The 144,179-nt window shown below is 37.0% G+C and overlaps 3 protein-coding genes across 5 annotated transcripts in view; 2 read left to right on the top strand and 1 right to left on the bottom strand.

Moving 5' to 3' along the window:
* RSPH4A (radial spoke head component 4A) overlaps positions 1–20,734 on the top strand; it is a 21,285-nt gene extending 551 nt beyond the window's left edge. The window contains exons 1-6 of the mRNA XM_036767622.1: positions 1–123; positions 3,400–3,631; positions 14,288–15,010; positions 16,814–16,973; positions 19,002–19,119; positions 20,056–20,734. The exon at positions 1–123 is cut by the window's left edge and continues 551 nt beyond it. Coding sequence (XP_036623517.1) covers positions 1–123; positions 3,400–3,631; positions 14,288–15,010; positions 16,814–16,973; positions 19,002–19,119; positions 20,056–20,299 — 1,600 coding nt within the window. The 3' untranslated portion in view covers positions 20,300–20,734. The remainder of the gene's footprint in view (positions 124–3,399; positions 3,632–14,287; positions 15,011–16,813; positions 16,974–19,001; positions 19,120–20,055) is intronic.
* Positions 20,735–29,056: 8,322 nt separating this feature from the next.
* ZUP1 (zinc finger containing ubiquitin peptidase 1) lies at positions 29,057–64,548 on the bottom strand. 3 transcript variants are annotated; one of them, XM_036769214.1, is made up of 10 exons: positions 64,227–64,533; positions 59,117–59,687; positions 55,446–55,553; positions 47,001–47,116; positions 42,941–43,109; positions 42,158–42,346; positions 38,545–38,710; positions 36,699–36,850; positions 36,119–36,339; positions 29,057–29,321 (listed from the first exon to the last, which is right to left on the bottom strand). In XM_036769214.1, exons 2-10 carry the CDS (start codon positions 59,670–59,672, stop codon positions 29,274–29,276), a joined length of 1,725 nt encoding a protein of 574 aa, XP_036625109.1. In that variant the 5' UTR covers positions 59,673–59,687; positions 64,227–64,533; the 3' UTR covers positions 29,057–29,273. The 3 variants fall into 3 exon arrangements, with proteins under 3 accessions (XP_036625109.1, XP_036625110.1, XP_036625111.1); XM_036769215.1 differs by having other exon boundaries at positions 64,348–64,495; XM_036769216.1 differs by lacking the exon at positions 59,117–59,687 and having other exon boundaries at positions 64,227–64,548.
* Positions 64,549–72,441: 7,893 nt separating this feature from the next.
* On the top strand, positions 72,442–124,077 carry KPNA5 (karyopherin subunit alpha 5). The gene is made up of 14 exons (XM_036767535.1): positions 72,442–72,625; positions 75,303–75,436; positions 85,803–85,904; positions 86,030–86,129; positions 87,955–88,049; positions 89,396–89,527; positions 105,211–105,299; positions 108,925–109,024; positions 110,260–110,423; positions 113,116–113,194; positions 114,882–115,007; positions 117,012–117,139; positions 120,307–120,485; positions 121,983–124,077. The coding sequence occupies exons 1-14, from the start codon at positions 72,622–72,624 to the stop codon at positions 122,168–122,170; spliced, it is 1,620 nt and encodes a 539-aa protein (XP_036623430.1). The 5' UTR covers positions 72,442–72,621; the 3' UTR covers positions 122,171–124,077.
* The last annotated feature ends 20,102 nt before the right edge of the window (positions 124,078–144,179 follow it).

Below are 144,179 nucleotides of genomic sequence, written 5' to 3'. Positions count from 1 at the left end.
GCCAGAACGTGGGTGGAAACAAAAGGGTGAGCCTGAACCTGCTGCACCCAGTAAGCTAGAGATTGCTGCCCAGAATGCGAAGGCATATCTGCTGAAGAAAAGTAGCAAATCGGGACTAAATCTGTGAGTCCTAGATAAATGGAAACGATATTGACTGAGGAGAAAGGACTATAACTAAGCAGTTGGGTGTGTATGTATGGGTGTGTGTCTCCAGAAGAGTCATGTTAGTAAAGAAAATGGCAAAAGACTGTGGAAGCCCCGGATGTGCTAAATGGTGATCTGGCTAGTAGTTTGATGAAGCCCAGGCACATAGTAATAACATTTCTTTCCATAAATTAATGGTTCTCAATTATGCCTGTCAATCTACAAACATTTTGCTGAATGACTGGTTGGTTTTATGTGTAGTGAGTTGAATCTGTCTACTTAAATATCAGAGATGGTAGTAGTAAAATAGCTCATTTTGTTTATTTTTAAAGAATATTCTGTATTTTCACAAAAGCAAAAATGAGGGAAAATAGTTAAACTATTACTTCTATTTAATTATTTAAAGCTATAATTTGTTTAACCTAGAGAGTTGCTGTTCTTATTAATAGTTTCTCTTTTCCATAGACTTTGATAAAAAGTAAAAAAAAAAACAAAACAGTTCTCCTAATTAAAAAAAATCTGTCTATTCCAAGAAACAAGAAAAAGCCAGAATTGGAGACCGGCCAATGATGTAGAAGTGGCATCATTCACATTAAAAGTGAATTTAAGCATAACCTCAAAATAAGAATCTTGATAAACATGAATAAAAATGATGCCAGTATTTATATGCAAAAATTATCCCAAAAAATGTGAGTACTACTTATACAATGTTGAGGATGTGCATCCAACATAGATAAATCTATGAAAGGTGAAAATTAATGAAATATAAACTCTTTGAGGTTAAAGTCTGTTTCATTTCTATCTTTGAATCCCAGTGCCTAGTACAGTGTTTAAGCATATAGTGGCTATTTATGAAAACTTACCTTGCTTATTGGTGTCCCCTTGTATATGAGAATAACATACTCTTTATTCTTGATACCTATTCAAAATATTCAAACTCTTGATTTTAAGAAGTTCATTAATATAAATATCCCAAAGCATAAAATAATAGCAACCAGCATAAATAGGAAAGTAGTTCATTAATAAGCAATATAGTCCTTACTATACTTTGTGTAGAAATATATTAAGGAAATAGATTTGTGCAGAATAAAAAATCTCTGCCTTAGAAAATTTGACATTTCATTTGAGAAAAATTCACGTGTATATGTGCATATATATGTGTGTGAAACATACATTTGATCTCTCTCTACATATTCAGTCAGTCAGTAAGCATTTATTAAGCACCTGTTATGTGCCAGGCATTTTCTAAGCACTGAAGATTCAAAGAAAGACAAAAGTCAGTCGTTGCCATTGAGGAAATCTAATGGGGGAGACAACATGTGAACAACTATGTAAAAGCAAGCTATATACAGGATAAATGGGAAATAATTAACAGAGAAAAGGCACTAGAATTGAGGGATACTGAAAGGCTTCCTGTAGAGGGTGGGATTTTAGCTGGGACTTAAAAGAAGCCAAGGAAGCCAGGAGGCAGAGATGAGGGAAGGCATTCCAGACATGGGGTACAGTAAGTGAAATTGCCTGGAACTGAGAGATGGAGTGTCTTGTTTGAGGGACAGCGAGCAATGGATAGGAGTGTAAAGTGAAAAAAAGACTGAAAAGGGGAGGGAAGGGGCTGGGTTATTAAGGGCTTTGAATGCTAAAGAGAAGATATAAAATATGTAAACATTCATAAATGTAAAGTATATTTTAAAAATATATAACTTTAAGAAGGAGCAGTCAAGAAGAACTCAAGGGAACAGGAAAGCTCTCATGTAGGAACTGCCACCTGAGCTGAGCCTAAAAAGAAGTTAGGGATTCTGAGAGGCTAAGATTCTGAGAGGCAAGAGCATGCCAGCAATGGGAGGACCCACTGTACAAAAGCATTCAGGAAAGAAATGGAATATTACATACAGGGAGCTGATAGGGGCAGTTTGGCTATAGAATACGTGAAAGGGAATAATAGGTAGTAACAATGGAAAGGTGGGTGGGAGCCAGACTGTGGAAGAGTTTAAATACCAAACAGAAGAGTTCATATTTTATTCTAAAACAATGCAGTCACTTTTGAGGACAGGAAATTAACATGGTCAGAGGTGTGCATTAAAAATGTCACTTTGGCTGCTGTGTGGAGGATAGATCAGAGAAAGGAGACATTAGAAGTAGGGAAACCAAATAAGAGACTATTGCCAAGCAATGGTTGATAAGAACCTGAACTATGGTACTGGCTGTGATTGGAAAGGGGAAAAATGGCAAAGATATTGTGAAGGTAGAAAAGCCCAGACCAGGCAAGTGAACGTGGAAGATGAGAGGTAAAAATATCAAAGAAGACTCAGGTTGTGAACTTGAAAAGAAATGGGAAAGTGGAGTAAGTGTGGGTTTTGGTGGAAAGATGAATTCAACTTGGGACAGTTTGAGATGCTTATGGAATAATCAGGTGAAGATGTCCAGCAGGCACTTGATAATGTGGGACTGGAGCTCAAGAGAGAAACCACTTTGGTGGTTGAGGAGAAGATGGATTGGATGGGGGGAGTTGAGGCAGGCAGGCAACAGCAGGCTATTGCAATAATCCAGGTGTGAGGTGATGAGAGGCTGTACTTGAGTGGTGGCAGTGTCAGAGGAGAGAAAAGGGCATATTCAAGAGATATTGCAAAGGTGAAATCAGTAGGCTTTGGGCAACAGATTGGATATGTGGGGGTGAAGAGTCAAAATTGACCCCTAAGTTATGAGTCTGAGGTACTGGAAGGATGGTGTTGCTGTCTACAATAATACATAAGGTAGGAGGGCTGGAAAGGATTTAGAGGGAAAGATGAGTTCATGTTTCAACATGTTGAGTTTAAGATGTCTGTTGGACATCCAGCTTGAAATGAATGGCAATTGGAGATAAGAGTTTGGAGGTCAGCGGTGAGATTAGGGCATAATGTACTATAACACATATAACATAATATATGTAATAAATAGATTTGAGAATCATCAGTATAAAATGGTAATTAAATCCATGGGAGCTGATGAGAAAACCAAATGAAATAGTACAGAGGAAGAAGTGAAGAGGGCCCAGAACAGAACCCTGTGGCACCTATGTTAAGGGGCCTTCTCCCTCAGAAAGTGCTAGAGACTTTCTGAGGAGACAGAAGATGTCTTCAGTGTATAAGCAATTAATGTCTCAGTAAGTCTGAAAGTTTTCAAGCTCCTTGAGTGCCTGAATCTTCGCACTTTCATCAGTTTTATTTGTTGTATTTAGGAAGTCTAATGCCCTTTTCGGGAATTTTCTCTCTTTGGTAGATACGATCATCTTTGTAAGGTACTGACTAGGATTTTAGATCAACGTCCTGAAAATGTTGTTGACATCATTGAAAATATCAGTCAAGATGTGAAGAAGGCTCATTTTAATAAGAAATTGGACACACTCCAAGATGAACATGAGATACCTTTGGCATATGAACTAGCAGAGAAGCAAAAGGCACTTTTTCTCCAAGGGAATTTGGAAGGTGATCAAGAACAGGAAGATGAAATAGTAAGTCACCATGGCCAATTTTTTATTTCTTCTTATTTCATAGTTCTCTATAAATTCTTTTTACCTTTGTTTTTGTCAAGTATTCTTCAAGTAGCATTTTCCAACTTACCTCACCTATGACAATCATTCCTTTGCTTTGGATTTCCCATCAAATTTGTAAAGTTGTACTTCACCATTTAAAATTTTCTGGAGTCTCCTTATATTCTTGTCTTATCTACTTAAATCTATTTTTAAAGTCTTTTGTGGCAGAGGAGAGAAGTAGCATGGTATGTTAAGTAAAGAGCTGGCCTTGAAGCCAGGAAACCCACTGACTAATCCTGGGCAAGTAATTTAACCTCTCAGGGCTCTATAAGACTACAAGTTGGAAAGGAGGTACCAAACTGTTGGTGAAGAAGACAGAGATTGTGGGACTGAGTGATGTAAAATAAAAATAATTAATTAAGTAATTAACTAAAAAAGAAAAGGAGAGAGATTTCTTATCTGGGAGGTCCCTATATCAATGAAATCGGAAGTCTAGTTCCTCTCCCTGTGGCAGGGACAATATTTTGGGCATTTTATATAAAAATACATCAAACATATTACCTACTACATAGAGGTTGTTGTTTTTCAGCCATTTCAGTCTAGTCCAACTCTTCATGACCCCATTTGGGGTTTTCTTGGTAAATATACCAGAGTGGTTTGCCATTTCCTTCTCTTAGCTCATTTTACAGGTGAGAAAACTAAGGCAAACAGTATTAAGTGACTTGCCCAAGTGTCTGAGGCTGGATCTGAACTCAGATCCTCCTGACTCCATGCCCAGTGACACTCTATCCACTGTGCTACCTAGATGTCCTCTACAGAGAGGTAGAATAATATAATGGAAGAAACCCAAATGTGATGGATTTGAACCTAGGTTCTACCACTTGCTAACTGTATAATCTTGTACAAGTCAGTCTCTAAACATTTATTAAGCACCTACTATGATGCCAGGCACTGTGCTAAACTCTAGGGATACAAAAAAAAAGGCAGTGCACCTTAATTTTTTATTTGGAAAATAGACTTACTATTTATGCTACCTACTTATAGGGTTATTGAAGAAATCAAATAATGAAAATACTTCATCAACTGTAAAAGTGTTATGTAAATGTTATTTTAGTTAATGCTTAATAAATGTTTATTGTATGAACAAATGTAGAACAAATGAAAGTCTGTTTTTAAATGACTGCCTTTACTTGGGCTTCACTTTGAATCCTTACCCAGACTGGCCTTTTTTATATTACTCTTATTTTTTTCACATGAGTTGTTAAGAGATGAAAATGTGAGATGATTCAGGAAGGGCTGAAAAGACAGTGGAAATGATATCATTCTTGCACATGCTATAAGAATTTGCGAATGATTTCCCCCATCAGAGTAAGCTAGTAAGGATGGTATACTGCATTATTGAATACATGTTTTGGTGACTCAGAAATTTCTGATGTGCACATTTCCAAATAGAATCCATAATTCTGTTTCCTCGCTGCCTGTGTAGCATACGTTTATTATTCTGTTTCCCAGATGCTTCTGTAGTAATCTTCAATGGCACTATTCTTAGATGCCATCTCGAGCCTATCTCTTTGTTTATAAATTTGCTAGTTTAAGCAGATGCTATCCTAGAAATATAAAAATGTCATTTATGTTCCTGTCCCTGTGACTAACTTGAATCGTTATTTAGATTAGCGATTTTTAACCAGGGGGTAAGAGGTCTACAGAATGCAAGGTGCTTATGGATAGATTTCAAGGGATCCACGAATTTGAATGGGGAAAAATAAACATTCATTTTCTCTGACTTTTCATAAAAATTTAGAATTTCCTTCAGTTATTTAAAAACATGATTCTGAGAAGAGGTTGATTCATAGACTTCACCAGACTGACAAAGGAGTCCATGACACAAAAAAAGGTTAAAAACTCCTGAGTCAGATAATTCATAATTCTTCATACCCTTCTTTAATAACAATCCACCATAATAGGCTTACTTAATTTCTGATTAAACACTTTAATATTCTCATATGAAATGTACACTCAGATTTTTTTTTGAAGAACCACATTTAAGTATCCATAATTCTCTTTGATTCTGCTATAAAATATCTTAAAGGATCGATGCCAAAGACTTGCTTTATAAGTGAGGCAGCATATATGAGAATGTTCTTTTGGAGGGTTACTAAATAAACATCTTCGGAGGGTTCAAGATAAACTAATCTTATATATAATTCTCAGTAGTGAGGTTCCAATTAGCATATTTGTGTATAATGTATATTTTAGTGGGAGAAAAGAAGACGGATTTGTGATTCCATTGGTACTAGGAACCCCTGTTTAACAACCCTGTACCTTGTCTGTGATTTATAGTTTGAAAAAACTGGGTGAGACACTGAGAAGTTAAGCAATTTGCCCAGAATCACATAGGTAATATTTATCAGAGAGAGGACTTGAATCCAGGTCTTCCTGGTCTTCTATCCATTATGCTATCCTGCTTCTTATATAACAATAATACTTAATGTTTACGTTACATTAGAAATTACAAAGTACTTTCACTTATTGTATCTTATTTAATCTTCATTACAATTCACTGCAATAGATAGGCAATGTTATTATCCTCATTATACAGGTGAAGAAATTGAGATGAAGGTTGTTACTGAGTTAAGTTCATATGACTAGTGTATAGTAACGCTAGAAATTGAATCAGCCCATTACTGAGTCTTTGGAGAAGACTCTAGAGCTACAGCCTCCAATGTTCCTTCCATTAAACCATGCTATGGGGATGTTTATTTATAGGCAACCTTCAAATCTAAATACTACTATTACTTCCTTTGTCTCCTCTCCATACAATTACTTCAGGCTTTAGCCCAGAAATCATTCAACAACAACATGTAATCGACCAGCAAGCGTTTATCAACATCTTACTATGGGCCAGGCACAGAGCTAAGTGCTGGTCACCTGCTTCATGCCAGGTGTAAATAAAGGCTGTGTGTGCGTGTGTGTGTGCATGTGTGCGAGCGTGTGTGTGCACGCATGTGTATGACACAATGTACAGGCAATGTTAAGGAGCACCAGAAGTCTTTATTAAATCTGAGGCCATATTGGACAATAGCAAACTAAACCATACTGTTTGGTTCACTGTTAGGTGAGCATTATTAAGGAAAAAAAAATTGACTTACTGATAGCTAAATATTAAGTGGTTATTATGTACTGAACTCTCGACTATGTGCTTTGAAGAGTACAAAATAAATATAAGATAGAGTCTTGGTGACAAATAGTTTATAATATAATTAAATTGAGATTAGAAATATACATATAAAATGATAAGAGAAAAAGTATTAAATTTCTAAATTATAGAATACAGACATTTAGCAGAGGCTAATGGCACAATTATTAATTGTGAGGTACATAGTACATGCAAAAAAAGTTAGAAGAGATAAGTATGGATTGGAATCATTACACTTCATGAAGAAAGGAGCACAATATCAGCTTGACCATAAAAGAAGAGAATAATGAGTACAGATAAGGAAAAGCAGAGTACATTCCCGGTTGGATAAAAAGCATGAGCAAGACACAGGGGCCAAAATAAAAAGTGTGTGTGTGTGTAGGAGGCACATGCACTGGAGTGGCAAGGGAGAGTGTAACAAGATAGGCTTAGTTGGAATAGAAAGAGTACAAAGCCTGATTAGGTAAAGTGATGTCCAATTTCGGAGGACCTTGGATGCTAGATTTGATCTAATGATGAATTTCATTCCTTTATACAATAATGACTTATGGAATGCCTTCTAGTACTTTGAAGGATACAAAAAAGGAATAACCATTAATGTAAAGTTGTAGATTTGGTAGTAGTTGAATGACTGAACCCAAAGAGTAGTCATAGAATTATAGATTCTCAGAGGCCTAGTCGGACCAACACTTTAATGGGAATTGTCACTACAACAATTCCCAAAAGTGACAGTCTCTGCTTGAAGACCTCCAGTGAGGAGGAACCCATTGCCTCCCAAGCAGCCCATCCTACTTTTAGATAGGAAACTTTTTGAAACACCAAGCATAAATCTTCCACTCCTCAACTTCCACATTTAGCTCCCAGTTGTGCTCTCTGAAGCCAAGCAAAACAAGTCTAATACCTCTTCCATATGACAGCCCTTGCAATACCAGAACACGACTAGCCTACCCCCATTCATATGGACTATTTGTGCCCAACCTGTGGTAGGCAGAGCCTTCCGAGCTCATCTTGGTCTGACCGGCCACAGTTGGACACACTGTAACTTGATTCTAAGATAGTGATGTCATTCTGGTTCTCTTCAAGAATGAAGAACAAAGAGTCAATCACTCTACTTAGCAATCAAAGTAGGCTACTTGTTCTGTAGATGCCCCATTCAATCCCCATCTCTGTTCCTTTTCACAAACTGTTTCAAGTGCCTAAAATGCACTCCCTCTTCTCCTCTGTTCCTTAAGATCCCTAGCTTTGTCAAAGGCTGTATCAGGAGGGCAGAGTCTATAATTTCAAAGAGGATTATATATATATATGTCTGAAAAGTTCGGAACCGCCGGATATAAGAAACTCTCAAAGTAGGAGGCAGAAGAATCAAAGCATATATTTAGGCTCCACAGTAACCAACCCACGAACCAGCATCCCCATTTTGATATATTGATCAAAAGCTTCCAGGCCCAATAAGTATGCCTCACAAGAGTAAGCAGGAGGCCACAGAGAAGCATGATGGTGTAAAGCAAAATCATATACATGCTTCCCCTCTATGGTAAAAAGATTACCCACTGGCCTCAAGTCCTTGTTCAGCTTCCTCCCGTAGGTCAGCTCTGCTACTGGCAGCTCCTGCTTCAGCTTCGGCTGTGGCTGTAGCTATAGCAGCCTCTGGCTCTAACGGAAGCTGTTTTTAACCATCGGGCTTCTGCGGGGGTGTAAGGTACGCCGGGGAAAGCACAGGTTCTTTCAATCTGCTTAAGCAAGGTGAAGGGGTTGACCGGGAAAGCACAGGTTCTTTTGATCAGCTTAAGCAAGGGAAGCAAGGTGAAGGGGCCGACAAGCTTACTCCATTCCAACATACAAACAGCATTCAGTTGGTTCAGGGGAAAAAGCCAAACTATTCAAGGGCACTTGTTGACTAAGTGCTAAGGAGCCCATTTTTGGTTACCAACACAAAGGCTCAGAACAAATGCTACCTGCTATATGAGGTGTGAAAAATTACATCTTTATGAAGTATAAAAAATATGCCTATAGGAGTCCTTTCCTGATTCTCCCAGTTGTTAGAGCTCTTGATTCCCTCCCCACATGTACTCCATATGAATTTTTATTTACTTGCATTTATTTTGTATTACCATTACTAGTTTGTGTACATGCTGCTCTCCCTGCCCCCAAATAGAAAGTAAACTTGTGGCTAAGAGTTGTTTTTCTTTTTGTCTTTGTGTTCCCAGTGAATAGCGCATAATAGACACTTAATTTGTTGTTGTTCAGTCATTTCCAACTCTTCATCACTCCATTTGGGGTTTTCCTGGCAAAGATATTGGAGCGGTTTGCCCTTTCCCTCTCCAGAGCATTTTACAGATGAGGAAACTGAGGCAAACAGGGTTAAGTGACTCATCCAGGGTCACACAGCTAGTAAGTGTCTAAGGCCAGATCTGAACTCAAGAAGATGAGTCTTCCTGACTCTGGCCTAGCACTCTATCTACTGTGCCACCTAGTTGCCCCTTGACAGTTAATAAATGCTTCTTATATGAAATATATTATATTCCCAGTTCTCATCATCCTAGTCACCCTCCTCTGGATGCTCATCAGCTTACCAATACCCTTCCTAAAATGTGGTACCTAGAACTTAGTACAATATTCTAGATGTAATCAGATCAAGATAGAGTACAGTGGAAACATCACATCCCTCATTCTGAACCCTAGGAGTGTCATAACATAAGCTATGATCATGTTAGCACTTTTGGCTACCATATTGGACTACTCTTATTTTGACAGCTGGCACATTTTGAGTTTGCAGCCCATGAACAAAAACTCAGGCTTTTTTCACATGAACTGTTGTGTCCACATAACTCACCTGCTATACTAGTACATATTTTATGGACCCACAGGTAGGATATTATCCTTATTAAATTTCATTTTCTTAGATTCATCCCATGATTCTCAAAGCCACAGGTTCCCCACCCCTGGGCTAGCCTATTGAGATCTTTTTGCCTCCTGATTTTCATCCACTATTTTGGGTATTCATCCCAGCTACATGTAGCCTATAAATCTGATGCCATTACCCAAGGCTATGAAAAAAAACAAAGAGCAGCAAATGGCCAAGGACGTTCTGCTAGTGATCTCCCTCCAAGTTAGCATCAAGCCTTTAATGACTACTCTTTGCATGAGTCCAGTCATTCAACTAGTTCTGCTTTCATAATTAGTTGTCTGATCACTTAGTCCACATCTTTTCTACTAGCTAACATGGGAAACTTTCTTTTCTCTTTTTTGTTTCCTGCCTTCTCTTTCTTCCTTCTTTCTCCTTTTTTTCTTTTTCTCTTTCTCCTTTCTTTCCTTCCTTCCTCCCTCCCTCCCCCCTCTCTTTTTACTATGTCTCTCTATTTTCACCTAGGCTAGAAATGTAGGAGCCATAATTGGGGACCTGATCCAAATGCTGATTGGTATGGAAGCTTTAACTTTTGTCATTTTTCCAACCTGAGCGAGTTTGCCCCTTCTAAACAACCTAGTGGCTGACACTCCCAGGGACTCACCATATTAGTGTCAGACTTATTGCAGATAACTGATCAGCTTTAGCCCTACTGCAGCTCAGAACCCCCAACTTAAAGTGGTTCACCAGCCTCAGCCTCCCCTAGAAGCAAGGATTATGGCACAAGGGTATGGCACCATGGCCAGCCACAAGAAACTTTTTCAAATGTTTTCTTGAAATCTAGATGTGTTGTGTCTATGATATTCTTCTCAGTCTTGTCAAAGAAGGAAATGAAGTTAGTCTGGTATGATTTATTTATTAATAGGTCAATAAGTACAAAATGTTCACTGATTGAGGAAGTTCCTCACCAAGACTTCTCGATAGCCATGAAATCACAGGTCCAATCCAAATAAAATGTAAGATGATAAATCTGGGTCTGTCATCTGAAGACTGGTCTATAAGTATAGAAAGGATTATCAACTTGATCACAAGTTGATGAATTTTTCTGCCATGGCCGCTCACAGAGACTGTTACTTGTGTATAGAAGGGTTGTGATCTGTGTCCCTGCAAGGGAATACCTATAAGAAATGAAATCAGAGATCCTTGAAATATTAAAGTAAGTATAAGATGATAGGATAAAAGCTTCATATATAAGTAATTAAAGAGGATATAAAATAGGAAAGTGATAAAGGTATTATCATAAAGGTGGATTCATCCCTATAGGATGATATTGAGCTGGGTCTTAAAAAAATTAAGAAGATAAACTGGCTGAGAGGTTGGTGGAACAGCTTTGTAGATATGAGTAATAACATGAACAAAGGTATTGTGATTGGAATTAGTAAAGCATTCAAGAGAATGCAGGTGAAGAAAGGAATACAAATAGATTCTCTTGCATTCAGTGGTGTACAGGAGTTAGCTTTATTGGGCTGTGAGAGATGGTAAATTTTCAGTGTGAGTATATTACCTTAGAAATTGACAACTAATTTTAAATAAAATAAAATATTAGCAAAAAGATTGAAGCAACTTATCATGAGAATAATATACTTTGATCAGGTAAGATTTATTCCAGGAATGCAAGGCTGGTTTAATATTAGGAAAACTATCAGCATAATTGATCATATCAACAACAAAACTAGCAGAAACCATACGACTATCTCAATAGATGCAGAAAAAGCTTTTGACAAAATACAGCATCCATTCCTATTAAAAACACTAGAAAGCATAGGAATAAATGGAGTCTTCCTTAAAATTATAAGTAGTATCTCCCTAAAACCATCAGCAAGCATTATATGTAATGGGGATAAGCTAGATCCATTCCCAATAAGATCAGGGGTAAAACAAGGATGTCCATTATCACCCCTATTATTCAATTTGGTACTAGAAATATTAGCTTTTGCAATAAGAAAAGAAAAAGAAATTGAAGGAATTAGAATAGGCAAAGAAGAAACTAAGTTATCACTCTTTGCAGATGATATGATGATTTACTTGAGAATCCTAGAGAATCAAGTAAAAAAAACTACTAGAAATAATAAAAAACTTTAGCAAAGTTGCAAGATATAAAATAAATCCACATAAATCCTCAGCATTCCTAAATATTACTAACAAAGCCCAATAGCAAGAGATAGAAAGAGAAATTCCACTTACAGTTACCATAGACACTATAAAATATTTGGGAGTCTACCTGCCAAGACAAACCCAAGGCCTATATGAACATAACTATGAAACACTTTTCACACAAATAAAGTCAGATCTAAATAAATGGAAAAACATCAGTTGCTCGTGGTTAAGCTGAGCTAATATAATAAAAATGACAATTTTACCTAAATGAATTTACTTATTCAGTGCCATACCAATCAAATTACCAAAAAATTATTTTACAGAGCTGGATAAAATAATAACAAAATTCAGCTGGAAGAACAAAAGGTCCAGAATATCAAGGGAATTAATGAAAAGAAATGCTAGGGAAGGTGGCCTAGTCATACCAGATATTAAACTGTAGTATAAAGCAGCAGTCACCAAAACTACTTGATACTGGCTAAGAAACAGAGTGGTGGATCAGTGGAATAGGTTAGGTACACAAGATGCAGTAGTCAACAACTATAGCAATCTACTCTTCGATAAACCCAAAGAATCCAGCTTCTGGGCTAAGAATTCACTATTTCACAAAAACTGCTGGGAAAATTGGAAAATGGTATGGCAGAAATGGGGCATAGACCCAGTTTCTTACACCATATACCAAAATAAAGTCAAAATGGGTTCATGATTTAGAAATAAAGGTTGACACTATAAGCAATTTGGGAGAGCAAGGAATAGTTTACCTGTCAGATTTATGGGAAAAGGAAGAATTCATGACCCAACAAGAGATAGAGAGCATTACAAAATGCAAATGGATAATTTTGATTATGTTAAATTGAAAAGTTTTGTATAAAAAAACCAATGCAACCAAGATTTGGAGGGAAGCAGAAAACTGGGAGAAAATCTTTACATCTAATGTCTCTGATAAAGGCTTCATATCTAAAATACACAGGGAACTAAGCCAAATTTATAGGAATACAAGTCATTCCCCAATTGAAAAATGGTCAGAGGATATGAACAGGCAGTTTTCAGAGGAAGAAATTAAAAATATCTATAGGCATATGAAAAAATGCTCTAAATCCCTATTGATTAGAGAAAAACAAATCAAAACAACTCTTAGGTACCACATCTCTCCTGTCAGATTGGCTAACATGACAAAACATGTGTTTTGGAGAGGATGTGGGAAAATTGGAACACTGTTACATTGTTGGTGGAGTTGTGAACAGATCCAGTCATTCTGGAGAGCAATTTGGAACTATGCCCAAAGGGTTATAAAAATGTGTATACCGTTTGACCCAGCAATACCACTTCTAGTGCTGTATCCCAAAGAGATCACACAAGTTGGAAAGGGACCCATAAGTACAAAAATGTTTATAGCAGCTCTTTTTTTGTGGTAGCAAAGAACTGGAAACCAAGGGGATGCCCATCAATTGGGGAATGGCTAAACGAGTTGTGGTATATGAATGTAATGGAATACTATTGTGCTATAAGAAATGGGGAACATACGGACTTCATAATAACCTGGAAAGACCTATACGATATGATGCTGAGTGAGGGGAGCAGAACCAGGAGAACGTTGTACACAGCCACAGACATATTGTTTCTGTGATGACTAACTTTGATAGATTTGGCTCTTCTCAGCAATACAAGGTTCAAAGACAGCTTCAAAGGATTCATGATGGAAAGAGCTATCTACCTCCAGAGAAGTACAGGGTCTGAATGTAGATTGAGGCAAACCATTTGCTCTCTCTTTTTTTCTCTTCTTTTTTGATTTCATTTCTCCTGTCTCATGATTCATTCCATTGGTCATAATTCTTCTTTACAAGTTGACTACTGTGTAAGTAAGTTTAATGCAAAGGTATATGTAGAATATACATCAGATTCCATGCCATCTCTGGGGGGGGGGGGAGGAAGAGGGAGGGGAAGAAAATTTGGAACTCAAAAACTTGTGGAACTGAGTGTTATAAATTAAAAATAAAAAATCTAAAAAATTAAAAAAAGAAATTGATAATTGCTACAAATCAAGGCTTGAGTTATAGTTTTTTTAATTGTCTAGACTTAAAAGAGTGTTAATAATACAGATTAAGTTGAAAAGTGCTCATGCATACATTTTTCCCCCAGAGAGCCTTGTTGTTAAACTTTTATCAGCATACTCCTGTATTGTTCTATAAACATTGCTTGGGTTCATCAGAAATGCAGCAAAAAGCTCAAGGAATGAAATTATTGCCATACTGGAAGACTGATGCCAGTAGGCTAATAATAATGATATAATAATGATAATAATTAATAGTAATAATAATAACTGGCATTCACATAACACCTTAAGGTTTGCAAAATGCTTTATATCCATTATCCCATTTAAGTCTTGCCACATCCCTGCTTGTATCTGACATTCTAACTAATGTATTTCTCTCTTAAGGCAGAAACTCCTCTTCCAAATATAATGGAATCAGCTTTCTATTTTGAACAAGCTGGAGTTGGTTTGAGTACAGATGAAACCTACCGCATTTTTCTTGCCCTCAAACAACTCACTGACACACAGCCAATACAGACATGCCGCTTCTGGGGAAAAATCTTGGGTCTGGAGATGAATTACATTGTGGCTGAAGTGGAATTCCGTGAAGGGGAAGATGAAGAGGAGATAGAAGAGGAAGATATCATCGAAGAGAGTGAGGCTGATGAAGATGAGGAAGATGAATTACCTAAGTCTTCTTACAAGGGCCCACAAGTGATACCAAAAGAAGAAAACAGAACAGGTGCCAACAAATATACCTACTTTGTGTGCAATGAGCCAGGAAAGCCTTGGGTAAGGTTACCATCAGTGACACCGGCACAAATTGTTATTGCAAGGAAAATCAAGAAATTTTTCACTGGACGATTAGATGCTCCTGTCATGAGTTATCCCCCCTTTCCAGGAAATGAGAGTAATTACTTGCGGGCACAAATTGCTCGAATTTCAGCAGGAACTCACATTAGCCCTCTAGGTTTCTATCATTTTGGAGAAGAAGGTGAAGAGGAGGAAGAAGTGGAAGGTGGACAGGATAATTTTCAGAAGAATCCCGATTTTGAAGGCATCCAAGTCACTGAGCTTGTAGAATCCCTGTCCAACTGGGTTCATCATGTGCAACATATTCTACCTCAGGTATGCTCCCTGCAGTTCTTAATCTATTCATCAATCATTATTTATTTAATTTCTACTGGGTGGGAGACAAGCATAAGACAATAGTCTGTCCTTCCTTAAGGAGTTTATAGTTCAGCAAAAGAGAGAGGCACAAAAATATCGACTAAAAATACAAGTCAAAATGCCAAATAAGTATTATTGATTAGAGACTTTCAAATTGGGTAGGAAGGAGGGAAATAAGCATTTATTAATAACCACTATGTTCTAGGCACTGTACTAAGTGCTTTATAAATATCATCTCATTTGATTTTCCCTCCTTGAGAGATACTATTATTATCTCCATTTTATAGGTGAGGAAACTAAGGCAGACAGAAGTTACTTAAGGCAGACAGAAGTTACTTGCCCAGGGTCATACAGCTAGCAGGTCTGAGACCAGATTTGAATTCAGTTCTTCTAGACCCCAGGGATAGGATAGGAATCCAATGTGCCACCTAGCTGCCCCAAGTGTAGCGCTTCTGTTCTGTGTTCTGTGAACTACTTCAAATGAAGTAGGATTTAGATGAGTTTGTGAAATTCCTTATTTTTTTCATATTTTAAATTTATGTAAGCGTATCATTTTTAGGATCTCGTTCCTTTTCTTTAAATCACACTTCTATTTCACCATAGTGGTACACTTATTAGCAAGTGTATTCAAAAACTGTCAGAGAATATATGATTATTGCCATTTGTATATTGAAAACATACTACATTATTTTAGTGTAACCCACACAAGGAAAAACATGAAAAAGATAGTGAATTACATAAAAGAAAAGTGAAAAATTACGGCCTTCACTATAGCTATCCCCATCCCATCCCGTCCCGTCCCGTTCCATTTATTCTCTTCTCCTTCTCTCCTCTTCTCCTTTTCTTTTGTTCTTCTCTTCCCCACCCCACCCCCACTTCCTCTCTCTTCTCTCTTTTTCATTTTGTCACAGTAGGGAATTCCACATGGAGAAATTATATCTAATAAAGATTGGCGCCTGTTCTGCAACACATTTTTTTGGAGAGTTCACTGGAGTGCTAAAATTTTAAGTAACTTATCTAGAGTCACATAGCCAATAGGTACCAAAAGCAGAATGTACCTTTGACACATTACAGATATTCTTGTCTTAATAGGTACTCATTTATTCTTCTTATGTTATTTCTGATGACCTCTTCATACGGATCTCTGATGATAGAATGGTTAAAAATATAGTCATATTTTGTAAATATGTAATATATGTATATATGTACACATATACACGTATAGAGCATTAATAACTTAAAACTGCACTAAAATTTTTGGGATAACATACACATAGAAAGACATACATACACACACACACTCCTTGATTTCAGGAGTTTTGAAATTCACTGTAAAACAGTAATAGAAACAATAGATACAATCTCCTTTTGTTTGAGTTATCTGTATAATTGAATAAAATTCCTCTTCGAAATGATTTTTACTAGAATTATCATAATTTAATTAGGTCTGTTTTAACATAAGCTAGTTTGTAGTGCTGCGGAAATAGTATTAGGCTTTCCATTGAAGAACCTGACTATGAGCTCTAGCTTTAGCTCTTACTAGTTATGTGATGACCAGCAAGTCACAATTCTTTGAGCCTCCAGTTTCCTTATCTGAAAAATGGGAATGATAATTCTTGCGCTATTTGCCTCACAGAGTTGTTATTAGGAAACTACTTTATAAACTCTAAAATTTATCATAATAGTTGTGAATTATTATTATCATGGAGCTGCTTTCATAAATTGAAGATTCTTATTAGCTTTTTAACTTTTGTTCCCAAGGGCCGGTGTAACTGGTTTAACCCCACACAAAAAGATGAAGTAGGGGAAGAGGAAGAGGAGGAAGTTGAAGACGAAGAAGAAGAAGAAAAAAGGGAGGAGCCAGATAACATTGAACAAGAAGTGGGGCCACCTCTTTTGACTCCGATCTCTGAAGATTTAGGTATTTTATATACACATGGATTCATAATTAGAAAAAACCTATAAAATATCTAGAATATACATATATGATATGTGCATGTGTATACACACACAAAGGAATATTAATATGCCTTTGAAAAGTGATGTTCTGACCTCTTTTCTGTCATAACTGAGGTAAAGTGGAAAGAGCACCAGATCTGGAGTTAGGTAATCCAGATGTGAAACCCTTCTCTGCTACTTATTAACAATGAAATTAACAATTAACAAGTTTTTTCACCTGAAAAATGACTAACAATTCCACTGCCTACCTCACAGGGTAGGGTTGCATGGCTTAAACAAAATATGGATGTAAAGTTTTTTAAAGTAACCATAAGGCACTATATAAAGTTTTAGTTATTTCTTCCGAGGTACCTGGGCTGCAATGGGAGATTGGAATGCAGCAAACCTTTGTTGATTGATGACTGGTTAGAATCATGAAAAAGTTGTATTAGATATGCTTCTCAAAATTGTCTCACATCAAGGAGAATTGGCCCGCGTGGCACCTTTGGTATGCATGGCATAGAGTGTCAACTCATTAAAGTACAGAATACATGTATGTTTTTATAGATAGTACTACCTTAGTTCAGACCCTCATAATCTCTCCCCTATGCTATTGCAACAGCCTCTTAATTGGTTTTCCTGCCTCAAGCTTCTCTTCTCTCTAGCCCATCATCTACATTGTTGGCAATTTTTCTACTCAGTAAATTCCCTGTCATCTCTAAGATCAATTATAAACTCCTCTGTTTGGCATCTAAAACACTTCAGAGGGGGCAGCTAGGTGGCGCAGTGAGTAGAGCACTGGCCCTGGAGTCAGGAGGACCTGAGTTCAAATCCGGCCTCAGTCACTTGACACATTTACTAGCTGTGTGACCTTGGGCAAGTCACTTAACCCCAATTGCCCAGTCAAAATAAATAAATAAATAAAACCCTTCAGAACCAGGCTCCAACCTACTTTGCAAGGCTTGTTATATGCTCCTCCACATTTGCTGTGGTCCAGCCAAACTGGCCTTCTTGCTGCTCCACAAACACATTATCCCATTTTCCCTCTCTATGCCTATGTAAAGTCCTTCATGCCTATAATGGCACTCCTTCACCTCTTCCTTTACAATTCAAACTTTTTTAAATATCAGTTCAAATGACACCTCCTACATGAAGCCTTTCCTAACCCCTCCTTGGCTGTTACTGTCACCCTCCTCCCTCTCCCCACCCTAAAATAATATATACGTGTCTATGTGTGTATGTATGTATGTATATTTATATTTATATGTGTATACATACACACATATATACATGTATGTATGTGTGTATGTATGTGTTATCTTCCTTGATAGAAGCTAAGTACAGGACCTGTCTAATTATTGTCTTTATATCCTCGGCATCTTGGTACAATATGTGGCACATAGTAGGCCCTTAATAAATGCTTGCTGGTTGATTCATAATACTGACTTTTAGATTTCTACCATCTTTCTCATCATTTTAATATCTATTCTTCCTTTGTTTTTGTTTCCTTACTACTTAATGTAGATTTGGAATTAGTAGCCTTTGCTTTCTTTTACAGGACTTGCCCTTTTATTTGATAGCTTCTGTATCAAGTAACTGCTCTCCTGCTTCTGTCTCATCTTCTTGCCTCATGTATTTCAGCAGATTTATAGAAAATGAGATGTTATATCTATCCATAATGCATATCCTACATGTGCCTAAGAGTTAAAAAACATTATTTGGGGAGGGCTAGGAGTATGATTTCTTAGATATAAAGAATTAATTATATGGAAATTCCCTCCAACAATGGCATTAGCAAATTGTCTGTAACTTGTGGTTTCCAAATTGATGGGTACCAGCAGAACCAAGAACATAAGTAATTTGCCTATAATTCACATAGCCAATATGTGTCACAGATAGAACTTTAGCCCAAGATTTCCTGACTCTAAAGTTTGATTTTCTTCTCTCTCCACTACCCAGTTTTGGCTCTCAAAAGTAAAAATTATCTGTCTTATCTGTCTTTGGTTTCTAGAAATTCAGAACACACCTCCTTGGACAGCCCAGTTATCTTCAAATTTGATTCCTCAATATGCTATTGCATTCCTTCGATCTAACCTTTGGCTTGGAGCATATGTCTTTTCTGATGGCAAGTAAGTACTGACAGCTATGCAGTCATTATAGGATGTGCCTTAGTAATTTACAAAGATTTCACACAATAACCGGACCCATAAGAAAAACAAAGCAGATAATTTAGGAAATTATCAGAATACTTCAATCATCTTTCTCTATCACAGCCATCATGTGAATACATTGAGACCAAAGATTCTCTGCCTTGTCAAATTCTCCTGTTAATTACTTCTGTTATTCACTTTATTTTTCTAGTGAAGGAAAAGTCTAAATAGTATTTAAATCAATTTACATTTAGGGGTATTTGCTTTTTACATGGACATAGGATGAGAGATCTATAATGGATAAGGGAAGGCTCTTCTAATTTATTTAAATTGCAGTTAAGATATAAATGAAGGGAATTGTGATCAAAAGGAGAGTAAATGTCCTTTTCACCACTTAGAACATATATATACCTTTACTATTCTTTCCTAATGATTTTACCAACACACAGCCAAGACTTTGAGACTGATGGAAACTTCCAGTTCAGCTAAGAGAATATTTAGCTAAATGAGCTCTTTATACAACATTTAAAAGACACAAAAATGTAAATGACAAATTGTATTTTGTGAACCAAGGAATTCCCAGGAAAATTATGACAGATGTTAAAGATATTGAAAAAAATCTTTAATATCTAACCTAATTTTCCTGGGATTTCCTTGGTTCAAAAAAGTCCTTTCTTCATGTTCCACAGGCAATTATTAATAATATTGATAGCCATCAGCTTTAGTACTTAGAGTGAGGAATTTTCTTCTGATAGGATAGATACTGAGGGATATTTCACCTCTGCTACTTCTAACTGAAATTTTGTTTAGGGATAGAGAAAAGAAAACCTCTCCAGTGTTTGTTCATTGCTATAATGCATTCAGGTTTTACTTTTCTTTCTAAAAACTTAATGGTAATCATCCTTTTGTTTACAGAAAATTTGAGAATCTTTACATAGGTTGGGGTCATAAATACAGTCCAGACAATTATACACCTCCACTTCTACCACTTGTTCAACCAGAGTACCCCAGGGGGCTAGAAATCATGGAGACGGATGACCCCACTGTGGATGAGGAGCAGGCTTTCCAGGTTGCCCAAGAGAAAACTTTATTTGAATCTGAAAAAACTGAAGAGACTGAAGAAGAAGAAGATGATGATGATGAAGATGAAGATGACTAGTAAGAATGGAAAAAACAAACTTGGTACCACATAAATAGGTGCTTTGGGAATGCATATGTGATAATAGCAAATAATTATGTTCAGGGATGTGATTCCTTGATGATATGAAATTTGAGGTTTCATATATGAAGCTCTCATATGGTTACAGAAAGGTATTTAAATGGGAGGATTCAAGTAGAGACGCTGACACTTTATATCACTATAAAATATGACTGCAAATTAGTAAGGGCAACATGGAATAGAAAATTAGGAAAATATTACTTGACCACTACCTGACTGTGTGATCTTGGCCAAGTTGTTTAGCCTCTCTGTGCTTTTCCCACCCCCCAAACTCTGCCATCTGTAAGTTCTCACATTCTCAAAATTTTATGATCCTAAGTTCAATTATGTTTAAGAAAATGGTCAATTTAGAGGTGTTGACTTAGAACATATTTTGTTTTGAGAAAAATGATTTAAAAACCCTAAGTTTTGATTTTTCTCTCAAGACATACATAATACTATTATTAACTGTGTGAAAGACATGGCCCTCAACATTCCTTTACTATGTGAGAAACAGAGAATGAAAGAATATATATGGAAAACTTGTTAAATTCCTCAGGGAGAAAACATTATATAGATCACAGTTTCCCAACCAAGAGTCCACAGACTATAGATTTCAGGAACCTTAAAACTTGGATAAGAAAAAAATGTCATCACTATTTATTAACTTTTAGCTTTTAAAATGTAATATTTCCTTCAATGATTTAAAGTCATTATTCTGAGAAAGGGTCCCTAGGCACCAGACTGCCAAAAGAGTCTATGATACAAGAATAGTTATTAAGTCCTGATGTAGATCCGGAGCACGAATAGTATTGCTATGTAATTAAAAATCAAAACAAAATCTCATTCCATAAAAAAGCAGAACAAGCCAGGAAGAGCCAAGTTCAAGTTCTGCCAATGACACATACTGGTTTTGTGACCTCTGGGCAAGTCACCTAAAAATCTCAGCATTCTAGACAACTTTAAGATTGTAAGTTGCATGGGTGTGTTGACCTGCTTTGGGAGAGGGGATTTTCTCATCCAGAATCCCCCATTCCAATGTAACCATAGTTCTAGTCTCTATCTATATTGAACTTTGTTGCCCTTAGAATCATCGACTTAAAAGTGGGAGATAAATTTCCCTGGGAGCATATTCCAGGCCTTGATCTCCCAGTGTTTATGGGTCTGATCTACCTGCCTTCTACCCTGCTGGTCTAATAATCATTTATATCTCTTAGCAGTGTTGTTGTTCAGCCGTGTCCAGCAGCTCTTAGTGACCTCACTTGGGTTTTTCTTGGCTGAGATACTGCAGTGGTTTGCTATTTCTTCCAGCTTAGTGGTTACTCCTATATGACTACTGACAATCATATAGGTGTGCTAATCCATTTTACAAACTCTGGAAGAGATTCCAAACATCTAAAGACAAACATACTAACAAATTGCCACCAAAGGAGCCTCTATGATTTAGAGAACTGTTATGACAAGTTCTGCTTGGGACAACTGCTGTGACAAGCAGCTAATTTGGCCCCAGCCATGTGGCATGTTTCACTTTTATCTATTAGAAGAGCATATAGCTGTTCTGATGAAATTAAGTTTAGAAATACTGAATTATGGTCTCAGCTTTTTGAAAGTATCAAGTATTTACTGGTCAGTGGCTTTACTGCTCAATAAACACATTTTTCAGTCAATCGGGTAGCATTAATTAAGCACTTAGAATGTGCCAGGTGCTGTACTAAATGGGGAGATAGAAAGAAAGGCAAAAACAGTCCCTGCCCTCATGGAGTTTATATAGGAGAGTTAATGGGGGAAACAACATGTTAATAAATGGGTACATACAAAGTAGATGGAACGTACTCTTAAAAAGGAAGGCAATTAACATAGATTTTTACCAATCTACCAGAACTGAGAAAAAGCCTTTCATTTATATGGTGCTTTACAGTTAATAAAACATTTCTACAAACATTATTCAAATGCATTCTCATAGCAAGAAAAAGCAGATATTATTCCCTTTTTACACATGAGAAAATACATTTAGAGAAATTAAGTGACTTGCCCCACTATATCTTGAGTAAATGGTGTGATATAGGAAGGAGATAGTGGAGGTGGGGCTCAAACCAAGGTCTTGATTCCACGTCTATTGCCCCTTCTCTACTTTGAGCTTTGGCTTATGATTCTTTAACCTACTGTAAATGTTCCAGCAAACATTTAAACTCTATTACCTGATAATTGTTTTGATTACAAAATATGTTCAGGTAAAGTGGAACCATGCCATGATTAAAACAGTCAAGTTTGGATAAACTTTTGTAACTGTAAAAACAAGAACCAAGAAAATTTGATGAATCATAAACCAAATCCAGATTTTAAAAACTGAACTAAATTTTGTTTTGAAAAATGCCTGAATGAAGCAGCTCCAATGGAAACTACCTGAATTTTCTAAAACTTTTGAACTAGGGTATCAGAATGATGTTCAAACTATATCCATATTTCATTCTGTTTAAATTGTTGATATGAAAACTAGTATATGTCAGTCTTCCAAGTATTCCTCATCCCTTGAAAAACAATTTAATATCAAATCAACAAAACTGAATTAATATGAAAAACCAAGAAAAATATTTTTATAAATTTTCATTGTTGATGTTGAAGGAAAATGCAAATCATACTAATCAGCTGTATTGTTCTTAAGGAAATACATTTTCAATGATGGTAATTTACATCTTATCTCAAAATAAAATTATTCTGTATTCTCTAAGCACTTCTGTACCATTCCCATTTTGTAGGAGTCATCTGTATTTCTGATATATTCCTTGTGTTTAATTATTTGAGCATGTTTTTGATGTTCCCAATGAGACTACGAAAGGAAGAAACCTAGAAAGTTTTCCTCTCTTTTGTGTATCTCCATTGCCACCTACTATAATGTTCTAAACTAGGTTATCTCAAATCTTTCCACCAATCACTAGATCTCTTTACACTTAACTACCTGATTCTTTGATATGTGCTTAGTCACAGCTCTTTGGTCACTGATGTGAGTCACAAGATTTTGCCTTTAATCTGTTATGATTACTGGTTATCGCTATTTTACAATGGCTTCTTTTTTTTTTTAACATTCTAGAGTTAATGGGGCAACTGTTTTTTCTAGGAGAAACTCCAAGAACTGTCTGCTTTCTTATCTGTATCACACTTTCTGATAGTTATTATTACTAGAAATAAGCAGTCCTCTCAGTCTGATTGTTGGGATATAGAAATGAGTTTTAGAGGCAGAAGGAATATGGGAGATTAACAATTACACAATTAATTATTTTGCTCAAGGAGGTTAGGCTACATTCAAAGTCCCATTAGATAGAAGCAGAGACGATGCAGGAATCCAAGTCTCAACTCCAAGATCAAGGCGCTTTTCACCACACTACGTCTCCAAATCTATGTATCAATATATTAAAGCTATTAAATTTTAACAGCTTAGGAAATTGATGGGTTTTATATTACTTTAATTATCCTATGTTATGGAATGAAATCCATATTTCTAAAACTGATTTGAAGTCTGTTTCACATTTCAATTAACTGGACCAGCCATATGATTTATTTGAAGAAAGATTTTTGTTGGATGGGCAGAAGAAAAGGTAAATTCAGTATATATACTGAGTAACAATTATTTTTATTTCAAATAAAATTTTTATCACTAGACATGCTGGATAGAATGGACAGAGTTGGGACAGCTAGGTTGGCATAGTGAGTAAAGCACTGGCCCTGGAGTCAGGAGGACCTGAGTTAAAATCCAGCCTCAGACACTTGACACATGTACTAGCTGTGTGACCTTGGGCAAGTCACTTAACCCCAACTGCCCTGCCAAAAACAAATAAAAAATGGACAGAGTCCATTAGTTTAAAAAATTTGTTACACTTTATAATAGAATACCATATCACATACAGATTGAGGACTACTGGAAAAGTATTTTTAGAGAAGCTTACCTTAAGATGGTAGTGATAAAAATGTAAATCTGAACCTGAGGATGAACCATATAGCAAAAGTTAGTAAAATCTAAAAAATTTAAACCATTTCCTTGTTCTTTCTCAAAGAACTCTTAAAGTCTTTATTTCTGCACTTTCAATACAAAGAAAATGCCGTCTTGAAATGGAGGGTAGGGTGGTGGTAAGGAATAAATTACCTAGATTTTAACTGTTGGCTGAGATATAATCTAGAGGTAACCAAAGATTTTTGTTCTATAATTGCCTTTCTGAGGCTAAATTTAATTAAGTGCCTTCTAATTACCTGACTTTTAAATTATTAGATTTTTATTGATTTTGTTTTTATGTTGCCTAGATTTCCTTCAATATCTCTCCACCTCTCCCTTCCAGAAAGCCATCGCTTATAACAATTTTTTAGAGGGAGAAAAAAAAATCAGCAAAATTGATGTATGTATGTGTATGTATGTGTATATATATATGTGTGTATGTATATATATATATATATTATATATATAATATATATATATGTAAAAGAGAGAGAGCAGACACAGGGTGAGTTGAAGATGAAGGGAAGATATCTAAAAGAAATAAAATGAAATTAAGGGATGAGAGAGCAACATACTGAGAGAGGGAGGTAGGGAGAGATAGAATGGGGTGGATTATCTCGCATAAAGGCAGCAAGAGGAAGCAGTTCTGTGGGAGGAGGGGAGAGGGCAGGTGAGGGGGGAACGAGTGAACCTTGCTCTCATCAGATTTGGCCTGAGGAGGGAATACCATACATACTCAGTTGGGTATCGTACCCCACAGGAAAGAAGAGGGAGGAAGATAAAAAAAAATAAAAGGGGGGGGATGATGGAGGGGAGGGCAGATGGGGGTGGAGGTAATCAAAACAAACACTTTGGAAAGGGGACAGGGTCAAGGGAGAAAATTCAATAAAGCGGGATGGGTTGGGAAGGAGCAAAATGTAGTTAGCCTTTCACAACATGAGTATTGTGGAAGGGTTATACATAATGATACATGTGTGGCCTAGGTTGAATTGCTCGACTTTTAGGGAGGGTGGGTGGGAAGGGAAGAGGGGAGAGAATTTGGAACTCAAAGTTTTAAAATCAGATGTTCAAAAACAAAAAAAGTTTTTGCATGCAACTAAAAAATAAGATACACAGGCAATGGGGCGTAGAAATTTATCTTGCCCTACAAGAAAGGAAGGGAAAAGGGGATGAGAGGGGAGGGGGGTGATAGAGGGGAGGGCTGACTGGGGAACAGGGCAACCAGAATATAAGCCATCTTGGAGTGGGGGGGAGGGTAGAAATGGGGAGAAAATTTGTAATTCAAACTGTTGTGAAAATCAATGCTGAAAACCAAATATGTTAAATAAATAAATTTAAATTTAAAAAAAAAACACATCAAAAAATGATATTATAAGCAACATAATTCCACACTCATGTACCGTGACCTCTGCAAAGGAGCAAAGAGCAGTGTCTTTTCATATCTCTTCTTTGGGGTCCAATTTTGCTTTTTCTAACTTTGTAACAGTTGGTTTTATTTTGTGGTTAGTTTTTTACATTTAAATGTTTGTAATTGTTGCCATTAGATTGTAAGCAACTTGGGGCCTGGGATTTTTACTTCTTTTTTGTAACCTTGGAGCTTAGCACAGTGCCTAATACAAAGCAAGTGCTTAAGAAATGTTTCCATCAATTTCTATCTTTACATGTTTTGATGTATTCATTTCATTATTTTTATAGACTGTAATATTTCATCATATTCATACAGCAGAATTTGTTTAGCCATGACTCTATCAACGGGCACCTTCTGTTTTCATTCTGGCACATGTGAAGCTTTACTCTTGTCAGTAACCTCTCATGGGCATATGCCCAGCAGTAGAACTTCTCAGTTGAAGGGTATGGACATTATAGTTACTTTGCATAATTCCAGTTTTTCAGAATGATTGTACCAATTCGTATTTCTTTCAACCCAGAATTTATAGTGCCTGTCTTTCTATTACCCCAACAGCTTTGACTGCAGCCAACAAAAGGTCCCAGCCCAAGTCTCACTTGGTCATTGTTTGGGTTTTAATGCTCAGAGTGAGTGCTTTTTTGAACTAGATAAAAGAAGCCATTTTTTTGCCTCATTTCTTACCTATCCTTAATCACTGAATTGTTGCCTCAGACAAACTGAGACCTGGAAAAGACTTTAGCGTGCTTGGCCTTTGCCAAGGTTGAACACTGCATCCAAGGCCATCCCCACATCATCCTGTTTTATATCTTGCCACTGGAAACAGATGGCTCTGAAGGAGGCAGCAAGGTTGGTGACTTTGCACAGCCCTGCCTCATTTAAATCTAATTCACCAGCAAGTCAAGATATCATCTTCCTGATGTCATTGGTCCTCTTCAAGAAGGAAGAATACCACCACCACTACTGGTCTGTATCCCGAAAAGATCAAATAAAGGAAAAGGACCTTTACAGCAGCTCTTTTTGTGGTGGCAAAGAATTGGAAATCAAGGGGATGCCTATCAAATGGGGAATGGCTAAACAAGCTGTAGTATATGAGAGTAATAGAATACTATTATGCTACAAGAAATGATAAGACGACTAATTTCAGAAAAATCTGGAAAGGCCTTCATGATCTGATACAAAATGAAGTGGGCAGAACCAGGAAAACATTGTACACAGTAACAGTAATATTGTATGATGATCAACTGTGAATGACCTATACTCAGCAACAAAGGACTAATGATGAAAAATTCTATTCATATCCAGAGAAAGAATTTGATGGAGTCTGAATGCAGATCAAGGCATACTATTTTTTCACTACTGATTAGAGAAATGTAAAACAAAACAACTCTTAGGTACCACATCTCTCCTGTCAGATTGGCTAAAATGACAAAACAGGAAAATGATAAATGCTGGAGAGGATGTGGGAAAATTGGAACACTGTTACATTGCTGGTGGAGTTGTGAACAGATCCAGCCATTCTGGAGAGGAATTTGGAACTGTGCCCAAAGGACTATAAAAATGTGCATACCCTTTGACCTAGCAATACCACTTCTGGGGTTGTATCCCAAAGAGATCACACAAGTGGGAAAAGGACCCATAGGTACAAAAATATTTATAGCAGCTCTTTTTGTAGTAGCAAGGAATTAGAAATCAAGGGGATGCCCATCAATTGGGGAACAGCTGAACAAGTTGTGGTATATGAAGGTAATGGAATAGTATTGTGCTATAAGAAATGGGGAAGATATGGACTTCATAATAACCTGGAAAAACCTACATGATATAATGCTGAGTGAGCAGAGCAGAACCAGAACACTATACACAACCACAGATATATGGATTCTGTGATGACTAACCCTAATAGACTTTGCTCTTCTCAGCAATACAAGGTGCAAAGACAACTCCAAAGGACTAATGATGGAGAGAGCTATCTACATCCAGAGAAAGAACTATGGAGTCTGAATGCAGATTGAAGCACACTGTTTACTCTCCTTTTTTTTCCCTTTGTTTTTTTTTTTGGTTTTGTTTCTTCTTATGATTCATTCCATTGGCCATAATTCTTCTTTACAACTTGACTATTATGTAAATAAGTTCAATGCAAAGTTATATGTAGAACATATATTCGATTCCGTGCCGTCTTGGGGAAGGAGGGGGGAAGAAAATCTGGAACTCAAAAATTATGTGGGACTGAGTGTTGTAAACTAGAAATAAAAAAAAATCTTAATTATTAAAAAAAAACATACTATTTTTTCATGTTTTTTTTTCTTTTGGGCTATTTCTTCTTTCAAAATATGACTGATATTATTTTACATGATTGCACATATAGAACCAATTTCAATTTGTTTACCATCTTAGGGAGGAGGGAGGGGAGGTAGAAAATTTGGAACTCAAAATTTTAAAAATTTGAATGTTAAAAATTGTCCTTACATGTAATTGGAAAAAGTAAAATATTATTTTTCAAAATTGTGTTCATTTTGAGCAAAAGCTTTTCAATTTCATGTTACCAAAATTATTGTGTTTAACTTTTATAATTGCCTTTATCCTTTAAGAATCCATTCCTTATCCACAAACATGAAAGATATGTGATCTATTTCTCTTCTAATTTTTTTAAAGTATCATTAATATTCAAGTCATGTATTCGTTTTTAACTTAATGTGGAAGAGTAGAAGATGTTGGTCTAAGTCTAATCTCCGCCAGACTGCTTTCCAGTTTTTCAAGTAGTGCTTATCAAGTTCTTTTCTAGGCAATTTATGATTTGGGTTTACTGAACACTGAGTTGCCATCTGATTTCTCCTTTTCTAGTGCGATGTTGATCTACTGTCTATTTATTTTACCACCACCAAAAGGTTTTGAGATTGCTGCTTTATAATAGCTAGGTGGTACAGTGGATAGAGTGCCAGGCCTGGAGTTAGGAAGACTCATCTTCCTGAATTGAGATCTGGCCTCAGACACTTCCTGGGCAAGTTACTTAATCCTGTTTGCCTCAGTTTCCTCATTTGTAAAATGAGCTGGGGAAGGAAATGGCAAACCATTTCAGTTTCTTGCCAAGAAAACCCCAAATGGGTTCATGAAGAGTTCGACTCAAGTGAAATGACTGAGCCACAACAAAACAGTGGATAGTAGAGCAATGGGCTGGGAGTCAGAAGATATAAGTGCAAAGACGTCTTCAGATATGTGTTACACTTAAAAATAACTAATTTCCAATCTGTGGGTACAGTCAAGCCATTCTTTTTCCTACAACAATAAACATGGGAATTTTTTTGAATATGAAGCAAGAAAACAAAACCTCTTTCAATGCAACACAGTTTATTAAGTCAATTATTAATTAAATAACAAAGGAATTAGCGATGTCTAAAAAATGTCACATTTTAGAAACTCTGTAAAATTATTCTCAACAGCTGAATGCTTAAACATTATAGATTGCTATAAACATATAGATTAGCAAGCTGCATGTATGAGTTACTTCTGAATTTAGGAAATGACACAGGTCATCTAGGAATTGTTCTTCAAGGAATCCTCTCAGCTGTGAAGACTTGAGAAGCTTTCATCCGAGCCTTGAGAGAGAATTAAACATATTAATTAAAAAGTAATAAAAATTATTAGAACATGTGTATTATAATTTACAATATTGCAATTTAAAATAAAATTTGAGGCTTCCTAGTTCATAAAGCTGTACTCCTAAAATAAATAGCAAATCTTAAATTCTGGAAAGTAGCAGCAAACTCTCCCATGGTTATCTCTCACTCCAGCAAAGTAAGAGATCAGAACAAGAGTGTCCAAACATTTTTGATCTTGCATTCTTACCAGCACCAAATATGAGCAGATTCCAATAGGTATATTTACTTAGAAACCTTGTATGTGTTCTCCTCTATTGATAATTATGGACATGATAGAACTTATTGCAAAAATAGAAATAAAAATGATGAGATAAAAGAAGAAATAATATTTGATCCTAGAGTCAACAGGGAACCACTGGAATTTTCTGAGTAGGGGAATGACAGTCAGATTTGTACATTAGGAAGATCACTTTGGCAACTCTGCAGAGGATAGAATGGAGTTGGAAAAACATGAGGCTTTGAGCCCAAAAAAGGAAGACATTGCAATAGTACAGGTAAAGATGATACTGGGGTTGGAGAAGCTAGGTGACTCAAAGGATGGTGGTGCAGTAGACAGTAAAAACAAGGAGGTTTAAAACACAGGTGAAATAGGGTTGGGGGTGGAACAGAGATTATTTAATGGTATCTGGGTATCTGTGATCCAGATCACAATCTATCCCTACCTCCTTAATCTACGTGCTTCACTTTATCTACCCAAAATGAAAGGGGGGAAGGCAGTCAGTGGTCACTACCCTGCAAGTGCAACTGTTTCTTCAAAGGGTGCCTGACACAGCAGAAGTGTTATGAGACTAAGAAACAAGGATACAATTTTCCCAATGTCACTTGATGAAGCTGCTATGAGTATTCATAAGTTTAGGTTCTAAATGCCCCAAAGGGCCCACACCAGGAAGACGCGGAGTTTGCAGAAGTGGGTAGGAGAGTATTGGAGGATAACAGTTGGCTGTGTTGTAAGTCCTAAAACTGGCTCTTACAGCAAGGGTGTCTTCTCTAACTGATCACATACCCTTAGGGGTGATGCACTCATCCCTACTTTGGAGATGACTGGACTAGAGAATGCAGGAAAGATTAGACTGGGGGAAAGAGCTGGACAAAATGGAGTGGAAAAAATGGCAAAACTGTCACATCTTGTCGAAGAAATACTGAGTTGTTTTTTTTTAAGAGAAACAAGATGCTCTGCTTTTCTACTTTAAAATGAGTATCACTGAGAAATTACAAAAAGGCAAGGTTCAGAGAGACCTGGGAAAACTTCCATTTCAGTAATCATTTATTAAAATCTTCAAAAATGTCAATTTTTTAATATTGATGTTATAGTGTAAATTGTTCTTCTGGTTCTGCTTACTTCATTTTATACAGGTCATCTAAGTCTTTCTGCATGTTTTTAAATTTATCTATTTCCTCATTTCTTACACATTCCATCACACTCATATACCACAACTTACTCAGCCTTTCATCAATTTAGGGGCATCCATTTAGTTTCCAGATATTTTCCCGCCACAAAAAGAGCTAATATAAATATAAAGACCTTTTCCCATTTCTTTAATCTTATGAGGGTATAGGGCTAGCAGTGTATAGCTGGACCAAAAAAGCATGCAATATTTAGTCATTTTTTGCACATACAGTCAACCTTCAATATTCACATGTTTAACTTTTGTGACTTCAAGCATTCCTATGGTTTTATTAGTAATCTCACTTTAACTTTTGCAGTGGGAACCATGCATATTTCTGGTTATGTGCAATAGAGGGGAAAAAAAAAAGAGGTGTGATGAGCTCAAGTTTTTGGAGCAGCTGGCATCCTAACTAGGCATGCTTTACTGGTCTTGTGCACCCTACTTTACAAAGGGCTCCTGGTGCATTTATTGCATATTTTCATTGCCGAGTTCTGTGAAGCAATTATGCCCCCAAAGCATAGTGTAGGTCCTTTGGGCTCTAAACCCAAGTGTACAAAGTCAGTGGTGTGACTTCGTGAGAAAGTAAAGGTGTTAGATAAACTTTGTGTTGGCATGTCTACAGCCACTGTCAGCTATAGGTTTGGGATTAACAAGTGACAATTCATTGTATCTGCAGAAGGGAGGAAAGTAACCAGTATAATGCCCTCATACTGCCATATGACACAATGGAAGGCAAGAGTCCAGTTAAAAAATGTTTTAGTTTTAAGAATTTTATTTGCTGTACAGTCTTTGTGGTACCATATAGGTTTTCTGTGTTGTGAAAAGTGAATAATGTCTGAAATAAGGTTGTTTTTTTTTTAAATTGAGATGTTAGTAAAAAAGGTCACAGAATTCTAGGGAATTACTAGTGAGAAAAAACATTTTGCATGCTACCCATCTTATTTTTTTGTACTGCATTTTATGCATGATTTCATGGTTACTGTGTTAGGAAAAGTGCATATTATCAGAATTAAATGTTCTGTTAAAAAAACCGCATGCAGAAAAGTGTATTTTCAGCAACCTGTAGTGAAAGACCACAATTTTTGGTGGTTTCAGGAACCTAACTCCCTATTTTCTATAGGTTCAACATATCAACATTTGCTTTTTTGACTTTTAGGCCATTTTCTAGGAATGTTACCCCTGTGAAATTTGAGGATTGACTGTCATCTTAAATCATTTTCTACAACAATTGTATCCATTCACAGGTCCACCATAAGTACATCATTCTGCCTACTTTCCCAGAGCCCCTCTAACATTTATCATTTTCCTTTTTTGTTAACTTTGCCGATGTGATATGTGGGAGGCAGAATCTCATAATTATTATAATTTGCATTTCTCTAATTTGTAGTGATTTATGACTATGTGTATTTGTCATGAGTTTTTTTTTCTTTTAAATGGGGGAGAGAAGAAAATGTCAATTGAAAAATAACATGGAAAAGAATAATACTAATGCTGTTTAATAAACAACAAATAATAAAAACTACTGAGTTGTAGTCTACATTGTAGCTAGTTATGGGAGAGAGGAATCAACGCAGTTTTGAAGAAAGACACAGAACAAGCCAGAGATATGAATATAAAAAAAAAAGCAAAGTAACACTGAGGCACACTAATAAGCCACACAAATAAAGACAGAGACTTTGATTGAGAATATTTCTATCTTGTAGCCTTTCAGGTCTTTGCCACTAAAGATTTTAAAAGTAGTTTTTTTTTTTTTTGCTTCTGGAAATAACTTTGGTCATAAATTGGTCATAAGACTTTTTGATACTCACTTTGGGGAATAAATCAAATTAAGTTGAGGATTGGGTCTGATGGTACCTAACTGATGGCACAGAAAGTAGAAGTACTAACACAAGATCTAGCAGCTTCTACATTAAGGGACTGAAGGGCTTGGAATATGATATTCCGGAGGTCAAAGGAGCTAGGATTAAAACCAAGAATCACCAACCCAGCAAAACTGAGTATCATGCTCCAAAGCAAAATATGGACTTTCAATAAAATAGAGGACTTTCAAGCTTTCTCAGTGAAAAGACCAGAGCTGAATAGAAAATCTGACTTTCAAACACAAGAATCAAGAGAAGCATGAAAAGGTAAACAAGAAAGAGAAATCATCAGGGACTTACTAAAGTGGAACTGTTTTGTTTACATTCCTACATGGAAAGATGATGTGTGTAATTCATGAGACCTTTCTCAGTATTAGGGTATTTGAAGGTAATATACATATATATAGACAGAGGGCACAAGGTGAGTTTAATATGAAGGGATGATATCTAAAAAAATAAAATCAAATTAAGGGATGAGAGAGAAATATACTGAGAGAGGGAGAAAGGGACAGACAGAATGAGGTAAATTATCTCACATAAAAGTGGTAGGAAGGGAAGAGGGGGCAGGTGAGGGGGAATGAGTAAATCTTGCTCTCATCGGATTTAACTTGAGGGGGGATTAACATAAACACTCAATTGGGTATCTTACCCCACAGGAAAGTAGGGGGAAGTGGATAAAAAAGGGGGGATGATAGAAGGGAGGAGGTAATCAAAAGCAAACACTTTTGAAAAGGGACAGGGTCAAGAGAGAAAACTGAATAAAGGGGGACAGAATAGGATGGATGGAAATATATTTAGTCTTTCACAACATGAGTATTGTGGAAGTGTTTTACATAATGATACATGTATGGCCTGTGTTGAATTGCTTGCTTTCTTAGGGAGGGTGGGTGGGAAGGGAAGAGGGGAGAGAATTTGGAACTTAGTTTTTAAAATCAGATGCTCAAAAGAAAAAGTTGTTTTTGCATGCAACTGAGAAATAAGATATATAGGGAATGGGGCATAGAAATCTATCCTGCCCTACAAGAAAGTAAGGGGACAGGGTATGGGCGGGGGAGGTGGGGTGACAGAAGGGAGGGCTGACTGGGGAATGAGGCAATCAGAATATATGCCATCTTGGAGTGGGGGGAAGGTAGAAATGGGGAGAAAATTTGTAACTCAAAATCTTGTGGAAATCAATGTTGAAATCTAAAATATTAAATAAATAATTAATGAAAAAGTAGAAGTACTCTATCATATTAACAATATATGATAATTGTCTTAAATTTACAACAGGTTCCAATTTACCTCTCTAGGTTCATTATACATTACTTCCACTTCAGGCACTCTATAGACTAGCCAAGCACTATAACCACACACACACACACCCCTTTAATCTATTTCCTCATTCTCTCTCACACACATGTACACATTACACATATACACATACAGATATCAAAGGCAATATATGGTGTGGGAGAATAACTGTTATTGAGGAGGTTACAATAAAATGGGAGAAAAAACAACAACACATATATAAAGCTAAGTGTGATAAGTCCAAAGAAAACGATGTAAAAATCAGTCCCAAGTGAGACAATGTTTGATGAAAAATCTAAGGAGGGGAAAGATCTCTTTTAACCTGGGGGGTGGGGTGGCATGGGGTGGAGGGTGGGAATAAAAAAATTCTCAAAAAGCAAGAGTGGTACTTGATTAGGTCTTTGAAAAAAAAGAGGAGTTTTTTGTCAAAGATGATAAAGGAGTGTATTCCAGACGTGGCATATGGTGGAAGCAGAAAGACACTGGTGATATAACTAATTTCAAGTTCACTTACAGCAGAAGAGAGTAAGGATTAGATAATTATTCCAATCTAGCATATTTGGATATATCAAGTCAAAGCCTAAAATTATTCTGAGGTAGCTGCATTTTACTACTCTTCCCTTATGCTGAAGTAGTCTCTGGAGAAAATATTCAGTACTTCAAGAAGGATTTGTAAAGCTTGATATGTTTTACAGGTTTAGAAACATTTTGAGGGAAAACATAATTGTCCTGATTTGAGAATTTGGGAAATCTGTAGATTAATTAGTAATATTTAAGTACCATCTATGTATATGGTACTAGATTAGTGGCTGTGAAAAATACAAAGCACAGGGCATAGATGGATAAATGTAAATACATCTCCAAAATATTTCATTTTAGAAACCAACAAAATGTTGCCATCTCATGGTTCAAATCCAATACTATTATTTCTAGTTCAAACAATATTGTCAGCAGCAAAAACAGAGGCTAAGAAGCACCCATTTTTGGTGCTATACTTCCAAAACACTGGTTTCAGATATGACGAAAAAACTCCAGAATTCCACCATTACCATAAAATAATCTTCAACCCAAATAGGATTTAAGTTGTTATTTATACATTAATAACTATGCAACTTACAAATTCCATTACTAGGTTAATCTTTGGTTTCATCCAGCTAAAATCAGTGGTAGGGCTGGGCAATGAACATGTCTATAATTGAGAAAGATTCTTTAACTTATCAAGAAATGCTAAATTGAAAACTTTCTAAAAAATTTTCATATATTGATTTCTGCCATCTTTATAACCCACATGTGCATAAGTGCCAAAATGCCTAGCTATTACTCTATTATTGAATATGCCTATTTAACCATACTCGTAATTTCCTAAGTGTCAGACTCTGTCTAGGTAATGGAGAAAAACATGGGGGCAGGTAAACAATGAATATAAATTTAACACGCCCTCATAATGTTTAAGAAACACTCCATTAAGCTCCTACTTCCTAAAATACCTTTCCAGAGAGGTATGACAGATAGCCAACATGAAGCTATCTTATGTTTTATATCACCTTTAAGTGTATACACACGCACACCACACACACACACGTTATATTATGTCCCTAAAAGGGGAACTTTTCATTAAGAACAATGGTCTATGCTTTCTCCTCACAAGAAATGACATGCAGAGTGACGTGTTCATCCAAAGTAGATAAAGTCTCCATTTAGGTTCACCTAATATGAAAACCATCACTTTAGTAATTTATCACCTGAAGAATGAAGCAACACCTTGGGGGTAAAAGTACTGAGGTTTTGGATATTCAGATATTTCTGACAGCTTCCATGTGACTGAGCCAGGGCATCATGAATAATAACTTTTTGGGAAACATCAATGATCATTCTGCTCTTTCTCATTATTAAGTTATGTTTCCTTACACATAAAATGTTTGTAGTCACCAATTACTTGTTATGCAATTAAATTTAAAATGTGCAAGAAATTCTGAGGTCCTGAATGAATGCCATGAAAATCTAAAATAAGAGTAAATGCTAGAAAAAATTTCTTTTCCAGTAACTGAATAAAAATACAAGCAAAAGCTCTGTGATTACTCAGTTAATAAATGCAATTGCATGTTGAGATCTTTATTTTTTTCAGAAATTTTAAACTGCCAATAAGCTCAATCTCTTCCCTTTATGATAAAAAAATTTTTTTAAAGATACTTACAACTTTCTCTTCTGAAGAAAGTACACCCTCTACAGCTACTATCTGGTACTGCTTATGCTTTAAATTTCCCACAAATCTCCAGAGCTGTCTGATACTGGTGCCCTCAATGTCTTGTTTTAATAGTTTCTGCATTTCCCGAGAAGGACAGCCTGGGTCAAATATCAATAAACAGAGGGTCCTGTTCTTTCTCTCTTCAATTCCAATAATAGTTCGGCTGTGTCCTAACATGAAAATAAAATAACGGTTAACAAAGTTACTGAATATTTTATCCATATGTGTTTTATGGTTTACATTACTTGCTCCAGCAAAATTGGACAATAAATAAACAATATATGATATATAACTTACAAAATAACAATAATGCATTTTCTTTGTAGGATAATGGGATTCTTTTACTACTAATATGCTTCCCCTTGGTTTGGTTTTCCACCATGAGAATGGAAGTCTAGAATACCTACTCAAAAAAGAGGTGGGACTAGCTACAAACCAGCCCAGGAAACCAAACATTTTGTACTGTAATGAAAATGTCCCTTGATATGGTCATCCTAGAAATACCACACAAGGTAAACTCAATGCTAACCTTGATGCTGTAGATAGATGGGAGGTTTGGAGGAGCATACTACCTTTGGACCTCCTTCTCTGCCTGAAGAATAGTAGTTTAATATCCATTCAAATAATCGTGGGTGTGTGCCCAGAGGACCAGTAGACTTGTGAAAATCAATAATTCGACACCTATAAAAATTCAGTGAAAAGCTCAGAAAAGTATATATTAAAATGTATTTATATTCACGATTAGTAAATTGAAACAAAAAGTAAATAAATTTTTATTTGCCTGTGTCTTTCCAAGAACAAAATGACAATATTTTAATTTCTGTCAGAATAGAAGTTATTTATGTTGAGCAAGTGGCTATCTGCAAAGCTGTCAGTAACAACTCACATTTAAATGGTTCTTTAAGGTTTCCAAAGAGCTTTCCCTACAAGACTGTGATATTGATGGTGCAATTACTACTATCCCCATACTGAACACGAGAAAAGTGAAATTCTGAAAGGGTGACTATTCTATGGTCACGTCTACTAAGTATATGGGGCAGGATTTGAACCCGTGTGTCACGAAGAAGTCTAGCACTCTCTCCGTTACTTCATCTTAGACTCAATTAGCCTCATTTAAAAATAGTAATAACAAATTAAAATAATACCCATATAATCTATAGGAAGAGTATTTATAAAAAATAGTTTCATCTGAACCCGAAATAACTTTACAAATAATGTATGCAGAGTTTGAGATACAGCTTAACTTCCAAGTTCTTCAAGCACAAGAGCCAGAGGGCAATGACAATTTTTATTCTCCCAATTTAGCTATTAATATAAAAAAATGCTCATATTTGACTACCAATCTGCTAAAATTGCAACAAAAGGACACAAGTAATAATTAAGAGTTGTGAAATTATTGTAGGCCATGCCTAGTATCTAGCCTATGTTTTAACTAATATTCTCTCCACTTAAGAGAGGTCCAACTATCAAGTTTGAAATAAAATTTTAAGAGTAGTAGTAGTAGTAGTAGTATTAAAAATTTCAATGCCTTACATGCAAGCCCATCAACAACCACAATACTGTTATCATAAATTTAGATAAGACTTATACATAAACAAATCCTCTCTTCAAATTCATCCTTAGAGAAAATAAAATTTAAAGATGTACCTAAAATCAAAAGAGTAGGTGGGCATAAATAAATTTAATAGTGACAATCTATTAACTGATTATCAAGTTACTGATCTGTGGTTTTGTCAATGAATGATCTTCCACACAGATTGTTTAGAAGTGAGAAAAAAAAACTGTAGCAAAGTAAAGGTTTCTTCTTTTGGGTCTGGAGATTTAATTGCTGGGAAAATACTTGTCATTTTAGATAAATTCCATTTTTTAGTATTGCCCAAAATAATATAATTCAAGAAACAAAGGGTTGCCATTTGAATGACTGAAAATAAACTTACAATCATAATCTTTTGTTGAAAGTACAAAACCAATGACAGCACTAAGAGAGAAGCTGTTGTCTAAAACATCAAATGAAAATATTCCTCTTTGCAAAATTATTTGTAAGTTTAGTTGTATGGCATATATGTATATGAACACAAGTACATATGACATATATGTATATATACTTAATATGTATAAACAAAGAACTAAAGAAAAGACAAAAATATAATCTGGCAGTCATTTAAATTAGCTAAATTTTAAAAGTATGATCCTAAACATGTGCTACAAAAGTGTACATCTTATCAATTTATAACTTAAGAATTATTTTCATATGTAATCTCAATGACAAAAATGATTTTAAAAATTAGTTGAATAACAAAAAGTAAAACATCAAAGCAATGAAATAGTAAAAGAAAAATAAGCAATTACAAGAGTTCTTGTTAACAGATACATACTTTAGCCCGAGAGAGGTTAGTAGTGAATATATTTCACATGCTCCAATCCAGGCTCTTGTTCCCTGTAACCTGTTGCTGAGTTGAGAGGCGCCCTGAGGATCAAACCCTTCTTTCCATGCATCTTCAATCATGGACTGAATTTTTGGAATGCAAGGAATTGACATATCTGAAATTATGTCAATAATGTACCACATATTATACACAAAGGCATTATGAATGGCTGAATTATTAAAATATTCTATTTTGTTGCTTTAAAAACACAAACAAAATAATACCATTTCAGTTAGGATATACTAAGTGATAAATATCTTGGGAGTCATAGTCAAAACTGCAAAAGCATAATTGTTCTTTTGTACAGTTATAAGCCCAGAAACACAAAGGCTGTTCCAGTTCTGACAGCTTTCATGCCACTTCTTTTTCTATAAACTAACATTTAGGCTTTGTAGTAAAAGCATATTCCAGTTCCTCTATGTTCTCCATTGATGCCAGACACCTCAATATATGAAGTATAAAAAGTATATAATCTCTGAAACCTTTTTCTTCTCTTCTCTTAAAAAACCAGCCTTAATCGTAACTCATTCTGGCTCTCCAAATCACTCTTGCTTTCATTGACTGACCAATAATAGGTCCCAGACCAAGTAAGTAGCAATTATTTCTGTTTGGGGCAATTATTTCTGTTTTGGCCAGAAACCCTGAGAGTCTTCCCTTCCCAGATGTAATTTTTTTTAAAGAGGCCATTCTTTGCCTCATTTCTTATCACTGAATAGGCTTTGTCTCAGTCAAACCGATCTGTTAAAGACCTTATCCTGAAAAGGCCAAGGTTCTCCACTGTATTCTGGGCCATCTCCAGCTGTCCTGATCTGTATCTGGCCACTGGACCCAGATGACTCCAGAGGTAAAAATGAGGCTGGTGTCTCTGCACAGTCCTCCTTCACTTGCATGTCATGGTATCACCTTCCTGGTGTCAGGGACCTCTTTGAGAAGGAAGGACAAACAGCAATATAAAGAAGCACTAAATGCATGTTAACCTGACTACTGTATCTATAGCTAGCACACTTTAGAATGTAGAATTGACTTAAGAAAGAAATAAACAACCTTACTGGCACCTTTTTTGTCTGTTTAGCCACTGAGGTTCTTTACCTTAATTCCCAGTGAACTATAACTTTATAGGTAAAGGACTTCTGGATGGTAGAAAGAGCTCTTGGTCTTTGGGTTCTCCAGATAAGAAAGTTGCACAGACCTTAGCCAGGGCCCCAACAATAGAATAAATTCGCAAAGTTAAGTCAATAGATTAGCCATATTCTCCCAACCCTTCCCTTTTTTGTTTTTTTCTATATTCCACTCTTCCAACCAATTATAATGTTCAAAAAACTCAAATCATAGATATGGGATCAGAAGCAACAGAAAACATGTCCCTAACTAATCACTGAACTAGAACCTACCCTTGGATGTGATAAAACTTGGTGAAAAATCACTGACATATGTCACAGATGACCGTTATTCTGCATATAAATAGGAAGTTGGGAAACATTTTTTGTGCTTTTTTCTCACAAATCGATTTAAGGATGTCAGCACTTACATGCCACAGATGGTTGGTTTAAGACTAGATCTAGAGCATGGAATAGTTTACCTATTAGATTTATGGGAAAGGGAAGAATTCATGACCCAACAAGAGATAGAGAACATTACAAAATGCAAAATGGATAATTTTGATTATTTAAATTGAAAAGTTTTCGTATAAAAAAAGCCAATGCAACCAAGATTAGGAGGGAAGCAGAAAATTGGGAGAAAATCTTTACAACTAGTGTCTCTGATAAAGACCTTATCTCTAAAATATATAGGGAATTGAGCCAAATTTATAGGAATACAAGTCATTCCCCAATTGAGAAACGGTCAAAGGATATGAACAGGCAGTTTTCAGAGGAAGAAATTAAAGATATCTATAGGCATATGAAAAAATGCTCTAAATCACTACTGATTAGAGAAATGCAAATCAAAACAACTCTTAGATGCCACATCTCTCCTGTCAGATTGGCTAAAATAACAAAACCGGAAAATGATAAATGCTGGAGAGGATGTGGGAAAATTGGAACATTGTTACATTGCTGGTGGAGTTGTGAGATGATCACAACAAAGATTAGGAGGGAAGCAAAAAACTGGGAGAAAATCTTTACAACCAGGGTCTCTAATAAAGGCCTCATCTCTAAAATATACAGGGAACTGAGCCAAATTTATAGGAATACAAGTCATTTCCCAATTGAGAAATGGTCAAAGGATATGAGCAGGCAGTTTTCAGAGGAAGAAATTAAAAATATCTATAGGCATATGAAAAAATGCTCTAAATCCCTATTGATTAGAGAAATGCAAATCAAAACAACTCTTAGGTACCACATCTCTCCTGTCAGATTGGCTAACATGACAAAATAGGAAAATGATAAATGCTGGAGAGAATGTGGGAAAACTGGAACATTAATACACTGCTGGTGGAGTTGTGAACAGATTCAGTCATTCTGGAAAGCAATTTGGAACTATGCCCAAAGGACTATAAAAATGTGCATACCCTTTGACCCAGCAATACCACTCCTAGGACCATATCCCAAAGAGATCACATAAGTGGGAAAGGGACCCGTATGTACAAAAATATTTATAGCAGCTCTTTTTGTGGTAGCAAAGTATTGGAAATCAAGGGGATGTCCATCAACTGGGGAATGGCTGAACAAGTTGTGGTATATGAATGTAATGGAATACTATTGTGCTATAAGAAATATGGAAGATATGGGCTTCATAATAACCTGGAAAGACCTACATGATATGATGTTGAGTGACAGGAACAGAACCAGGAGAACATTATACACAACCACAGACATATTGATTCTGTGATGACTACCTTTGATAGACATGGCTCTTCTCAGCAATACAAGGTTTAAAGACAACTCCAAAGGACTCATGATGGAGAGAGCTATCTACATCCAGAGAAAGAACTATGGAGTCTGAATGCAGATTGAAGCAAACTATTACCTCTTTTTTTTTTCCTCTTCTTTTTTGGTTTTGTTTCTTCTCTCCCATGACTCATTCCATTGGTCATAATTCTTCTTTACAACTTGACTATTGTGTAAGTAAATTTAATGTGAAGGTATATATAGAATCTATATAAGACTACATGCTGTCTTGGGGTGGGGAGGGAAGGGAAGAATATTTGAAACTCAAGAACATGTAGAACTGAGTGTTGTAAACTAAAAATTAAAATTCTAACTAAAAAAAAAAAAAGACCAGATCTAGAGGCCCAAATAAAAAAAGTCTTCCTAGAAATGCTTGGAAGAAAACCTATTGTGCTCATGTTTGTGTTCAGCTTTTGATCCTTTATCAGAGGCCTTGGATGAGCTAGGACATATTAAGCTTATGCACTGCCTATCTTTCATTTCTATGGAATAGTCTCTGACACAAAAATCATTCATTTAGAAAGTATCTGCTGCTAAACAGAGAGGGAAAGTGAACAGAAGAGCTTGTTGCAGATCTTTCTTTGCTAAGCCACTAACTGACTCCTAAATAACATATACTTCACACATACTTGAGAAGATAATAAGTTCAGAAAGGCAAACAATATTTTACATACCTTTCAAGCAGTCCTTATAAGAATCATTTCGCAAGAGAGATGAAAGTACCATCTGGAAATTTCTGTAGCCACAACCCCAGCCTTTGTCTCCCAGAGATGAAGAAAAATGGTCTACTCCTGTGGAAAGCCACACTCGCCTCACCTCTCTCGCTTCATTCTGATAATGCCTATAGAGGGCTTCAATTATTCCTGAAGTGTAGGAGAAAATAAGATGAAAAGGCTACACAATAGCATCCTAGAGCACAGTGATTTTCTTTAGAAAGAAGAAAATGAACCAAGAACAGGAACTGGTTGAAAACCTACTAAAGGCACAACACTAAGTGAGATCTAAGTATAAGATATTAACTACCTATTTTAGAACACTACAAGCAATGAATAAGGTTAGGGAGGTAAAACACAGAAGAGCCAATTAGAATTCAGCTTCTAAATAATTAGTATTTTCAAGGTTCCAAATGTATAAACGGAGAAATTTAAAGTACTGGCTAATCCAATTACCATTCACATAATTACTTTTTAAAAAGCCTATACTATAATGTGAAAGCCTCTTACTCTTCATAACAGCATAAAATGTTATATTCCTTTGTGCTGTGAGTTAAAGTTACAATATTTACACAAATGCCACCAGGATAATTTCAAAAATCAAATATACTTCAGACAATCTTATTACTTGTAAAAATTGTCTAAGTATAGGTACCTATCTAAGCACACTTCCCAAAATTTTTTAAAGTCAATCAAAACATCAAATTCCCTATTAATCTTCTGAAATAGGATATAAATACCCACCAGAAGTCCTTGTTTTGCCATCATCTATGCCAAAAGCTAATGATTCCAGCATGTCAGCTTTTCTTTTATGAAACTCAATCGGCTGCATCCTTCCTCTGCGTACTTCAATTTCCATATTTCTCAGCTGCTGCTGTTTATAGCCTCCAGAATTATCTAAACCATATTGTCTCTATTGGAAATAAAAATGTGTAATGTAATTATTTGGCTCTTCTAGGTCGACATAGATGGAAAGTAGGTGATTAGGCAAATAAAAATTCTAGCTCTGTTGCTACCGATGTGACCACAGGCAAATCATTTAGCCTCCCTGGGCCGTAGTATGGAATCTATAAAACAAGAAGAACAAACTAGATTGCATCTAAGATCCCTTCCAGCTCAAAATCTAAGATCTCATGAATGATAATACAGTACTATTTAACCTACTTGGAAATGTGCTATTTAAATAATGTTATAAAAGGCAGCATAGCATAGATGAAAGAGAATGGACTTCAGAACCTTTGAAGAGTTGGGTGCAAGTACTGACAGTCTTATCTTCTGTGTGACTGTGGATAAGTCACTTTAACCTCAGTGCCTTCTGACAATTCTTTAAGACTAAATTTCAAAGCAGCTGCCAACATGACTTTATAAAACAAGCTTCCTCACCAGGTGTTCCCTAAATCAATAAAATCATAGGTTCAGAGAAAAAAGGGAAAAAAATAATAGTAATAATTTAAATTTATATAACATTTGAAAATTTAGAAAACACTGCCCCCAACAACCTAGGTATTGCAAATATTATGATTTGAACTCTACTTCTACCACTGAATAAACTATATGACCTTGGTCAAGTCACTTAACTTTTTGTAGGCCTCAATTTCCTCAGATGTAAAATAAGGGGACTGAAACTGAATGACCCTTAAGGTCCCTTCAAGCTCTAACTCTATGATCCTATGGTGATATTTTACAGATAAAAAAAACAAAACTCAGGACAATTAAAAGATTTCCCAGGGTCACAAAGTTATTGTGGGAGATGGGCTTAAAAACTAGGTTTCCTGACTTTAAGCTGAACTGATTTCAATTCAACTGATGACACATTTATTAAATGCCTACTCTACGCTGGGCCCTGTACTCAGTGCTAGGAAAATAAAGACAAAAATGCATTCATGAACATAAATTCTATCGGGGAAACAATATGTACACAGACAAGTAAACACAAGGTAAGTAAGTATAAAGCACCAACAACTAGGCAAAAGCTCTTATCTGTGAGGTGGCAGTGAGCTGACCCCTGAGGGAGGGTGAGGGGTATAGAGGCAGAGATGAGGGAGAACATTCTACAAATGGAGGATAGCCTGTGTAAAGGAGTTAGAATGTCATACACAGGGAAGAACCATCCTGGCTGGCATGCAGAGTACATGAGGAGTCAATCAGGAAGCATTTGTTAAGCACCTATTATGTGCCAGGTACTGTGCTGAGCAAGTAATGTGAAATCAGTCTAAAATGAGGATTCAAACCTGGGGTCCATGAAACTTGTTTTTAAAAAAATTTTGATAACTGTATTTCAATATAATTGGGTTTCCTTTGTAATCCTGTATTTCATTTTATAAATTTTAAAATATCATTTTAAGAAGGGGTTTGTAGATTTTGCCAAGCTGTCAAAGGAATCCATGATACAAAAAAAACTGGTTTAGGTTGGAGCCAGATTGTGAAGGGCTGTAACAACAATGTTGCCCGCAGCTGCTGTGGGGGTGTAAGACCAACAACACCAGCACAACACAGGAAGGCTGCTAGCAAAGGTTCTTTGATCTGCTTTTCTAAGGAAAGTGACTTTCAGGTGTTAACAATCTCAGTTTAATCAAACATACATACATCATTCACTTAGTTCAGGGGAAAAAGCCAGCACCCTGGACTTCAGAGCAAATACAAACAGCAAATATCAACAGATCAAATAACACAAACCAGTAGACAGGCTTCCAGCTTTCTGTCCAACATCTCAGTACATAGTTACCAGAGAAGCACCAACATCTGGATTTTCAAGCCAGGGGGCGCCAGCAGCTACCCAGTCTAGTCTGGTCAAATCACACAACACTCTTCCAGTGAGTGAAAGTCCCAAACAAAAATGCCAACTTCTGAGTTTATATACCCTGTTCAGGGTCAAAGGGCATCACAACCATGCAACTCAAAACCATGTGACCCTTCTTCAGGCACCACAACCATAAGACTCAAACCTATGTGAACTAGGCTTTCTTGTTTCTTCAGCATGTCATCAAAGACTCAAAGGCACTTGATTACTTCAGAGCTCCAAAAGGGAAAACAATAAAAAAGTCTCACCTTAATTACCAATACAAAGGCTTTAAATAACAGATTATGTATATGTTTATATTTTATCCTACATGAAATAGGGAGCCACTGAAGTCTCTCATGGAGGAGAGTGAAATGGTTTGCACTGTGCTTTGAGAATATCATTTTGGCAGATGTAGGAGGGGATGAGGACCTACACGAGGGTGGTGGCCTATGAATGTTAAAGAGATGTGTAGAAACTAGGAATTAACTGGATAAGGATGATGAGAGAAAGGGTAGAATTCAGTGAGGACTCCAAGGTTTCTCTCTGAGGTTACCTTTGAACAAAGGAAGAAATAGTTGAAGAAGTACTAAATGGTTTTAGGGAAATGATTCTCCAGAATGCTCTGACATTTTAAGTGACAGCAAACTTACCCAAACTCTGTTACTATATCTTATCTTATTGTGGAATCATGTCTATTCCTTGGAAATGCTATAAATGGTAATGTGAAAATAACTTGGAGAGAGGGATTTTCAAAGGTACATGGAAAACTCTGCGCTGTTGCACTTCTCGCTAAGCAGAGAGGCTTAGAATTAGAACAATTCAATGAATAAAAATGGTTTCTGGCCAAAATGCAGAGTGCAGTTTTTTACCCTCAACAATTACAATGACCATATGAAGGCTTTGATTTATAAGTCTACAGTAGAGAAGATGTGTATCTTTGGTAACAAGGAAAAATTAGTTAGGAACAAGGGGTCTATGTAATATGATAGATTAAGAGCCACTATATTACATTTAAAAATCAAGGCTGTCTATATCAGTGGTTCTCAAAGTGTGATCTAGGGATCCCCAAGACTCTTTAAGGGTGTTTTTGCATTTTCATGATAATACCAAGATCTTATTTATATGACCCACATAAACAAAAACTTGTTGGAATCCTCAATAATTATTTAAGAATATAAAAGGGTCCCGAGACCAAGAAGTTTGAGAGCTGCTTATGTAGATCAACCTTCCTCATTTTACGGATAAGGAAACTGAGGCTCAGCCTGTACCTACAACATTATTGTTTACTACTATTTTTTTCACTGCAAAAAGTATTACGGATACATTCTGGTTTCATAAGGTTTCTGAGGAATGGATTCAGAATCTAACTACCATAACACTATTTTATGGCAAAATGTGTTCTAATTTTCACACATTCAATATACTTGAAATCTTTTTGTAAGCTGGCAACTTCCTATATTGATAAGTCACATATTTATGTAAGGTAAGGAAAACAAGTGAATAACCAACCTTTCTATTTCTACATATTAGCAGTTAATTATTTTGCAAATGAGGAAATCACAAGAGAAATAAGTTTTTTCAAGCCAACACACAATTGAGATTCTTTAAATGTCCTATAGGCATTACTGGCACAGACTATACAGTATATTTTTGAAAAATGCACACTGAAAGAAGCAGCTAAAATTAATACCCCTTCTAATTTCATCTTTGTCTGGCACAATATTTTACAGAAATCAGAGTTAAAAAACAAACAACCAACATTTTCCACTGGAAATGTTCCTTAATAACACTTTAATACTTCAAGGGGAAATAAATCCCAACAACTAGCTATCAGGAAACCTGAGTTTTTGTATAGCTCTTTCTTGAGAAAGACATGCAACCTCTTTCAATCCTCTTCCACAACTGCCCTTACATATAAAGTGGTTGTGAACCTAAAAGGGCACTAAAAGTTAAAGTACTTTGAAGAAGTTAAAAACATTCGAATTTTTAAAAATCCAAATATTATGTGCATTTTCTCTATACCTGCAATTTCTGGAATTCTTCTATTTCTTGTCTTGACCCCTCAGACATCCTCTGTCTGTCTTCTTCTTGCTGGAGCTGACGAGCCAATTCCAGGTCACCAGAGCCTTTATTCACCTCTGGGAGTATAGTTTCAAAAGGGCCGACGATAAAATCATTAGCATAATATGTAATAAGATGTCTTTGACAATTAATTATGAAGTTTTATTTTTTAAAATAGGGTAAAATTATATTATGATTTTAAGCAAAACAGCTTTGTATGGGACACTGGGCCCCAAAACATCCCTCCAAAATGAAAATGTATCTTCCATGTATAGAAATATAATAAATAAAATTTTCTTGCATAAGTTGATAATCCTTATATTAAAGTTGAAAGCTGCCTAGAATAAAGGCTAGATATAAATCAAGTGTCTTTAATCATTTTTCAACAGTCTGGCAAAGCCTATGGGACCATTTGCAGAATAATGCTTTTAAATGCCTAAAATACAAAGGATTACAAAGAAAACCGACAAATATTTTCATCAAAAAAATTTTTTTTTGAAAACAAATTCAGAAAATCCAGATTAAGAAGTGCTACTGGTTCAGACCAACACTGTATACTATATCTCAAGATAAGTTCCAAATGGATACAAGACAGAAAGCCTCATAACTAACCTAGAAAAACAAGGAAGAAACTACCTTTTGAATCCATAGACAGGAAAGAGTTCATAACCAAACAAGGGATGGAGAGGATTGCAAAAGACAAAACTAACAATTTTGATTAAATAAAATTTAAAAGTTTTCTAAAACAAAAACAAAAATGTCCAAGTTTTAAACAAAGCCAAGTTTTAAACAAAAAGTTGATAAATATTTTAGTGTCTACTATGTGCCAGGCACTGTGTGCTTAGTGCTAGGAATACAAAAAAAGGCAAAAGACAATCACTGCCCTCAAGGATCTCACAATCTGGAGAGACAACATGCAAACAACCAAGTACAAATAAGCTATATACAGAATAAACAGGAAATAATCAATAGAGGGAAGGTCCTAGAATTAAAAGGGATTAGGAAAGCCTCCCAGTAGAACAGGCCTTCACAACCTGTGGCCTCTACACTTTGAGGGCCATCCAAAATCCTCTGATGTGCTGTTAAGTGTCCCACTGGCCACAGGTTGTGCAGGCCTGTTGTAGAAGGTAGGATTTTAGCTGGGATTTGAAAGAAGCCAAGAGTTGGAAATAGGGAGGGAGAGCATTCCATGCAAGGACAGTCAGTAAAAATGCTGGAGTCAGGAGAATCTCATTTGCAGAACAGTAAAGGAGGGCAGTGTCAAGTTATCAAAGAATATTGAGGGGGAAGGATGGTAGTGGGTGATGCAAGGTGTACAAAGACAAGGTGGGGGTGGGGGTAGGGCTAGGTCAGAGGTGAGGAACCTTTGGCCTCAAGGCCACATGTGGCCTTCTAGATCCTCAAGTGCAGCCCTTTGACTGAATCCAAACTTCACAGAATAAATTCCCTTAATAAAAGGTTTTGTTCTGTAGAATTTGGACTCAGCCAAAAGGCTGCATCTGAGGACCTAGAGGGCCACAAGTGGCCTTGAGGCATAAAGTTCCCCACCCCTGGGCTGGGTTATGAAGGGCTTTGAATGACAAACAGGATTTTCTGTTTGATCCTGGGGGTGATACTGACCCACTGGAGATTACTGAGTAGGAGGTGTGACACATTCAGATCTTTGCTTCAGGAAAACCACATTGATGGCTGAGTGGAGGGCGGACTGGGGTAGACATCTGAGGAAAGCAATCTAACCGGCAAGTTACCGCAATGGTCTGGCAAGACTGAGGAGATGAGGGCCTGGACCAGCGTGGCAGCAGTAGTAAAGTGGGGAAGAGGACACATCTGAGAGATGTTACAAAGGTAAAACTGACAGGCTTTGGCAACAGATTGGATATGTGGGGTAAGAGATAGTGGAGTCAAGGCTTTGTGTGAGCCAAGGGAACCAGGAGGATAGTGGTGCTAGCTATAGTAACAGAATAGTTTGTAAGGGGAAAAGGATTTGGAGGGAAAGATTATGATTTCAGTTTCAGAGTTTACTGTTGCTTACAAGACATCCAGTTCTAGATTCCTAATAGGTAGCTGGAGATGAGACTAGAGGTCAGCAGAATGGTTTGGGATGGATATGGAGATTTGAGATAACTGAATCCATAAGAGCTGATGAAAATCACCAAGTGAAATAGTATCGAGTGAGAAGATGGCCCAGGACAAAGATCTATGAGATACCAACAATGCATAAAATGCAGCTAAGATCAGAAGAGTTAAGGGGGGTGGGGGTGGGAATCAATGCAGCAAATTTTTTTGATAAAGATTTCCTTTCCAAGCTATATAAGGAATTGATTCAAGTTTGTAAGAAAAAGAGCCACTCTCCAATAGATAAATGTACTCAGTATATGACAATTTTTTCAGTTCTATATATATTTTTTCTCTTTCTTTTAGGTCTTTTTAAAGTCTTCTATCTTTCATTATTATATTTTTGCATTTCAGTTAATTTTTCATTTATGAATGCTGATGATGTGGTAGAAGCAATATTATCTAAACCCCTCACACTGATTCGGGTTAGGATAGGTTTTCTTTAAGAGGTCTTGAGACATTCCTCAAGATTGCACTGGCTCAGGGACTAAGGATTGAACTACTGACATGATTTCCTCATCATTTGAGTCCAAACAGCTATCAGGATCTGAGGGTAGGGTTCTAGGAGGCTTGGCTAGTAGATCACTAGGAGTAAAGCACACAAGGGCACTTTGGTCCACTGAAGGTATTCTCAAAATTTAAAGATCCCTTTCCTCCTCTGCTTAAGTAAATCTCCTTTTGTTAACTACTGAATAGCTTACAAGTATCTCATTTTGTTCCAATATTAATAATAACTGACTGGGAGACTATCTTAAATCAAGCCCAGTGAAGAACAAATATTTTGCCATCTGGTAAATATGTTTAGTATTGATAGTTTCATCGCATATAGTTCCCTGTTTATTTCTTCACATGGTGAATTTAAATTTTTGTCTTGTTTGATAGCATGATTCCAATTCCTTTTTTGTACTCACCTGATACATAAGAAAATTACATTATGCATATCTTTATTTGGTGTGTGTGTGTGTGTGTGTGTGTGTGTGTGTGTGTATGTGTGTGTGTGTGTGTATTTGGAGGCAACTGGGGTTAAGTGAATTGCCCAAAATCACACAGCTAGTAAGTGTTTGAGGCCAGATTGGAACTCAGGTCCTTCTGACTCCAGGGCCAGTGCTCTATCAACTGTGATACCTAGTTGTACTGTAGATGTATTTTTAGTAAGCAGCAAAATTAAGTTTTGTTTTTTCATCCACTCTGCCATTTTTTTTCATTTTATCTGATAAATCCAATCACATGCAAGGTTTTTACTGTCAGATTTGCTTTACTTTTTTTTGGATGGATTTTTATTTCTTTATCCCTTTAATTGTGCACTTTGTCCCTGCCATTAGTTTTGCTTACACTACTCTGATGCTAGTGTCTTTCAACAGACTCCCCCATCTTTCACCAGACAATAGCTTACCTCCCTTATCTGTATTTCCTTTAATTTACTTAAACTGTAAGATTCTCTATTTATCCCTTTCCACTACTGTTTGACCTTTTCCTTCCCCAATCTAAATAAACATCAAAAGAATTCCGCTTCCCAATTTTGCAACTTAAGCAAATTATTTTGAGATATCCTTTTTTTTTTACTTTGAAATGGCTGATATTCATTGAGTTCTGATATATTTTTTTAAAAAGCATACATAAATCAACTTATTGTCAGATTTCCAATATCACACACACACACACACACACACACACACACACACACACACTTCTCCAAATGAAAGTTCTTAGAGGTTGAAAAGGCCTTCTTCATCTTTTATCCTACTAGGCAGGGTGCTAAGAGCGCTGCTAACTTCTCCAGCATTGTTTGACCTTTTGTATATAACGGAATAATTCTTTCTTATGATTTCACCTCTTAAAATAAAAGCCAGTAGTGCCAGGAAGATCACAAACCCCACCAATAGGACAATGATTATTAGTAGTTCAGGATCTCCAGAAACTCTTACCTTTTCATGCTTCTCTTGATTCTTGTGTTTGAAAGTCAAATTTTCTATTCAGCTCTGGTCTTTTCACTGAGAAAGCTTGAAAGTCCTCTATTTTATTTAAAGTCCGTATTTTACCTTGGAGCATGATATTCAGTTTTGTTGGGTAGGTGATTCTTGGTTTTAATCCTAGCTCCATTGATCTCCGGAATATCGTATTTCAAGCCCTTCGATCTCTTAATGTAGAAGCTGCTAGATCTTAGGTTATTCTGATTGTGTTTCCACAATACTCAAATTGTTTCTTTCTGGCTGCTTGCAGTATTTACTCCTTGATCTGGGAACTCTGGAATTTGGCTACAATATTCCTAGGAGATTTCTTTTTGGGATCTATTTGAGGAGGTGATCTGTGGATTCTTTCAACTTCTATTTTGCCCTGTGGCTCTAGAACATCAGGGCAGTTCTCCTTGATAATTTCTTGAAAGATGCTATCTAGTCTCTTTTTTTGATCATGGCTTTCAGGTAGTCCAATAATTTTTAAATTATATTTCCTGGATCTATTTTCCAGGTCAGTGGTTTTTCCAATAAGATATTTCACATTGTCTTCCATTTTTTCATTCCTTTGATTCTGTTTTATAATATCTTGATTTCTCATAAAGTCACTAGCTTCTTCTTGCTCCAATCTAATTCTGAAGGTAGTATTTTCTTCAGTGGTCTTTTGGACCTCCTTTTCCATTTGGCTAATTCTGCCTTTCAAGGCATTCTTCTCCTCATTGGCTTTTTGGAGCTCTTTTGCCATTTGAGTTAGTCTATTTTTTAAGGTGGTGTTTTCTTCAGTATATTTTTCAGTATTTTTTTGGGTCTCCTTTAGCAAGTCATTAACTTGTTTTTCATGGTTTTCTCACATCCTTCTCATTTCTCTTCCCAATTTTTCCTCTACTTCTCTAACTTGCTTTTCCAAATCCTTTTTGAGCTCTTCCATGGCCTGAGACCAGTTCATGTTTTTCTTGGGAGGCTTTTGTTGTAGGCTCTTTGACTATGTTGACTTCTTCTGGCTGTATGTTTTGGTCTTTTTTGTCACCAAAGAAAGATTCCAAAGTCTGAGACTGAAGCCATCTTTGGTGTTAGTGGGTTAAGAAGTCTGGTAACTGCTGCAGCTCACTGATTCAGAGTGTTAGGGCCCGCTCTGCCCAGCTCCTGGTCTGGTTGGTCCGCGCCGCTCACGCTGGGCTCTGCTCCACTCCCAGCTCTGTGCGGGATAGATCTTACTCAGAGACCATCCAGGCTGTCCTGGGCTGGAGCCCTGCTTCCCTCTGCTATTTTGTAGGTTCTGCAGTTCTAGAACTGGTTCAGAGCCATTTTTTATAGGTTTTTGGAGAGACTTGGCAGGGAGCTCACAGTAGTCCCTGCTTTCCAGACACCATCTTGGCTCCTCCCCGAGATATCCTTTCCTAAGAGTTTTCATTTCATATGACCACAGTAGCCAATAAGATCAAAGAAACTGTGGCAAAGAGCTATTAGATAACTGAAGTGGGATTTGAATCTAGGTTTGACTCCAAATCCCAAACTCTAGCTACTATACCCTGCTATCTTTTCCAAATCTCCTTCACAAGTCCTTTTCCTTTCATTCATAGCCTTCTCCTACTCCTTTTTCCCATGTCAATTGGAGTAGAAGCACCTCTGACATAAGACTCCAGGTAATCATGACTTTCAGAGGAAGTTAGTTACAAAACTTATGATTTCGGTTTCCACTTGACTGAACAAAACAAGAATTTCACAAGGATCATAGGAAATAGAAGGAAATTTATAGAAAGTCTAAGTCTAATCCCTTCCCTTAATGAAAGATGAAGAAACTGAGATGCAGAGAGATATCCAAGGTGATATAGTGAGAATGTAGCAAAACTGAACGTGCTAAGCTCAAGACCAAAACTTGGGTTTCCCACTACAGTAAAGCTACTTTAAGGTCCAAGCTGAGCAAAGTTTACCAAAATAAAAACTAAATAACCAAAGCGCAACAGAGCAACAAATAAACAAGCTCCCTGGTAAAGTATTAGCTAAACCACTAAAATGCCAGGTGTTTGTCAACCCAAATCTAAGTCCTCGTCTTATCAACTGCTACAATGTGTATAACTGATACTGAGCTTATCCATTGTTTTATACTGTAGCTATTTGTATAGATTCCCTAACTAAACTATAAACTCAAAAGCAGGAACAGTTTCTTATTACTTCTAAAGTCCCACTGAGAAAAATTAAACAGGTACATATATTTGATTTAATTGAGATTATTTAATAGAATGACAATCTCAGACTTTATTTTTAAAGGGAAGAAATCATACTAAAGCTTTGAATATTATTTTAAGGAGCAACAGATAATATTTACCTTGGAAATACTTCCCTTGCATATTCTTAAAAAGTAGGCCAACTATCCATCTTCTTCAGTGCAATTCTAACAGGTGATACTAGAAGACAATGATCTTTCCAAGTCTCTTTATCTAAAATTATTAGACGTTCAATCTTCAAGAAAGTTTAATGGGGTCTCTTGAGTTAGTACTACTACTGAAAAGAGATAGCCAGTAGAGAAAGAAGGAAAACCAGTCACTAACTCAGCAGTTCTCAAAGTATGGTTCACAGACCCCTTCAGAGTCCCTCGAGACCCTTTCCAAAATAATATATCACAAACCTAGCCATCTTTTAAGACATCAAAAAGACATTTACAAACACACATATCTATGCTACTCTTCTCACTATTTCATTTAGAAAAATTATTTTTCAGAAAAATATTATTTATGTCAACATTAATGGGTTTTTATAAATCAACATTTTAAAACTGTATCAGTTATCATTTCTAATGAAATAAATATCAATAGATAATGGGGAGGGACTTAATAATTATTGAGAGTGCAAAAGGGCTCTGAGCCCACTGCTCTAACTCAACCATTTTCATAACCCAACTTCAGAACAGATAGTAGAACTATACTTTTAACAATCCATTCAAAAGTCAACATTTATTAACTGCCTACTACGTGCAAGGCACTAGAGTAGCAAATAAAAAACAAAAAATATCGTCTGCTTTTAAGAACATAATATAGTTGTCCCTTGACATTCGTGAGGGTTAGAGGTGCAGGACCCCTGTGAATGTGAAAAATGGTGAATAACTTTAAGCCCTACTCCAAACTTTTAGTTTTAATAATTCTGATCATACACTAAACTAGTAAAACAATACACTACACCCATAAAAAAGTATCTTGCACACTATGCAGAGTCTTTGCAGCTGCAGCAAGTGCTTCACGGATCTAGAGGGAGACAAAGAGGAAGCATTCCCAAAGGCTGTAGTTCTTAGCTCACTGAAACTTTTAACAAAATCTGTTTATAATAAATTTATGTATACATACTTATGGTATTAAATGATAAAACAGATTGATAGTATATACAGTATTCATATACTTATGATTTACTAAATTTTTCTTTATATACACATGTTGTCTGCAATTTTCCATAGTACACCACAAATCTCCATAAATTCCCACCTAATTATCAGTGGCCAACCTGCGAATAATCAAAACCTCAAATGTAAAACCTGCAAATGTAGAGACACAGTTGTATTCCCAAGGGGAACAAAGCATATAAATAAGAATATACATAGTAATTTGAGAAAGGAAAAAATACTAATAACCAGAAGCTTCAAGAAGGGATTCTGACATATAATGCTGAGGTTTGAATAAAATTAGGGACTCTGAGAAGAGAAGGGTGCAGAGAAATTGAATTTTAGGCATGGGAGATAGCCTATAGAAAAGCACAGAAGTACAAGATGGAATGAGTAGTTTGAAAAATAGCAAAAAGGCCTATTTGAGTGGAAGACAAAGAACATGAAGGGAATAATGTGAAAAAAAAAAGTCTAGAAAGTAGATTGAAAAAAGACTGGGAAGGCCTTTAAAGGTAATAGGGAGCCACCAATGGTTCTTCAGAATGGGAGTGACATGGTCAGGTAAGTCCTCTAGGAAGATTATTTTGGCAGCTATGTGGAAGATAAATTGTAGGGGGGAGAGACTGGAAAACAGGAGTTCAATGAGTAGATTGTTACTGACAGTCGGATGAGAAGTGTCAAGTACCTGAAGGATGGTGATGTAATTGGAGCAAAGGGCACAGATTCAAGATGGAGTATAGAGGTAAAACTGGCAAGACTTTGCAAGTGATTGGAAAAGGGAAAATAAGGAAGAGAGAAGCAAAAAGAATCTTTCCTAACTATCTTTAATCTTACTGGCATGATTCATTTTTAATTTTGGGTATTTCTCCAAAATCGATTTTGTCTTGTGAAATTCAAATCAAATAATGGATCTACAAGATTACAAGAGTATTTCCTAGTAATTATCAACATTTTCATTTTTCAACTCACCTTCAAAATGGCCTTCTTCTAAATGCAAATCGATATGTTCATGTAGGATCTGATAATTTGTGCAGATAAGACCACATATTGGGCATTCATAAAATGGCTGATCTTGACCTGTATAAACATAAATCAGGTTAGCTCTGTTTGCTTCTTTCCACAACTACTCTTTAGATCCATTCCCAGGGTTAGGTCTTCATCTGCTCCCTCCATTTGTAAGCCATATTGCTATCTTCTCTCCTTATACAGACTGATGATCCCTTTAAATAACTGTACTTCTAACTGTTTTACTGATGTTTATGCTGATTAAGCCATGGACTAAAAATAACACTGGGGATACAGAATCAAATGTAGTTTGGAGAAATAAATAGTACATTAAAATGATTTACTAAAATCATTGAAAAGTTATAGAAAATAAATGGCAGTGAAAAACAAGTCCTACTCTTTTTATCTCCAAGGCCATTGTCCCCAAAACTTTAAACCCAAACTTTAATCTATATTCACATAATAGAAAGATGTATACAAGAACCAAATATCATTTCCCCAAACATGAAGAATGTGCAGCTGTAACCCTGGTCAAATATCTCAATAACCCTAGAAGCTACTCAACTGCAGAAGCTGACAACCTGCTACCATAATAAACCACACATAAATCCTTCCTTAACCCTGTAATAGTTAACAGTTCTTTAAAATTTATAGTGTTATCTAAACACACTTCCATTTCTTCACTACCTTCTTTTCCACTAGCCGTTACAACACGGATTCTACCTCCTCTACACTCTATTAAAACTACTTTCTTAAATGGCCAATGACCTCCCAATTGCCAAAACCAATGGCCTGCTTTTCCTGTCTCCATCTTCCCTGACATATGAGGCATTTAATACTCCTCCCACTATTCGGTATGCCCTCAAACTTCTTGGCTGACACTAAACTCAAAGTTTTTCTTTTACCTGTCTTTGCTAATTCCCATCTTCTTCTTGATTCCTTAAAATGATGAATCCATCTTTGTCCCTCTTCTCTTGCATTATTTAACAGTAATGATGATAATAAGTATAATAGCCAAAATGTATATGGTGCTTACCATGTGCCAGGCCCTGTGCCAACTGCTTTACAACTATTATCTCTTTTTATCTTCACAATAACCCTGGCAGGCAGGTGCTATTATGATCCCCATTTTACAGATGAGGAAACTGAGACAAAAAGAGTGACCTGCCCAGGGTCACACATCCAGTAAATATCTGAGGTCCATACTCAGGTCTTCCTGACTTCAGGCTCAGGAGGTCTATTCACTGTGCCACCGAGCTTCCTAGATATGCTTTCTCTCTTGGCAATCTCACTCACTCCCATTGCTTCATGTAACATGACCCCTAAATCTGTACCACCAGTCCTAATCTCTCTTCTGAGTTCCAGAACCACATCAGCAATTGCCTCTAGAGTATCTCCATTTGGCTGTCTTGCTGGCACCTCAAATTCAATATACCTGAAACAGCTGATTTTTTCTCCTAAACTTGTCCCTTTTTGCGTGGCAGTACCATTTTATCCAGGGTCCTGAGTCCTTTGACACTACCAAGTTACAAGTCCTATCTATTCCACCCTCAAGCAACACCGTAACTCATACTGATGCCTTCCTTTCAGTTCTTACTGCTACCATCCTAATCTTCATCACAACCAGCCTGAAAAACTGAAACAGCCTTTTAACGGATCTTACCACTTGTTCTCTACTTTTCCAACTGATCCTGCTACCAAGGTTGACATTATTTCACATTAAGTAACTCCTTTGCTCAAAAATCTCCAGGGGCTCCCTACTACCTATCAAGTAAAATTCAAACTTTTCCCTGGAAATCAAGGCTCCTCACAATCTGGTCCTTTCCTACCTTTCCAATCATGTCATGTTGCTTCCCTCCATGTCTTAACTAAATTTTGTATCTTCCCCAACATCTAGCAGACCTGCACAACCTGGCAGTAGGTACGGGCCAAAATTAAAATACGTTAAATTTCTCCGGGCCACAGATAGGTTTTTAGCAACTCATTTTTTCAAGTAAAGATATAATTAATGATCACATTATTAATTATTATTAATAATTACATTAATTAAATTGAAATAATTAATAAATTAATGATTAAACTAGTTTACAAATAAACTATATAAAAGAGGGAAAATTTCAATTAATAACACTTATTACTTGAGATTTTTATTTATTATGAAGTCATTCCTCTTAGACTAGAGACAAACCGATGACTGGCTGCCATGGTGACGAACAGGAGAGAGTATGCAGTTGCAACCCACCTGCCAAGTTACATGATGGGCACAACAGTGCCTAGTGGAAAGCAGGTTAAGTGGGGCACAGACAAAGCATTCATTACATATTTACTTTCTTTGATATCTACATTTTTCATGGGCAGCCCAAAATCCTTTGGTGGGCTGTGAGCCCTATGCTGTGCAGGCCTGATCTAGCACAATGATTTTTTATGTAGTAGGTATTTAATGTTTATTGAATGTCTTTTATTAAAGTGAAATAAACTCAAATCGGTTTTTCTTAATTCCTCCAAATAATTATTTAAATGTTAAACTACATTTAGCAGCTAGACTGTGATATAGGAATAACATTTTTGGTATTCCTTTCCAATAAAATTAACAAAGGAGGTAGAGGGAGGGAAGAAGGGAATAAGAAAGTGGTCTCTTTTTGCTGCACTATTATGATAGAGTATTGCTGTTTTACTAGAAGCTTAAGTAGGGAGTTTGAACACATTATGCATTTCCCATAGGAATAATATTATAGTAGCTACGTTTCATTGTTCCTTAGGTTTACACAACACTGAAAACTTGCAACAATTTTGTTTTCTAATACTTAATTTCTCATAACAAAAAAAAAATCAATATACTGCATCCTTTAGAATTTTAGAGTTAGACATGAATTTAGAGATTATACTACTCTATCATCTGAAAGATAGGAAAATATATGACCAAAAGTGAAGCTTGCTCAAGTCACTGTGGCTTGAACAGGCCTTTTTGAGTTTTTCCCAAGTTCCAAACATTATGATAAGGTTAAAAAAAATACTGGACGTGTAGAATAAAAAGATCCACAAGTATAAGTACTTGGATGGGAATGGCTCTTTTGTTTTTGTCTTTGTTTTATCCAAAATTTACCATAATGCCTAAAACAGGGCCTGGCCTAGAACATAAGAGATGCTAAGTAAAGTGATTTAAATCGAATTGTGTGGCTGGCTAAGCCACAATTTGTCCAAAATCAAGTTTCTCACTTGTAAAATGTGGATAGTAACTGCCCTACCTCCCTCACAGGGCTGTTCACAGGAAAGTATATATAAACTAACGTGCTAAACAAATGTGAGTTATTATTGGTAAGCACATATTATTATGTAAGGTAGGGTAGCACAGTGGACAATCAACCTTGGAACCAGTAAAACCTGAATTCGACTCATGCCTCTGACAAACACTGGCTATGTAACCCTGAGCAAGTGACCTGACCTCTCAGTGCCCTAAGCAAGTCTCTAAGACTAAATTGCAAAGCAGGTATCGAACTGCATTGGTAGATGGAGTTTCCTATGCTAGTGAATCTGCAGGTCCAGTTCCTATTATAACAACTGAACCTTTTAAATACAACTAGTTCACAAATAGGAAATACTTGTTCCTTTCTGATACTACAAAATGTATACTATACCTTCTGCTGGAGTGTCTAAAAGATTGGCATGCTTTTTTTTCACATGTGTTTCCAAATCTTCATTGCATGCTTCTATTTTCCCACAGAATGGACATTCTGGGATACTGGACAATGATTCATTTATTTCAGTTAAGTCAGATTGATTCAGTCTATTTTCTTGTAACTCTCTGAATTCGGTCAAATTCTCTGAATGAAAGGTTTTACACTTTAAAGAAGCATCCTTAGAGTGACTGTGATCTGTAATTTTCAGATCATTTGATGCACAAGCAGAATAAACATCTTCATTAACTTCCATTCTATAGTGAGGAGAGTTTTCTTTTTCAGTTTTTCTATCAAGAGTTCTACTTTGTACTTGGTTAACTTTCTCCAAGTCTCTCTCATTTTCATTTTGTTCAAAATGAGCTGTTTCAATGTGGAAACACATTTCATCATAATTCACACCAGACAATTTGCAAAATGGGCAAATCACTTCATTTTCCATATGAGTCAAAAGAAGATGAGTCTTCATGTCTTGTTCAGAGGCTACTAGTTCTCCACAAATATCACAGGTAAACATAGTTATTACAGGGGCCTAGAAGTGAAAGCACACCGTTACTTCTAATTAGAAACTATTACTCCAATATTTCAAGGTCTTTTAATTTTCTAGATGTAGGTAATCTTTGCACTGATGGGAGATCCCAATAGTTCTAAAGCTTTTAACAACATAAAAAAAAACCCCTGAACATTTAAAAATAAGGAACAAATGATGATATGCCAAACAAAAACTATTTTTTACTCAATTCACTGTCTCTGGGTTCACTTGAATTTTTTCTACCTCCAGCTTTGTCTTCTCTTTTATTTACAGTTGTAGTTAATGTACATATTATCAGTTCTATGGAATTGCTTTATATCACTTTAGAGATTTTATATCATGATACTGATATTTGTAATTGTATGGCTCTACAGTCTTCTTCAACGAAATGACCTGGTTGATATACTCCTTCCAACAGTATATAGCTCATTACACCTATACATTTTACGTATGACTCTCATGTATGTATTCACATACATATTTCACAAGGGGACCTTGTTGTAGGTCTGTTGGTATTACATGGGGACTAATACTGCATCTGTGCTATCTTGCTCTCACTACATTAACTGGTTATTTCCTATTTCAGACATGTTCCATTGTCTTTAAGACCACTTTTTGCAGGTGACTGATTGTTGACAACATGGTACATCTTACTCACACCTACCATCCTTCTCATTTGATGACTCCAAATTTTGATTCCTTAGAGACTGATATTCCATGATTTGCAGTCATATAACACAACTGGGGGGGTAGATATTAAATACGGACCTATATTTCAAGGAGAAGCTCAAGATCATAAAGAAAAAAAAAGCACAGTACTATTTCCCCAAAGCAATCAAAACCTCTCTTCTTCCTATCCAATCTTGGATCCCCGTTGGTTGTTTATTTGTATTGTCTAGCCAAGATATATGTGGACAGGCCAGTTCTGCAGGCTCTCTCTCAAAATGCATGTCCTCTAGGCATTCTTAATCCATTTGGTTTTTTTCCTGACCCTATGTTGAACTGTTTTGAATGATTATAGACCACACTGAGGAAGCTATTCAATATTCTGATTACTTGATGAAATCAGCGCATCATTCCCAAAGAGGATTATCTAGTAGACTTCCTCTTCCACTGAGACTTGAAATGGACATCCATCTAGACCAAACGGACCTGTTCTGTAAAATTTGGCTTGAGTCAAAAGGTAAGACTTAAGGACCTACAAGGTCACATGAGGCCTTAAGGCTGCAGATTTCCCACCGCTGACCTAGACAGTAGCAAACAACATTGGGAAACTATCTCCTTGTTTTATGTCTTGCTTAATACTACTTACAAGTGCTCAAAAAACGTTTAACCATTAGGCTTTTTTATTTCCTCTTTGAAAACTGTTCAAGTCCACTGACTTGAACTTCACTGGAAGGTATTAGTATTAAAGGTATGTAACATTTCCTCACAGATCCTAGAATTCAGACCTTTATTCTGTGTACTTATTGCAAATTATTTTTCCCATTTGTTTTTTCATTCCAGAACTACTTTTTTGTTATACAAAATCCTCTTAGCTTGGTAAAACAAAACCCAGTTTCATCTTTGATAATGCCTTCCATTTGCTATGCTGATAAAAATGTCTTCTTTGTAGAGTTGGGAGTTATTTGTTAGGGATTTTGGTCCACTTAATTTTAGCTTTACTAAGTTTTAAATCATTCTCTCAGAAGGGACTATTCATCTTTCTATTCTTATGTGTTATTAATTCAAACTCAACAAAACCATTTTAAAGGTTTTTCTATAAAGTAAACATGTTTTCTTTAACTAGCACTTTCCATCTATCATAAATAGGAGTTTTACTTTAAGATTACTTTACCTACAAGGCTCTTAGTGATTTTCTGTTTCTCTTAAACATCCTTCTGAACCACTTGGTGATTTAATCAAAACAATATTCTGTCAGTTTTATGTTGTCAGAATCTAGTACATCTTGATTTCAGAAGCGTGAAGAGCTTTGTTCATGTGGGTTTTTTGTGGGGGAGGGGGTCTTATGCATGTCTAAGTAGTACTGATTCTTGTGTAATCATTTAAAATATGATATATAAAAAGATATATTTGAAAATGTCTTGGGCTGTTTCTTTGTCCATCTCCCTACCCTCTGGTACTTTAATTTTTTTCAAATCTTACACAGTACCAGTACTTTTGTTTATTTTCTATTTTAGTTGATTTTTATGTTCATGCAATTTACACTTTCTTAGAGTGTTTATATGTTGTTTTATACCACTTCCACTCCTCTCCAACTTAGTAGATAGTCATCTAGAGTTGCTATTCCCAAAATATCTACCAGCCTATGGCCAACCTAGTGAAGAGAATCTCTAAACTGAGTTAAAATAGTCCTCAAATAAGTCATATGAAGGAACAGAACCATACCACTTCAATAATTCCACACTGTCATGAGGTAATGGAAGGGAGCGTTAGTAGAGATAGACATGAATCTATTGTTTTTAAAATAGCATATGGATTTAGCAAAATAAGAGCTAAAATTAGTATGACCTGATATTGACAATTTTTAAAACATTTCCAAATTCATGTCAATCTGCATGATTTTAGAAAACGAGGAAAATCCTCTTCAGAGCACTAAATAAGACAATAAAAAGTACACAATTCACAGATCTGGACAAGGAACTGTAATTGTCTGAACCCTACATTTACCATTAAATTGGTAGGAGAGCTCTCAAATATTAGGTAAGACAGAGAAAACAAACATGCCCCCAAAAACTTTCCTGATTTTTCATGAGCCTTACATGAGAAACAACGTAATACCATCTATCTTCTTTTGGAGAAAATGCTTCCTTAATCTGGCTAACCTTGCCCATTGTATTTTTCCACATTTAATGGCTAGTGGAACTAGCAGTAGATATTTATGCAAGCATTAAAGTTTGCAAATTCCTTTTATAAATTACCCTGAGTTCCATAGGGACCCCGTGAGTTAATACATTCAACAAGCATTTACTAAGTGCACACTATATACCAGGCACTGGGATACAAAGACAAAAAATAAATCAATCCCAGTAGTCAAGGAACTAACACTCCATTAAGGAGAAAATCATGAAAACAGTTAAGGTAAAGTAATGGGGGTGTAGCACGAAGGGGAGGGTCCTAGAAACCTAAGCTTTAGGGCTAAGCTTAGAAAAGAAGCTGAGGTGAGGACTGTATACCGTTGGCTAGAAGGCAGAGGTGGAGGATGGATAGAACAAGGTATACCCAGAGGTACAATACCAGTAGTCAAATATTTACTACATGTCTTATTATGCCCAAAGGCCACCTCCAAAGAAGGGCCTTTCATGATAGCTCTTTCTCCACCCTACTCCCCCTCCCTGTGTTACTTTTCTTTCCTCTCCAATTATGCGTTTACCAAGGAGGGAGGAGATCCCGGTTTCTGGAAGCTGAGAGCCTAGGATCAAATGCTGGACCTGCCACTTACCTTTGGCAAAACACAAGTGTCTTAAGTTTCCTCAACCATAAAACGTGTGGGTTTGGGGTCCACTAGCCTCTAAGGTCCCTTTTTGTTCAAAGTCTCTGAACCTATTTTGTCTTCCTCAGGTAGCACTGAAATGAAATTCTAAGAGGGCAGCAATTCACTTTTTCTTTTTTCAGACCCAACACCTAGCACAATTGTTGCTGTGTTTGTCCTTCCTTCTCAAAGAGGACCCTGACATGGTGATGGGAAATGGTGACATGACTTGCACTTCACTTTGATTTGGGGGAGGGAGGGCTGCGCAAGGCCACCGGCCTCACTTTCTCCTCCAGAGCCATCTAGATCCAGAGATATTCACCAGCACGACTGGAGATGACCCAGGATGCACTGTGAGACCCTGGCCCTTTCAGTCTAAGGTCTTTTCAGGTTCTCATTTTGAATGAGGTAATGCCCATTCAGTGAACAAGCCTCTTCCAGAAGTTAATCAAGGGATGGCCCGTTTAACCAAACCGCGCCCACCCCCCTCCCCCAAATCAAACTTAGAGGGGAAGACCTTCAGGGTTGCTGGCCAAAAGAGAAACAGTTACTGTTTGGTATTTACATTCACTCTGTGCTAGGAGGGCAGGGACCTATTGTCCAATCTATGAGCTTCAGAGAGAGGCGGTTATTTGTCGGTTAAATAGATACGCATTTTACCCAACAGGACGCTGAGGCTCAGAAAGGTGTGGAGACCCGCTAGAGTTACACAGGCGGCAGGTGATGTGAACCGGAGAGAAATCCCCATGCCCTGGGGGGGCCTTCAGTAAGCAAACCCCCTTTATATCCCTCCCCTCCCCCATCGTTAGAAAAGGAGCAGAAGCACGCAGCGGTCGGGGCCTCTCTGCCAGCCCCCTTCTAGCCTCGGGCCGAGATCGCAGGCCACAACGCAGGATACGCGGGGCTGATGTCAGCAGCACGGAAACGAAACCCGAACCTCTCAAGGAATGGGAGGAGCCCCGGGGCGGCCTCAAAACTCAGCACTTGGGCCCAGCACCCTGGTCCGACCCTCGGGGGTAACTGGAATGGCCGTAGTGCCCCCACCCTCACCCCGCGGCGGCAGGTACCTAAGCAGCCGCCAACTGTAGTAGCAGCCGCAGCTTCTTTCTTCTCACCGAATCCCGAGCACTGCGCAAGCGCGTTGTCCTCAAAAGCAACCCCAGCCTCCACCGCCTGACTCCCGCCTACCCAGATCTTTGACGGCAGGGAGAGGGGAACCCCGAATCGGCCACGGGGCCCCAGGACAAATAGGAGAGAACCAGCCGATTGCACCCGGCGACGCTTTTGGAAGGCCTTGGCTCCTCGATTTTTGAATCGCCCTCCTTCCGTCTCTGCGCAGACTGAATTCTCACGCATTTCCTACTCCCTAACCCCTCCCCCCCCCCCCACACACCGCGCTGCATGCTGGGATTTGGAGTCCTCGCTTGGCTTTGTACTGAAATAAAACAAATTAATCCAAGGCAAGGATGACTATGAATGGTGGAAGGATTCCCGGCCTGAACTGGCTGAGTTGGTTTTCTGCCTGCAAGGAACAGGAGGAAACATCTAGGACTGTTTGTTGGGTGTCTGGTGGGACGAGCTCCAGAACAACTAAGCAACCAGAAGGCTTTCACAACCACATCCTGCTGTCAATAAAGTATTTCAGAGGCCTGTTAACACATTTTTATTAATAGTAACTGAAGAAAAGTTATTTTTAGGGTACAAAGCCCTGATGTTTATTTTTATTTGGAGTATCCGCAAAACCCTCTCCTTCAGCTCATACAACTACCCAATACAACATGGAGGTTTAAAGTTTGCAAAGCACTTTACATGTTAGCTCACAAAGGAAGTAGGTGGTATTATTATTCCCTAATAATAGCATCGAGCCATGTATCATTTATATACATTACCTTTATTGATTACCACACCAACCCTAAAAAATAGGTTAAGTTACAACTGGCATATATAGGATGTAGAGTATTGTGTAAGTGAATAAGTGCTGTACTTGGAGCTGGGGAGATCTGAGTTCAAATTCTGCCTCTTACACTTATCTCGAGGAAGTCATTTAATGTCTCTGATCCTCAGTTTCCTCATCTGTAAAATGAGCAGAGGTTGAACTAAATGGCCTCTAATATTGTTTCTAGCGCTAAAGCTGTGAACCATTGTTTTTGTAGAGGTTTAAAACAAGATGCACTTCCCCACAGAGAGCCTGCCAAGTGAGTATGATTTTCCCTACTCAACCGATGAGGAAACTGAGGCCCAGAAAAGTTAAATGGATACCCAAGGTCAATCAGTCAAAAACTGGGGATACAAAGAAAGGCAAAAAATAGTGCCTGTTCTCTCTGAGCTCATAGTCCAATAGGAAAAACAACAAGAAAACTACCATGTACAAACAAATTTCATACACGCACATACATATACTGTAAGCATATATATACTGTACACATAACACTGTACTGTACTACACATATGTGTATGTGTGTGTGTATATATATACATATATACACACACACACACACACACACACATATATATATATACTATAATGAAGATTTTGTTATCCTTTTTAGAATTTAGTTTCCCATGCTCCATGGCCATGGCAATCTCTAGTTTCCAGGTGTTAGATAATAACTCCCAGAATAGCTCCAAGGATCCTACAATAGTAATTCCTGGAATCATAGTGATAGACAGTCCTACTGAGACTGTGCAGTGAGATACGGAGTGACATAATGTGGTACTTACTACTCTTGCACTGAATTACGATATTGCTAAAGTTAACCTGTGAAGCTATTGCTGGCAATATGCCTTCTTTGTTGCCCTATAAAGCAAGTGGGCACTGGTCAGTAAGTGGGGAGCCCATAGGAGACTATGACAGTGTAATGCTATGTATGCCTTGATCAGCCCCCATCAAGGCTTGGGGGGGAATCTGTGTTTGCCTTATCCAGTCCCCATTGAGGCTTAGGGGATCCTGTAGGAGTTGTACCTTCTACTATATTCTTGTTGGTCCCTTCAAGAAGGGTGAGTAGGGGAAGCCATAGGAGTTGGTGCTCCCATTATCAGCTACCTTTTGAGAAGACTAGACTAGAATAAAGTAAGCTAGATTATTAACCCCTCCAAAGCTGTCTTCCTGTCTGACCAGATCAAAAGTGAACCTGTTAGAGGCTGAATGGGAAGGATAAACTGTGAAGACTTTACAGGGTAAAAATACAGGGGTTACACTCTTCTCATATTTCTGAAATAGGGAATGTCTGAGGGAGTAGGAGAGGCTTGGGATTTGGCCTTGTGGTGACTCTGGAAGGTCAGGGCCTGGAGCTGCAGAAGTGCCCTTCCCCCTCTCTCAGATGTTAGCACCAAACAGGGAGATAATGGATTACCTGTGAGCTGTTTGTTCTCTGCTCCAGGATGGTCTCCCCCACCCCCCTCCTCACCATTTCTTCTCCTAGACTCTCTCTTAGACTTTCAGATGCCACTCCCCGCCCCCCTCCCCCCCACCAGCTGGCAGTTGAGTTGAGTTCCGAATAAGGAAAACCTGAACCGACCTGGTCAAACTTGGTCCCCTAGTCCTTTGTCTAGTTTTTCATGCCTAGACTGTAAGCCCACCTCCCAGCCAACGATTGAGAAAGGATAGAGGTGGGTGGGAATCTTTTCATTAAGAGTATAAATTAAGGCAGCGTTCGTTCCCTTTTACCTCACCTCCTCCATTATGGAGGTGTGCCCAGATCTTGCAAGGTTTGTAAAATAAATTCGCTTTGCTTCTCCTAAAGATGTCTCTCCTATTATTTAAAAATTCTGTCTCATACAAGGCTGAAGTCCAAAAACTCCAGTGCCTCCCACGTGTTATTTGTGAAACACATACACACAGATAAATAAAATGTTACATACATATGACACACATATACATGTATGTATGATAAATTGGGAGTAATCTCTAAGGGAAGGCATTAGGGATGGGAATCAGAATTTATGAAGCACCTACTATGTGCCAGACACTGTGCTAAGTGTTATCTCATTTGATCTTCACAATAACCCTGGCAGGTAGGTGTTATTAATATCCCCATTTTATAGTTGAGGAAACTGAAGCAAGTAGGGTTAAGTGACTTGTTCAGGTTCACACAGCTAGTAAGTTTCTGAGACCCAGACCTTTTTACTCAGGTCTTCCTGACTCCAGGCCCAACACTTTATCCACTGCATCATTAAGATTAAGGAGCACTGCAGAAGGTGGGACTTTAGTTGAAGCCTAAAGGAAGCCAAGGAAGTGGGGAGACAGAGATGAGCAAGGAGAGAATTCTAGGCACCAGAGACAGCCAGTGAAAGTGTACAGAGTTAGAAAAAGGTCTGTTTTATTCTACTACAGCAAAGACACTAGTGTCACTGGAGGGGGATGGGGAGTAATGTGTAAGAAGACCAGAATGGTAGAAAGAAGCCAGGTTATCAAGGGCTTTAAAAAACAAACCTGATTTTTCATTTGCTCCTGAGGATAATAAGGAGTCACTGGAGTGTATTGCATAGGAGGTGACAGTGAAACCTGTTCTTTGGGAAGGTAAATTTGACAACTAAGAAGAGGCTGGACTGCAGTAGGGAGAGACTTGAGGCAACAAGGGTATTGTAATCATCCAGGCATGAGGGGATGTGGGCCTGTAACAGGATGGTGGAAGCGTCAGAGGAGAGAAAACTACACATATAAGAGATGTGATGAAGGTAGAAGGGATATAGAGAAATGTAAACAGCCCCTTCCCTCAAGGAGCTCACACTCTAAATGTATGAACATATAAATAACTAGTTACATACAAGATATATACAAAGCATAGGAGGAGGGGTGGTGGAGACCAGGAAAGACCTCCTGCTAAGGTGTGGTTTGAGCTGTCTTGAAGGAAGTAGGACAAGTAAGGCAGAAGTGAGGGTTCAGAGCATTTCCGGCACAGAGACTGAAGATGGTCAAGTTCTTAAGAAACTACGAGAAGGCCAGTGCAGCTGCATGGAAGGGGGAGGAAGTTCTAAAAGGGTGGGTAATACCTTTGAATGGGATGGATAATTGTGAAGACTTCACAGGGTACGTCTAATGGAGTAGGAGAAGTTTGGGATTTGGCTTTAATTTTGGAAGGTCAGGGCCTGGAACTGTGGGCACCCCTTCCCCATCTCTCTCAGATGTTAGAAGATAATGAACTTCCTGTGAGCTATCTGTTCTCTGCTCCAGGAAGGTCTCTCCTCCCCCCGCCCCAACCCACCCCATTTCTTCTCCTAGACTTTCAGACGCCACCCTGGCAGTTGAGTTCTGGTAGGGAAAAACCTGAATGGACTGGATCAGCCTTGGTCTTCTGTGTAGTTTTCACGCCTAGACTGTAAGCCCACCTCCCAGCCAATGGTGAGAAGGGATAGAGGTGGGTGGGGATCTTTTTCATTAAGAGTATAAATGAAGGAAGGTTTCCTTTTACCTTGCCTCCTCCAAATCTTGCAAGGTTTGTAGAATAAATTTACTTTGTTTCTCCTAAAGATGTCTCTCCTATTATTTAAAAATCCTGTCCCATACACCTTGCCCCTCAAAGGGAGCAGGTGGTAAAGAACTTTAAATACCAAACAGAAGACTTTATATTTGAACTTGGAGGAAATAAGAGAGCCACTGCAGCTCATTAAGAGAGGGCTGAAGTGGCCAGACCTACACTTCAAGAAAATCACTTAAGTAGTTGAGCAGACAATGGATTGAGGTAGGGAAATGAGTTAGGTTATTGCAGCAGTGCAGGAGAGAGGTGTTGGGAATTAAGCAGTCCAGTAGATAAGATTCTAGAGGTGGAGTCAAGATAGACCTGAGTTCATATATTTTCTAGCCATGTTGTTGAGATTTAGTCTCTGCGCATGCAGGGCCAAAAACTGTTGGGCTTTCATTATGTGTTGTGGTGGAACAATCTCAAAGAATTCAGAGTATAAACATTTATTGAGATTGATGCTTCTCATGAAGTGGGCTAAATTCCAAGAGGAGCAAGCAGCTTCAGAGAAAGCAAGATGGATTTTTAGAGGGTAAAGATGCAATTACATAACAGAAATTTACATAGTTAGGACATGGGGCTGGGGATTGGAGCTAGGTAGGTACAGTGGGCCTGCAATGGAGTTAGAATCTTACGGCTGGGGGCAGCTCTATTAGGACTCCATCCATGTGACTCAGAGAAAGTCATATAGCTTCTCCTAGTCTCAGTTTCCTCACTTGTAAAATGGGTATAATAAGTGTGCCTATTTCTTAGGATTTTTGAGAATCAACATATGTACTTTACAAACCTTAAAGTTCTACATAAACACCACTTATTACTTTTTCCTATTATGAAGACCTGAAATGGGTTTGGCCAAATGGGTGGAGAGAAGGGGACATATATTGGAGAGATATTATGAAGGTAGAAATGACAAGATTTGACAACAGACTGGTTCTGTGAGGTGAGAGAGTGAGGCATGGAGGATGACACTGGGGTTGAGAGCATGAATTCCACAGTAATGGGAAAGTTTGAAAGGGTTTGGAGCAGGCCTGTACAACCTGCTTGCAGCACTGCAAAGAATTTCAGGCAGCCAGTGAAAAGCGTGGAGAAAAGCATCCTTTGTATGTATAGGAAATCCTTCGGCATGCTGCCAATGGCCTGAGGGCTGTAAGCTGTGAAGGCCTGGTTTGGAGAAAAGATAATAAAATCTCTTTTGGACATGCTGAGTTTGAGTTGCTTAAGGGAAATACAATTCAAGATATCTAAATGGCAGTAGGTGATGCAGGGCCAACACTCAGGAGAATAAATAGGGCTTGATATATAGATGAGAACAGTCTGCACGTAACCTAGAGTTCAAGCCTCGTACATTTACACAAGAATTTCCTCATTGGTAAAGAAAGTGATTATGGATACCCAATGCCTATGTGAGAGGAGGAGTGTGGGAGACTAGAGATTTTCATTCTAGCTTTCAGCTTTGAGAAAGGACATGGTACAGAGGTTCTTAGAGGGAGAGAAAGATTTAAAAAAAAAAGCCAACAAGTACAGGAGCTGGTAGCTCTGACAGTTTCCTGAACGCTAGAACTTTAAGGAATTTCTTCTTGGATTTGATGGGGACTCTCTTTTTTGCATAGATAGCTCCCTCCCAATGAGAGAGCTCATTTGTTTTGTATATTGTCTGTATATCTTCTTTGATTTCTGTTTGCTATTAGCTTGGATAAATGGGTTTATTCGCTATTTATTAGATGGCATAGTCTTTGTACAAATAGCATTTGATGGGAAGGGAAAGGGGTAAAGCCTTTGGATTGAGTTTATGGTACCTTTTTCTCCATTAAGGGATAGTGATCTCTAGGAAATCAGGTTGAACCTAAAAATCATTTCCCCTGGACTAGCAATTTTTAGTGGGTAGGGGCAGACAGACATAATTCTAGCCTGGTATACGCTCTCAGGAGAACAGAGTATTCCAATCCAAGGGCCCCAATTACCTGCTTCTCTTAAAAGAAGTTATTAGTCTCCCTTAGAAAGGTGCATAGACATGATACATAAATCTATGGTTGCTTCCCAGATCATCAAGTGAGATCATTTGGGAAAGTCCAGGGATACCAATATTAGTGAGGCTGGCATGGATGAAGAACCAGCACAAGAAACTGAAAAGAAGCAATCTGACTCCTAGAAGAACCAGAAGGAAGCAGTTCTTTCATTCTCTCATGAAAGAGAGAATCCAAGAGAGAGTTATCAACAGTGTGGAAATCAGCTGAGGGGTGAAGAAGGACGGTGATGGAAAAAAGAAAAAGACCATTCAATTTGGCTATTAAAATATCACTGGTAATTTAGGAGAGAGCAGTTGCAGTTAAATGTTGTGGTCTGAAGCTAAATTATGGAGGATTTAGAACAGACTGAAAGGAGTAGAAGTTGAAGTACTCATTGTAGATGACTTTCTTAAGGAGTTTATAGGGCAATTGCTAGACTGGTGGGATTATTATTATTATTTTTTAAAGGCATGGGCTAGATATAGGCCTATTTGTAATGTCAACCCTGAGAACAAATGACCAGAGTCACAGAGGTTTTGCAAGTGCTGTTAACTCTAAAAAACAAAACAAAAAAATCCAGAGCTCACACAGGTTATCAAAATCACAGTTAATGCTAAAAACCAAACCAAAGCAAAGAGCTAATAGTTGTTACAAGCAAAAAATTTTCTTGATTCCATTGGAGGATGGAAACTAGACACATGTGCTGAGGCTTCCTCTAGAAGGAGATCCTCTTTAGTGTGAGTAAATCTCAACATATAGTCTAGTGAATTCGAAGTGAGCTGTAGGCCTGACAATGAGGGGTTACAGCAGCAGTGAGACAAGTTTGACTCCTAGCAGGGCTTCGTGACCAGAACATGGCTACTACAGGTGTTTGTCCAAGCTCAGAGACTACCTGGTGCTGGCTTGAAATAATTCTGGGATTTTACCGTGGCTGAGTTCATCCAGAGGGTGAGAGCAAAGGATTGCTGTTATGCCAAGCTCAGGGCACAGCTTGCTTGCTGGGCTGTAGCTCTGGAACACAGGGTGTATCCTAATGGTAAAAAGAGGAGTAAAAAAAGGGGTGGTGGCAGTCTTGACATGGGGATCCTGACAGTAGGCAGAAGGAAAGAAGCCAGTATATAGGGAGGGTGAGACTGAAAAAAGTGAATGAGAATGATAGTGGAAGAAATCCGCTGGAGGGAAAAAAATGGGAGTGGTTGAGTTCCATCATCAGAGAACAGAGTAAACAACAGTGAGTCATCCTTGCCTAGCATCTTTCAGTGATGGGGGTGGGGAGGGTAAAGGGTGGAGGAAAAGAGGTGTGTCAAATTTACACAATGAGCAAGTTTAAAGATACCAAACTCAAATTCGGACCTCCTTCCTCCAAATTTAGCGCTCCGTGCACTAAGCCAAGGTGCTTCTAATTCGATGCAATGAATGCTTGTTGAACTGAAGGAAATGGGACACTGATTCGGAAGAACCTAGATGGCTGTTGCCGGTGCCAATCAAATCACACCCCAAACTTGGGTTAACTGGCTCTTGGTAGAATGGAAAGAGGGCAGGAATGAAGTCTGAGAACACGGGTTCAGAAGCCTGTATAAGCCTGGGCAAGACACACTGCAAACCTGTCACACAAGAAGAGTGATCGGGAGGGATTGGGGAGGGAAGACAGAGAGCATGCGCCAAAGCAGGTGTAGGCTTTTCCCAGCTTTTCCCAGCATTCTTCCCCCTCCCGGCGCCGCTGGACGCTTTGGTCTGGGTGGGCGGAGCTGAGCGCTCGAGCCTCTCTCCCACCCACTTCATAGGACCTGAGCTCCTCGCCGGGTGCAAGGGCTGCTGGGAACGGAGCCTCTGGGGTCTCGGGGAGGGGGCGCCGGGCGGCCGCCATTTTGGATTGCGAACTCGTCAGCGGACCTCCGAGCCGGGGAACGAGCGCAGCTGCACAGCCGGCGGGGGCCTCAGTAACGACTTAACAAGCAGCCGGGCAGCAGCGGCCGAGCGCGGAACCTGGACTCTCGATGGGTAAGGGCAGTACCTGGGCTGCTAACCACGGGTTTGGGGGCCTTCTCCGGCCAGGGGAGCGGGGAACGCTTCACTGGAGCTTCGAAGGCTTCTCGTGCCAGCGCCGGGCTGACCCGAACACCCTGCGGGGTGGGAGGTCTCGGGCCCTTATCCTTGGCCTCTTGATCGCTCGCACCCCCAGGCGGGGTCGTGGCCCTTGGGTAACCTCCCCTTCCCAGCCCTGGAGATCACCCGGAGTCGGCTACTTTCTGCCCCGCCCCCCGCACTTGGGGCCATTCTGATGCCTAGAGGAGGTGGGGGGGGGGGTTGAGGAGGGCCGTGGCTTTGAGGACCCCCAGAGGCGGGGCACTTAAGTTAACGAACCTCAGCTGTTCTCCTGCACCTGGTTTTCGATGTCACTGAAGAGGCCCTGGGTTAAATCGGTTTCTGATTTAGTATCTGATGAGACCCCTAGGGTCAGACCATCCCCCCAGATTGCTTGCCAGCCCTGTTCCACGATAGGATTCTTCTGTGGGTAATGAGTAATTTAAAAGGCGGCTTCTAAAGAGGGGGAGAGGAGCAAGCGTTCATTAAGCGACTACTATGTGCCAGCCACTGTGTTAAGCGCTTTACAAACATGCTCAAGGATTACATGACGTAAGCTTCTGTACTAGGTTTAAAGCGCATATTACAACCTTAACAGTTGATCTTTGAGTGGGAATATTAAGTTTCCCCGTTGGTAAACAAGAAGTTCTAGCTATATAAAGGGAAGATACTTGTGTTCAAGGTAGTCATTTTAAGTGTTGCTTCATTAGCTATAGATGAGTTTATTAGCTTTGTTCATACATTTCTACCTTCCGTATTTATGTCATTCTTTACTGATAAAGCATATAGGAATGGAAGTTGTTATTTAATGATACCGTTGAACCAGTAGCAGAATTAGGATTTAAACTCCTTTCTAGGGCCTAAGTGCTTAGTTGTTTTGTTTTTGAAATTTTTTACTTTTTGTTTACAACATTCGGTTCCACGTAATTTTGAGTTCCACATTTTCTCCACCCCCTCCCCCCCTCCCTCCCCAAGACGGCATGGAATCCGATATATCTTCTAGTTTTTTTTTTCCTGTGTAAGAAAGGAGTAAATAGAAAATAAGTACGTGATTGGGCAAAAAGGAAATAAATCCTATAGAGGACAGCCTTAGGGTGCTTGATTATCATTCCTAGCATTAAAAAATGACTGTTTTGTGAGTCATCAGGCTTTAAAGTACAGCCTCTCCTAAAGTCATATTACTACAAATGAAATTGCCTCATTGAAGTGAGTCATCCTCAGATCATACTATTTGGATTTAGAACAGCTGAGTGATAAGGTGGTTTTTTTGGTAAGATAGAAGATTGCAAACATAGATAAATTAGTCCGTAAGGTGGAAAATGAGCAAATTGTTAGTGAAATTTTCAGGATAGATTTTTTTAAATAGTATTTTTATGGAGAAAGATCTTGCCACAACTTAACATTTGCATATAATTAATGTTTTGAAAAAGGGTCCAATGAGATCTTCCACAGAATGAAGTCGTTTACCATTTATTGAACACATAACTATCTCACAATTATATGATTTGGTCTTTTCCATCCGTGATGTAATGGTACTTGCTGGAGTTGTAGAATCTGTACATAAGAAGTAAATCAGTGGAAGACAGTGTTTTCCACCAAGAAATTTATATTAAATCTGTTCTAAATAGTAATGTGGGCACGTGCACTGCTGCAAAGGTGAATATCAATTATAACTGATATGATAATTATACTAGTAATACATCATATGTATAATATAACATGTTATGGTATGTATACATACACAATATAATGCACTAATAATAAAAATAACATATACAGTATAATAATACATAGTTGTAATAGGATACTATTATATTGTGATTAGTGGGGAAAGCACTGGAATTGAAGTCAGAAGAAACTTGGCTTTGAATCCTACCTGTGATACTAGGGATGCTATTGTGCATAAATCAAGTCACTTAACATCCCTTCAAGTTTCTTCATCTGTAAAATGGAGACAGTAATGCCTGTGTACTTTGCAGCGTTGGTGAATACAGTCCATGTAAGAATACTTAACAAAACACAGGTTTGCTGTTAGAGGGATTCATTGTGATTATATTATAAATGGGCATATTTAATTTAGGTGAGCTTTCACATGCACAAAGTAGTATTTGAATATCAAATGTAATAATAGCCACCATTTTATAAAGCTTTAAGGGTTAGCAAAGCACTTTATCTGTCTTAACTCATTTGATCCTCATGATCCTAAAAGGTAGATGTTGTAATCGCCCCTTTTACAGATGTGGAAAGTCAGAGAGGTTTAGAGGTTTTTCCAGGGTCACATAGCTATGTTAAGTTTCTGAGACAGGATTTGAACTCAAGTCTTCCTGATTCCAAATTCAGCACTCTATCCACTCTGCTGGCTAGCTTTCTCTAATCAGATTGTCAGTACCAAGATGGCAGATCAGATGTTTTAAATATTTGATCTCTTATTCCCAAGATATTTGTTCATGTTAGTTTAATTTTTGCACTGAGGGGACAACCATTGTTCTTACTGCAAATGTTTTATAACATAGTTTTGTTGGACAGTTTAATCTTACAATATAGCATCTCATTGTCTGGAGTATCATTGTGTTTAAACTTTTTCTTCCACCAGATGCCATGGCAAGCCCAGGGAAAGATAACTATAGAATGAAAAGTTACAAGAATAAAGCATTAAATCCTCAAGAAATGCGTAGACGAAGGGAAGAAGAAGGAATACAACTTCGAAAGCAAAAAAGGGAAGAACAGGTAGGTTTCTTTGAGTGTTTAATAGTGATTTATCATGTAAACATTATTTGAGGTGTGTTTTGGGAGTTTTACTATTATTCAGCTGGAGACAATTGATTTTGTAGTAACTAAATATAAGGATTATGTCTGCTTGCTTAACTTTATTACAGTCCATGCAGTCTCTTGGCAAACTTGTGTAGAGTCTTTTTCCTTAACAGAGGAAAGGGGTGTCAAGATTGTATCATCAGATCTCATGCACTCTCAGACTTAATGTATCAATGAAGGGAATTTCCACATTGGTTAATTTCCTATGCTCTTGAAATCATTCCTTCAGACTGCCCTATCTTCCTTCCCATAAAATGAGTTGGCCAGTCTGAACTACAAAATATTTTAAAAGAAGTGAAATTGTAAATTTTTAAAAAATATTAACACTTCCCATAATCTTATTTACGCTTTCACCATCCTTTTATATTACAAAGAGTATAGGTACAAAGAATGAAATAGTCCCTACTTTCAAATAGCTTGCGTTCAAATGGGGGAGAAAAGTACACTTATAAGTACATAGAGAATAAATATATAAAAAGTAGTTGATATGAACTAGTTTGAGAAGAGCACTTGTGTAGAGATCAGGAAAGGCTTCCTTTAGAAGGTAGTATTGAACTGTGTCTTAAAGGAAGAGGATTCTGTAAGCCAGAGTGCATTCCATGCTTGTAGGACAGATAATACCAAAGCTTAGATAAGAGAAATGGAATGTCTTGAGGTAGAGAGAACTCAGGTGTGGCTGTATCACAGAGTGCTGGAAAAGGACTAATATCATTGAAGCTGGAAAAATAAGTTAGAGCAAGGTTGCTAAGGTCTTTAAAAAGCTGAACAGAGGAAGTTTAAATTTCATTCTAGAGCCAGTAGAGAGCCACTAGAATTTATTGAGTATAGGACTGAGACAATCAGATCTGTGCTTAATTAAAATAACCTTGGCAACATAACGTAGGATAAACTGGAATGGGGGAAGGACTTGATTGGGGGAAAGACTTGGGTCAGGGAGACCAATTAAGTGGTTTTAAATAATCTAAGCAAGAAATGATGAGAGTCAGAACTACCACAGTGACCTTGTAACTGGAGATGAAAGGTCAGATGTGAGAAATGTGGAGGTGGAAACTGAAAGATTAAGCAGTTGATTGTATTTATGGGGTGAAAGAGAGTGAGGAGTCAAGGATAATGCCAAGATTACAACTTCGGGAGATTGGAAGAATGATGGTGCCTTCAGTAGAAATGGTTGCTTGGTTGTTGTCCTTCATTCTCGAAGAGGACCAGAATGACAACACTTTGTTAGAGTCAAGTTACACTATGTCTGACTGGCTGATTTGATACACATATGAGCTCAGAATGCTGTACTACTGGTTAGGCATGTGAACATTTGGGGTGGATTCTCTAAATTTTCGCATTTCATGTTTCTTTTGAGCTGCTTCAGTTTTGCTTTGCTCATAGAGCACAGCACCTTATTTGATGAGAGTGCACCATGCTGGACAGTCCTGTGCCAGTATCTTCCATGTCATGTGACCAATTCCAAAGTTCTGAGAGATCTTGAGAGTGTCCTTGTATTACTTCTTCTGACTACCGTGTGAGTGCTTGCCTTATATGAGTTTATAAAATTGTATTTTAGGAAAAGCTTACATTGGACATTTGAATAACAGAAATAGGAAATTTTGTAAGAGGGGTAGATTTTGTGGGAAAATAATAAGTGCTGTTTTGGACATTTTGAGTTTGTGATGTCTATTGGACACCTAGCTTGAAATGTCTAGTAGGTGATTGGTCATGCCAGAGTGGAGCTCAGGGGAGAGATTGGGACTGAACATGTAAATTTGGGAGTTATTGGCAATAGCAGTGAGAAACCCATGTGAACTGATGAGGCTCAAGCGAGTGTAGAGAGAGAATAGAAGGGACCTAAGATTCAATATTGGGGAATACCCTCAATTAGGGGACTAGAGTTGGGTAATGGACTGGCAAAGGAACATTCAGCCAGGTAGGAGAACCAGGAAAGAGTGATGTCACAAAAGCCCAGAGAGGAGAAAGTATCCTGCAGGAAAAGATGGTCTGTGGTCAATTCAGTGGATGTATGAGGATTGATAAAATATCATCTGATTTGTCTGTTAAGATATCATTAGTAACTAGGGGGAAGAGCACTTTTTGCCCAGAACCAGATTGTTCGGGGTCTAGGAATGAATGAGAAGAGAGGAAGTGGAAGTAATAATGTAGATAACTTTTACTTAGAGTTTGACTGAGAATGGGAGGAGAGAACTAGGAGGATCTTTTGAAGGGATGGGAGTTGCCTGAGGCATATAAAGTTTATCTATAAACATTCTCTAATGACCTCCCTGGTAGAATTACATTCCCTCTATCCTATTTTTACCTGTTTCGTTGTAGTTGAGTCCTATCCTTCCTGTCTGACCCATTTGGGGTTTTCTTGGCAAAGATACTAGAATGATTTGCCATTTCCTTCTCCAGCTCATTTTACAGATGAGGAAACTGAGGCAAACAGGATTAAGTAACTTGCCCAGGGTTACTCAACTTGTAAGTGTCTGAGGCTGGATTTGAACTCAGATGAATCTTCCAGATTCCAACCTCTGTGTCCAACCTCCACCTAGCTGCTCTATTTTTACAGGTAGTAGGCGCTTAAATGTTTCTTGAATTGAGTAACTGTTTACCAGATTGCTCCTCTCTTTATCGAAGAGGTGGATAAGAGGACTATCCTAGACAAACATTAGCCCTTTCATCTTGGCCTCATTTAGCTGAGTTCTGTGCCTCATAGTCAAAAGGAAAACTTTGCTCATGTACTCCTATTCCCTTACACTTAGTAACACAATAGCCTGTCTAGTTTGGGGGTAAGTAGTGATGCCATTTGCCAAGAGCTCCCTCTTTTCCCCTCCTCTTTATTTCACACTGACCAGATGCCTTCTGCTACTTTCTCCTTTTACTCATGTCTCACATGTTGAGGTAGTGTTTCTATCTGGAGTCAGTTACCTCTATGCTGATGAATAGCAGATCTGTTTATCCAGGTCTAACTTCTCTGCTGGCTCCAGTCTCACTTCTCCAACTGCCCATCCTGAACTGAAAGTTCTGAGGACATTTAAACATGTCCAAAACTGAACTCCTTGTCTTTTCCTCCAAACCTTCCCTTTTTCCAAACTTCCCTGTTGTTATCAAGGGTACCACTATTTTCCCAGTCTCCTAGACTTGAAATCTAGGTGTTATCTGTGACTCACTATTTCCCCTGTTCCCCCCCCCCCCAATATCTAGTCTGTTGCCAAGACCCGTTGATTTTTACCTTTGTAACATTTCTCAGATGTGCCCTCTTCTCTCTCATGTGACTGCTCCTACCCTGGTTTAGGCCCTTATTTCACTTTTGGACTACTGTAGTAACTTGTCCAGTTAGTTTGCCTGCCTCAAGTCTCTCCCCACTCCAGTCCATCCTCCACTTAGCTGGCAAAGTGATTTTCCTAAAGTGAAGGTTTGACGTATCATACTTCAGTGTACATATCAATAAACTTCATTGGCTTCCTATTCCATCTAGAATCAAATATAAAATCTTCTGTTTTCACATTCAAAGCCCTCTATAACCTACTCCTCTCTCTCTTTGCAGTCTCAAGCCTATACCACTTCAGTTCAGTAACACTGACCTTGCTGTTCCTTGAGCAAGACTCTGGACTCTTGTCCTGACTGGGCATTTTTACTGGCTGTGAATGTTCTCCTTCCCCATCTTTACCTCCTGGATTCTCTGACCTTATTCAAGTTCCAGCCAAAATCCCACCTTCTAAAGGAAGACCTTCCTAATCCTCCTTAGTTCAAGTTCCTTTCCTCTGTTGATGTTGATTTATTTCCTGTTTATCTCTGTGTAGCTTGTTTGTACATGGTTCCCATGTTGTCTCAAATTCAGTTGTGAACTGCTTGAGTGCTGAGACTGTCTTTTGCCTTTCTTTTCATCCCTAGTGCTTAGCAGAATGCCTGGCACATTGTATGTGCTTAATTTAATGGACTGACTAATGGTGCTATTAATTCTTCCTTATCTGTGGTACTTAGCTGGATTGGGATCACTTCAGGAAAGAAAGGATTCAGAATTATATGGATATAATAAGAATGTTTGACAGTGGTTATCTGGCAATTCATTCCTTTATTTTAACCTCATCCATTCTTGAAAAATCATATTACAGATAGGAATTGATCAGAAATAGGACTATCCTGCCTCTAGGTTACTTAGTCTCACAGTATTAGATTTGGCGGGGTACCACAGAACTCATCTAATTCCAATATATACTTATCCTTTGTACAATGTAACCAACTTGAGAAAATTGTGTGTCTCAGTAGTTCACTCACAATTTTGTTTCTTCAAAGATTATGGTGTGGCAATATTTGTAACCATCCAGAATCAGTACAACATTGAAGTTGAAAAGATGTATTGGTTTTATTCCCCTCCCCCATACCCCCATTGGCTTTAGATCATTGAAAATACTGGCATTTACTAAATGCCATTCAGCCTATTTTCTTCCTTTTAATTGATTCCCACCCCAACTCATTGTTCATCTTTAGCTTCTGTCCCAGATAGATGAACAAAATCAGTATAATTGCATCTTATAATCAGAACAATAACCATTTTTCATCAATTTAGTTTTTTCTCTATGAATTGTTAAGAACCATACCTTTTACTATAACTTTTTGATCTTCTCTTTAGATATAATGCAAGGAAATTACTTAGTTAACTTTCAGTGCTTCTCATTATGTTCCATTCCAAAGTACAGTTCTTTTTTAATTGTTAATAAATTATCAAGCTTCTTCCTGATGGCACAGTTTCTCTGGATTCTTATTCTTTTTTCCCCCCTTTTTAAAAAAAATTAATTTATTTTTAGTTTCACCGTTCATTTCCATAAGATTTGGAGTTTTAAATTTTCTCCCCTTCCCTTCCCTCTCCCCTGTCTAAGACAGTGTGCAATCTGATAGGGGCTCTACATATACATTCATATTCATATTTTCACATTAGTTATGTTGTAAAGAAGAATTAGAACCAATGGGAGGAACCGTGAGAAAGAAAAAAGAGCCAAAAAAAAGGAGAGCAAATACTATGCTTCCATGTGCATTCAGACTCCATTTCTCTGGATGTGGATAGCATTTTCTATCATGAGTCTTTTGGAGTTGTCTTAGATCCTTGCATTGCTGAGAAGAGCTAATTCTATCAAAGTTAGTCATCGCACAGTGTTGCTGTTACTGTGTACAATGTTCTGTTTTTGCTCACTTCACTCAGCATCAGTTTATACAAGTCTTTCCAGGATTTTCTGAAATCCATCTGCTCATCATTTCTTATAGCGCAATAGTATTCCATTACATTCATATACCACAACTTGTTTAGCCATTCTCCAGTTGATGAGTATCCCCTCAATTTCCAGTTCTTGGCCACCACAAAAAGAACTGCTATAAATATTTTTGTACATTTGGGTCCTTTTCCCATTTTAATGATATCTTTGGGATACAGCTCTAGAAGTGATATTGCTGGGTCAAGGGTATGCACAGTTTTATATCCCTTTGGGCATAGTTCCAAATTGTTCTCCAGAATGGTTGGATCAGTTCATAACTCCACCAACAATGTATTAGTGTTCCAATTTTCTCTGGCTCCTTTTTCCAGCATTGGTTGCAATTGGATTCATACCTCTGGGACTCTTCGAAGGTCTTGGGATACTCTTTGCTCCTCATTGCTACTTCCAGGCTCTCTCTCTACCACTATCACTCAATAACCTTTCTTCTTTTGATACTCAATCTATATTTGTCACCTAGTCAAGATTCTGGTAGCTATTATTTACTGACCTCCAGGATATTCTCCTTCAAACTACTAAACTTACTGCTTGCCTATCTCATATCCATTACTGAGTAGAAATCATTGAAGACAGTGCCCATCTCCCATATCAGTACCAACAGCTATGAAGTCTGGCAACTGCTCCTGCAGGTGCTGTAGCCACAGCTATAGAAGACCCAGAAAGGAAAGTTCTTGCAACTGAGGTCCTTGGCAATTTGAAATAATTCAAAATCAGAAACTGAAACCATTTTATCTGTGGTGGTAATAACATTAAAGAAGAAGCATTAACAACTTCTTTGAGGCTGTACCCTAAGGACCATGAGACTTTTCCATGTTACTTGCAGCTGAAACCTTCCATATATGTGGTCTCCCTCATGAGAATATGAGCTCCTTGAGATTAGGGACTGTCTAGCTTTTCTGTTTCTATCCCTAGTTTTTAGTTTAGTGCTTTGTACATATTTTGTACTTAAAAGATGCTTCATTCATTCATTTTTCCTAAACAGGGTCAGTACATGGCTCACTGTCTTTATCTTTTCCTAGTTCCTACTTTTATATTAGGGGATTCCATCATACGTATTAATATTCCCGCAAATATCCTAACCTTTTACTCAATCTGCACATTTCCCATGACCACCTCTACACCATCTCACCATCTCAGGTGTACATGCTTGCCATCAACAACAGTTGTCCTCTTACATGTTCATGAACTTTCCTCTGCCTTGCAACCACTAACCCTGTTTTTTTTTTATTTGTTTGTTTTTTGGAGGGGAGAAGACAGGGCAATTGGGGTTAAGTGACTTGCCTAAGGTCACACAGCTAGTGTGTCAAATGTCTGACAGGCTGGATTTGAACTCAGGTCCTCCTGACTCTGGAGCCTGTTCTCTACTCACTGTGCCACCTAACTGCCCCCAACCCTGTTCTTTAGCCTCGGTGTGACTTCCATTCCCTCCACCTCTGTTCTTTCCAAGGCCATCACCCTGCCCTGGCTACATTTTCTCCTTTTCACATATTAACTCCTTGTTGAACCAGTTCAACTCTGTACTGTCCTCTTCCCTCAAATACCTTTTCTTCTTGTCTTATCACTGGCCAAACTGTAGTCTTGTGTTAGTTCCATCATCTTCTGTCTTAGCTTCTACTCTAGGTGCTGAACAAAGCTAGAGAAAATCATGAAACTGTTGACTGGGTCCACTACAAATTTATGTTATATGATCTCAACTGGGCTCTCACTGTAGCAAGGCAGTCCTTTTACAACCCTCTAATCCACTCACTATTCTACTTAGCACAGGGCTTTTCTAAATCTTTTAATCCTTCCTCAAATTTCTCATGGCTCTCACTCCACCAACTTTTAGTTTGTCCTATTTTAATGAAAAAAAAAAATTGAGGCCATTGGCCAAGACCTCCTTTTCTTTATCTCATATCATTCAGATGCCTTCCACCATTATCTCTTCCTTCGCTACTGTCTCGCATGAAGAGGGAGTCTTTCTCCTTGCCATGGCAACACCTGGGGCAGAGAAGTGGGGGCACACAGGTGATCCCATTCAATCCTATCTTCCCTATCAGATTTCTCCTTCTATTGTCTTCAGTCTTTTATTAATCTTCACTCTTTCCCTGTCTGTTAGTTGTTTCCCTACTGGCTGCAAAAAGGCCAATGTTTCCTCCCATCCTTAAAGAACATTTACTTTATCTGTCCATCCTTTTTAGCTGTCATCCTATATTTCTCCTCCCTTTTCTGACTCAACTCCTTGAGAACACTGTCTACAATAGACTTCTGTTTCCTTCCCTATCACTCTCTTCTTAACCCTGTAGTTTGATTTCCAACCTCATCATTAAAACTAAAACTATTCTCTCCAAAGACACCATTGATTTCATCTGGCTTTTTCTCAGTCCTCATCATATTTGACCTCTCTGGAGCCTTTGACCCTTTCAGCTACCTTTCATTAAGGTTGTACCCAGTAACTATGGATGTCCTCCCTCCAGTGTTCTTTCTTGGATTCTCTTTTCTTCTCCCTCTATGCTATTTTGCTGGTGATCTCATCAACTCCCATGAATTCATTTGTCAGCTACATAGATGATTCCCACATCTTCTTATCTAACCCTAACCTCTCTCTTCACTTTTATTCTGGAATTTCCAGGTGCCTGTTGGACATTTTGAACTGGATGTCCTGTGGGTATCTTAAACTTAGCGTATCCAAAATTAAACTGTTCTTTCCTTACTGAAGCTCATTCCTCTTCTGAGCTTTTCTCTTGCCATTAATGGAACCACTAATCCTCTGATCTTGTAACCCTAAGTGTCATCCTCGACTCCTCAGTCTCACCACTTCCCCTTTCCCAATCCAGTTCTTGCCAGATCATGTCCTTTTTATGTTTGTAACATCTTGCAATATCTTTTGTATACACCACTGTCTTTCTTCCAGCGCTGCTCCTACCCTGGTGCAGGCCCTCATATCCATCTCTCGTATGAACTTCCTTCTCTCCTTTGAAACTGCAGGCTCTCATCACCTCATTCCTGGATTGTTGGAATAGCCTGCTGCTTCATCTCCCTGATTCAAGTCTCTATTATTTCCAGTTCATCCTTCACTCAGCTCTCAAATTGATCTTCCTGAAGCACAGGTCTGACTATGTCACTCTCATATTTAAAAAAACTCCTGCATCTCCCTGTTACCTCCAGGATCAAATATAAAGTCCTTTGTCACTTAAAGATCTTTATACTCTAACCCCTTTTGAGCTTTTGTACACTTTACTCCTTTCTATGTTCTCTGAGCTGGTGACACTGGCCTCATTGCTGTATCTTTCTCAAGAGGCTCTACCTCCCAACTGTCACTAGTTGTCTCCTGTGCCTGGAATTCTCTCCTTCCTCATACCAGTGTCCTGACTTAGACTCAGCTAAAATCCAGCCTTCAAGAAGTTTTCCTCCCTTATCACTACTGCCTTCCTTCCCTGATTATATCTAATTTAGCCTATCTCTAGCTTCTTGGTACATAATTTCTTGTTGTCTTCCCTTGTTTAGACTGAGGTTCTTGAGAGGAGAAACTTTTTTTTTTTTTTTTTGCCTTTCTTTGTATCTCCAGTGCTTAGCAAAGTGCCTGGAACATAGTAGGCACTTAATAAATGCTAGTTTGACATGACTTGACTGTAAGCATAATACAGGGTGTCATTGTCACCTCTCTTGATGAAAAATGTGTGATGGAGGTATTGATATAGTGATTAAGTAGAAATAGCAAATTGTGGAAAATATTTGGTAATTGAAGAGCGCGTAATAGAAGAGAGACAAGTGGCAGTGGTCATTTAGATACCAAAAGAGTTTTAGTTATCATGTTGTTACCTAGTTTTGACTTGGGAGGAAGAGAATGTGTGTACTTCCTTTTCCTAGTGCCTTACTAGAGTGGGTTTTTTTTCTTCGAGGTCTGTCCTTGCTAGTATCCTGTTTCCTACCTTGCCCTCTCCATCTTTCTTTCCCTTGATTGCATAATAATCAGAAATTATCTTTTATATCTGGGTTTTAAACTATTCTTTGTTAATTTGGTATTCCCCTTATTTTAATTGGTTATAAAGTATTAGTCTCAGCATTTTTATGGGGGATTTTACAGTCAGCTAGATGGCACAGTGGATGGAGCACTAGGCCTGGTCCGAGGAAGGCCTGGGTTCAAATTTGTTTCAAATTAGACACTTAACTAACTTTATGATCTTAGGTCAAGTCATTTAACCTCTACCTCATTTTTTTCATCTGTAAAATGAGGATAATAATAACACCTGTCAACATTTTTGTGCAGATCAAATGTGTTATTTGTAAAGCCCTTTGTACGTGCCTGGCACATAGGTGTTATATAAATAATTGCTGTTATTAGCTATTATTATTTAAAGATCCTACTGCAAGTCAGAGATACTTTTCAGCAGTGGAACTTTCTGAGGCCCATAAAATCATGCTTACCTGTAGGATTGATCCCTTGATATAAGGAAGTGTGGTTAGAAGTAGCCTTAATCTTTGCAGAGGAGCCAGAGCTGCAGAAGAATTCTCACTGGTTTCAAAACACCAATGCTTTCAAAAAATATTGAGTACCTATCATTTGTGAGAGAAACTGACAGTCCCTGCCCTGTACACTTGGGGTTTTATCTTGGCACACTGCTGGGGATTATTGTGATGGATCTATAATCTCTTTGACATACAGGTACTCCCTCCAAGATTACAGACCCTCCCTCACCTCCTCATCCTATGAACAACTTCTTTCACTTAGAAATCCTTGACAGTTTGTCAACTCAGTGTGCTGAGGGTCTGCCTCTAGATCTCATGACATGGCATGTATTCTAGTAGAGTAGGGAAACTAACTGTTCATTCACTAACTACGTGACCAGTCTTCTTCATTTTCCAGTTATACTGTTCTCTGTCATCATATGAAAAGTATTGATTTTAAGCTGTCAAAACTGCGAAAGTGATAGCTGTTCATTTCACTTTTCTTAAATGTTTTAATATGGCAGAATAAAATATTAGCATCAAAAACTTTTGGGTGTAAGATGATGATGATGATGATGGTGATTTTTTTTGTTTTTTGGCAGTTATTCAAACGTAGAAATGTCTCCCTTCCAGTAAATGATGACTCTATGCTTGAAAGTCCTATCCAGGATCCAGATATCAGCTCTACAGTACCAGTTCCTGAGGTAGATAACAAAAAAGTATATTTTAAATCATTATTTTATGGTGTGACAATGAAAACAAAACATTAAATACAATGGTAAGAGAAAAATATAAATGTTTAAATATACTGTGCTTTGTGTATTTTTAGGAAGAAGTAATTACTGCTGATATGGTGCAGATGATTTTCTCTGATGATGCTGACCAACAGCTTACAGCAACACAGAAGTTTCGAAAGTTGCTTTCTAAAGGCAAGACTTTCTTTCCATAAGATACCTTGTTGCTATTTCAGACTTAAAGAAGTTTTAATTTAGACTTTGTACATTTAGTATAGTTCAGCATTTTTGTTAAGGTAGCCTCTTATAAGTAACATTTCAGTGTGGCTTTGCTGTTTTTGTATAATTCATTCAAAAGATGAGCAATTTGTATCATAGCCTGTTTAATTGACAGTTCAAACCTACTTTATTCCCCTGTAGTAAATAGAGATAAAAGTACATGGTTTTTAATTATTAGGTGTCAGCAGAATGATTGATTTCTAGATTTATATGTTGTCCTATAGTGAACATTCCTACCACTCTTCTTTGAGTTCTTTGAAGTTCTTCACTTCATATCTCCTCTCTACAAGCAAATGACAGAGTCACATGCTGTTAAGAATGGAACATAATTGTCACACTGAGAGTCAGAAAGGACCAGGGTAGTCATTTAGTCCAGCATCCTCCTTTTACAGACAGGGAAAATAGACCCAAAGAGGTTAAGTGACTTGGTCTAAGATCATATAGGTTTAAAGTGGCAGAGCCAGGATTCAAAATGGGGTTCTTTGACTCCAAATATAGAACTTTTCCACTATGCCAGGCTTCCTTTCATACTACTTACTTAATTACCACGGGCTTTTGTTTAGCCCAGGAACATACAATTTGAAAAAGTTAAAATCCTTTAATTTTTTTTTAATAAAGGGTAGGGGGAAAGGGAGGAAGTAACATTCTTAGGATGTATTAATAACGTCTTATCCTTTGTTCACAATAAGAAAAAAAACCCCTTAACTTCTTATTCAAAAAAAGTGAGGTTCTTAATAGTTCTGTTATTTGTTTACCTTTTAGGGGAAACATTTTTTGTACTTTGAAGTTATTGTACATTGCTGCAATTTTTATAGCAATGAAGAGTTTTTAAAAATATTTTTTAGTCATGTTAAATTTTTATAACTGTATAGTGGAGAGATCACAGGATCATAGATTTAGACGCAGAAGGACCTTAGAAGCTATGATTTCACAGGTGTGAACCATAGCAGAGGGACAATGGAAGATAGAAGGTTTAGAAAGGATCCTAAGTATTAGTATTTTTAGACTCAAAAGATTGCAATAAAGGAAAATGAAGAGACAGTTGGAAACTACACCTTGGCATCACTGCTCTAATATTTAATTTCAAGTTAGTTTATTAAGCCTCCTATATGCAACAATTGTTAAAGATATAAAATTGATAACAGATGCCTAATTAACAATGTGCTGGCAGGAGGGAACATGCACACACCTGAGTATAAACCAAGTAGAATGTGATAGGTTGCTTTAAGAACATTTGAGGAAGGAGAGAACACTTTCAGTAATAACAATTGTAACCCATATCTCAAAACATGAAGCCCCAGTTTTACATAGATGGGTTCATTCTTGTGTGTTTTTCTTTAAGTAGCTCCTTGTCTGGTACCCCCACCCAGGTTTTTCCCTGGGAAAATTTGCATGTTAAAGAAATGACTACTGGTCTATCTAAATCTTTTGTTGTTAAAGTTTTTTCATGTATCCTGTTGGAAAATTTTTCTCCCCATTGGAAGATATCAATATTTTATAGTTGAAGGCTAATAGGAAAAAAAATTGCTTTCAGTAACTTTCATGAACTTGCTTATTTTGTAAAGCAAAAGAAATTAAACCATTTTTTCTTCCTAAAACTTATGACCATAATTTTGAGAATTTTAGGAGTTGGCCGAGAAAAAATTCCTTGCTTTAGTGGACAAGGACAAGAAGTGACTTTTAAAATCTACTAATTTTTAAAAATTTAAAATTGTAAATTAAATCAGTTATAAATTTTCAGAACCGAACCCACCTATTGATGAAGTTATACAAAAACCAGGAGTTGTACAAAGATTTGTGAAGTTTCTTGAAAGAAATGAAAATTGTACTTTACAGGTGAGTTTTTCTGATATTTCTCTTTTTATATTCTTTCTTTGAGATGAGCATAGATTGATTTTAATACAATCTCAATAATAACATAATTGTATAGTGCTTTAACATTTACAAGTGCTATCCTCACAGCAGCCTTTCGAGTTTAGTAATAATAGTTGCTACTGAGTGCTACATAGCGCTTTAAGGTTTTTGAAGTGCTATCCATTTTTATCTCATTTGATTTTCAAAACAATCTTGTGAGTTAGGCGCTATTATTTTCTCCATTTTAAGGATTGGGAAACTGAGGCACAGGGCGGTTAACTTGCCTAGGATCACATAGCTAATAAGTATCTGAAGTATTTGAATTCAAGTCTTCCCAAGTTCTGTACTCTTACCCACTTTGACCTCTAGTTGCCTCTAAGTAGTACAAGTACTGTTGTTATCTCTTCATTTTACATATTCAGAAACTGGTTCTGAGAAGTTAAATTTTATACCCTTAAAAATAAATATTAGATAATATTAGGTCCACTAATGCTCTTAAATAAAATAAAATTAAGTTTTAGTTCTGTGAGAATACAGCAATACCTGCTCCCAGGAGAATGTAAACTTGAAGACAACTTTCATTTTTATGTTTATGTCCTTTCTTAGTATTTGGACAAGGAATGTATTTGGAAATATTTGTTTAGTTGAATAAAATTGCACAGGTACAAAGATGAAAATTAACAAGTTGTGAGAATTAGCAGGCAGGAAGCATATTGGCTTATCTTAATGGAAGGATTGTTGAAATAAAGAGACTGATAGAGAAAAATGGCAACGGTCCTTAATATAATACATGATGGGAAAGCCTTGAGTATTAAGCATTTTCAGGAAAAATACTATTTTGAAATTTTCTGGTAGGTTCTAAATTTAAACTGACTCTAGGCAGCTGCATCTTTTATCTTGTTATTAGATTTTACTTTTTAACAGTTTACTAGATCATGCTATCCAAAACATTAAATCAGACTTTTCTAGAAGAAAGTGATAATTGCCTTCCCATCATATTATCCTAAGTAGGGGTATGATCTTTGAATTTTTGCATCTTATATACTTTCAGCTTACTGCTGCTTGGCAAGTCAGTGTTTTATTCTAACATAATTCTTTCAAATTTTAGTGATGTTCCATCTAATTCTAAAACTCATGGATTTAAGTAGATAATTCCACATTCACCCTATTGGAACTGTTCATAATTTTGTAAATTTTGATTACGTCCTTCATATTTTTTTCCCAGGCATAACATTTTTTTTGTCTTTCCATAAATAGAATGTGTTTTTCTGGATCTTTTCTAGTTTCCTTATGTCTAAAACTTTATCTTGAATTTTATTTTTTCTCAGTTTGAAGCTGCATGGGCTTTAACTAATATAGCATCTGGAACCTTTCTACACACCAAGGTGGTAATTGAAACTGGAGCTGTTCCAATTTTTATCAAACTCCTCAGTTCGGAACATGAAGATGTACAAGAACAGGTAATTTTTCTTAAATTATTGGTATTCATTATGCTTTTGTAAATTTTCTATGATAAGTTTAGCTTGCTGTGATTTTATTCAGTTTTGTTTTTTAATCAAAGCTGTCTCCATTATGAAATTAGAAGACTAAATCTTGAATATTTTGAATATGCTTCATGAGGCCTCAAAATTGTCATGGATTAATTGTACAGTTTCAGGTAATGCTAAAGAATTTGAAGTAGCTTAAATTTTATGTCCTGAAAACATTAAGGTGTACTACTATTCTTAAATAAAATTAAATTGAGTTTTAATTTTGAAAATACATAACCTCGTGTTTATTTTTGTAATTATTTAAAGTTCAGTAATTGGAATGAGAAAAATAGCAAAGTTTATAGTTGTGAACATTTTCAAAGTCTATGATAATTTTGCTTTTTGATAGGTAAACACTTGTTTTTCCATGATAATCTGCTTCAAAAATTAATCTGAACTAAATTTAACTAAAAACTTTTGGGAAATGTTTTTTCCTGTTAAAGTCAGAACCATAAATTAAATTTTGCTTAGAGAACTAAAAAATCAGGATCAAAAATTGTTTTCCTCTGATGACTAAACCAAGCTTTTCAATAAATTCTATATTTTGTGCTCTTAAAGGAGCAACAAGGGTGTTGATGTTATACTTTAATGTGACTAGGAATATAATTGTTCAGGAGGGATAATTTTACCATTTTGCTTTATTTTTTTCATAAGTTTTTTAAAATTAACTATCCAGGCATTAGTAGTAAGCTTCCATATATATATGTATATATATATATGTGTAATATAGGTTGATGAATAATTACTGTTTTGTCACTGTTAAATTTATTTCTTTGTTCCTCTTCCAAAGAAGTTGAAGGATGAAATTCCCTTGCCTACTATTTCCATAACACTACAGCCTTAAATTTGGGTGCTAAAGAAACCTAAAGTAGTATTGGAAAGTGTTTTTTCTTGTTTAATTTGGCAATTGATGTCTAAAAATATGACTTTCACTATGACGTCTTGATGACAATTTGCTTTTCTTATGAGTGGAATAGTTGAAACATGCTGGTTTTTATTTTCACTTCTTTTCCCAGCACCATATCTAGGAGATATTATTTGTGCAACTGTTAACTTTAATTTAGGTTTCATTAGGTTTCATTGGTTAAAAAATAAGCGAACAGTACAGCTCTGTTGCTTATTCAAAGTCATGCCTTTGGGAAAGTATTTTTTTAAATGAACACCAAAATTGCTTGTTATACCAGTTAGGTTCTCAGTTAAAGGACGACAGACTTCATTTAATCTGTAATTTTGGTATTTTTCTCTTGCATTTTACGTCTATGCCAATAACATTTTAAAAATTCTTAACTGCTTCACCTACATATGACTTGGTATAGATTGTATTGAAGCATAGGTCTAATGTCATGTCTGGTTGTTGTTAGAAATTCTAAAATGATCATATTATGGTTGGGAATTAACAGTAAATATTGTCATCCTGTCACCCTTTTTCTTACATGCCTAATTTCTTTTTGTCATTCTGACCATTCTCTTCCCCTTCTTTATCATAACTAGTCCCTCCTATTTTCTCTCTGAATAGCAATAAACAAATCACTGTTTTCCCATCTTCTTCCTTTGAGTATTCCAAGTGAGTTAGATTGTGTAAGTGTGCGTGAATATTAGTGAGACTTGAACTGGACTGTGATTGCCTGTTCATTGCCAGGATTCTTGTGAAGTTTTTTAGTATAGTTTCAAAATTAAGGAGGGGTCTATTGTGAGAAGTTAATCTTTCTTTCTTTCTTTTTCTTTTTTTTTTTTTTTAAGCACATTTAATGTCCTAATTATTTATCAATGTACTTTCTTGGAAAACTTGAACTCATGCACATTTCAGTGTTCTGCAATCTAATTTCCTTTTTTTTTTTTTTTTGGTTGCCAAGATCATAGCTTCAGGGTTATGTTGTACTTATATTTTGATTTCATCAGAGCATTTTGAAATGTCTCATTTTAATATATCTTTGAATAAGCCGGTAAAGGTGGTATCCAAAGAGTTTTGATGAATGATCCCATGTCCATCTGGAAACAATAGGGCCAAAAAGATTCTACACCTCTGAACGTGTTTATCAGTGTCTTAGAAAAAGTCTTAGAAAGCATGCTTATTTAAATTTCAGGTGATAACATAATTAGCACGGAAAACTAATTGCAAACTGTTTCAACAATCTGGCTAGCAGCCGTTGTGGGGGTGAAAGACCAATGCAAGCCCAACAACAAGCATGCTGCAAAAGCCCAAGTTCTTTTGATCTGCTTTACTAAGGAAAGCAACGTTAAGGGGTTAACAAGCTTACTTTCAGCATACAAATACCATTCACTTAGTTCGGGGAAAAAGCCAGCACTCTGAACTTCGGGGCAAATACAAACAAATTACAAACATTGACAGACAGACCAAATACAATTCCTAGTTACCAACATCTAGGTTCAGCCCGGGAGCTCATAACAAGGGCTGGCCCAGAGTCACTCGTGCCACCACAGCTGTGGGTAAGAGCTCTGAAAAAGAGAAAGCCAACCCCTGGTTTTATATCTTTTTCAGGGTCAAGGGTGAGTCACACGTGTGACTTAACCCATGTGGTCTAAAAGCCTCTGATGTCCCAAACATGTCACTCAAACTGATGTGTAAACTAGGCCCTCTCCTGAGGCAAGGAGGTCCCCAAGGACTCTCAATCTAATCAAGGAAACAAAGGCCAAACTCTTCAAGAAACATGAGGATAAAGATTCAGAATTGCTTAGGCAGGAAATATGTGCTGCAATAAAATGAAATTTAACAGGAATAAATGTAAAGTCCTGCATTGGGTTAAGAGTACAGGATATGAGAGAGATCTTGATTCGCAGCTGTTTTATTTGAAAAAGATCTAAGAGTTTTAGTTGATCACAAATATAATAAGCAGAGAAATAACTTCTTTAAGAAGTTCAGTTATATTAGTAAGATAATCAGATAAAAGACTTTTGTTGTGTTTATGTACCTTGTGCTGGTTAGAATATATCTAAGGCGCTGTACTATTTTTGACTCAACAATTCAGAGTTTGTGGATAGTGACAGAAGTGAAAATTCCAGAGTTTGAAGAAACCCCAGAAATCATTTAGTCCATTTGCTAACATGAAGAATGCATCATCACCCTGAAAAGCTGTCATTAAGTGTCTGGTTAAATATGTCCACAGGTAAAGAATTCAGTACATCCTAAAGCAGTCCATTCCATTTTGAGGCACCTTTGTTAGGAAGATAGTAAGCTTCTATTCTTTCCATATATTCTAGTTTTGCACTCTAGAGCCAAATAAAATAAATAATACCTCTTTTACATGACAGACCTTTAAATGCTTGAAGAAAGCAACAAGATTCCTACTTAGTGTTCTTGTCTCTTGGTTAAATCTAACACACAATTTCAGATTTGGAGGGGATATTGGAGGCTATCTAATTCACCTCCAAAAATTCACTCTGGCAACATTTTTTTGAATAATAGGTAATCATCCTGAACTGACAACTTGTTGTATGAGACTTCATTATCCTGTGCCTTATGTGGTATGTTTTAGAGTTCCTTTACCAGTTAGCCACTTTAGGATATATAGTGTTTTTGTCATTGTTCTTCATGACATCTTGCTCAGAAGTGAATACAGTACTGCAGCTGTGTTGTAATTAGGGCAGAAGTACTGTCATTGCCCTGGATCTTGATACCGTGGTTTTGTTAACATAGGCTAACATCACTTTCACTCTTTTTGTTCTTCTTGCTATACTGTTGCTTTGTATTGAACTTGTAGTCCACTAAAATCCACACATCTTTTTCGTGGGGACTACTGTCTAGCCTTGTTATGTTTATTATGTCTTCTCACTCCTTTAAGCAGATGATATTTTAAAAAACTAAATGTGGTACTCCACATTCATTCCTGTAAAATGTCAGCTCATTAAATTTGGCCTATAATTCCAGCCTTTGGGAAGATTTTTGTATTTCAGTTCTGTCACCAGTTGTATTAGCTATCTCTTCATCATCTCAAAATTTGGTTAACTATGCCATTTTCTCTTACTTAACATCATTGATTAAAAACATTGAACCAGAAAGAACCCTGGATGCTGCACTATATACTTCTCACTAGGTTAATGCCAACCAATTAAACAAAACATTTTGTGTCTTGCCCTTCAATTGGTTCTAAATCCATCTTATTGTATTACTATATAGTCTCTAACTGGTCCTTAATGAAGGATTGTCAAGTTATTTTGCTAAAATTCAGGTGTACCATTTCTGTGGCATTATATTTTACCAGTCTTTGAATCTTGTTAGGAGTAAATAGGCTTAGTCTGTCATGACTTCCTTTTAATAAGTGTATGCTGATTTGTACATACTACTGTTTCCCTTTTTAAATGTTCATAAACTATTTAATAATGACATTCAAGAGTTTTGCCAGAAATTGCAGTTAAATGCATTGACTCATAATTTTAGAAATCCTTTTTGTTTGGAAATTGGAATGTTTGTCCAGGCCCTAGGCATTTCTTCCATTCACCTTTATTTTTCATAATTCAGCATTGCATTCACAAGCTCTCTGTACCCTAGTGATGGAATCCTAATAGAGCTCTTGGTTAAATCTAACACACAATTTCAGCCCCAATATTCTAACTTCCTTATGGGCCCCATTGATTTGACCACACAGTCTGGCTTTAACCACATCACAGGCCCCCAGGCTCCAAACTATTTCTCTCAGACTCGATATAGCCATTGCCCTCAGACTCAATCCTCTAGCTAGCCCCTCCCCCAGATCCAATTTACATATTTCCCACAGAAACAAGTGTGTCCATGCACTCAATCACAACCACATCATCTATCTTGACTAGATAGGACCACAATAGCTAGCCAATCAGAAGGCAGCACCACCAGAATGTAGAGCAGGATGCTTGACCACCAAATAGTAGAAGGGGCCTACCCTAAGATAGTACCTGCACAGTAATAGTAAAGAAGCTACCTAAAGTGAACTTATGACGTAGAGAGGTGTATTATAATATCATTATCATACATACATTACCCCCTGCCCCCCCCCCCCCCCCCCCCCCCCCCGCCGTGGGTTTTTCTGTATGCATTGTGGGTAACTCATGCAGTTCCACTGAGGTTGAGACCCCTCCTCCATTACCTAATCACTTAACAAACCCCTCTTGCTTTTTTAATATTAATCATATTCCTATATTCTATTTCTAAATTAAATTTTGATTCTGTAATCAGCATCATATGCTCTATAAAATTGTCTCTCTTGCCTTATTGAAGTGGCTAATTCCTTTAAGGAACTTAGCCACTCACCAGAGCATGAAACCTGAAAACTATAATCAATCTTTTTTTTTTTTTATTGGAAAGCTTTTTATTGTAGGTAGAGCCGGATAGCTGGGCACAGTTTAGATGATTCCAATTTTGTTGGCAACATCTAAAGCATCATAGTCTGGAGCAAGTCGGACATAGGCCTTCTTCTCTCCATCAGGCCGGATCAGCGTGTTGACCTTGGCCGCATCGATGTCATACAGCTTTACCACCTGCCTGATCTGATGCTTGTTGGCCTTGATGTCCTCATTGAAGACTAGGGTGTTGTTGTCCTCAGTCTTCTTCATAGCAGACTCAGTGGTCAAGGGGAACTTAATGATGGCATAGTGATCAAGCTTGGTCTCTGAGGGGCACTTTTCCAAGGGTATTTGGGCTGCCTTCTGAGTCTTAGTGTCTTGGGTTGCCGAAAGGTGGGGGATGTTCGGATCTTCTTTTTGTGGCTATGGACACCCTTCAACACTGCCTTCTTGGCCTTCAAGGCCTTGGACTTGGCTTCTGTCTTGGTGGGGACAACAGCTTCCTTCTTTGCCTTCAGCGCCATCTTGGGGGAAAGGCTATATATAATAAGTCTCTCTAACTGCCTTGGAGTCAGCCTGAGTCTTTGAAATCCTTTTGAGATGTCCTGCTGCAACTCAGCCTGACCCTCATCAGTCAAACTGGTGTCCCTGGGTGGGTGCTTGTGTCTTTGAAGATTCTGGCATCTCCAGTTCTAAGGTAGGGTGTGATGTACCTGGAGGGTCAAGTCAGGGGTATCTTAACTAGATGACTTGGGCCCAAGGAATCTAACTAGGAGCTCTTTTACTATCTCTTATCTTCAGTTTCAATATTCACATCTTTTTATTCTGTCTTGATTTTGGACTATTTCTCCTTGATAGAGAAGACAGAAACAAAATAGTTAAGTTTTGCTTTCTTTTTTTTTTTTACCCTCATTTTATCCACCTATTCATTTTTTGTTTTTATTGGTCCTAATGTAGCTAAAATACCTTAGCATTGCTTCTTCTTAGACTGACCCTCCCTGACATTAGTCTTACAGAGCATAGCCATTCTTCTGAATTTTTCCTTCGTTGTATGCCCTTGCTTTCATCTTTCTGAAGCCACAAAATCATATCAACATGTTTAGATTCATCTTCCCTTTCTTTCCTATCAGAGTTACTTTAAAGCTTCTTTCCCTCTTAAGAAGACTTCCTTTCTTGGAAATTTAGTCCAAAATATTGTGCTAAACTTTAAAAAAAATCTCTTCTCCTGAATGTTGTCAGACTATACCCAGCATTCTCTTCCTTTTGTTGTTGTTCAGTAGTGTCCAACCATTTGTGGTTTTCTTGGCAAAGGAAGTGGAGTAGTTTGCCATTTCCTTCTTTAGGTCATTTTACAGATGAGGAAACTGAGGCAAACACTCAAGTGACTTGTCTAGGGTCACATAGTAAGTGTGTAAGGCCAGATTTGAACTCAGGAAGAGGAGTCTTCTAAACTCCACTCCTAGCACTCTATCTACTGCACCACCTAGCTGCCTTTTCTTATCAGCCAACAAACATTTATAAGTTGTTTACTAATCTGTCAGGCACTATACTATGGCACTGGGAATACAAAGACAGAAAATAAAGAAACTTATGCTTTTGCTCCAATAGACAACATAATTCCTACGTAAGAATGTACGGAATGAGATGTAGGGCATGTAGTTTGGAGACCAGGAAAGTGGTGATACTTGAGCTGCATCAAGGAAGTGAGGGTTCTATGAAGCAGAAATAAGGAATGCATTCTAGGCATGGGGGATAGCCAGTGTAAAGACATGGAAGTAGGAGAGAAGTGTCCCATGTGTGACAGAGAGAAAAAGCTATGTTGTCTGAAATTGAGTGCAAAAAGGGGAGTAATATATAATGAGACTTGAAAGGTAAGGCGGGGTCAGGTTATAAAGGACTTAAAAAACCAAACAGAAAAATTTATATTTTATCTTAAAGGCGTTAGAGAGCCACTGGAGTTTACTTGAGCAGGGAAGTGACATGGTCATAATCTGTGTTTAAGGAAAATCACTTTGGTAGGGCTGTGTGGAGGATGGATTCAAGTTGAGTTTAGGGGAGACTAGAGAAAGGGGCAAATAAACCAATTAGGAGGTCATTGCAGTAGTCCAGATGGCCAATAATGAGGGCCTTAACTAAGGGAGTTCCTGTGTGAATAGAGAAAAGGGGTCATATGCGTTGAATTCTGTGGCTGTAGAAACAGAAAAATCTGGCAAATAATTGGATATGTGGGGTGAAGGAGAATGAGTAGTGAGAATAGTATTTAAGAATGAGTAGTGAGGTTAGGACTCAAGCCTGGGAGACTTGGGGGTAGGTCAGTAGAGGAGAAGGCTTTGGGAAAAAAATACTGAGTTGTGTTTTGGACATGCTGAGTTTGAGCTGTGTGTGGGACGTCCAGGTTGAAATGCCCAATTAGCAGTTGGTGCAGTATTGGAGTTCAGGGGAGCTAATTGGGCCCAGATATATCAATCTGTGTATTGTCTGCACATTGCAGACAGTCACCAAGAGAGTGTACATAGAGAGGAGAGTAGGAGGCTCAGGACAAAACCTTGGTGGCATACTCAACAGTCAGGAAACATGATGTGGTTGATGAGTCAGCAGAGGAGACTGAGGTCAGGCAGACAGGTAGAAAGAGAGCCAGGAAAGATTGGTTGGCATAAAAACCTAGAGAGGAAGAAATATCAGGAAAAGAAGGTGACCGGTCTTGTTAAATGTTACAGAGAGGCCAGGAAGAAAGAACTGAGATAAGAACATCACATTAGGCAGTTAAGAGATCTTTGGAAACTTTAGAGAGGGTAGTTTTAGTTGAGTGATGCCATAATGGAGGGAGATGAAGATGGAGTGAGAGGTGAATATGAGAAAAAAAATGTAGACAGCTTTTTCTAGGAGTTTGAGCAGTCAGGGCAAGATATAGGGCAGTGGCTTAAATAGATAGGATCTATTGTTTTAAGAATGGTTGGGGTACTTAGGCATGTTTGAAGGCTGCAGGGAAGAAATTGGTAGATAGGGAGAGATGAAAGAGAAATGAAAAGTAGTGATTAAGTGAGCACACAATCTACTGGAGAAGATGGGAGGTATTGGTACAAGGGGTATACTGCACAGATGACATCAGCCCTTTCTTCTAAGGTTCTTCTTATTTCTACTTCGCCATCCAGCTCCTTTTTTGGGGATAGGTCCAGTCCCAAAGAAGAGTTCCATTTGTTTTACTGTCTATTTTTCAGTGACCTCATCTACTCCTATGAGTTTGATTATCATTTCTATTAACTATCATTTCTATCAACTATCATTTCTATCATTCAGATGACCCCAGTTTTAAGGATAGGTTAACTTTCTTTTCTCTGTATTCTTACTTTCCCACCATCTATCCCATAGGGTAGCCAAGTAAGGTTACCTTTTTCTTTCTTCTTTCATTCCCCTGCTACTCAGATACCATCTCAGGTGGCTAAGTAGGAGGATGAACATAGATATTAATACTATTTGAGTAACCTGGGAGTTAGCAACTACAGTCCTTCTGATGAGGAAGACCACAAGGCCTTATCATCTGTCCTGCTTCTGCTTCCTGAGGTCCTCCAGGCCTTATTATCTGTTCTGCCTCCATATCCTGCAGACTCCTAGGCCTTGTCATTTGACCTACCTATATACCCTAAAGACTGTTGGACCTTACCATTCTAGGCCTTTCTGTTGACCTCTGCAGTTAAACTCTTATATATGTTGCCTCCCTCAATTAGAGTGTGAGCTCCTTGAGAGCAGGGATTATTTTACTTTTTCCATTTGGATCCCCAGCACTTAGCATGGTGTTTGGTGCATAGTAAATGCTTTTTCATTTATGCTTTTCCCAAGTGCTCTAAAAAGTATTACTCAGTTGTGTGATGGTGAGCCCTAGTTCTAGAAGGTTATACCAGAAGAGTACAAGTTCAGATAGGTTCTATTTATCCTGAAAAGCTACAACTTAGAGACACAATGATAGACTCTGGCTACTATCCAAGGACCAGAACAGAAGATCATTACCAAAAAAGTGGTCACTAGGTTGGTGAAACATTTTGGTCATAGCACCCCATGAAAAAGAAATTTTAAAAAACCCCTCTTTCCAGTGTTATTTCCTTTTGCTTCTGCACTGATGGTAGCAGAAAAGTGGATTAAAAAGTGTTAAGAACATCGACAAACATTCATGTAACTGTGTTAGTATTCTTAATTTGCAAACTTTGTCCAGTGAGCAGGTGGATACTCTACTAGAGGAACTGAATCACGTCCATATTGATGACCTCTCTATAAATGAAACCAGGAGACACAGAAATTAGAGTCAAATGCAAAGGAGTTTATTAGGTTCTTAGAAGTAAAGGAGTTAATTTCTTCATGCACTTATGGACAATAAGAAACATTTCAGTAGGATACTTGGTCACCTTACTATCTGTGATGAGCATAAGAAAACAAGGCACCATAAAGTAATTCCTGTTTATATGGCATAGTGTAGAGCACTGAATTTGGGGTCAGAAGATTTGGGTTTGAATGCTGGATCTGCAACTTACTGCCCACTTAACTTCTCTGGGTTTTAGTTTCCTCACTCAAAAAAATGAGAGGGTTGAACTTGATTCCTAAGGTCCCTTCCAGCTCTAAATCTATGATATATGATCTGTTGCAGAGGATGAAGAACTTGATAAGATCCTTCAAACTAAGTCAGCATCTACATTAATACTGAATGACTTGTTGAAGGTGGGCACAGGGGAGGACAGTTGAAAACTATGTTGGAAAATACAGTTTGGGATCAAGAAATGAAAGAGACCGAAGGCTTGTCTTATACCAGTACATCATGAATACTTTGTTCAAGAAGAAAATCTGCAGGCCCTGGATATGGTGAGCAACAAAAACGTATAGCAAAACATGAAATTGATTTTATCCTAGCAGGCAGAATGACTAGTTGCTGATTTGAGTGTCATTTCAGATGTCTGTGTACACTCAGATCATGGGCTGGTTAGAACAAAACTCAAAACCCATACCAAATCAGAAGAAGAGATAAGCGTAAGAAGAACCTGCAGGCAGTAGTTCCTACAGTTTAAACAATCTGTCACTTCCAAAATATGGGAAATGAACAAAAGTAAAGACATTGAATCTCTCACCATTTCTCAGTGAAGTTTAACTATTGCAAAGTGGTCACCACAACAAGGAGACAGAACAAGCCCAGAAACTGCCTCAGCTAGCAGATAATTTGCTTTTACCAAGTGGAGCAACATAGCAGCCAAGGGCAACACTGTTTTTAGAGTACAAGCTAATTTGCAAAACATGGAGGAGGATGGAATATTACAATCTGTATCACCTGACAAAAAGCTAAAAAGCTCTTCAGGGGAAAATGAGGCTGCAGAGAGCTTGGTGTGAGAGCCAGCTAAGCCAGACCCTTTTGAGGACTTTTGTAGATGAAACCAGGAATGAGGGCAACAAATGGATGTGAAATGGATTTTATCTGCTAATGTTCCTATAAGAGTCTATTCTCATCACTGGCAATAGTTGAATTACTGCAGTTGGACTCTACAAACTCAGTAGTAAATGTACTATGCGAGGAAGTGGCAGTAGCATTTGGGACCGTGAAGTTGGGAAGAATGGCTGCATCTAGTCAAAGAAGAAATCTGCTGGAGGTAGTAGGCTCATAGATTTAGAGCTAGGGGAGGCCTTACAGGTCATTTAGTCTAACCTCTTTATTTTAGAGACGAAGAAACTGAGGCCCAGAGAAGTGAAAGTCTTGCCCACGATCACACAAATAGTCAATGGCAGAGCTGGTATTTGAACCCAGGCCTTCTTACTCCAAAATCAAGTTCTTTCCACTGTACTGTACTGTCTCAAGGGAATATAATTATTCATTTATCTAACATTTTAAAAATAAATTCCCAAGATGGGGAGATTGCAAAAGAAGGAAAAAGTTTATCGATAATAATTTTATGAACACATGTACGCAAAAGGCAACTGAGAAACACTAACCCCACATGCCTATTTCTCATCTCTGAAATCTTAATCGTTTTAGCATTTGTCAAGAGAATCCTTCATAAAAACATGAGAAGGTATCAGGTAGGCTTTCACAAACAATTTTCCATAGCAAACTACATCTTTATAATCATGTAAGTGACAGGAACATACAGAGGTTATAAAACCTTGCTACGTGTGGTTGGTTTAATCTTCTTTCCCTTTTCCCTTCCTTCCCCCATCAACCCCCCGCTCTCCCCCCCCAAAAAAAGGAAAAGCATTTTACTCAACAAAATAGGTTAAAAGCTCCTCTTAATAGTGAGTTTCCCACACGTGTTAAAAATTAGTTACTCTGTGACATAATTTGACCAAGTATTCTATTGAATATACATTAAGTGAGGTGTAAATAAAAAGTATGCCCAACTAAGGTGTTTGCCAGTATTATGAAAGATTTCCTGCATGGAGTTCAGATGATTCCCTCTCTGGCAAAGTTCTCTGGGGACTCTTCTTTGTGGATGACATACTGATTGTATCTAATCCTGGAAGCCTACAATGGTTCTTCAGTAAAATCTTATCTTTGAAAAGAGAACACATACTGCTCAGATTGACATATAGTTGGATACACATATACTTATGTTTATAAATAGTTGTGGATTTTGAGCTGGATTCACATTTAAATGACAGGAAATCAGGCAGAATTGCAATTAGGAATTTATTCAGTGCTTTCACAAATTCCCCTTTTAATTACCAATATCCTTTTTGTGATGGTAGTTGTAGCTGCAAATCATGACAGTGATGTCAGGAAAATCAGAATTATAGGTGATCCAAAAGACAATGAGATTACATAGTAATGGTAGATGGAAGCACGTTACCATTAGTGACTTGAATACAAGAAGTGAAGTTAAAAGATAATAACAAGGATGTGAATGATCAGACAAGGATATTGGCTAGGCATGTGGCAAGAAATAACAAAGCGAGTGCTTTACTGGTAACCAAGAAGTAATTAAGACGACAGAGGACATTCTCCATTATACTGTATGTATCTTTTTTGGAGGATCTATAGAAAAGTATAGAGAAGAATTACATAGGATTCGGAAGTGGAGAACCCATAGCCTCGAAGCCAAATGTGGCCCTCTAGGTCCTTAAATGTGGACTTTTGACTGAATCCAAACTTCATAGAACAAATCTCCTTAATAAAAGGATTTGTTCTGTAAAGCTTGGACTCAGTCAAAAGGCTGCATCCAAGGACCTAGAAGACCACATGTGGCCTTGAGGCCATAGGATGCCAACCCCTGGTAGGTGGTCTGAAGTGGCACGGTGTGAACTGGTGCAGAAATGAGCAAGATTATTGAAATCCTTGATTTCATCAGAGCTTATTGGTATGTAGTACATTTCTAGCACCCATCTAGTTGAGCTATCTTTTTTTTAAACAGAATTACCTTTTTTGGAATCATGAATTCTATTCTACCAAGTCTATGTGGTGTCTTTGAGGGAGTACTTATCAATAAGATCCCAAGATTTGTTGACTATCCAGAGAATGGATTATCAACAAAATTGGCATATAGACATAGACTTGTATGTAATTATTTCTGACATTCCTGTATCTGGTTTTTTTTTTTTTTGGTATCTGTTCTTTACATGAATACTTCTACTATTCTTTTTGTTATACTTTCTCCTCTTTGTGGCAGTGATTTAGCAAATATTTTTGTGCAGTTTTTTTCCCCTTCTGTATTTTCAGTTTAAAGCCTTTCTGATTAGGTTAGCAAATGCTTAGAGAGATACATTCTTCCTCCTTATATGTAGTACATTTGTGGCTCACAGACTATCTTATCTTTCCTCTCTACATAAGTATTGGTGCAGAAAACAAAACTCCATTTTCTAACACTGTCTTTTTAGATAGCTATTTGTTTCCCGTAACCTCGTTTTTCTTCTAACGGATTTATGTTCAGATAGAAGTGGTGATGATAAAAAGTCAGAAAATTATCTTAGAACTGAAGGAACTCTGAGGGTGCTTTGTCCAAAGAAGACTTAAGAGATATTAATAGCTATCTTGACTGATTTGAAGGGTCATCACAAAGAATGTGAAACAGAAGGCAGAACTAGGACAAATTGGTTTAAGTTACAGAGAGGGAGATTTCAGCTTAATAAACAACTCTTTATATTTTGGGCCATCCGTCTGTAGAATGGACTGCCAAATGAGGTAGTCAGCCTTGTTAGAGGTATTCTAGCAAAGGCTGTAAGATCATCAGTGATGTTGTAGAAGTGATTTTTGTACCGGGTGAGTGGATGAACTAGATCTCTAAAGTCCTAATTCTTAGATTCTGTGATATCCCCATTTTTTGAGATTCCAAAATTAGATTGATTTTAAATAATATTATTTTTTTCTCAGCCATGTCTCTACAAATAAATAGCATGGTTTCTTGAAACGCTATATGTCCACTTTCTTTTTCATAGTTTCCAGTTAATAACTTGTGTGCTTTATGCTCTTTCTGCCCTTCCTAATTCCTGGTTTACTTTCCTGTGATGGTACTTGATTCACATCATTAGTCCTAGCATATTTCAGACTTCTCAACTGTCACCTTTAAAAGTCAGGTAGGTGACTTAAATTTTGGGTATAGGACTTGGGAAATAAGATGTTGCTATGGTATTTTAATAGTATGATGCTTGTATAAAAACCTTAATATTCTTGAGTAAGCCTTGCTCTTTGAGGCCCAGTATCATTTTTGGTGCTTAGTTTTGACTGATGCAAGAAATAATAGAGAGATTGGAGAAAAATGAATGAATTGAGTAAAGGAGGCTGTTCGTTTGAGAAGTAATAGAAAAACAGTTGAAATTGTGATTCAAGAGGCTCGCTATTGCATAACACCTAAAGGAAAGCTACTTATATTTTAGGGCCAAATATCACTTGATTTGCATTAACTAGGGAAAAGAATCTGGAAATGGATTTCATTAGTACCCAAAATAAGTTTAAAACATTTGCAATACCCTTAGAATCACAGTCCTAAAAACTGTTTTCACTTTAACTTTGTATTTTATAATGATGTGCAATCTCAGTTTTTGTGCCTTGAGTTACTGTTAGCAACATTATCTCATTTAATCTTTATTAATCTTGTAAGGAAAATGCATTGTAATAACTTGTAAGGTATTACTGTTGCTTTTGAATCTTCCCTCTCTCAGGGCCTTCCAGGATTGCAGAGTAATTTGGAGGAGATCTAACATTAAGTGTTTTAGCTCTGGTTGATAGCTATACTGGACAAGCCTCATACCACATAGTTTAGGTTCTTCCTTCTCCTGGAAATACATGACTTCGTATTCAATAAGTCACACCTCTTTCTTTTATCACCTTGGCGCAAGCTTTGTTCCTCCCTAAATGTTGATTAACCCTAGATATTCTTAGTTATTATTTATCTTCATTATACATTTTTAACATTTATTAACATAATCCTTACCTCTACTCTGAGAAAAATTTAACTTTATACCATGACTTTTTATCTTGGGTTCTGGGTCGTATCTTTTCTCTTTTGGTAGTAGCTTTAATTTTTCCTCTTTATCGTTTTTTCACCTAATGTCTATTTCATTTCCTAGACAATTAGCCATCAGTACTAAAAAGTGGCCATGTATCTTACCAAGCAAGGATTAGGAAGGAGAACAGAAGAATGGCCTTCACAGTTTCACTTAAAGCTATTATGTGCATTATCAGACCTTGGAGAGAGAGAGAGAGAGAGTTACTGGCAGAACCAGGTTGAAAGATAGGTTTCTGTCTTTGTTCTAGCCACTATGCATGGTAATTCTTGAGGCAAGAAACTGATTATAGGTAATTTTTATTTAAGTGTAGGCAATCCATGGAATGTTTATAGTGCCAGGCAGTTTTTTTTTTAAATTTTAGTTTTTTTTTTCCTGTCATCTGACATCAGGCAATCATCTGCTATTGACAGTCTGTTCAGGGCAATGCAAACAATTAACATCTCCTGTTTCCTTTGAGCACATACACTTAACTGTCTCCCAAGTGGGTATTAGATAATCCTTGGTATTGATTATTGGAATATTGATTGTTGAGGTGATAGTAGTAGTATTTAACCTTTCTAACTCAGTTTAGACTGGGACAAGCTCTTTAGCTACAAAAGGATAAAATGTCCATTAAGTTATAAAGAAGCAAAATTTTTTTCTTTTGGGGAATAATTTTCTTTTAAAGATTCCATTGTAGCTCTATCAAAAGGATTATTCTCATGGTGAAAAAAAATCTTAGGTTTATATTAATTTTGTTTTAAAATACTGTTCTTAAGAGAGTTTCTTGTTCAGATAGTCAGGTGAGACATTGGGAAGGTAGTTGGTTTAATAATATACAACTAGTGCAGAAATGCGAATCTAAATTAATTTTTTACTTTGCTTTTAAGGCAGTATGGGCACTTGGTAATATTGCTGGTGACAATGCAGAATGCAGAGATTTTGTTTTGAATTGTGGAATACTTCCCCCTCTGTTAGAGTAAGTATTTTATTTAAGTTTTTATTATAGCTGAGCTAATGGATTATAAAAGAAAATACATGTTTCTTTAGTAAATTTGTTATTTTAAAAGATGCTTTTAAACTTAGGTGTTTAGGTTCTTTTACAGTTTGAAATGAAGCAAAGAAATGAAAATTATACATTGGTGGCTGTTCTTAATGGTTATTGTTCATAAAGTGAGAAAACTTAGAACATTTGTCTTTGAGTCTTTTGGTTCATCATTGTACTACTTCCATCAGCACAGATTTCCCCTGCTCTTAACTTCTTCCTCCCCTCTCCTCATCTTAGTGATATTTTCATGAGTTGATCCAGCCAAAAAAAAAATGAATTCATTATAATATGTTTGAAATCAATATCTTTAAACTATGGAGCCTCTTGGATATCTGGTTATGAAAGGCGTACTGGAGGTTATGTTCTGCTGGCATATAAATAACCTTGGAGAATCCCAATCCCGTGATGAGACATCCCAGTGCTAGCCATTTTTCTTATGTGATATTGGGAAAAGAGTTTTGGATTTGGACTTGAGATCTGGGTTCAAATCCCAGGTGTGCTTCTTACTACTTGCGTGACCTTGGACAAATCATTTCACTTCTGTGGGCTATAGTTTGCTCATCTGTAAAATGAAGAGATTGGATTAGATTATCTCTAAGGTCACTTCCAACTCCAAATCTGTGATCTTTTCTCTTAGTGACTTTACTGAAATAAAAGTTCTAGATGAAAGACCACACACAAAGAGAAGCTGAAAAGGCTATGGGTTGGAAAAAGAAGATATTTGCCTTGGGGGTGTGATGGAGAAATCCAGAGGAGTACAGCCAGGTGGGAAATGAAAGAGATGTTTGATCAGGGGGCCCTCCTTCAGTGGAGGTTGTGGGAAGAACCCTTCATTCTGCCCTCCAATCAGAGGGGGGGCCCCAGAGATCAGGGGGTCTCATGAAGTGGGAGCTACAGGGCTGAAGTGATTTTCTAGGATGAAGAGGTTCCTTTCTGGAGCAGGATGAGAAGGCCAGAGGAGTACAGCCAAGTAGGAAATGAAGACGAAAAAAAAGTTTATGTTTATATGCCAATTTACAGTTTGTAGATTGCTTTCACATGTGTCATTATTTGATCTCACAGACATGGTGAGATTTGTAGTACAGTTATTATAAATTAGTTAGTATAAGTTGTTATAAATAGCAATTGTTTCTGTTTTGACCAGAAACCTCAAGGGTCTTCCCCTCCCAGATTAATTTTATTTTATTTTTTGACTAGGTAAAAGAGGCTGTTCTTTACCCAAGTTTGACCTAGCTTTAATCACTGAATGGGTGTTGCCTCAGACAGACTGAGACCTAGGAAAGACATTAGCTTAAAGAGGCCAAGACCTCTCACTGCATCTGGGGCCATCTCTATTTGTCCTGATCTGTATCTTGCCACTGGACCCAGATGGCTCTGGAGGAGAGAGTGAGGTTGGTGACTTTGCACAGCCCTCTCTCACTTAAATCCACTTGCAAGTTATGACATCTCCTTTCTGATGTCAATGTCCGCTTTGAAAATGAAGGACAAACAACAATAGCAGTCATTGTAATTCTTATTTTACAGATGAGTTGATGAGATATATTGTGCAACATTCTCCAGGCCACCCAGTTATTAACCAACAGAGGCTAGGACATAAACCCTGATCTTTTGATTTCAAAGCCATACCACACTGCCTAGTTAAATATTTAAATTAAAATGTTGTCATAGACAGTATACTTTTGATTCTTGCAAACATTTTATGTGGAAATCTGAAAACACACAATTTTTATACCTCTCTAAAAATCAGAATTTTATTTACGAACTTGAAGGTATATCTTTTAAGTGATTTAAAAATAATCACATCGAGTTTTATAGAGGATTGTTTTATGTAGTATTATGGGAACAATCTTAATTTCCTGCCAAATGGATTATTTGAAAAGTGAATTTAAGTTGTCCTGTTAAAAACCACTAAACCCACACTACATTTTATTGGAAAGTATTTTAACATTATTTTCTACTTTTCCTGCATAGTGTCATGTGTTTTGTAATCAATGAGCTTAAAAAGCGCCCACTGTGTGGCAGACATCGTATTGAAAGATATATTGGTTTTTTCCTCAACTTAATCTTTTCCTCAACTCAGGTCTTACTGCCTTTTTATAAAGACCCATCTCTCCTTTCTTACTAAAACATTTTCATTGCTTAAAGAAACTAGAATCATTTAGTGGCAGGAAATTAAGATTTCAAGTTGATCAGCAATTTTATTGTTTTCTTCTGTTTAATGGTACAGAATAGGAAGAGAGAATTCTAGGCACCTGACTCTTACAGGTAAATTCATCTATGATCCTTTCTCTGGTCAAGACTCATAGTGTTTTATAGAATGATTAACTGTTTTAATAAGCAAGAAATTCACAAGCTGAGTGCTAAGCTGCATGGTTGACCATAATTGGAATTGGAATTCAAAGAAGGAGAGATCCTTGTAGATTTTCAGGAACTGGCTATCATATACCTTATAGCAGAAACACCATAGGGAAATTATTGTGTAAATAAGACATTTAGGTACATTAAAAGCAATGTAATTGGGTACTTCTTGACATTTTTACTATACTGTAGTAGTTTTTCTGTGATGCTGTGTTGTGCTGTTATTGACTAGGAATTTAACATTAAATGCATTTTTTTATGTGCCTTTATTTGGTATGTACCATTTGTGTTAGATGCTGAAAAATTTTTTGTTAAGATTTCTTGACAGTGGTACAAAAGGTTATATGCCTTTTTATCCTACTTCAAGAAAATCCCATACAAAGAAAATAACTTGTAGAACAAAAGGCATCTTTTAAATTGTAATCTTCAGTCTGTTCATCATAAATTACTTGACAGAATCCAGAAAGTAGAGAATCCTTGTAAAATGAAACAGTAACCACCTTAGGTAAAGGCCAGATGCTTTTCCCTCCTACTCTGTTTGAAGTGTGAGGCATTTGTCATTTGTTTTTTTAAGTTGCTTGGTCCATAGATACTCAGTTTTGCTCTTAATTCCTACAATTTGCAAATTGCCAAATTCAGTTTCCCAGGCCTTTTACCTTCCATTTATCAGGTTTAGAGAAGACAAGCAGACTCTATTTTCCACATGTCAGGTTCAAGTCAAACCAAGTGAAAAAGACATAGGACAGTCTTTTAAATGTCAGTTTCTGTTTTACTTTTTCTTTGCTCTAATTTCTTTAAGACCTTGGCTATGTCTGGATGTTTGTTGTCATGACTAAAGGTAATGTAGTATACTAAACATTCAGTTATCCAGAAATAACAGGATTGATTTAAGTAATTGGCACTTTAGTTCAAATGTGCTTTATGATTTCATTATCAGCCTTTTAAAACCTACACAAATTAGAACTAAAATAATTTTGTGTTTCAGAAAGTCTTGTAAGGTAGTAAGTAAGGATTGTTTCATTCTTTGTACTTATATCCTTACCATCTAGGACAAGAACATACTTGGTAGGCTCTTAATAAATGTTTGTTGATCAGTGATTGAGTCCCTTTCTCAGAAACAATCTAAATTTCCTCCCTTCCAAATGTGTTTGAGAATTATTGTTAAAGGGGACAATTACTTTTTTGCTTTTCTTGCCAGATTACTGACAAATTCAAACAGACTCACAACAACTCGAAATGCTGTATGGGCTCTTTCAAATTTATGTAGAGGCAAAAACCCACCTCCAGACTTCAGCAAGGTATGACTGACTTAGACAAATTGATAAATATTTCTCAGACTTTAAGGGAAAATGTAAGAGATTGAAGGTACTGAACAGGAGTTCCATTCTTATGTTAGAAATAAGGAAATTGAGACTTCAAATGGGGATGTGAATTTCTCAAGATCACAGAGCCAGTGTCAACATTTTGGAGACTAAGATGTTGACTCTTATTCCAGTGCTAGGTCCGTTATCCCTGCTACTTCATACCTGTCCTGATCTGTAATCTTCTGTTCTCATTCTAATTTTTTTTGAAGTGTGTTACCCACATTATACAGTAGAATAACATTGCTGAATATTCTGACATTCTACAAAAGGGCAGCCCCCATGAAGACAGATTTTTTCTGTTCCTTTTCACATTTAAATTTAAGGGAAAATGATATCCTATGAGTTTGAAATTGGTTAGGGGGAGGCTGCAAAGCTGAAAATAATATTTTTCCTCTTAGTACTAGATGTGTATGTAGGACTGGTTTCAAGAGTGAATGATCTGTTTGAGGATTCTTAAAAAATTGCCATGGTGTGTGTGTGTGTTTGTGTGTGTGTTTGTGTGTGTGTGTATGTGTGTTAAAATGTTAGTTTAGAATTTAAATTGCATATAATTACAAGGAGGCGTTAGTCTAATTGTATTCTGCCATGGTTAGACCAATTCTAGAGTATCCTATTGAATTCTAAGCACTGCAGTTTAGGTAAAGACATTAATAATTTGAAGAGTACCCTGATCAAGGCAGTTAGGGTGGTGAAAGGTCTGGAATTAATGACATGAGAATTTGATGAAGGAACCAGGGATGGTTAGCCTGGAAAAGAAATGATGTAGGGGAGCATGTGGTACCTCTCTTTAATGATTGGAAGTTACTTCAGAAGGAAGAGAAGTTAGACATACGCTTGGCTCCAGAGGCTTAAACTGAGAGCAATAATAGGAAATTACAGATACAAATACAGGCTTGATTTGAGAAAAATCTTGGTAATTATGAGAACTATTGAAAAGTAGAATGGGCTACCTCAGCAGGTGGTGAGTTTTTCACCCCCACTCACCCCCTCACCCACTCCCTCTTTCCCCGTGGTCTTTAAGCAAAAGCTAGATGACTACTTATTAGTGATGTTGTGGCAGGGATTCTTTTTCAGCTTGGCTTAGATGGCCACCAAGAACCCTTCTGTCTCTGAAATCCTGTAGTATCAAAGGAATATTTAAACTTTTGGGTCTTTTTTTTTTCCTCTAGGTATCACCTTGCTTAAATGTTCTATCAAGATTGTTGTTTAGCAGCGACCCAGATGTATTAGCAGATGCTTGTTGGGCCCTTTCTTATCTTTCTGATGGACCCAATGACAAAATCCAAGCAGTCATTGACTCTGGAGTCTGTAGAAGATTGGTGGAACTTTTGATGTAAGTATAATTGTATGATTAAAAAATGTATAATTATATATTAAATTTAGCCCTTGCTGTAGTCTAACAATTATAGCTCAAGTTTATGTAGCATTTTGAGATTTACAAAAGGTGCTATGTGTATTATTTAATTTGACCTGTAGAGTAGCCCTATGAGGTAGCTGCTATTTTTTGTCCTTTGTAAAATAAGGAAACAGGCTGAGAGAGATTGTAACCGACTTACGCAACTGATAAATGTTGTGAATTTAAACTCAGGTTTTCTTGATAAATGTAGAGCTCTGTCTGTGGTCTCTAAACATTTTTGATCACATAAACTTGTTAGTAAACATTTTTGAATATGAATAATATTATTAGTGATAATAGATAACATTTAATATATGTATATTAGCTGTATATTATAAAAGAGTTGAAGTAAAAATGAAAAACTTTGAATATTCTTGTTAATACAAAACTATTTCTCCTTAAAACATTAATCTTTTTAGAGTAATTGAGTATGCTTCATATTTTAAAAATCTTGGATCACAACTTTGTGATATAGTTTCAGTTTATTTTGAATACTTGGTTTTAATGACTGTCTTAAGCTGAGAGAGAACACCTCACAAAATGTGTAGATCCAAATGAAAGAAATCCGTTTTTGGACATACTCAATAAAATTTTCATTTTCATTTACTAGTTATGCAAATAATTTGTGGTTCAGTCTTTAAAGTCATGTCCAACTCTTGATGTACCCATTTGTGATTTTCTTGGCAAAGATACTGGAGTGGTTTGCTATTTCTCCAGCTTATTTTACAGATGAGGAAACTGGGGCAAACAGGTGATTTACTCAGTGTTAGATACACAGCTAGAAACAGAAGATTCCAACTCGGCTATTCCTGACTCCCAGCTCTATATGCTGTTCCACCTCAGTGACTGTGTTAGTACCATATTGTGGAGGGCTTAAAATGTTAGGCAGAAGAGTTTGAACTTTTATTTTGTAAGACAGTAGATAACCCTTGAAGTTTGAATGATGAGACCTGGGCAGGGATTCTTTAAGGAAGCTGTTGGTAAATTTTCTAAGAAAATTGTTGAAATAGATTCAAAGATTAATTGAAGTTGTGTTATAAAAGTGCCGTTGTTAATTGTGAGTGGAAGCCCCTAGCCTTTCCTTCCACTGACATTCTGCTCAATCCCAACCCTGCTCCCCCCCCCCCCCCCAAATAAAAAGACTACCTGGCATCTAATACTGCCTTTACTTTGACTCTTGCCCTTTAGCTCCCTTCTACCAGGCAACCCAGCCCAGGACCAGAACCCCAAAATCAGAGCTGGAGCACTGGCAGAGCTGACTTTTTTTTTGACAAAGCTAACCCAATTCAGTTGAGACTTCTTTTGTAATATTTCCAGCATTTTTTGTCAGATAGAGAGTCCTTGGCCCAGTAATTTTTGTCTAGGCTTATTAAACCCTGTTACTATGTTCTGTTGTTTCTGCGTCTTGTGTACCGTATCTGCTCCATTGATCGGCTTTTCTCTTTTTTAACCAGTTTGAATACATTTGATGATTACTGCTTTGTGGTATAGTTTGAGATCTGGTACTGCCAACTAAACCTGCTCTTCATCCTCTACATGACCTCTGGTCACTGCATATATCTTCTGTCATCACCTTTCATTCACTAATTATCAGTCTTTTAACTACTGGTTCCTTCCCTCATCTTTGTTAACCTCTCTCTCTGCAGTGTTTGGCACTGTTGACCACCTGCTCCTCAGTACTCTTTTTCCTGGGCTTTTGTGACGTGACATTTCTCTCTTCTGGTCCTCCTATCTGACTAGAGCCTCAGGACTTTCCTTTGCTGAATTATGCATGTCCTGCCCCCCTAGTGAATAGGGATGCCCTCTAATCCCTCTGTCTTTGAGTGCCAGGTTGATAAATCTGACCACGTCATTCTACTCAACAGATCCAGTGGTTCATTATTTCCTCTAGGATTAAGTAAAAAACTCCTTGTTTGACACTTAAAGCCGGTTACAGGCTAGCTCTAGTCTATCTTTCCAGACTGATTGCATATTATTCCCCCTTCCAGGGGGAACTTCCAGGTTTCTGTTCTGTAGGTTCCTACAGTTCCGTACCTGGCATGCTCTTTTTTCATAATCTTCCCCATATAATCCCTAAATCCCTTTTAGGCTCAAAGTGCCTCCTTCTACAGGAGACCGTTCCCCTAGTTACTAATACTTTACCCTGGCCTCCAAATTGCTGTATTCACTTAGTATATAATTTCTGTTTATCCATGTACATGTTATTTGCCCCCACTAGAACGTAAGCTTCTTAAGAGCATGATCTGTTTTTATTTTGTCTTTCTAGCCCTATCTCCTAAGTCAGTGAATGGCAGGTAGTAGGCACTTGAGTCTTGTAAGAGTGGAGACATGGGGTAGAAGTGGGATATTTGTTTAAGACAAGGTTCTTACCCTTCTTTTAAGGGATTTTCATCCAGGTTAAAGGATTGTTATATCATTTACCTACCAAAGCATGGATTTCTATGTATTGGAAATAATAAAGTATTAATGGATTACAGCTGTCAAACATTGTTAGTATTTACTTTTTAAGAGAGAGAAACAGTTCTTGCTTAGAGAGGAAAATAAAACCTTTTATGTAGCTTTATTTCAGAAATGTATAACTGGTCTGTCTTGTTATAAGTATACAAATTAGTTTTTTTATTGTCTTCAGGCACAATGATTATAAAGTGGTGTCACCTGCATTAAGAGCTGTTGGTAATATTGTGACAGGTGATGATATTCAAACACAGGTGAGTTCAGACTTCAATGAGATAAGTCTATTTAAATGGCAGTAGATGTATACTTGAATGTATTACAAATTATAGAGTTACTTGTTTTATACTGATGTTTCCTTCAAGCATATCCTGTCAATAATCTTTCCATGTGTAAATAGATGTACTCTTGGTGACATGATTATGTAAAAGTATTATGTTTTGGAGTTACATAGAGATACAGGACACTGTCCCAGTCCTCATGGGAAGGAACATTTATGGGAGAAGGTGTATACACACACAGTATCAGCATTACAAAATATAAATGTATCACTGCATATGAATTGAATGTGTTTTATCTGGCCAGTTAGATCTATAGTAGTTCAGCAAAGGAAAACCATCAGGGGCTGGAGAGATTGGGAAACATTTTGTGCTAGAGCTAGGACTTAATTTGGACCTTGTAGGAAAAGTGTCTTGTCTGAGATTGCAATAGGTAGTAAGTAGCAAAGGTGAGATTTGAACCTAGGTTTTCTGATTCCAGAGTCAATGCTACTACCTCACCTCTTCTATGCTGCCTGTAACAACAATGCTGCTTGCAGATGCTGTGGACGTATAAGGCCAATAACACCAGTACATAGGAGGGCTGCTAGTACAGATTCTTTGATCTGCTTTTCTAAGGAAAGCAACCTTAAGGGGTTTACAATCTCACTTTAATTAAACATACATATATCTATAATTCACTTAGTGTAGGGGGAAAAAGTCAGCACCCTGAACTTCAGAGAAAACACAAACAGAAATTACAAGCAGAAATTATATAAACAGAGCAAATAGCACAAATCAGCAGACAAGGCTTCTGACTGTCTGTCCATAGCAATACCTTCATGGTTATCAGAGAGAGAAGCACCAACATCTGGGTTTTCAAAGCGGGAGTGGGGGTGGTCCTTAACGGTTACCCAGAATCTTGTCTGGCAAAATCATAGGAACATTCTTCCAATGAGTGAGCCCCCAAAATCAAAATGCTGACCTCAGAGTATATATACACTTCTTCAGGGTCAGAGGGCATCACAACCATGTGATTCAAACTCATGTGACTTAGGTTTTCTTGTGACTTAAGCAGGTGATCAAAGACTCTTGATTTAATGTAAAGACTCAGTCAAAGGCACTTGATTGCCTTAGTGCTGAGAAGCGCTCCAAAAGAAAAAACAGCCAAAAGTCCCACTTTGCTTGCCATTACACTGCCTCAGTGGTTTTGAATCACAAGTCTTAGAGCAGCAGTAGCAAGGGGAAAGAAAGCATGTAGATTGTTAGTCCCATTGTTAGAATATTGTGAATACTTCTGCTTTTATCTCCCAAGTAGAGTCTTCTCAGTTATTAAAGCAGAAGAGGGAAGGGTAGAGGCTTATGGCAGATAACTATCAGACCTTCTCCAAATCTGAGACTCTTCCAAAGACCTTTGATGATCAGAATTTTTTGTCTCAACAAGAAATTGATAATTAGCATTGGAAGCATGTTATATGTCCTGTTCCCCTTCACCCCCATCCTCTTTAGACATTTCTTTGAAAACTTAAAAATTCATATAACGCCTTATTTACCTATCCAAAGTAACAATTGCCAGTCTAATTTTCAAGTGGAAAATATTCTCATTGGTTTTAACTTATATAACTTATTTATTACTCCCCCAAATTTGCTTGTAAATATTTGTATTTTAAAGATTTGATTTTTATAGGTAATTCTGAATTGTTCTGCATTACCCTGCCTCTTACACTTACTTAGTAGTCCAAAAGAATCTATAAGAAAAGAGGCTTGCTGGACTGTGTCTAACATCACTGCAGGAAATAGAGCACAGATTCAGGTAAGTATCTTTCTGATTGATATTTAGATATCTCTTTACTTTTTTTATTACCTTAAAGGAAATGCTTATGCTACAGGTCAAAACTGTATATATATATCTCTGTATAGTATAAATGGTGCTTACAGCCCTAGAGGACAGCTGAGTCTTTGGAATAATAGTAGATGAATTAAAATTTCAAGACACCAAGAATTTAGTTTAAGTTCCTTGTAGTCCAATGATAATGATTTACTTATATCTGTTGTATTTCATTGAAATACATTCATCATGCTAAATGTTAGCTGCAGTTGCTTACTTTTAAAGTGATTGTGCAGTTGTTCCATTTCCTCCCAGTGTAAATGAGATTGTTTTAAGTATATCATTATTCCCATTGATTTTCTTATTTTGAAATGGACAGTTGTAGGCCGAGTTTATCAGTGTATATAATACTGGTTAATATTAACTTTTAAAATATTTTATTGATACTTTTTGGTTTTTTTACATCACTGTCTCTTTCCAATAACTTCCTTCCTCTACAATAGAAGCCTCTTATAGCAAAGGAGCATTAGACAAAACAAACTGAGGTGTTGACCATGTGTTAGAGGACACAAAATATTTTACAACATTTCACTAATAAGAGGAGGAAAATATTTCTTTGCTAGTGCTATGGACTTTATCATTAAATTAATATAAATTCTATTGTGTTTTTAGTGTATGCTTTTAAAAATATTATTGTAGTCGTTGTGCATAGTCTGAATCTTGCTTTCCTTGATCTGTATTAGTTCATGAAAATCTTCCTCAGTTTATATGAATTTCATAGTTATTTCTTGTGGTATTCCATTATATTCCATTATGTTTATATACAATGGTTTGTTCAGCCATTTCCCAATCTATGTGCAGCCTCATTTTTTTTTAATCACTAAAAGTACATTACTAACTACTTGCCTTTTGCGTGCCTTGTCTGTTAAGCATCTCAAACCGTGTCCAAAACAAAATTCATTATCTTTTTCCCCCAAACCCTCCCCTCTTCTGGCCTCCCTATTATTGTTAAGGGGACCACCATCAACCCAGGCTTCCAACCTTGTTGTTATCCTTGACTCCTCACTTTTACCTCACATATTCAATCCATTGCCATATCTTATTGTTTTTATTTTTATATCTTCCCTCTATTCACAGCCACAATCCCAGTTTAGCCACGTGTATAAATACACATACACACACTTGTAACATGTGCATTTAAAAACAATGTTCAGCTGTAGTTCTTTGTTGAATATAAGCAAAAAGATTGTCTTTTTAGGGATTAGGCTGAAGAAAAGTTAAATCATTGATATTAGTAACTGAATGGGTTTTAGCAAAATAGCTTTTGTAAACTAGGGTTTTATCAATTTTAGGTAGTTCAGGTATGAATTTTCTAGAAAAGGGAGGAAGCACCAGATGAATTCTTAGAGTCATTTTCAGCTGTTTTTTCACAGATTATAATTTATGAGTATCTTTAAAATTTTAATTTTTTTTTGGTAAATATTTTCCTTGTGGTTTCATGATAGTATTTTACAATTATTTGCATTTTTAATATTTCAAAAGATCTATGATTTCATTACCGTTGGCTCTTAGAGTGAAGCAGACTGCATCCATGCTGCACTATTAGTACTTAGTCCTCATGAATTGCCACTGTCAAAAAAAGGAATCTATTGGCCAGCCTTCTGATGATGACCCTCTTCTAACTGATTCAATAGATGCCATTTCCTTAACTATTCTTATATGCAAAGCTTTTTTTTTTTTTAAATTAGCTCTTTAATTATTCTTTTCAGTAAAGGAATACTATTTATCATAGAACACTAAAGTAAAGTGATCTTTTAGGAAGTATACTATAGTGTGTTGTCAGACTGGAGAGATATTTGAAAAGTTTTAAGAATAAGTACCATAGTAGCATTTTAAGATAAACCATAAAAATTGTGGAATTTAAGTATTACTATACTTCTTACAAAGTACTATACTGACAGTAATGTGTTTTCGTTTTCTTTGTTTCAGGCTGTCATAGATGCAAATATTTTTCCTGTTTTGATTGAAATTCTTCAGAAAGCTGAATTCCGTACCAGAAAAGAGGCAGCATGGGCTATAACCAATGCAACATCTGGAGGCACTCCAGAACAGATACGGTATGATGTTAATAATGAAGGATAGTGGATCTCATAACTTATAACTGTAATTTATATATATAACTTGTAATTTATTATGTAACTATAACTTATAACTTTGTTAAATGGACTTTACTACTTCTTAAATTAGAAAGCATTAGAACACAGTTATTTTATAATGGAGTTTTTTGGTTTAATTTGTTCTTCCCAGAATAACCTTTTTCAAGAAAGAACTCCTCTTCCTTCTTGCTATAGAATAATGAAACCAATAATCATAGGTGTAACATTTTGAGGTGGATGCGAAATGCTTTTTTGTTTAGGTATGAAACTCTGCTCAAATTCTCAAATCAAAATGGATCTGCTAAGTACTATGAAGTGACAAGTATACTTGATGGGCTGTAAACCATATAATTGTTTTCAGAGTGGTTAACATCATATAAATCATGTATTTAAATTATTTCTCAACTTGCTTTTGACATAAGTTGAAAAAATTAGTTTTTACATTGTAAACTGTGAAGACTGTTTTTTTTTAAAACAGAACATGACATTTGTAGGTACTGAAAATTAAAAATAATACTTAGGATGTAAACATGTAATTTCATCTTACAGAAATGACTAGAGTTTAGTAGCTGTGTGCTTCATGGGGAATTATTATGAACATTTTAATCTGGAATGATGCAGGTTGACATATGTAAACCTTGACCTATACCAGTGTTAAACTAGTTAAATTTTTTCGTGATATTTCATGATAGCTGATGATAGTTATGATACTTTTCTAATTACTTTTATTCATCATAACCCATAATCTAGATCATTATGCTAACTTTGAGACTCAGTTCTTTCTTTCTTTGCAGTATTAACAAATAGCAGTCCTTTTTTCTCCGCCTAAACACTCCTTATTCCTAGAGACTCAGTTTTAGAATCCTTATGTGGATCAGGAATGTATCCTAAGTTCCTTGGGCTTCTTTTTTAAGAAATTGAAAGATATTGAAAGATAATCTGATGAAATTTACACCTTAAAAAATAAGGAATGAAGATTGTATTCTCTGTAAGAATCACACTTAGAGAATTTTGATTGTCTTTCCCTGCTATGATCACTGTTTATTTTTTTTTTAATTTTTTTTAAACTTGCTTTGGCTCCTGGGATCTTTTTGAGCTTTTTCATTTTTTGTGGGGAAAGGTCTGTGGTTTTTAATGTCTTTGTATTTCCAATATCTTTTGCTGTTGTTTCATCTTCTTGGGCCTTCATTGTTTTCTTTCCCCACATTGCCAATTAAAAAAAATAAAAATAGAAAGCTTTCCATTTCTTATTGGTGTTTGACAAGTGCAGTTATCAATAATACAGAGTCTTTAATTTTATTCAGTTTTTATTAGGATAATTTGATAATTTTTCAAGCTGAAATTTGTTTTTGTAGAAATGTAGAGTTATGTAATTGATCATTAGCAAAAGTTTTTCCTTACTATGTCCAATCCATATATCAAAAGGAACACTTACATTCCTTAATCAACTTGTAACAATTTCATTATCTGTATAAATGTAAAAAGAACATTTCTAGAGACTATACAACTTGTAATTTGATCTGAACAAAGTTTATTGAGAAAATAAACACTTTTCATTTGCCCAGCCATCACATTATAGTAAAATTTCTTTAAAAAATATTTTGATGGCTATATTTCAGTATAACTTGTTTCATTTGAAATCTTATGTACTCATTTAATTAAATTATTCTGAGGAAAGGTCCATAGGCTTTACCTTATTTCCAAAGGGGTCCAGGACACAAAAAAACATTAACAATTCTTGTTCTAGTCAAACTTTAGCTACTAGGGTATACTTTTTTAAACCAAAAGCCTTGTGTCCCAAGGAAACTATTCATTTCCTAACTTTAGCTGTCAGTCTATTCTGTCATATTCAGCGTGTCACTTTGGTTAGTTATTTCTAATGCCTTATACTTCAAAATAAAATCCCCATTAGAGATGTGCCTTCTGTGCCAAAACCTAAATTTTTCTATTCCTGCCTATCCTAATGAAATTAATTCCACTCTTTATTGTCCCATTAACACCTTTTTACCCAAGACAAGGTTTTTAGTAGTATAAGCAGTTCAGAATTGTTTTCTGACCAGACAGTTCGGTTAGCTGAGCTAACTTAGGCATTTTCACTCCCTGCCTAAAAGTTTTGTCCATATGCCCAAAGCCATCCCTCTTGAATTATTTCCTGCCCCTTACAAGAGGCATCTTTCAGTCCTATCAGTCCATCCCCGATAAAATTGACAAATTGAAGAGCAGATCTTTCTGTGTCACTCTTCTGCTCAAAAAGCTCCAGTGGTCCTTTTTTCACATCTAAAATTGAAGCTCTTTTATTTGACATGTAGAAGTCTTACACAATCTGGCTCTGACCAACCTTCCTAGGGTTACTTATTACATATATGACTCTCCTGTAAAAGAAGGATTCCAGTCAAAATGGACTACTCGCTGTTCCTTGTAAATGACAGTCCTTCTCTTTTGTCCATACCATTTACTCCTTTCTTACTTCCACAAATACCTAGCTTACTCCAAACATAAGTATCACTTCTTACTGAAGGCTTTTCTTGATTATGCTAATTGTCCTATCCTAATTATACTACCTCCCCACCTTCTATTGCCTCCCCATTAATTTAAATACAAAACACAACTTATTATATGAACTTCTGTAAACTTTATGAATTTTGTCACACATCAGAATAACAAAATAAGTGCCTAAGAATAAGTTGAAACAAATGAAAATTAAGACACTTTCAGGAAATTAAATATATCTCTGTAGTTCCTATTTCCTTAGTTTTTTAGTGGAAATATGCTGATAAATTTGATGGAGTGTGTAATCTTGAGTCACATTAGGGTGTGTGCTTTTATTTTTCTATAGGATGATGATTGATTTAAAGTGACTCATATTCTTTGACTTAGGAAGAAGAGATGCATTATTTACAAGATAGCTTGTTGGAATTGGAAGTATAATCTGAGGCTATAGAAATGATCATTGTAACTGAGACTACTCAGCATTTTTGCCAATTTTAAGTTAGTTTACATTTCAGAAATGTTTTGCTTATTTTAGTTATACTTAGAATGCCTCTAGGAACCATTTTTATGAGTCAGTACCATAAACTAATAAATACATTAAATTCTTCCTTTCCCTTGTCTCCTTAATTATTTTAAAGGTATCTGGTAGCATTAGGTTGTATTAAACCTCTCTGTGACCTTTTGACTGTGATGGATTCCAAAATAGTCCAGGTGGCTTTAAATGGTCTTGAAAATATTTTACGCCTTGGGGAGCAAGAAGCTAGACAAAATGGAATGGGCATCAATCCATACTGTGCTCTCATTGAAGAAGCATATGGTAAGGACTTATACATTTATAATCCTACTCAGTGCTTAATTATCCTTCCATATAAAGATTTTTAAATCTCAGTGGCTTCTCTTTGGAGTCTAGCACGTTTTGGTCCACCTATTCCGGTTGTATAAATTTGCATTCAGAAACTAGAAATATAACTTTACAAACTAAGTGAAACATATCCATTTTATATTCCTCTTCTGTCTGCCTACCACATTGCCAAACCAAATATATACATTTATCTATTTAGTTTAGTGTATTTATGTGTATAAAATTATTTAACAACAAAATGTAAATGATTTTTTGATTATTCCACCCACTGTCCTGGAGTTGGCTGAGGTCATTATGAATGGAAGTAAAAATGACTCTTAGCCTCTCATCTTAAATTTGCCCCTTTGTAAAGTAGTATAATAATATTTGTACTGCCTGTGTCACAGCATATAACTTAGTGTTACATACATTTGAATTGTTATTGTTATTAAGGTGCATAGGCTTTCATTGCCTATTTTAAAATTAAGTAGCAGAATATTTTGGTAAGTTTTCAGTTTTTTGTTTGAATATGGTAGATCCTAACTAAACTTTATATTAGGATATTTTGATGCATTTTGAAATAGTTTTGCAGAATAGTTAACCCGAGAGACACTTAAATAGTAAATCAGAGGTGCTAGTTGTAAGAGATACTGCCAGAATAAGGTACCTAACTAGATTCCTGAGTGTTTTTTCTTTTGAATGTTTTCTCTTTCTTTTTTCTTTCGTTTGTTTCACATTTTTGATAAGGATTATTTAGCATTTATTAAAATAATTATAGGATGTTAAGCCTTTAGTTTACTTAATATTAATGATTAAGACAGTATATTATCACCTTTATTCATTGACTTAGGAACACTACTTGCTGTGCTACAATAGAGTAAAAGGATATAATCCCTATGAATTAAAACCAGCCGTATATTAAGTATAGATGTGATTGAGTCTTTTTTCTTTTCTCCATCTACTCCCACCACATGAGGCCTTTTGATAGATAATTCAGTTCAGGACTACATTAGACATCACACAGCCTTACCCACAAAATTAACTCCTAAAAGTGGGAATAAAAAATAAGCTATGGAAACAGCCACCAAAATGACCTTTAGTCTTTCCTTGCCCGTGATAGGCACAGCTAATACTATCCAAATAGAGAGAAGAAGCCCTTTTTTTGAGGAGTGGGATTATAGATGTGCAAATAGTACCTTACTCTTCCTTGTATCTAATGTGTAGATACAGTCTTCCCTTGAACAATTGTGTATCTTTTTAAGCTGTTATAGAAGTCTGTAGCATAATATTGTCGCATAATCTTTTAAAAAATTATCACCTGCTATTTTAAGGGTTGCAAAAATTAGGATATGTCAGAGAATCTCATTGGCAGCAATATGAATGACTTTATGTTGATTTATTTTGTGGCAACTGTATTTTGCGTTTTGATTTTTAGTTAATCAGATTTTTAAGCTTGTGCTTTTAAAAATTTAGGTCTGGATAAAATTGAGTTTCTTCAAAGTCACGAAAATCAAGAGATCTACCAAAAGGCTTTTGATCTAATTGAACACTACTTTGGTGTGGAAGATGAGGATGCCAACATTGTCCCTCAGGTGGATGAAAACCAGCAGCAGTTTGTTTTTCAACAGCAGGAAGCACCAATGGAAGGGTTTCAGTTATAAATAGCTAAGTGAAAAGAAACATAATGTTAAATGTTGGCTTCGCATAGCTCCTCTTTTTGGCCAGTCAGAAAGTTTGATGTGGTTTTGGAGAGGACAAAAAAAGAAGCAGCAGCTGATGCACTTTTTAAAAAACACAAAAAGAATTCTGTTTAGATGTACCTCTCTTCATTTATAGCTTTTGTCTTTTGTATTTATATATTTTATTGTTAGATTTTTTGTAACTGACTTGTGAGTTAAGTGTGCATTAAATATATAATTTAATAACTTGAGCTTGAAAGGGAGAACCTTAGTAAAGTATTAATTAAATAGTGGTTCTGAATTTTTTCAGGCATTCTTTGAAACTGCATATCAGCAGTAACAGCTGTTGATAATTGCATTTTGACAGTAAGTCTGACATGCCCAGTTTCTTAAATCTACCTCTGTCCTGAAGCAAAAAATGTCATTGCTTCAGAACAAAAGCATAAAATAAAAGACAAACTAGTCAAAGCTAAATTAGAATGTGAAAATATTTATTACTTTAAATTGTGAAACACTGTGTTGTACATTATTCTTTGCAGGAAAAAAAAAACATGAACTCTATTTATGAAAAAAATTTAAAAATATCATGTGCTGAAAAACAGACTTGTCTTTAAAAGATGGCAGTTTAAGAAGAGAAAAGCTTTTCCGGTTTATGTTGAGCATACACTGCAATGTTTGCTTTTCTTGAATCATTTACTTATTTCTTTTGGAATATATATAATGTTCATAGAATCTCAGATTCTATTAGTATGACTGACCAAATATGCTGCCATTTTTTTTGCTGCTTTTTTTCCACTTAATTTTAGACGGTAGTACATCATGACAGATATTTGGTTATGAATGTAAAGTACTGCTGCATAGCAAAAACAATACAATGATTATTTGTCTGATTTTTGTCAGAACAGTAATAGAAAAGTTGTGCTTTTCTTTGTAATAATTAAACTACTTGAATGCCAAAATTATTTTAAAGAAGTCAGATTGTTCTATATTAACTTTGGAAAATGTGTTTAATGTTATTTGGGCACTAAATGACCAATATCAACGAGAAATGCTAAGGATTCTTGACTGTGTTTGAAATCTATATTAGATTTTATGGTATAATACTCAAATGATCACGTTGCTGCTTGATGTATACTTTAGATAACTTCATGATTCAGTGTTTCAGATCACTATCATTTTAAGCCATGTTTCAAGTCAGATTTCATGTATTGAAATTAAAGGAAAAAATCTTCAAAATGTAAAACTAATAAAAATCATGCATTATTTACTTTGTGAAAAGTGTTCTTCCCTTGGTACTGTGCTTGATAGAAATTTTGAAGCAGATGTAGTAGTATTGAATTCATTTTTATTTATAGTTACTAAATTATAGCCAACTATTTGCATTTCCAATTGATATTTACTGAGAATATGTTTTTAAATGTAGTTTACAGCTGTTTTAAGATGGTATTTGATGCAGTTTTGATAAGATTCTTAGTCATTTCAGACTATTATACAGAAAGATTAATTTGATGTGTAGCAACATTTAGTTTGATTCCGCTGGAAATCAGAGGCATGTTACAGGACAAAAATGCACATGGGAGTGCTATTAATACTTTGTAAATTATATATAATCAAACTAAGCTTTTTAGCAGGACATTTAAAACTTAGAAATACACAAAATATAGATGGGGGAGGGGAGGGTTGACTAGCGTCCATAATGCTAGAATACATCTGCCAAACTTTTTTAATAACTTTACTTAGAGAATTGTATTTGTGTCCTTTTTTGTTATGGTGGAAATCTGAGGTTTAGTACAAAAAGTATCTCTTTTGCATTATATATATTCAAAAGAACAGGGTGATGACATTAAAGAGTACCAAATTAATGGTGAATTTATCAGATAAACAAAATCTTTTGTTATAAAAACAGTTCTGAATATCAGGTAACAGGGTATTCCACTGTTTCTAACTTATTTTGATAATGTTGCATGCAGCATAATTCATAAATAAAATAACCAGCTGTGCCTGCTTTTATTTTGAGGACCCTGTAGACACTGTAATACTCCTCTCTAAGCCAAATCTTTCAAGCAGAATAATCCTTATTGAAGGAAAAAGTATGTAATGAGTTTCTTGAGAGGGTTTTTAGTTTCTGCAGGTAAAAAATACAGGAAAGTTTCTGAGCAGTGAAGTGACTGCACTTTACGCATTTCAGTACAAACCATTAGTCCTTGGACCTGTTGTTTGAGTAACAGCTAATTTGGTTGGATTTGGATTCATTGCGTTAATTTGAATAAAAGGGGCACTATCTAGTAGTTAGGGACCAAAGTTTGAACTATATTAAGAAGTATCACACAATAATGAGTTCTTTAGATTAGGGGTACACAAACACCTTAAAATGTACCACTATGTCATAGAAATTTTTGGAAAGGCGGCCTCTTTCACAAGTTTACATTTTAAAATGCCTAGATCAATGGTATCATTCCTTTTCAATGATCCTTGTGGGGAAAAAAAAAAGGCTGTATTAGTCTTGTTTTCCTCCAGTTTACTATATCAGAGATGAAAAGGGGGGAAATGCTTTGCCAAATGAATTTTTAGAGTGTATTGAAGTTATTTTAAGTCTTTTTAAAGGGCATGCACACTTGGAAAACAAACCAAACCAAAAATTGGGAAAAAGTACTTGAAAGTGCCCCTTTTTATTCATTTAATCAAGTATACTGTTCTGTCTGAATTTGAATTTTTGACTAGTTAATCTATGCAATTATGCAAATTGGCTTCTGTTTTCTTATGTACTTGACTCACTGATCATAACTAGTTTTCTACTAAAGTTTTTCATTACATTTGTTTCCTTTTAAGAATTAATATTACTATTTAATTTTGTAGTACCATATTTTATTTATACACTGTTGCTGATAGCAGCCAGAAAGCAAAAAAAAAAAGTCAAAATTGTAATAAAAATGTTGGCACAAAAGTAACTCATCTTTAACTGTAGAACATGTTTGCAGTTGGAGAATGATTTGTTTGGTTAGATGAGGGACTAAAAGAAGCACTACTCCTTTTCCTTCATGCTTTTTCTTTTTCTCATTTAAGAATAAGCACTTAGGGAAAAAAATGACAGATTTAGTGTGATTTAAAAAAAAATTTCAACAAACTAATCTTTAAAGTACTTACTGCTTACTTGTGAAACTGTGAAATTAAAATAAACATTGGTACTGTTAGCAAAATAACCTTTACTTGTTTTAGTTCATGGCGTTATTGTTTTATGTAATGTGTGAAGCTAAAAAAAGCCTGTATTATAGGGCTTCAAGGGGATAGTGCATCTTTAAATCCTGATTGGGGAGTGGGATGGGGGTGGGGGAGAGGCAAGGGTAATATATGTAACTAAACCAACACATGAGCAGTATGCAATATTATGGAATGTTACACTTATTAAAATAATAAAAATATTATTTTACACTTTTGTGTTTATTGCATCTATCAGTTTAATTTGTTGTAGCTTCAGTTTTATACAAAGCAAACAAATAGAGACCTTAAGTGACCAAGATACCGCCTCATTTTATTTTGGTCTGTACTATTTGCAGTGTATGTGAATAAATAGCATTTTTACAACCTGCACGTAGAAATTGAATTTAAAATATGTAGTGTACATTTTCATTCTATTTGGGTTCTCAATTGGAAGTTTTTCAGAGAAATCGAGATCTGGTGAATTATTGCATTCAACCCGCCTGTTTAAATTATTATCGGAAGTTTGGCCAGTTTGAATGAATATTTTTGGTTACAGAACTTAGAACAGCTAAGGCATAGATGGAGTAACCATATGGATGAAATCACTTTTATTTTGAAGTATTTAGGTTAGATTCCTGTTGCTACAGAATTTTCACTGTACAGCAGCAAGATGATGGCTCTGTATTTCAGTTGTCAGTATATCAGAACTATTTGAAGCAATTTGTTTCCCTAAATGTTCAGCATAATTTTTCACATAGCATGAAAAGTCATTTGAAATTAAACTATCTCCCTTTCAATTTTGTCAAGGCCTTTTAATGACTGCTTTTATATTTTTTATTTCAGTTGTGTCTTCCTGTCATTAAGCCTTTTTTTCAATTTGGAGTTCTTTACTGTAATACAAATATAGTGGCGGATTTTGTACAAATGCAGTAATGGATTTTAAACCGCAAATTCATTTAAAATGATTGAAGTTTGTATAAAGCCTTTTTTTGATATGATGGACAGTTTTATCTAGATGAAACTAACCAGAAGTCATAGGGTTTCTTTTTTTTTTGGCAGGGGGAAGGCAGGGCAATTAAGGTTAAGTGACTTGCCCAAGGTCACACAGCTAGTAAGTGTGTCAAGTGTATGAGTCTGAATTTGAACTCAGGTCCTCCTGACTCCAGGGCCGGTGCTCTACTCACTGTGCCACCTAGCTACCCCTCATAGGGTTTATCTAGTGGCCAGATATTGTAGGAAATTTAACACTGTTTTCTAGTAAATATTTCCAGCCTTTTTAGTCATAAGATAATGAAGTTATAGAGTTGGATATGATAAAGGCACTTTTCTGAATTTTATTTCACTTAAAAATAAATAGTACTTTCCAGTACTAAAAGAAAAACTGATATTGTCAAATTTAATATTCTCGTTTACATAAGAGTTGGTGTCATCGGATAGTAGTGAATAGGTGAACATTTCTTCCAACAAGATTATTTCCTCAGCATTTCTTCTAGCCTTCTCAAACCACTTGTCTTTCTTTGCTCAGTTCTGACTTGTCAGGGACTCATGTTTTTAAGCAGCATGCAAAAGAATAATGGAAAACTGTTTTTCTACTACTCTTTAAAAAGGTTTGTAGTTTTAAAAGTACATAGACATATTTTGAAGTAGGGAAATAAAGCTAGTGTCAGATGTAGACCTAACAGAAATGTGTGAGAAAATGTGTGATGTAAAAGATACAGAAGGCTTGTGTGGCCTTTAAAGGAGACAGGTCATGTAATGAAAAAGAGGAGCACCAGTCTTGGTACTTCAAGATACTGAGAGCATTGAGAAAACATAACTAGAATCACAGTTAAGAATGAGAAAGGAGTGCCAGCATAGGTGAAGGCAGGGATCTGTCCACCTAAAAAAACCGGTTTTAGAAACATTAGGAAGATAGGAAACTGAACAATTTACCTGTCACTTAACAGTTCGTTGAGGTTAAGTATTAAGTGCATAATTTGCCCCTCCCCCACATCTTTATATTAGTTCCAAGAAAATATCAGCAAGCAAAACTTAGTGGGGCAGTTTAGTGAGAACACTTATAAATGGGTCATGAGCTCTTGCAGCACAGGTTTGTCATGTTAAAGTGAGGTTTATTTCCAATTCCAGTGTAACTGTAATAGACCACGACTTATGCAGAGTGTGTCTGGAATTGATTGCCAGATCAGTAGCGTTAAATTCAAAATTCTAATGGGGCCATAAATTGTACATAAGGATCCCTGCAGGCTTTATGTTGACTTAGTTTTAAAATGTAATGTTATCTGTAGTTTACTGCTTTTTATTTGTTGCCTATTTCCCAATTTCATTTGGGTCTGGTTCAGGTAGGTTGGGAGTGTTCTGAGTACTGTGTTTGACACCTCTGTGCTAAATGACTTAAATGAAAAAGAGATTTTCATGTGGTAACAGTTTATGGGTTTGGCATTTATTTTTTGTAGTCTGGATAAACTAGTTGATATATATAAAAAAAAGAATACTTCCCATTTTGTCATTGTTTAAATTCTAATTTTCAACCCAACAAATACTGGAGTACTACAAAGATCATCCAAAATCACTTTCTTTTTATGAAGTGGTCCTGGTGAGTAGCTGCGGCTGGAAAAAATAAAATCACCACTGATCTGTCAAGCATTAATTAAGCTCTTATGTTGTACCAGGCAATGTACTAACAGCTGGAGATGCAACAAAAGGCCAAAAAACAGTCCCTGGTCTCAGGGAGCATCCATCCTAATGGAGGAGGAGGCAACGTGTAAGTAGATACACATACAATATTTACAGAGTAAATGAAAGATAATCTGAAAGAGGCAACAGATAGGATTGGGAAAGGCCTTTCGCAGAAGTTGAGATTTGAGCTGAGTCTTGAAGCCAGGGAAAGTAAGATGAAGGTTAAGTGGTAGGAGCAAGTGTGGGGGATAGCCAGCGCAAACGCATGTAGAGAAACTCTTGTGGAATCTCAAGTAGGCCGCCAGTATAGGTGAATGGTAAAGTGCATGGACAGAAATGAAGTGTAAGAAAGCTTGAGAGGTAGTAAAGGGTCAGACTGTAAAGAACTTTAAATGCCATAACACTAGAAGTGATAGAGAACCATTAGGATTCAATGATCTGGGGTCAGACCTACTTAGGAAAATCACCTTGGCAGCTGTGTGGAAGATAGAATAGAGTGGGGAGAAACTTAAAGCAGAAAGACCATTGCAGAAACCAAAGCAGAAAGATATTGCAGTCGTGTAGGTGAGAGGAGATGTGGTAGTGTCTGTATGAGATAAGGGGACATGTACCAGAGATGTAACTCTAGAAATGACAAGATTTGGCAGTGGATTAGTTTTGTTGGATGAATATAAGTGAGGAATCAAGGATGACAGTGAGATTGAAAGCCTGGGTGACTGAGAAGATGATAGAGCTTTAAAAGTGATAGAGAATTTCATAAAGAGGGAGCATTTGGAGAGAAAACCAGTTCTGTTTTTTGTATGTTGAATTAATATGTTTACATCCAGTTGAAGAGCTTCATGAACTACGTGACGTCCAAGAGGGAGTTCGAGACATATTGAAAACTGAGAGTAAAGAGGGAAAAGAGCCCAGCACCAGAGCCTGATGAGGAAGGGCATCAACCATGGCAATGGGCATGACATGGATGAAGGGGAAGCAAAAAAGATTTGAGAGATGTTAAATATGTGAAAATCAGGAGAAGAGCAGTGTTAAGAAAAGTTCTGTCAATACAGAGAGGTTAGGAAGGTTCAGGGTTGAGGAAAAGCCTGTTCCATTTTGCAATTAAGAGATCTTTGGTGACTTTGGAGAGGGGATTTTCAGTTGAATAACTAAAGGATTTAAAAGAGATTGAGTTGGAGAGTACAATGATTGCAGACTACTTTCTCAAGTTTTGCTATGAAAGTAACTGGAAAATCATGCATAGCTAGTGGGGATGATTGAATCAAGTGAGGATTTTGGGAACATGGAGACATGAGCATGTTCGTAGGCATCAGGGAAAGGACCTAACAGATTGAAGATAATAGGATGAGGTGAGAGGGTTAGGCCAATGCTTTGATGACAGTCCTCAGAATTTAGCTAGCTTGTCCTCGGATACACAGTCTATTGCTGGGCCTAGCAATCAACAGCCATTCTGGTTTCAAGTCCTACCTATTTGCCACCAGTTTCACCTGTGTGTCCTTGGGCAAATCATTTAACCTCTCTGGGCTTTAGTTTCCTCATCTAAGAGCCTTCTAGTTCTGTATCTATGATCTTATATAAAAGACCAAATTCACTTAGATGTGCTCTTAATTCTTAATTTTCACAAATTTGTTTACAAAATGGTATCTTCAAGTCCTTCTACAACTGAATTTGAATTCCCCCTCCCCCCTATTTTAGATAAGCCATTCCTAAAATCAATCAACAGGTTATTATTAAACGCTCACAAAATCCACTGATGAATGGACTTAGTCCATAGCATCTCTTAAATTGATGTGTGTACATTTTCCAAATATCCTGTATGAAGATGAACTTACCCTTTTGCCAGATGTAATCACTGCAAAACAGCCAGTTATTGTTAGTTCAGTCATTATGTTGCAAGCTTTTACTCTATTTTTGTTTTTTGCAGCATCCCCAGTTGCTGGCCTAAAAATCTATATTTAATGAAAAAAATAGGAAGTAATTTGTTGTTTAAATTGTCACAGAGCCTACTTTGAATACAAATTGCTTAGTGTCAAAGATTTCTGTTCAATTTCTGTTTATCAACAAGTATTTCCCTAAGCACTCAAAAGCATGGAGATCACTATACCAGCCTATATTGTCATTCACCTCATTAATCTAAATTATGACTTAGAGCTGAAATCTACCTCTTTCATTATTGATCATTCTCTGATGACTGGTAAGGTGTCAATGAATCAGTCAACACATTTATTAAGCACCTGCTATATATCAGGCACTGTGTGAAGTTCTGGGCATGCAAAGAAGAAAACAAAGTAGTCCGTGCTTCAAAAAGCTTTCATTGTATTAGAAAAGAAGTATATGCAGAATAAACATGTGGTAGTTGGTGGGGATCAGGAAAGACTTCCTATAGAAAGGGCATTTGAATTGTCTTGAAGGAAATAAGGGATTTTGTGGGGAAAATGTGAGGAAGGAGTACTTTTTAGGCTCGGGGGATGCTTAGTGCACAGGTAATGAGGAAGATTGAAAGTCAATGTGAGAGGAACAGCAAGAAGTCCAGTTTGGTTGGACCATAGTGTGGCTGGCCACATTGTTTGAATGCCAGATGTACATTTGTCTAAAAAACTATTTTACGGAGAACTCATGAAAGGGAGGTACTCACATGGTGGTCAGAAGAGATATAAGGACACTCTTAAGGTCTTTCTGAAGAACTGTGGAATTGATTGCACAACATGGGAGATAATGGCAGAGGACCACCCAGTGTGGTGTGACACATTAAAGAAGGCTCTGTGAGCAAAAGAAATGTGACAAAAATTTAGAGACATCTCCACTCCAAATGTAATTTGTGCCCAACTTGTGCTTTTTAAGGGTGTTACAACTGAAATTTTCTTACTTAAGGGCTCCCCCCACCCATAATCTAACCCTTAACCCAACCCTAGTGTCTTGTTAGAAATCCTGAATCACAATCTTCTGATTCTCTCGTGATACTGAAAATTACTGACATTTGCATAGCTGACTTCAAGTTTGCAAAATACTTTGCCTGTTTTATTTGAATCTCATAACAACACTGGGAGGTCTGTGCTACTTGCTATCACAAATAAGGAAGCAGGCTTGGAGAGTTTATGTGCCAGTCACTGAACTACTAAATCTCAGAGGCCTGGAATTGCAATATCTGACTAATTGATATCCCTACCTTGAACCTCACCTCTCTCCAATCCATCGGCCACACAACTGCCAAGGAATATTACTAAAGCACCGCTTTGCCTATGTCAAAAAACATGAGTTAAAAAGGTACTACTTAAAGTTAAAAAGGTACTACTCACCTTGTACAGGCTACATACATAATTATTGTTGGCATTTCTAACTCTGCTAAAAGAAGGGTATTTATGCTGCTGACAGGATGGGCTGTATTGATTGAATGTTAAGATTCTGGTTAGATCATTCAATAAAGATTAAATGAAGATGGAGATTTGTGTGCTCAGCCTTTAAATAGTCATTTACTTCTATAACAACTACTATGTTCTTGCCTTAAGTGTTTCCTGACTTCCTCTAAAATTGGTGTAAGAGCTAAAAGGCTAATTCATAGACTCCCGCAGAAGTTTGTCGAAGGTGTCAAAGCTTTTGTTAGCTGCATAAAGGTATTTTGTAGAAAAACGGAATTCTGAGGTCATTTTTTGTATACATAACTGAGTTGCTTTCTTAATGTGAGCTTCACAAACTGAGATGCTATTGGTCCTACCATAAGATTGGATAGCATTCAATCTTTGCTTTGGGAGGAATCTCAGTGGCTACCAATCTAGTCTGACCTTACCTAAACAAAAATCCCCTCTATATCTTGCTCAACAAGTGGGTGTCCAGTCTTTACTTGAAAATTGCCAGTAAAAAAGACAAACTACTACCTCTTGAGGCAGTTGATTCCATTTTTGGAACTTATTATCAGAAAGATTTTCCTTGTATTAAGTCCAAATTTGTTCATTCCTCAACCTTGGCACCTTCCTCCCATTGCTCCTAGTCTGGTCTCAGGGGCCAAGTAGAAGAAATCTATTCTCTTTTCCATGTTATAATTCTTCAGATAGTTAAAGGTGCCTACTGTTTTCTCACCTAAATTTTTTCTTCTTCAGGTTCAACATTCTTGCTTCCTTCAAAGGACATGGCATGAATTCTAAGCCTTTGATCATGCTCGTTGTCCTAAAATTGGTCAATTACTATTCCTAAATGTGGTGCCTAGAACTGAACACATGTGGACTGACCAGTGGAATTGTCGCCTCCTCAGTCATGGACACTATGCCACTCTTAAAGAGGAGATGTAGATAGAGGTGGACAGACTTCAGAAGCCAGCTAGTCCAATCCCCTCAGTTACCAATAAGGAAATCGAGATGTAGGGAGGTTAAGGAATCAACCCAGTACACAGAGAGTAATCATCGCAGTTGGGGTTCGAACCCATATCCCCTGATTCAAGGGTCAGTGCCGTTTCCACTTGTTCACACTGCCTTCCTCACTTAGCAGAATTCACTTTCTTGTCTACCATTTTACACTGTTCCTCCCAAATAATACTGACCTTCTTGTTACTCCACAAACAAGACACTCCATCTCTCAGCTCTGGGCATTTTCTCTGGCTATCTCCTATGCCCAGATCTCTCCTTCCTAATCTTCACTTTCTAGCTTCCCTGGCTTCCTTCAAGTCCAAACTAAACTCCCAATTGGAAGCTTTTCCCAATCCCTCTTAATTCTAGTACCTTCCTTTTGTTAATTATTTTCTATTTATCCTGCATATAGTTTTGTTTGTATATATTTGATTGTAGTCTCCTATATTTGCTTGTGAGTTCCTGGAGGGCAGGGACTAACTTTTGCCTCTTTTTGAATCCTTAGAACAGTACCTAACACAGAGTAAGTACTTAATAAATATTGATTGATACAGCACTCAATTTTTCCTCCTTATGCCTAATCCTTGGCATGCAGTAGGTGCTTATGAAGTGCTTGTTGAATGAATAAGTAGGTACTTACAAAGTTGTATTAGCATTCCAAGGAGAGAGAGCTCACTCATGATTGATTGGGTGGGTGGGGGAGAAGGTGGGGTTGGGGTAGTGGAATTTGATGCTAGAGAGAGCTTCTCATAGGAGGTAGTATTTGAGTTGTGTCATGAAGACTGGGTTGCATCTCAGCAAAAGGAGAAGGGGAGGGAGGCTGGAAGGGCACTCCAGTTGTAGAGGATGGTGGGAGCAAAGTCTAAAAGGAGATAGACCCGTTTAACTAGACTACGAGGTATGGGAAAGGGAGAAGTGCGAAGTGAAACTAGAAAGGGAGATAGGTTGGAATCATGTTATTTAGTCTTGAATTCCAGATTAAGAACTTCTGACTTTATTTAGTAAGCAGTGAGAACCACTGAACATTTTTTGAAAAGAAGAATGACATAATCACACCACTCCACTGGGAAGCTCAATCTGGACTAAAGGAGAAAGGAAGGAGTTAGGGAGATCTCCTAGTAGACTAAAGATAGTCCAATTGGTAGAGAGCATAAAGGATAACTTTATATGCTGTTGAATTAAATGTTTCCTTCTAATTAATTACTGAAAAACAGATGGGAATGTGATGATGATGATGATGACGATAACTAGCATTTATACAGCACTTTAAGGTTTGCAAAATGTTTTACATATGTTAACTCATTTAATTCTCACAACCTAGGACATTACCCCATTTTACAGATGAGGAAATTGAATCTTCTGTAGGTTAAAAGACTTTCCCAGGGGTCATAAAGTTAGGGAGTTTCTCAGGCAGATCTTCCTGACTCCAAGTATTATGTTCTATCCACTGTACCACCTACTTGGTAGTTTGACTGTTTCTGTTAGCTGGCTGAGAAAATGAAGGACTAGGAATGGTAACTCCCCAAATTCCATGTAACTCCCACTTCAAGTTCTTTCATGATTTGAATAATTACAGTTGTAGATTAGGCAGGTTCTGGTTTCTGATTGGAACATAGCTGATACCAAGTATGTGTCAGATCAGATGACATGATATGGCCTGTAGAAAAATGAGTCTTATTTCAGAAGCTTGAGAGCTGCCTGCTGATATTTACTAGGCAGATATTTTGTTAGTTCATTGCTCTCTTATTTCTGTTATGTAATTTGTGAATTCTTGAAAATAAATATCCTTTCTTGAAACAAGATATTCAGGATTTGGTAAAGAAAAATAGAGTTGGAAGCTCCAAAAGACAAGGGTATCCTGATAGCATTTGAATTCTGGCTTCCATTTCAACAAAAGGAGAAGGGAAAGGAGGAAGGCAGAGAATTCCAGTTGTAGAGAATGATGTGAGCAAAAGGAGAAGGATCTAAGGATTTAAGAGCAGCTGTGGGCCTGTAACCTGGTTTGGCCTGTAAGTTAGGAAGGATTCAATCTTGGTTTGAAGGAGATGGCTTACCTGGGACCCAGATCAGGCCACGGAGTCTGTGAGCTGGCCAATTATGGCAGAAGTGGCACTGTGGGTTTTGCCTGATCAGACTGTAATTACAAAGGAAGTGAAAATTGTTAAGATTTTACACCCTAACCCTAACCCTAAATGTGCTCTAACCCTAACCTTAACCCTAACCCTAAGTCTAACCCTAGGGTTAGCTGAGGCTCAGAGAAGTTAAAGATTTGCAAACCATTAGTAACTGTGAGAGCTGCCATTCAAGCACAAATCCAGTGATCTTGCCACTACATATCATTCTGTGATCATTTTTAGGTGATCTGTCTTTCAGTTTCTGACTTGTTAGGGGTCTCCATGAGGTTTGAGATTTCCATCATAAAAATATTAACCAGTTGGTTTCACATAGTAATGAACGTTAAGATAAGTGTTATATATGGCACTGATCCCAAATGCAGCCCTTTGCTCATATGGCTACAGTGTTTCTTAAGTTTAGTGGCATGGGGTCAAGGTCATTTATGCATCCAGGAATATTAAGTAGCTGGATGCATTATCTGAATTGTCCACCAGGTGTCGGTGCTCTACATAAGGCTCCTATTCAGGCTTTGTTAGTTTCTCTTCAGCACACAACAGGTGGGTAACTCTTTTCTTACCGACTGCAAAATATTCCTAATGGCCACCAGAGCACTCAGTCTGCAAATGCCTAGGCTGCTATTCCCTGCCCAGCTAAGTCTAGAAGGAGGTAGCAGTGCAAGAGCAGCTTTTTATTAACTCTTCCCTTGTTAGCAGGGTCCCCATTTAACCCAGGAGGTACTCAGAATTTTAAAATGTGAAATATACTGTCTATAGCTACATCAGAGACCTCATTCCATAGTGTGTGCTCCTCTCTGTTCATTTGATAAAATGGATTCAGAGACTTAGTAGACTGTGATCACATAAGAGCAAATGAAAAGATAACTAGATCAGATGCCTCTATGTAGAAACATTCACTTCCAACCATTTTTTGGGCTGTATGGAAGGGTTTGGCCATATAAGAGAAATGTAAAGCAGAAGATAATTACTTTTCTAAGTGTCTCCTCCTACCTTAGGAATATGAGAGTTACTGAATAAGTCTGGCCGTACTCATTTCTTCTCCCACCAAGTGGTCCCTGGTCATTGCCCTCCACTCTAACCCGGCAGTGAACAGTAGAAGTGAAGGGAAGGAATGAGTGAAGCCATGGCTTGGAGTCAAGAAGACCTAAGTTCAAATCCAACCTCGGACACTCACTAGCTGTGTGATCCTGGGCAAGTCACTTAACCCCTGTTCACCTTAATCCACTGGAGAAGGTAATGGCAAGCAATTCCAGTACCTTTGCCAAGCAAACCTCATGGATAGTATGGCCCATGGCCCAACAACAACGAGAGAGCACTGGAGCGATGTGTGTGTAATGAGTATGTAGAGAGATAATAGATTTGCTTGGTATGGCGTTCCTAAACTCCAGAGTCCATTGGTAACTAGGACCCATGACTGGACAGGTACCAATAGCTAAGTATAAGGCTTCACACTTATCTAGATGAGATCATCAAGCAAAGACTGGATGACCATTTATTGAGGCTGTTGTAGAAGTATAGATTGACAGATTGCTTTCTGTCTTGGGAAGGGGGAAGAGGAGGAAAGGAGGGAGAAAAATTTGGAACTCAAAATCTTATAAAGATCAATGTTGAAAACTATCTTTACATGTAATTGGGAAAAAAATACTATTTACAAAAAAAGATTCCAAGCTGTTCCCATTGTGGGGAAAAAGAGAAATATCTTGTAGGGATGTATGATTATGGATTTCATAAAAATGCAATCACGAAAGTATACAAATTAAACTTTAACAAAAGAAAGAGGTATAAATTGAACTCCGACATCCCTTCTAATTCTGAGTTTCTGTGATTTTGTGAACTGAACTGCAATATTTCTCCTTTAGAGGGAGGGAACCCACTACTTCCTAAGGCAATCCATTCCACTTTTGCACAACTCTAACTGTTGGGAAAAACTTCCCAATATGAAACTGAAATCTGCCTCCCTGCAACTTCCATCTATTGCCTCTCATTGTGTAAAAATGTAAGTTCTGTACTGTATGAGAACCTTTCAAATACTTGAAGACAGTATTGTATCTGTTCCATATTCCCCTTTCCTCTAAGACTTCTCTTTTCAAGGTTAAACATTTCCAGTTCCTTCAACCCACCCTCATATGACCTGATTTCTTGTCTCTTCACCAGCTTGACTGCCATCCTCCAGGTAAGTCCAGTTTACCAATGTCTTTTTTAAAATGTGGCACCCATTATCAAATACAGTACTTTAGATGAGGAAAGAATACAACAGAACAGTTACCTCACTAGTCCTGGACAGTCTATATTATTGCTAAACCAAAGTGATCATGGATATTTTTATTAGCATCTTTGGTCACAAACTCTCTGATTTTTAGATATTGTCCTTGAAAAGTTATATTATAATTACCCACTAGATGGCAGTGGCATCCTCAGAAAGTTCTGAAAAGTAGTTAAATGGCAATTTACCATGAATCAGACACAGAATGGTCAAAGCCAGTGCGATCATAATCCTTGAGTCTCCAAGTGTACTTTGACCCCTTACCCCTTCTTTTAAAATATCAACAGTCCTCTCAGTGCCTTGAAAAAGCTAAAGCTGGTATTTTATCTGTGTAAAAACTCATTGTACAATGGGTTTTATGACAACCCACCATATACCTTTTTGTAATTAGAGTTACAGAACTCAAGGAGTTAATTGAGGGCTGGTTTGTCATCATCAGAGAGTCTTTGATATCCTTTCTAGTGAAATTTTATATGTTATCAAGAATAGGATATTTCATTTTTTCTTCCTACAAGGAGAGATGAGACATGAACATAAATTTATTATGGAATAGATCATGGTAAGTATATGAGATCAATCAATAAGGAATTATTAAGCATCTATTTTGTGTCAGGTGCAAAAGGTGCTGGAAATATAAAGACAAAAATGAGATAGTCCTTGTCCTGGTAGCATTAATATTATAGTCAAGGAAATAACATACATTCATAAACACACACACTTATCTGCATATATATATATACATATACACACATACTTACATGTGTATGCACACAATATAAAATACATGCATGCATGCATATCTACATATGTACATGCAAGAGACAATATTCAAAATTTAATTTTGAAAGGAAAGTATTAGCAAATGAAGAGGTAGAGAGTCAGCAAAGGCTTCATGGAGAAGCTGATATTTGAGCTAGACCTTGAAAGAAAGTAGTTATTCTAATAAGCAGAGGTGAAGAAGGAATGGCTTCCAGGCATGCAGGGATAGCCAGTAAGAAGGTAAGTAGCCAGTGAGAAGGAGATTGGAGGTAGAGTATTGTGTGTAAGGAGTGAGAAGGCCAGTTTAGCTGAATTATAATGTATGTGAAGGGGAGTGATGTGTAAAAGTAATGTGTAATAGAAAGCTGGAAACTTAGGGTGGGAGCAGATTGTGAAGGAATTTAAATGCCAAACAGAGGAGTTTGAGTTTGTGTTTGACCCAGGAGGCAATAGGGAGCCACTAGAATAAATTAGTAGGGAAATGGCAGGATCAGACATGAGCTTTAGAAAAATCACTTTGGCAGCTCCATGGATGGGAGTGGGGAGAGACTAGATGCAGTTAGGAGGCTATTCTAACAGACTAAGCAACAGATGATGAAAGCCCGAATTTGGGTGATGACTGAGTGAGTGGAGAGAAGGGGACAGATGGGAGAAAGAAATGTGGGGATAGAAATGGCTAGAGATGACAACTGGTTAAATATATAGGAAAAGTAAGAGTGGGGAGTTGAAGATGACAGGTTTCAATGGCGTCTGAGGTGTCTTTCAACCCTGAGATTAGGATTGTAAGGGAGGCTTATTTGGATATAGTTTTTGTAATATAAAGTAAGAGAATAAGAGATCTTATTAGACAATCTGAAGTTTTTCCTACAGAGAAGTTTAGAGATATTTGAACACGCAGTCCTTAATAATAAAAATAGCTAACATTTATATAGTACCTACTATGTGCCAGGCACTGTGCTAAGTACTTTTTACAATAATAATCTCATTTGATCCTCACCTCAACCCTGCAAAGTAGGTGCTATTATTATGTCCATTTTCTAGATAAGGAAACTGAGGCAAACTCAGGTTAAGGGACATGTCCAGGGTCACACAGCTAGTAAGCGTCTGAGATCTTCCTGATTCCAAGTCCAGAACTCTATCCACCACACCACCTATCTGCTTGGGTCACTTTTCAAATTCACATTTATCCTGACTTGCGTTTTAGGAGTTGAGTCAATACTACGTGCTTCTGGTATCCGAAGCAGCTACGTAGCCCATAAACAATTCACATTAGTAGGCATCTTGATGGAAGGGAAGATGGCAACATGTTAGGACCTAGAAGAGCCCAGAGGATTGCCCACAAACATCCCAGCGAAATGAAAAATATAACTAAAGGCATGATGTGAAGAAATCCAGAGAGTAATCTTAAATTTTTCTGTTCCCATCCAAGACTCCACAAAAAGACTGTCGGAATCCTATAGAAAGAAGCACTGTCATCTTTTCATCTTTGTAATACATAACTCTCCACCACATACATTGTAATTCAGCCAAACTGGCCTTCTTATTGTTCCTTACACAAGTTCACCTGATCTCTAATCTCCTTGCTTTTGTGCTGGCTATCCCCGATGTCTGGAAGGCATTCTCTCTTCATCTCTGCTTATAAGACTAGCTACTTTTTTTCAAGATTGAGCTCAAGTGCCATCTTCTCCATGAAGCCTTTCCCAAATCTCTATCTCTTTAATAAAAACAGTGGAAACAACCTGGTATAGGTGGAAGAGGAAATGCAAAATGACTTAGTCTCACAGCAGGAGAGGTCAGCCCGGTATCTAGGATGGTACAACCCAGGGGTCCCTTTCCTATCCTTGGCAAGAGGCAGGGCCAGAGCAGCATCTTATTTAGATTTCTCTATGACACTTGAAGACATTAAGACTCTGAGAGGATATTTGTTTCTTCCTTCCTTAGTGTCAAGTAAACAAAAATTCTCACATATCTTTCAACTAATCAAATAAATGTGTGTACCTTTCTATGCTTCTCTTGTCTCTTGCATTTCCATTTCAAAGTGTCTATTTCATTCTGTTGCCTTATTTTATTTTTGGAGGGGGGAAGGCAGGGCAATTGGGGTTAAGTGACTTGCCCAAGGTCACACGGCTAGTGTGTCAAGTGTCTGAGCTAAATTTGAACTCAGGTCCTCCTGATTCCAGGGCTGGTGCTCTACTCACTGCGCCACCTAGCCGCCCCTGTGTCCATTTCATTCTGACCCTTTTATCAGGAATCCTTGAAAATTTTCTCCTTCATTAGAGGTCTGTTTGTTCCCTATGGGATTATTTACAAATTTTCCAGATAGGTTATGTTTGGCGGTAAACTTTTATCTTTTGCTTTTTGGAATATCATATTCTAAGCTCTCCTTTCCATTAAAGTCACTGCTGCCATGCCTTATGTGATGCTAACTCTTGCTCATTGGTACCTGAAAAATTTTGTAGGCTAGAAGTTTTAGATTTTGTCTATGATATTCCTGGGAATTTTCATTTTAGAATTTCTTCCAGGTTGGCATTATTAAAGTATTTCAATTTTTACTCTAACCACTGATTGTAATCTCTGATTCTAATTTGAGAGAAATTCTAGGGGAGAATTCTTAGGAGAAATTCTAAGGAAAAATCATTTATGATTTCTTGAAATGTCATACAAGCTTTTTTATTGGTCTTTATTTCTAGGTGGCCTAATGATTCTTAGATTATCTCTCCTTAACCTGTTTTCCTCATTAGTTGCTTTTGGTAATACATACCTTACTTTCTCTTCTGTTTTTTTTAATGTTAAGATTTTATTTTTTATATTTCATGTTATCTTATGAAGTGATTCTTCTGTTTGTCCTAATCTTAGTGGAGTTCAACTCCAAATCAAAATTCATATTACATAATTAAAGTGATAAAATATGAGATTTATTCTACCTATAATTGTGAAAACTAAATATAAAGTTATAAAACTCAAATTATAAATATAATTGTGAATGTTTTGCATGGGACATTCTGTAAGAATTAAAAGAAGCAATCCAGCAACAATTCATATGCTTACTATTATCTCCAATACTCAATATTAATTTTTTTTACTTGAAAAGCTCTATTGAACATAAATGACATTTTTAATGTAGTAAGTTACAACTTGGAAGATGTTTAATATAATATAATAATCATATACAAACTTAATTTCAATGTTGGACTTTTTTATTTGAACAGAGGCTTAAAATATTTGCCTCAACACCGGGCAAACACAGTCTTAAATCTGGTTCTACATCAAGTATATTTCTGTATTTTGATTTAAAACAAGAACAAAGTGAAAGTGCTTGTTCCTACAAATGTGTGGGAGAAAATAATAAGAGAAATAAACACGCTATTTTGCTAAGAGATAGAAATTCATTAAATTTTTTTTAATCTACCTGACCCAATAATAAAAATGATAGCTAGTTATATATAAAATATTTATTTTTCTACTGGCTAATGGCAAGTGTTTTGCTAAATGATCAATGTACATGAAGCAAAATTTCATCTTACTTCATTTCTAACAATATTTATATTTTAAACTCTGTTTATGGAAAGACTCTCTTCAGATGTGACTTCCTTCTCTTCTGCCATGGCCGATTTGGCTATACTCTCACAGGTACTGTACTGAACAATTGACCATTGCTGCCGATCAATTAATTTGAAAATCTACCAGATGGAAGAATGGTAACATAAGCAGAAGGTAGGTTTAAATCAGGAAACAGCATTAAAATTGGAATAAGAGGCAATATAAGGTTTGTTTCTGCAGAACATTTGTAATGGTCCATGATGATTTTAAGATGACTTATAATGCACATGCCCAGCAATCATGATTTTCGGACAGCCTGACATTTGCACTGCAAGAATGCAAACCACATTGACCATGTAATTATAAGCTGATGACGTATGATTACGGAATAACAGAGAGGAATGAGGGATCTGCTCTGATGCAGTGTACAAAATACAAATGAGGGCACGTGCATGCGTATGACCGTCTGTTGGGACCTGATCTGCACTTTGAATGTTGAACTTTTGTCTCAGCTTGGAAACCATTTGATGACAGGGTGAGAAACTATAAGAACGCGTGCTTAGTCAGAAGCAGTCAGAATTTGATCTCATCAAGCATAAACATAAAAATTGTTTTATACACGATGGTGCAGTAGATGAAGTACTGAATCTGGAGTCAGGAAGATCTAAGTTCAAATCTGACCTTAGACACTTACTGTGTGGCCCTGGACAAGTCACTTAACCTCTGCCTCAATTTCCTCATGTGTAAATTAATAGCACCTACCTTCAAAGGCTGTTCTGATGATCAAATGAGATAATAATTGTAAAGAGCATAGCACAGTGCCTGGCACATAATAAATACTATATAAATATTAGCCAGTATTATGGTGGTTTGGAATCACCGCAGAAAAAGAAACCTATAATGTCAAACATGCTAATGGGAAAACTATATTTGTAATATAATTGGGCATTTTCTGACTACTAGAAGTGCCATTGTGTACCATTAAACAGGAACTGCTACTACTTTACCATGGTGCCTTAGAATTAATACTTTAAAATTACTGATCAAAGGAAAATGTCATGCTTTAGTTGCAAACCACTGTTAACAGGCATAATGCTGGAATGAAAATATTTGTATTTGGGGAAGCTATGATAAATTCATTACTATGTGCTTGGCTTTGGGTGTGAAGGCTATACAGGCTAAGCTTTAGGGCTTTCTGATACTATTAATCAATCCTATGGTAAGGAAAATCAAATAATGGCATAGTCAGTATACTTCAGTATGAGACTGGTTCATATCTCTGAAAAGTGAGTTTGCTTTGTCTAATATCAGAATGGCCATGTCAAAAAAGACAACTCAAGAAAGAATAAAAAACTTCTTCCCTTAAAGAGAGGGTATTTTAAAAAAAATACAGGTTGGTATAGTACTTTTTTCAATATTTTTTTGGGGGCAGGGCAATTGGGGTCAAGTGACTTGCCCAAGGTCACACAGCTAGTATATGTGTCAAGTGTCTGAGGCTGGATTTGAACTCAGGTCCTCCTGACTCCAGGGCCGGTGCTCTACTCACTGCACCACCTAGCTGCCCCTTTCAATATGTTTTTAAAAAATTATTACTGGTTTTTTAAAAAATAGAGAACTTTTTTTCAATCATGATTCTGGCTATGTCTATCAGATACTCAAAAAGGTAAAAAAAAAATGAAAAATTGTGCAAGTCCCATTGTTTGGTTCACAGGATGCTAAGCAGCTAGTCTGGCTGCTCTATCAATTAATCAATAGACCAATAAATCAAAAAAATTTATTAAAAGGCTACCATGTGCCTACATCAGGAATACAAGCCCAAAGAATGAAACAATGTTTACTGTACCCACCTTGCAGGGTTGCTGAGAGGATCAAATGATAAATATTTATAAAGCACTTAGCACAGTGCCTGGTACCTAGTAGGTGCTACATAAATGCATATTGCCCCCTCCCCCACAAATAACTTGTGTTCTAATTTCTTCTGAATTGAATGGATTAGGCCCATGGGTGGAGAACCTGTGGCCTTGAGGCCTCATGCGGCCTTCTAGGTCCTTGGGTTTGGCCTTTTGACTGAGTCCAAGTTTTACAGAACAGATCCTTTTTAGTCAAAGGGCCATAGCCATGGACCTCTTAGAGGGCCACATATGTCCTTGAGGTGGCAAGTTCTCTACCCCTGGATTAGCCTGTCTGGGCATTATGTAAATTCAGTGCTTCTTGGAAATGTGATTTATGAAAGTTGAATAAGTGTGATTTCATTTCTCAGAGTAAGTAAAATTCTTCCACTTTGAATTGGAGGTGGAAAGATGCGTAGCTGCTAGTATTAAAGTGCCAAGCTTACCCTGGCCCAGGCTGGACCTGTGCCTCCTAAAGGAGAGGCGTTTAACAAATATTTCTCAAATGGCGTTGATGGTACAATATTTACTTTATTACTTCGTTGACACAACAGTGCTGTTTGTTGATGTTTTGTATGACCACATCCAAGGGCCTGGAAGCTTTCCCACGGTTTTGCCTCTTGTCAGTAATAGAAACTGTTTTCATGTCAACACAGATATCAGGGACAGGGAAACCAGAAACAGGATAGTAGCATCAACAACTTTTATTCACTCAAGGTTTAGTTGATAAATTACATTAATTTATTAATTGATAGTAAAGTATCAAGTTTAAAAACAAAAAAAAGTTACATATTACATTAAATGAAATATATTCCATTAAAAGTTATAAATTCCAAATGTTTATAGTTAAAGCATACACATTTGTCTAACATGTATTGTACAATATTTAATTTCCTTATGTACAAAATGTATGTATGGATTGATACTGATTCTGGCAAATTTGGGCAGGGAGGAAAGGAAGAAGAAATAATGATTGTAACAGCTAACATTTACATTATTTATATTATGTGCCATGCACCTTTACAATCATCTAATTTGAACCTCACAACAATCCTGAGAAGTAGGTGCTGTTATCATCCACATTTTACAGATGTGAGAAACGTGGTTTTGGCGATCACTGGACTTCCTAGGCAGGGCCAAAGTCCTGAAGAAGAACCCTGTGATAATCCCTAGGGAAGGCTGTACAGACCACAGGAC

Source organism: Trichosurus vulpecula, chromosome 7, assembly GCF_011100635.1.
Source record: "Trichosurus vulpecula isolate mTriVul1 chromosome 7, mTriVul1.pri, whole genome shotgun sequence".
Classification (NCBI taxonomy): Eukaryota; Metazoa; Chordata; class Mammalia; order Diprotodontia; family Phalangeridae; genus Trichosurus; species Trichosurus vulpecula.
The sequence above is the reverse complement of the archived record's forward strand: the minus strand, read 5'-3'. Positions and strand labels throughout refer to the sequence as shown.

Coding starts and splice junctions, on each gene's coding strand:
- KPNA5 (XM_036767535.1), top strand. Junction 89,528..105,210: donor ATGAAGATGTACAAGAACAG/GTAATTTTTCTT, acceptor TTTGCTTTTAAG/GCAGTATGGGCACTTGGTAA. Junction 113,195..114,881: donor GTGATGATATTCAAACACAG/GTGAGTTCAGAC, acceptor TGATTTTTATAG/GTAATTCTGAATTGTTCTGC.
- ZUP1 (XM_036769214.1), bottom strand. CDS start 59,672: ATGTTTACCTGTGATATTTGTGGAGAACTAGTAGCCTCTGAACAAGAC. Junction 47,117..55,445: donor AGAAGAAGGCCATTTTGAAG/GTGAGTTGAAAA, acceptor CTATACTCCCAG/AGGTGAATAAAGGCTCTGGT. Junction 36,851..38,544: donor CTAACCTCTCTCGGGCTAAA/GTATGTATCTGT, acceptor GAATTTTTATAG/GTGTCGAATTATTGATTTTC.